The sequence below is a fragment of the Vigna umbellata genome, chromosome 5 (genome assembly GCF_029865625.1).
Source record: "Vigna umbellata cultivar VRB3 chromosome 5, Vumbellata_1.0, whole genome shotgun sequence".
NCBI classification, from domain to species: domain Eukaryota; kingdom Viridiplantae; phylum Streptophyta; class Magnoliopsida; order Fabales; family Fabaceae; genus Vigna; species Vigna umbellata.
The window spans coordinates 67,166,155-67,310,333 of NC_142169.1; the positions used below are offsets into that span (position 1 = coordinate 67,166,155).

Genomic DNA, 144,179 nt, shown 5'->3' on the forward strand with positions numbered 1-144,179 from the left:
AAGTGATCAGAAATTAGAAGAAGAAGCCGATGAACACATGCAACCAGAAATGTGACTTGCATGTGTCAAACTGTTTCAGAGTCCTACAAGAACCCAGAGATTGAGACTTACCCGTTCTAAACGAGACGTTGATTGGTGAAAATTGAAGTTCTTGATACCAGGGGTGATTGAGTGTGGTCAGATGATTGAAAAGATGAAATGAGTTGAAGATTTTCTAGAAAGAAGAAGGAGAAAAGAAGAGGTTTGAGTTTTTTTAGAGAGATGCAAATTCTAAGAAGATGGGATGAGTTGTGCTTTAAGAAAATTCTATAAAATGCTCAAACTCTTTTAGTTGAGACATTTGTCCCTCTCTTCCAGGTGTCATTTTCAAGGTTTTACATAAGAACTAAAACACCACTTTTAATTTAAAATCTTAAAATAAGTTTGTCCAACTTTTTATTTATCATTTATTTATTTATATCTAAAGAGAGATTTTAAGCTTACTTGAATTTCTAAAAAGCTTTCTGAAGTGCAAGAATAAGAAATTATATTAAATAAACTACAAATTATAATTATAAGAATATATGAGAAGTGCATTAGTGTATGAGATCAAACCTATGATCACAAAGGTGTGGTTATATTAACATAGATGTAATAGACACTTATATTAAAAATTGCACTGAAGATTCAACCAAAAAAGTATGACTAAATGTACATAATTGTGGGCAATGTACTTATATCAGACCTTGTTTCCTTTCATGCGTGTGTACAATGTGCAGAGAAAAAGATGTAGAAAAATTATACGTTGCATAGCAAAAGAGAAGAGGAGAAAGAGGTATATCAAATTGAGAAAGAGTAAAAGTATGTATTATAAAGAGAAGGAAACAAAAGATAGGATGGACAAATAGAGGGATAAGCCCAAGTGTCGCCTAACATAAGATAGAAAACTCTGAGGGACCAAGATCAAACACTTGATGACCGCTAAGCGAGGAGAGATGCGCTAAGCTATCCGAAGCTAGACATTAGTGTGTATGAAGATGTTATCAGACCCCGGGACTAGATGTTCTTCATTCCAACTTGGAAATATGTTGCTTTCGAAGGTTTGCAATGGTAGCGGCTTCGTGAAAATGTATGCAACTTGAAGAGAAGAAGAGATAGGAAGGAGTTTGATTAAACCACGTTTTATCTTTTCACGAATGAGGTGACCGTCTATATATTTTGATGTGTTTGGTGCGTTCATGATGGAGTTGGTTTGAAGTAATCTAGATGGCGGATTGATTGTTACAGTACAAGATAGCTGGCAGAGTGAAAGGCATTTGAAAGTCTTGGAGGAGATAATAAGCCATTGGATTTCACATGTTAAAGCTAAAGCACGTTCGGCTTTGGATGAGCTACGCGAAATAGTCTGTCTTTTTTTTTCCATGAAATGAAGGAATTGCCAAGATAAATGGAAAAACTGGTTACATATTTTCTTGTTTCTAGTCATTGTAGGTCTAAAGCTATAACCGGGTATTGTTGTGAAAGAAGAGACCATAACACGATAAGCAGCTTGTCTATGCAAAGTGGTGGGAAGAGTTACAAATTGACTAAGATTGTTGACAAAGAAGGAGATATCAGGACGAGTATTAGTAAGATAGATGAGGTGACCTATCAATCTTATGTAGAGGAAGCTTCTGTGTCATCAAGAGGTTTGCCAACTTGTTGAAGACGAGAGGATTGAACCATAGGTGTAATAGCAGGGGAGCAATCTAACATGCCAATTTCTTGAAGAAGATCCAGAGTATATTTTTGTTGGCTTAGATGAAGACCATTTCGGTTGCGAGCTACTTCGAAACTCAGGAAATAAGTGAGGTCGCCAAGGTTCTTGATGCAAAATTCAAAATGAAGAAGGGCAATGATGTGAGTAATTTCCTGAACATGATTTATCGTGAGGACAATGTCGTCGACATACACAAGAATAACAATGACATAGTGGTTAGTATGTTTCATAAATAGTGAATGGCATAAATAGGTAATGATTTGTAGAAGAACAAGTATAAGGAGCGTAGGCGTGTACCATTGGCACCCAGCTTGTTTGAGGAGCGGTGGAGTTTGCAAACTTGGTTGGGTTTCTGGACATGAAAACCAGGTGGTGGTTTCATGAAAACTTCCTGATGAAGGTCACTGTGAAGGAAGGCATTCCCAATTGTTGGATGCGGCAATGGCAAGAAGGAGACGAAGAGTAGTTAGCTTGGCGACAAGTGCAGAGGTATTTAGAAAAATCTAGACCTTTGAGTTGAGTAAATCCCTTAGTGACGAGTCTGGCTCTAAAGCAATCAATGAATCCATCCAATTTGTGTTTAATTTTGTACACCCAACGAAATCCAATAGTAGTTTTACCAGGGGCAGGTCAGTAATAATCCATGTATGATTGGCTCACAAAGCAGCTAACTCGTCATTCATAGCTTTAACCCATTAAGGATCTTTGGAAGTGTGAGTATAACTTTGTGGCTAATTGACAGAAGTAATATACATGATAAAATATTTAGAGGAAAGATTATTACAGTTGATGTAATTTATAATCGAGTATATAAGAACATTATGAGTACGAAAGTTACTAAGGTAAGATGAAACCATTTTTGTGGCGTACAGATTTGCGAAGCGATTCAGCAGGTGGCTCGTTAGGGGACCCAACAACGGTGGTGTGACTGTTGCTGTTAATAATATTTTCATTGTCGATGATGGAAAAATCATGGAGAATAAGATCATTATTTGTATCGATGACAGCATGATCAGTATCATGAGATGCATCACAGATGTTATAATCATGATTAAAATGTATTAGTGGCAAAATGACATAATATTATTTTTCTGATTAGGAAAGTTATTTTCATAAAAAAACAATGTTGTGGGACATATCAACTTTGTGAGTGTTAAGATTAAGAAACAAATAGCGTTTGGGATGAGGTTTGAAACCCAAAAACACTCTAGAAACTGTTCTACTATCAAACTTTGTGCAATAAGAACGATGAGTATTGGCGTAGCAAAGACAACCAAACGCACAATGAAGAACGATCACACAAAGAACAATACATACGTTCATATGGAGAATCATTGTTCAACAAGGGGCAGGCATGCAATTGATGAGAAAAACAACATGTTGAGCTGTAAAACACCAAAAAATGCTAGCAAGTTGTGCGTGAAAAAGAAGAGCAAGTGTAACATTGAGAATCTGTTGGTGCTTGCCTTGGACAATGCCATTTTGTTCAGGTGTGTAAGTGCATGTGGTTTGGTGTGTGATGCCTTTTCGAGAATATAGATCATGCATAGAAAACTCAGGTCCATTATCAGTGCATATGGTTTTTATGACAATTCCAAATTATATTTCAATTTTAGTAACAAAGTCAGTAATACGCTTTCTAATAGCAGATTTATCACACATAAGGATTATCCAAGTGAAACGAGAGTAATCATCCACAATAGGAAGGAAGTATTTAAAACCATTCATTGAAACATTACATGATCCTCAAATATCCATATGAACAAGATCAAAGGATTTTGAGCTACGAGATGTACTAAGTGTTGGTATCTATAAAAATTATCTCTCTTTATTAAGAAACTTTCAAACTCAAGCTTACATACACAACAATTCACTCTCTTTTCTCACAACACTAAAACTCACATACAACACTCTATTTCTCTCTTCACTCGGCACACTACACAAGCACCATATATTTTTTCTTTCACTTCCTTGATGCTTATTCACACACACGGTGCTTCTATTTATAATAGAACAAACACTTAATAATCCAAGAAGTAGTGGTAGTGGAGTAGAATGGTGGACACTAGGATTCAAGTAAAATCCAAATTGTAGTGGTATGGTGGGCAACGTAGTGGAGCACAATGGAGATAATGGTTGGAGAAAGTGGAAGACCCATGATGGGTGGTTGGTTGTCCACTAAGTTTATTTTACAAAACTCCTCCATAAACTTAATGGACTTTGTATCCTTCTATCATGCCGATCAACTTCCTTAAGTCTTGAAATGACCTTGTTGGTAATGGTTTCGTGAATATATCTGCAATTTGCTTCTTGCTCTCTACATGTTCAAGTTTCACGCTTCCTTCTTTCAACTTTTCACGGATGAAGTGAAAACGAACATCAATATGCTTGCTTCTCTCATGATTTACCGGGTTCTTTGCTAACTCAATTGCCGATCTATTATCTACTCGGATCAATACCTTTTCTTCTTGCATTATCTCCAAACTTTTCAACAGGTTTCTGAGCCATATTGCATGTCGGACACTCCAGGATGCTGCCACATACTCAGCCTCACATGTGGATAGCGTCACGATGGGTTGCTTCTTTGATAGCCAAGTAAATGCTGTATTTCCCATGAAGAAAACATAGCCAGTTGTGCTCTTTCTATCATCTATATCTCCACACCAATCACTATCTGAATATCCACTAAGCCGGTAATGATCTGAGTTGGTGTACAATAATCCAAAAGACATGGTTCCCTTTACATACCTTAGTATCCGCTTTAGTGCTTTCCAATGAGAATACCTTGGCTCCTCCATAAATCGGCTTGTGATTCCTACACTTAGCATCAAGTCTGGTCTTGTATTTGTCAAGTACCTCAGACTTCCAATCAAACTGCGATACCTGGTTGCATCAACTCGATTTCCATCTCCGTGTTTGGACAATTTTGTTCCAGGTTCCATAGGAGTAGAAACCGGATTGCACTTCATCATCTTTGCTTTCTTCAATATCTCCTCGGCATACTTCTTTTGAGACACAAAAATTCCTTTTGTGCTTTGGTCCACCTCCAAACCAAGAAAGTACTTCATAACACCCAGATCAGTCATCTCAAATTCCTTTTTCATCACCTTCTTAAACTCTACGACCAACTCATTTCTGCTTCCCATGAAGATTAAATCATCTACGTATAGAGCAACGAACAACATATCTCCTTTGTTCTTCTTTAGGTATAGAGCATGCTCATATGGACACTGCTCATAACCATTCTTCTTGAAGTAGGTGTCAATTCTCTCATTCCAGGCTCGAGGAGCTTGTTTCAAGCCATACAATGCTTTCTTCAACTTCAACACTTTTTTTTCTTCACCTCTTCTCATGTAACCGAGAGGTTGCTCTACATAGATCTCTTCTTTTAAAAATCCATTTAGAAATGCTGATTTCACATCCATCTGCTGTATCTTCCATCTGTGTTGTGCTGCCAAAGAAAATAGCAGTCGGATTGTCTCCATTCTTGTTACTGGAGCAAACACTTCATCATAGTCAATTCCTTTTTGCTGTTTATAACCCTTCACCACAAGACGAGCTTTGTAACGTTCCACATCTCCATTTGCATTGATTTTCTTCTTGTATACCCATTTTAAGCCAATTGGTTTAGCTCCTATGGGTAGATCTGTCAGCTCCCAAGTTTCATTTTTTTCAATTGAGCTGATTTCTTCGTCCATTGCTTTCTTCCATCTTCCATCGATCACAGCCTCTTCAAATTTTACATCTTCTGCTCCTGCCAACAAACATATTACATGTACCTCATCAGTGGAGTTGTAAATGTCTTGTAAACTTCGAGATCTAGGTTGCACAGGTTCATCTTCTTCATCAGAATAATTGTTGATTCTCTCAGCTATACTCTCCAGGTTTCTTTCAGCAGCTTTCTCAGATATTGTTGAGTTCTCTTCTCCAGACTCCGAGTTCCATGATGACTTCTCCTTCATGTTGTCCCAGCTCCATTCACTTTCCTCATTAACTTGGACATCCCGGCTTACAACTACCGTGTTTGTAAGTGGGTTATAAAGTTTGTATGCTTTTGCTTTTTCATCGTACCCAATAAAAACATATTTCTTACTTTTGTCTTCTAGTTTTGTTCTGTGCTGAGTAGGAACATGACCATAAGCCATGCTGCCGAAAACCCTAAAATGGCTGACATTTGGCTTTCTCCCACTCCATGCTTCTTGTGGAGTTATTCCATCTAGTTTAGTATGTGGACACCTGTTTTGCACGTAAACTGCACATTGTACTGCTTCTGCCCAGAACTTCTTTGGCATATTCTTCCCTTTAAGCATGGTTCGAACCATATCAAGAATGGTCCGATTCTTCCTTTCTGCAACACCATTTTGTTGTGGGGAGTATGGAGCTGTAAGAAATCGTTTTATCCCATGTTGTTCACAGTATTCATTAAACTTTGTTGAAGTGAATTCACCTCCCCTGTCTGATCGGACAGCTTTTATCTGTTTGCTGGTCTCCTTCTCCACCATTAGTCTGAACTTCTTAAATGCATCAAAAGCTTCTGATTTCTCTTTTAAGAAATATACCCAAGTCTTCCGAGAGAAATCATCTATGAACGAAATAAAGTATTTCTTACCACTGAATGAATAAGGAGAGATTGGTCCACACAGGTCGGTGTGTATCAGACCGAGTTGTTCTTCTGCCTTGAACTCAGTTGACTTCGGAAACTTAGTCCTCGGATGTTTTCCGAGTACACACTCTTCACAAAACTTCTTTTCAAATTCTACATCAGGTAGTCCGCGTACTAATTGCTTCTCTGATAGTTCAGTCAGACCTCCAAAGTTCAAGTGGCCAAACCGGAAATGCCATACCATAGCTTCGTCCTTCACGTCAAGCTTCAGACACTTGTTTTTCAAAATATTCAGCTCCAACTTATACATCCGGTTTTTCTTCATTTCTACTCGTGCAATGAGATGATCGCTTTTATCTTTCAAATATAATACTCGATCTTTTATCAGAACTGAGTTGCCTTTTTCCATCATTTGACCCATGCTTAAAATATTACTTTTCAACTCGGGAACATAGTAGACATCCCTTATTTCTCCAATCCGTCCATCCTTCTGCATGTGTCGGATTGTTCCACGCCCTTTTACAGCCACCTTGGAATCATCTCCAAATGAGACATGTCCGATTTCAACTTTGATGAGTTCGTTGAACAAACTCTGATCTCCGCACATGTGGTTACTTGCCCCCGTGTCTAAGTACCAAACCGAATTGTTTGAACAGTTTGGCACAAGCTCAGCTTCTGGATCTTTTGACATCAATAAGATCCCAATTTCTTCATTGGTTTCCTCAGTAAGAAAATTTGTTTCCTTTTTCTTTTCAGCCTGACAATATTTTTCTATGTGGCCTGGCTTCCCACAATTATAGCAATTTCCTGATCTGCACTCGTTTGCGTAGTGGCCAATTTTGCCACACCTGAAGCATTCAATTCCTGACTTAGATCGACCTCCTCGACCTCTTCCTTGACCACGACCACGCCAATTCTGTTGTCTGGTCTGGTTTGTGTCAGCTTCAAATTCACCTCTGCCACGTCCGCCTCTGCCACGTCCACCACGTCCTCGGCCACCTTTTCCTCTTCCTCTAGGATCTTGGCCCTGAGTGTTCCGAGTTCCTCTTAAGTCAAGTTGCACTTGTAGTGCTTGGTCAAGAGGTTCTTTCATTTTTCTTCTCCTTTGTTCATGGGCCTCAAGTGACCCAGTAAGCTCTTCAACTGAGAGTGTTGAGAGGTCCTTCGATTCCTCAATAGCGCAAACTATGCTTTCGAAATCATCTGTTAGTGATCTCAAAATTTTCGCTACCACCCTACTGGCTGGCAATTCCTCTCCATTTTTACAGATTTGATTTGCCACTGCTTCCACCCGAGATATATACTCGGTTACTCTTTCTTTTTCCTCCATTCTCAAACTTTCAAACTCGCCTCTGAGAGTTTGAAGCCTGACTTGCTTGACTCGGTTGTCACCTTTGTATACTTTCTCCAGAATCTGCCATGCTTCTTTTGAAGATTTAGCATTTACTATCTTCTCAAAGCCAGATTCATCCACAGCTCGGTACAATATGTATAGAGCTGATTTATCCTTCACACGCGTTTTCTTCAACGCTGCAAGTTGGGCAACCGTCTGTGCTTCATCATCTGTGGGTTCTTCGTACCCACTCTCCACTACATCCCATACGTCTTGGGATCCCAAAAGAGCTCTCATTTGCACACTCCAATTGTCATAATTAACTTTCTTTGACAACTGGGGTAGAGACATACTGTTTGCAAAGTTTGCCATTTCTCACTCTCTTTTTTTAACTCGAACACTCAGACTGTGAAAGCTCTGATACCAACACTAAGGTGAAAGGGGAGTTTCTTTTGTCTAGCTTTGTGGCAAGCATCACAGCCATGCTTTGGTCAGCATGAATGTAAAGGTGCTTTTTATGCAATAAATTCAATCTATCACTAGAAAGGTGGCCTAAACGAGCATGCCAAAGGTTTTCAGTCTTTGCAATTCAGGAAGAGCAATTCTTAAGAAAGTCATTAGAATAAAGGACATATAAGCCTGCTTGCGTTTTAACTGAACCAATCTTCTTCTCGTTGGTTTTCATATCCTGTATAACACAGCCAGAAGAAGAGAAAATGAGATTATGATGAAGAGAAGTAGCAATTTTAGACACAGGTATAAGGTTGAAAGAAAATTATGGCACATAGAAAACATTGTGAAGCTGAAAATTATCATTAAAGATAATTGTGCCAGCATTAGTGAGTGCTGACAGAACTACCATTTGGAAGACTAATAGTAACAGGTTTTGATGCAAGAAGAAATTTTTTTCAGAGACACATATATGGTCTGTGGCTCTTGAATCGATTATCCTTGTGTGATTAAGAATCTTTAACGCAGAAGTGCAGTGAACATTACCAGTTATTGATTGATGTGAGGATGCAACACCAACTTGATTAACTTGAACATGTGAAGTCATCAGAGGTATTCTTGAATAAGTCAGCTAAAATCTGATATTATTGTGGAGTGAGACGTGTACCTTCCCTTTCATTTTTATCTTTCTCAATGGAGACATCATCTTGTGCAGACACATTGTGAACATGAGTCTACCTGCCGTTGTAAAGTTTACGGCCAAGTGGATAGCCATGTTTTTTGTAGCAAATATGGTGTGGCCAGTCTTGTTACAGTATGTACAGATTTTTCTTGCATTTTGATTCTTAAAATTCTTATTTTGTTGATTAGGGAACCCATGTTTCTGATAGCAGGCAACTTCTGTGTACACAATTTTATTACAAATAGTGCATACGGTAGTGGATGAAGTGGCAAGAACATTATTATTATTATTACTAGAAAAAACAATGTTGTTACCAGAAGAGACTTGATTGTTGCCACAAACACTAGCAGTAATATGTTCGGTAGCAAGCTGGCGTTCCTGTTGAAGTACATAGGAGAGAATCTCTGTGACAGTTGGCATAGGATCCAAAGGAAGCATGTGAGTCTTGATGTTGTTAAATTGATCATTTAGGCCACGTAAAAATTGCACAGCTTAATCTTCGAGCTTTCTCTGAGCCAAGATAGAAGAAATATGGCAAGAACATTTTCGCTTGCAAGTGCACATGGGGTCAGACCGAAAATTCTGTAATTCGTTCCATATAACTCTGAGTTTGCTGAAGTAGTTCAAAACACAAAGATCTCCTTGATGTAAGGTAGCAACTTCCATATGAAGGTCAGAGATACGTGATTTATCTCCTTGGGAAAAGCGGTTCTTCAAATCATTCCAACTTGATCCATCTAAATAATACTTTGTCGGATGGAAAGGGAGACAGAATGTAATAGCCATGAGACAACCATGTTGTTACATCTATACCAAGAAGCGAACTTGGTGTCAATCTTGGCAGGTTGGACGACAATACCAAGGACAAACTCAATTTTGTTTTTGGTGCTGAGGGTTGTGCGCATAGAACGACTCCAAGAGTGGTAATTAGAGGCATCCAGAACAGGAGAGACTAATGCAATGGTTGGATTTTCATTGGGGTGTAGGTACAGAAAACTTTGTACTTGTTGATCTTGTTGATCTTGTTGATTTTCTATTATGGAAAAAGAAAAGAAGGAACAAGAAGAGGAAAGAAAAACTAGAAAGAAAGAAAGGAAGAGAGATCAGAGTGGCACAGCAGAGCCCTTCAATAGAAGAGCTCTGATGCCATATCAAACCTTGTGTCCTTCCATGCGTGTGTACAATGTGCAGAGAAAAAGATGCAGAAAAGTTATGCGTTGCATAGTAAAAGAGAGGACGAGAAAGAGGTATATTGAATGGAGAAAGAGTAAAAGTGTGTATTACACAAAGAAGGAAACAAAAGATAGGATGAATAAATAGAGAAATAGGACCCAACAAGGTCCAAGTGCCGCATAACAGAAGATAGAAAACTCTTAAAAACCAAGATCAAACACTTGATGATCCCTAAGCGAAAGAGAAAGACTCTAAATAATCCAAAACTAGACAACATGTATGAAATATTTTGAAACAAATTATGTTTTATTTATTCGGGTAGTAAGGCAATTTTTATTGTTTAAAATTTTAACTATTAAAAAAATCACATATCAGCATTATCCTTAAAAAAAATTCTTATGTTAATAAATTAATACTTAAAAATATTTGAATGAATTAAATATTTTGAAGAATTAAGACGTTTAATATATACAATATGTAAATGAATTAAATGATTTGAAGAATTAAGGCCTTTAGCATATAAACTGTGAGTATTAAAATATATGAAGGAGTTAAATAAGTTGAATGAAATTATAAAGAGGTAACTAATATTTTAGTTAAATACTTTATTATTACTTAATTATATAAGATATATTGAAAAATATTCTCAATAGTCTTACCGGAGAGTGAAAAAAAAAATTACATTATTTATGGATAGGATAAATATAATTTTTCACTTAGTTTTTGTTGTTTTATTTTAGCTCCTCTTAATTATTATTCTCGTTCATGTCTCTGAAATATATAGGTTATTTGCTAGCTTAAATTATTATGAAGCATTTGAATATGTTTCTGACTTTTATTTTTACATACCAAATGTATAATGATGGGACAAAATCTCCTACCTTAACCGAGGTTCTGAATCTGAATGGACCGGCCAAATTCGATCGATCACGACGGCGACGTTTTCGTAGATGCGTTTCAACATTTTCCCGCCGAGGGCTCGCCGGAGCCTTCCGATTCGGCTTCCAGGCTTCCGGATCCTCCACCCGAACCTAAGTCATACTATCCGGCTGCCACAATCCGGCGCCGGCCAGTTAGTCGCGGTTTTGCGGATACTCAATCTTCAGGATCTAGCTTGGAGAGCGATTTAGTGAATGGCAATTGGAGAAGTTTCCAACACCGCAGGTGGCATCGAAATCTCAAGAAAGACGAGAATACGGAGAAACCCGATTTGGATGACCCGCAACAAGTTAATGCCTCGACGGAGGAGAACAACGAGGGCTCCACCGTAACTTCAGCTGCGAACGATGATGCAGCTGTCGACTCCGTTGACTCGGCGCCGCGACAAGGTGACTCGTCTTCGAGTTTCCTCGACCTCCCCGCGGGGTTGGCGATTAACTTATTAGGGTTTCAGATTAAGTTAATGTTCATGTTCATAACTTACCCGCTGTTGTTCGTGTTTTATTCATGCATGTTTTTCATGGATCCTTTGGGGACAACGAAGAGGGGCAAGGTTTTCCTTGTAGGGATTTTGAACAGAGGGTGGTGTGGTTTGTTTCGGTGCATTAGGCCTTATGTCAGTAGATGGTTCAAGGAGAACGAATCGGTTTGGAGCGTAGCTTTGCGGTGGGGGTGGGGGGTTTTGTGCTCAGTCTATGTTGGTTGCGTTTTGTTTGGTCTTCTGGTTTCGTCGTTTGTGTTTAGTATGTTGTTGATGAAGTATTTGGTGGAGAAGCCGATTCAGATGAGGGAGGTTTTGAACTTTGATTATAGCAAGCATAGTCCTGTCGCATATGTGCCGATAATGTCGTGTGCTGGTGTCATTGGTGGTATAGGTTCCGAGGATAAGGATGATGATCGGAAGTGGGTGGGTGAACGGTTTATACCTTCTAAGCACAAGGTGCAAGTCACTGTTGAGTTAAGAGTGCCAGAGTCAGGATACAACAGAAACCTTGGGATCTTTCAGGTGCTTATCTATTCCCTTCAATATAAACTAAAAAAAAGAAAAAAACACTTGTTCAAAATCTTCATCGAATTTAAATTCAGAGTGCGAACTGATTTATGGTGGTACCACTCACCGCAATCTGAGATTACAGATATCAAACTATGCTCCGCAATTTGAGATTACAGATATCAAACTATGCTCCACAATTTGAGATTACAGATATCAAACTATGCTCCGTTGCTAGCTTGGTGTTACTACTTCTGGACCTAGAGATTAATGTCTTTTACATTTATATTAAGGGTTGGTTTAGATAAAATTATTTGTAAGACCTTACGGGAAAAGAAAATAATAAAGTAAAATAGATTGAATGTTTTTTAATTGGTTAAAATGAACTTATTTATACACTGCAGTATTTGTTTTTGGGGTATTTGAAGTGGTTATTCACCGATTAATTTTGGCAATTTATCCGTGTGGATTTTTGTTTATTAACTGGAAGGAAAGATGTTGGTTGTTTGTTTATTAACTTGAAGGGAATATATTGATTCTGTAATGAAACATTATACACCACAATGATGTAATATAGACCTCTCTGGGAATATATTAATTGGGTCATTGTGGTCATTAGTGTTGACTTTCGAAGCAACCCGGTGGTAAGATTTGTTAGACACCCAAAAATAATTTAATAGGACTTCGTATAACAGTTCAAGCTTTTGGGTTATGTGGTTTCTGGCACGTTATTTCTGTTCAGTTTGTGGTTACTATCAGTGTGGCGTAGGTGTTCTAAAATAATTGTTACATATATTAGACAAAGAATAGAATTTGTTGTACTTGTTCCATGACCGTTGATTATGATTTCGTCAAGTATCTTGGTTGATGATGATGTGTGATTACAGATGTGGTAGTTTATAGTTTCCTGCAGCTAGCTTTTGTGTTTCTTCATTAATTTCTATTGTTCTATAGATCAGGGTAGATTTCCTATTGCCTAATGGTAAAGCTATTGCAAGCTCAAGTCAACCTTGTATGTTAAGATTCAGAAGTCAGCTTATCCGCCTAATCACCACTCTTCTAAAGATTGTTCCTCTTGTTACTGGCTATACATCCGAAACTCAGACTCTGAATGTGAAGATGAGAGGTTTCAAAGAAGGAGATCTACCTACTTCGTGCTTCAAAGTGACCCTTGAGCAACGAGCAGAATATCAACCAGGTGCAGGCATTCCTGAAATATATGATGCATCTCTGATTGTTGAATCGGAACTTCCATTGTTCAAGAGGATTATTTGGCTTTGGAAGATGAGCATTTTTATATGGATCGCGATGATGGCATTCTTCACAGAGTTAATCTTTGCTCTTGTGTGTTGCACGCCTATCATTATTCCGAAAACAAGGCAAAGGCTGGATTCAGCTCGCCGTCCTGCAACCTTAAACCGTCCTCAGGCACTAGATTGAGATTGCTTTTTTCTCCAGTCAGTATTAACCGTGATGGAAGCAAAGTTTTTGTCTAACAAGTTAGCCTAGCATGTATTAATTTGTGTTAGTGTCCTAACATCTAATTGTTATTTTTTTTCTGTTGAATTTCTTTCGCAAATGCTTCAGAGCACGTCATGTACAAAATGTAATTTATGTCAACACATCAGAAGGGGAATATTTTTAGCTAACCTGAAGAAAATATATCTATACTAGGATTTGTGACAAAGGAATTAATAAAACACCTTTGTTCGACTATTTCTGCATCGATTCAATACTAATTAGATCTTAAACTAATTAAGAAAAGCTTACCCAATACTATACTCTAAATTAATGTTTTTACAGACTCATTTAGGTTGAAATTCACAAAGGAATGGAGAAGGGAATTTAGGTTAGTACTTGGATAAAAGGAAGAAAGAGTTAGAAAACAAATATTTGATGGAGAATGAAAGAGTCAATTGTTTTGAGAAAGTGAAAGGAAAATCCATGATTTACTATTTGGACCTCTCATTTTTATTTTTATGACTATTTTATGGGTGTTTCATCCTACGTCTCCAACATCTCATCACACACTTTTAAAAATTTCATTTTTAACCTTTTAACGTCTCATCTTTATCCTTATCTTGTATTTTTAACTTTTTCAAAAATTTAATTTTTGACCTTAATAAATATTTTTTTATTTTTTTTCCTTTTCTTATTAAAAATACTCTCCATCATCTTAATAATAATTAAACTTAAAATTCAAATATTATTTAATATAATTTTATATTTTAATAACTATTAAAATATAATTTATGTTATAATAATAGTTATATTAAAAATATAAAAATAGAATAATTAAAATAAAAATAATAATAAAAATATTATTTAATATATTTAAATATATTAAATTATATTAAATAATTATTAAAATTAAAATAAAAACAAAATTTTAAAAACAGTCGAATATCAAATAAAGTTATATTAAATAAAATATTTAAATACATTTAAATTATATTAAAATATTAAATTAAACTAAATAATTATTAAAATAAAAATAAAAATAAAATTTTAAAAATAATTATTCATCGGATATGGATATCCGTAAGATAATTTATCGGATGTCTATATCCGATTAGCCGATTAACAATTTTTCAAAATTTGGTTTTGTTAAATTTTTATAATTATTAATTTTAATTTAATATTTTAATTTAATTTAATATATTTAAATATATTTAATGTAATTTTAAATATTATTTTTATTTTCATTATTATTATTCTTAATTTAATTATTCTTATTTTAATTTTTTTAATAAAATTATTATAAAAATATATATCATATTTTAATAATTATTAAAATATAAATATAATAATTAATATTATAATTTTTATTTAAAATAAATATTTATTAAATTTTAAATAAAAATCAAAAGTGTTAACATATTTTACGGATTTTAAACAAGTTTTTAAAATTTGGTTTTTATTTAAAATTTAATAATTATTTAATTTATTTTAATATAATTTAATATATTTGAATATATTAAATTAAATTTATTATTATTATTATTTATTTTTTATTATTATTAATATTATTTTTATTATTTTATTTTTATGTTTTTAATATAACTATTATTATACTATAAATCATATTTTAATAATTACTAAAAAAATTATATTAATAAAATATTTAAATTTTAAATTAAATTAAATTATTATTAAGGTAGTGAAGAGTGCTTTTAGTAAAGAGAAGAAAATGGAAAAATATTTATTAAAATTAAAAATGAAAGTTTTGAAAAAAGTTGGAGGTACAAGATGAGATGTTAAAAGGTTAAAAATGTAATTTTTGGAGGTGGAGGATGAGATGTTGTAGGTGTAGGATGAAACACCCCTAGTTTATTTAATTTTTCCTAACGGCCCAAACTAATTACTCTATACGTCATCTCAAAATTTTATAGTCTTCCTTCCACGAAAAGGATAAAACTATTCCTCGTATGAGCTGTCAAAACGGGTAATCCGCCTCGATTTGGCCTAGTCCATCACGGGTTGGTGGGTTAAATGAGTTAGTTAACTTAATTATAAGTTTTTTTAAAATAAAAAAAATTATAATTTTTTAAATTCAAATTTAAATAAATTTCACTCTAAAATGTTGTTAAACTCCAAAGACAATTCAAAATAATAATACAAATATCATCCAATCCGCATAATCCAAAAACAAACCCAATAATATTTGAAACACAAAATAATAAATAATTAAATTAAATTAGGTGAATTGGTAAGTCTGACTCACTATGGGTTCAATCCAGGTGAGTCGAGTTGAGTCAGGTTAAAAACTAACCTACATTAAAAAAATTACATTTTTTTCAAAGCCAACCTAGTTCAAACCTGTAGTAGGTAAGTCAGATTAACTTTCATGTTACAACCCACAACATACCTTTCTTCACTTATTTAAAAAATACCTTTCTTCACTTATTTAAAAAATAAATGAATGATTATAAAATACATATATTTTGAACAGAATTTATATTCATAGAAATAATAAGTTGAGAATTAATCACTACCTGTTAAATACTTGTAATATGTGTGTGCTTTATATTCATCGTTTAAAAGTATTAATTTATTATATTAAAAATTATAAGTTTTAATTTAAGGGTACATTAATTCGGTGCCTTTTCCGTAAACATCCTCGGTTTTTTAAACTGTTAAATATATTACTGTAAAAATGTTAGAATTAATAAATATTAATTTCACTAAACCAGTAAGTATAATAGAGGAAGACAACCATTTGCTTATTACAGTAAAATAATCACCATTTACCAGCTAGTTTAAATTAATTAAAACAGAACGATGAAAATATTATCGATGTTCAAATATGAATATCTTATAAAATAATTAGTTTTAGATGAGTATTATGCTTTTGGATATATGTCTGGTTTTTAGTTTAGCCTGGAGAATAATTCAGTTTTAAAGACAGAATTCATTTCTTTTTCCTTTTCCAGTAACAAAAAAAGAGGCATGTTTATCACGGGTTCTGAAATAAAATAAATCGAAGATTTTATTCATATCTAATCTTATCCATTCTTGCCGATTGTAGATAAACACTTTATCGTTCAATTTCTTCTTTTATCATCAACTCCTGGTCAAAAAATTTTAGTCAATGTTTCCATTAAATACTTCACATTCTTCTTCAAGTTACAACCCTCATATATATATATATAACCCACAGAAAAGAAAACATGCAATACATGACATCTAAGAAATAACTTTAATTCATAATTATTGGTAAAATTAAGACAACATAGTAAAGTTAACAACATGAATCTCCATATAAAAAAGTCTTATCTTGTAATATTAAGTCACTAATCAAACCTCTCTTAATTATAACAAAATTGAAAATAACTTCAACAATCATTCATTCAACTAATTGTAATAGATAATATAATTCGTCGATACAATGTATTAGAATTTTTAAATGTGGATCATATATAAAATTGATTTAACCTAACTTTTACATTTTAGTTTTATAAAAATAAATTAAACTCAAACTTATTTTCTAATATAATATTTGATTAAATTGTATTAATTAATAATGAAATGTAAGTAATGTTTATATCTTTTCTTTGGTCGAGCAATGATCAAAGCCATTTTAGTGGTTTCCCGCCTAATAAACTTCTTTGAATCATCATTCCATGATAAGATTATATTAATGAAATGTGATGCTGCCTTTGAAGAAAGAGTCAACCAAGTAATCATATCTCATTCAACCTTCAGATTCCATATTTCTAAAAAATAATAATAATAATAAAGGTATTACACATATTTAAATTTATTTAATATATTTATAAAAATAAAATGATGATATAAAAAATAAATTTTTACATTTTTAATAAAAAAGAATAAAAAATAATAGTATATATATGTTAAGGATTTTTTTTAAATTGTTAATTTTTGGAGGTGGGATAAAGATGACGAAACAATGAAAATGTGGGAGTCTATATACTATTAAATAGTGCAAGATAGAAAAGATAGTTAGAGTGATACTTTTTTATCTAATTTATTTTTATTCTATTTTATGTTAAATAACATATCATCTAGCACATATGTATTTGTAGTAAAATATTACGCCATTAAGTTCATGATCTATTTTGACATTTATAGATCGTTTTTCATATTTTTATAAATTAAAAATTTCAATATAAATTCATAAGTAAATTCGTTTTTAACTTTTCAAAATTTATTTTATAAACCAATTCTACTTAACTTTGAAATAAACCACAGCAACCAAAATCTTCTCCTATGACGACCAAAACACATATTAGGTGTTCGTGCATATTATATTTTCATTCATGTCAGTTATTAAACTCTTGTAATATATAATTGCTTCAGTAAATTATTCAATACCATGAAAATAAATTGAACTGTGGTTTCAGTTACATAAGGCGCCGCATTCATATATGTGCTTATAATTTCTTTCAGGGCTATGAAAGTGTAAAATATGTTTATTGTAAAAATGTTAATACTTAATTATTTCATTTTTAACATGTTTAATAACTTCACGTTGTTTAGAAAGTCGATATATTATTTAAATATTTTTTTCTTTCACTTATCGAAAAAATTTTAAGAACAAATCCGTAATACATACAAGGTTTAATATATTATTTGGTTTTTTAGGGGTTTAGTTCAAAGTAATTCTACCTTTAAAAAAGTTCAGTAAAACACTCGTTAAAAAATGTTTAATTCGGTTCTTTCCGCTCACGTCGTTAAAAACATAACGATGCAAATGTCACGTCATCATCACCATCTCCAAACAAACCCTAATTCCTCTCCAAGAAGCCCTAGCCGCTGCACCATCCAGCTCTGTCACCACCATCCTCGCCGGCAGTCGTCCTCTTTAACACATCACGCGCCGCCACCAAAGCGTCTTCTCCTTTCTGTTGCACCTTCATCACCTTCGCATCTCACCTTCGTTCTCACGCCACTACCCATCGCGATCCCTTGTTATGCCGCCACTATCCAACGCGATCCCTTGTTATGCCGCGACCACTAATCTCCACCACTAACCATCAGCCAAATCGCCAGCGACTGCAGGTCGTGAATCGCCACTTTTCTCCACCACTAATCGCGTCGCTACTTGCCTCCACCTGCAACCACAATCAGACCTGCAAGCAAACCGTGGAGACATAGGGTTTCTCGCGTTCTCGTCGCATAGCTTTGGTGGTGGCGTGTGATGTGTTGGAGAGGACGGCTGCCGGCGAGGATGGCGGTGGCGGCGCTGGATGGTGCGACGGTTAGGATTTCGTGGAGAGAAATTAGAGTTTGTCTGGAGATGGTGATGACAACGTGGTAGAGAGACTTTTTTTTAAAATTAAAAAATCATTTAAGTTCATCTATTAATGTGTGTCACGTACTTATGAGATGCCATTATGACATTTGCACTGTTATGTTTTTAACGCGCAAAAAGGACCGGATTGAACATTTTTTAATGAAATATGAAGTCTTATTGAACTTTTTTTTAAAACATAAGATTAGTTTGAACCAAATTCCTAAAAATAGGGACCAATGTATTAAACCTACGTAAAATTTCAAAAATCAATATTATTTTAAAGTATGATGATTCATCGTATCAATATTGGAATTAGAATAATTTTTTTTTATTCATTTATTAATTTTTCCCTTATCTCTCGCTAATCTTGTGTGTCACGATTTGTTGTCTTCTAACTATAGATTATCGTAAAACATATGTTGCAAGATTTATCCAAAAATATGACTATTGATGGATGCGTAGACAAGCAGAATCCGTGTTTTTGATATCCTCTAGGTATATTACAGAATTATTTGGCACTAAATCAGTGATTCTTCCTCGCATTTTAACCCTAATCCCGGGGAAAATGCTTGCATTTGGTGCTGAATCAGTGGGCTTGATCACCTTTGAGGAAAGAGGCACTCTGGGTGATTTCACGCACTGGCTTGTTAGTGTATCTGATGAAATTGTAGGCCCATGCACCCGCCACAGCTCCAAGAGTTGTTGACACCAGATATATCCATATTCCTCTGTACTCATTGTGCACAATTGCTGGCCCTAAGCTTCTTGCTGGATTCATCGATGCCCCTGTGATTGGCCTGTTCATAAATCTCACAACTCATTTCCATGTGATTGGCCTGTTAATACTGTGTTAAAATCAATTAGGTTTGAAGATAAGTTAATACAATACCCGGCAAACATCACATTTAGCAGTACCGTCGATCCAACTGCAAGCCCTGCCAACTCACCAATCTGCACCATTTTAGATAAAGTTAATTTCAATCGACAAAAGCTATGAAATGTTGGCTCAAGAATATTCAAATGCTGATTTTGATACGCATTGCATGTGTATTAGAATGTAAACTGTGACTCAACCTATTCCGAATGATTTTGCAGTTAATCAATTTAAGTAACCGTTTATACGAGGAAGGGCCAAAGAATTTGGCAAGATATGCGAATTCCAACCGCTATTTGCTAAATTCAAAATGTTCGGATCAAATAAACGACAACCATCACCAAACAAGTAAAAAGACAAGAATTATTATTTTTTTTAAGAAAAGCAGGATAAATTACCGCTCTGTTATCGGTGGCAACTCCAGAAATGACAAACATGAGATAAAAAGTGATTATGAATTCGATCACAAAAGATTGTAAGTCAGAACCAGCGGGGAGTGTTCCTGTGAAATGGTCATTCTTGCCATTGAATAGAAGTCTCAGAGTTCCGCTGGCAAGTGTGGATCCAACCACCTGAGCTATCACATAAGCCGGTACCTACAACACATAAAACAGAAGAAAATTCAGTAATTAGAGACAAACTGAGACCATTATATGTGTTTTTGTTTGGAAATGAAGTATGCTTAGTTATTAACCAAGCATAAATGCCGATGAAACTGTTCTGGCCAAAGTTGTCTCCATAAGGCAGCGCGTTGAATATTCGTAGTTTGTTTTTTCAGTTTATTGCATATTTATAAGTCTTTCCTCTAATTTTGTTCACTACTTTTAGAAAATAAAATCGCTTCATGAATCTTAACGTGCTATTTCTTTCATATTTCTTAAATTTTGGTGATGGTATCTTTTTTTTTCCTGGGAAATTAATCTGAGTGACAGTTATTTTTAGACCATTTTCATCACCGTTTGACTGCACACACTTAAAAGTAAATAATCGATCAATATTCTAAATCGATACACAGAATCTAATGAAAATAAAACAATTTAGCTGACCAAATGTTGGTAAAATATATTAGCCAAGAGAAAAGAGTGCGTCACCTGCTTCAGTGGGAACCTTCTGGTGGAAGCATGAGCAATGGTTACAGCAGGATTAAAATGAGCACCAGAGATGTGACCAACAGAGTAAACCAAAACCATAACAGTGAGTCCCCAAACAATTGAAATCCCTGGTTGTGTTATCACTCTGTCCTTGTCAAGGTTCACCACCACCGAAGCACACCCTGCAAATATCAAAAAGTACGTTCCCACCACCTCTGCCACCAACTGTACTTATTAAACACATACAACCAAATCATAATCAATGTCCAGCTCAACATATTTATTCCAAATGTTTTGAATCCAGTAAGCTTCAGGGTTTCTAAAACCAGCCAGTTAAAGAAAAATAAAAAAGTGAAACGCCATCCTATAATTACTACAGAAAAAAAACTTTAGTCGGGAAGTAATTTACATGTAAATTTTAAGAAATTTGTCAAAAAAAGAGGCAATTTTCGTCACTACATTCAGTGACTGATACTTTGTAGTGAGAATTAGATAGAGAAATCCATATGGGTTGTTTGTGGTAAATTGAATGGAAAAGAAAGGATTAGGAGGGATAAACACCTTCTGCAAGAGAGGAACACAGTCTTGGTTGGTTGAGGGATCACACTTTTTGGGGGTTTCGCCGTTCACATTTAAAACAACCTGGTGGTTTCCACCGTTTGCGGAATTATCAGCCACCACCGACATGGTCTTTGGATAAAGCTAAGAGAAAGAACGAAAAGGGTGTATTGGTGATAAACTAGCTTTGCCTCATAGGCCAAAAAGTGATGGAGAAGAGAAGCAGCCAACTCCAATTTATGGGCACCAAAAAGCCTGGGATTCAAAGACTAAACTTATACCATTTTTTCCACGAGAGGTTTGACCAAAACAACCACTTTTAATGTATTTCCTCGGTACATACGTCTTTTAAAATTCTGATTTCTCACCGAATATATTGTTCTACCTTATTGTATATCGTAATTTTATTATCTTACGTAGGGCGTGTTAATGAAAAAGTATGACAGTTACGGCTTCTGAGCTGGGGTCTGAGTAAAGCATTGAAAGCTTTTCCAACTACCCACCGGAAATGCAGACTGGGACATCAATGGCTATGGCACTTTCCATTAATTTTGGATCACATTTAACCTTTTTTTTTTTGTTTATTTGGGTCTATATGTTCCTGTTTTGTCGACCGTTTAAACCAGAAAAAGGATTGAGCAAGCAAAAATTTAAACCTAATCAAACTAATCTACCGTTTCAATAATTTTGATTCCTGGATAAGATCACGTGAATCAGAACAGCTCTAATTTTAGTTCAATTACAACTTTAGTTTTGGTACAATCACGACGCCGTATATTGGAATTCTAATTTTACCTTCTTTTTGTTTTTCATGGTTGCCCTACACATGCTATTCTGAAAATTTCTCTTCTAGATTTTTATTTAATTTTCATTTACATTTACACGATGACAAATTAGTTTCTTGTAATAATAAAATAATATATGAAATATTGAAAATGTTTTTTTAATAATTTCTTTACAACATTTTAACAATACACACGTAACAGGTAGTTAGTTCATTTTAAATATTTTTTTAAAAGATAAATTTAAATAAGCTAATAAAATAATTACATGTAGTCATTATAAAGAAAAACTATTATAAAAAAGTTGTTAACATGTTGAAGTCTATATAATATATATCAATCTTTAACTGCTGCGTTCACTCATAAAAGTTACCGTAGTGACAAAACTCTACGTCAACAGAAGTCAGAACTGAGCCAGTACAAAGTAACAAAATTATAGTGTATTTTATTAATAAGAGAAAATGAAATGCATTTAAACAAGAGAATATCAAAGTCTTCGTTAAGTAACCAGGTGACTTACTACATGCCATGTTAACATATCTAATGTAAATAATACATAGTTTTCTCATTTTTAACGTTTATATAATATCTTTTAACATTATTCTTTTAAAGATTAAAAAAAGTAATTTTAATTCCTCGTGACATATAAGGCTCAAAATTTTAATTCTAAAGAATAAAATAAATATAATATGCATGAATTAGAACGTTGAATGAGTCTAGGGTTACTTTGGTCACTCAAAAATGAATTATTGTAGAATTAAAATTGTTAACTTTACAGTGATCAATTTAAAAGCTACTTTTCTAAATAGAATTATTTTCTTAAAATAAATAAAATTTCTCTATTTCTGTCCACGTAAATAAAAGATTGAACAATTGTCTTATGAAAAGCGTGAAAAGATCTATGAAGAATGCGCGTTGTTACAGCTTTAAGCCAAATTGTCTTGTATTCCGTATAAGTGTATGCATGCTCTTGGTTAAGACGTTATTCAGGTAACTTTCCTAATCTTTGGACGTTAAAAATATATATGGTCAAATTCTAAGTAGATTTTATACAATTTAGTTAAATCTAAATTTAATTTCTACAGGTTTTCATAGTCATTAATTGTGATATATAAAGTTGACTTCATTTCTATGTTAAATTCGCTTTCTAGCATTATATTTATAAACAACTTTTTATTTGGCTTTTACTTGAAATTATTGATATTTAAATGAGTCTTTGAACTTTTGTATTCTTTATTTCTCCTATGGAGGAATTGCAATGCTAAAGAAGTATAGGAACGATGAATAGATACGTCCCTACATACGTCCGTAGTTAATGGGTTAGTTAGTGTAGATACCTTCGTATTAATAACCTTCCCCTTTATATCCGTAATTAAATTGGTTGGACTGTATATAATTATTTCGTATTTTTATTTATTTATACTTTTTTATCAAAGTAACAGATTGACTGAAAATGATGGGTCAGAATTATCTTATACTGGTATAGCATGGTAACTAAAGAATTTCTAAATGACATGCTGAATTCATTTAATATCTGCACATGATGTGGGCAAACTCTAGATGTAGTTGTTGTTAAAGGAATACGTCAAATTTGATGGCCGAACTTCATGCAACGCACGTGCCAATGAAAACTCTTCTTACGATAACGGATAAAAGATAGATTTGCAGTGTAAAAGTTATAATGTGAATCATGCAGTGTTGAACAACTTTTAGAAAAAGGAACTTTTCTAAAAGAAATTTTATATCGATAAACTCGTATATCTCTTTTATATTACAAAATACTTTTAAGTATATATAATGTTTGGTCTGAACATATCACTCCACGAAAGGAGCAAATATCACAAACTTTTACAATAATTTTTATATTCTCTTCGTAACATTACTTATCTTTTTCCCTCTTTTTTGTTCTTATTATTCTTCTATTTTTGTATAGAAATTGTGTATAAATAAGATTAATCTTAAACAATCTGGCAAAATTGTAAATATATAAAATAAAAAATTTAAGAACCAAAACAGAACTTTGTTCATTTTATTGTATATTATCTAAGATAATTATTTCAAATTTTAGAACGGTTAATAAAAAAATATGTCTAAAATCAAATTTACTTATTTAATTTAACGAAACAAAATATTTTTTATCTTTAAAATCATCTAAATTATTTTAATTATAAAAAATTCAATTTCAAACTATATATAATTGTATATTACTTTATTCATGTACTCCTTTCCTTTCACATTTTTAATCAAAATTGTATATCCAAGGTTCTTCCTTCTTTCTCTCTTATCTCTTCTCTTCTTCTCTTCTTCTCTTGCTTCTTCATCCTCTCCAACAAATAAATGACTTATTTAAGTCACTATGAATATGTTCAACGTATATTTCAACTCCTTCTTAATCCGTTTTAGCATTAACTTTATCTCATCACTATCCACTTTCACTAGTTTTAAATTTTTATTCAAGCTTTTTCCTTTTGTCTTCTACCAATGTTTAATACCCATCATATTTTGAAATCTCTTATATACCCAATATTTCAAAATATGAACATAGGGATCAATTCCTCTAACCACACTTTAAGCACATGTTTTTCCGCAGTCTAGTAATGTAACTCTCTCATCTTTACAAATTTTTCATACGATTAAAAACTATACAAAAACTTATTTCAAACCATACAATTTAAATCAACAATCAATTAAACAAAGCAAGCTAATCATAACCCTAAACTACATTGCTAATCCCAAATGCAAGGACCAAATAATGCAATAATGTAAAAAATGCAAACAAATACAAACTAAACTAGCTTAAAGAGGCAACACGCACAATTTCCCAAACTTTGTCAATGTAAACCCTTGATTTTGCGTTCTTCAACTTTCTTTCAACGCACGATTACCACTTACCCTTCTTCTTCAATCATCTTTCGATGTTCTTCTTTTTCTTCAATTCAATTTCAATCCCACTGCATATATTTTCGAACATTCAATTTATAACAAAATTGTAGAACAAAAAAATCAATTTCCCAAACTCTGAACTTCTATGCTACTTTTTCAATTTACACGTGTAACTAAAAACAAAACATGTGTCCAAAAATGGAGGGGTGGACATGACACAATATTTGCAATGTTAAAAAAAGATAACATTGTTGGACATTAAGAATTAAATTCATGCATTTTTTAAGTATAAAAAATTAATACGATGAAACTCTGAAATAGAAACTAAAACTAAAATTGTGTTATAATTCAGAACAAAACACATAATTAATCCATAATTTAAAAAAATATTAATATTAAATAAAACTTATACATAAACAAAATTATCTAAAACTCAAATAACAAATTTATGAATCTTTTACGATATATTTGACTTTTTCATTTTTATTCAATAGGAAATTTAAACTCACATTTGAATCACAAGATAAAAATTTTAAATTTTGTATCATATTGTACAACTGTTTAAGAAATTTAACAAAAATATTTTAATTAAGTTAGTGAAATATAATACCAGAAAAAAAGTTATAGCATGGAGTGGAGTGGTAAGTTATCATAAACTCTTTTATATAAGTTTAATTTTTAAGGATAGAAAAAATATTCGTGATTTTATTTTTTTAGCAAATAATATGACTAAAAATATAAAAAATTATATTTATTTATTGTTAATTATTTATTTTATTATAATTAAATTTACATATTAATAAAAATTAAAACATAATCAATTATATTAAAAGAATAAATTATATATATATATATATTATATGAAAGAAATTATTTTACAATTGTTAATGTTTTATTAATATATAAAATATAATGTCGAAGATATTATTAATTACACATTTATATTTGTGTACTTTTTTGTCTTTTCAGTGAAGATTTTAACGTTAGTAATTTTTATTGTTTTTTAAGATTTACGTTTTGGTTTTTGATTTATTTATTATTTATTGCTTTTATACATTTTCATTTTGGGACATGTTTCGGAGATAATTAAGGCGGATGAAAGAGAAATTCAAATTTTGAGTGATTGGGCATGTGCTGTTTTGGCGCCAAATTTGGTTTGTCTTTGTCTGGGGATTATATTTGCTGCAATCCCCATAGTGGAGCAGAATTTTGTTTACTCTCAGGTACAGTTTATTTGGTTTTGGGCTTCATTAAAGTAAAAATACTGGACAAGTCATCTGGTTGAGAATTACACGTGAAATTAACCCAAAACAAAACACATGTTTGCGTCAAAAGCATCAAACGAAGTGATGATAGGGTAGTTGCAAAATTCATTTCTTCAATTCGCCATGTCGTTTAGAGGCCGACAACTCACTGTTGTTGAAGTCGACTTTCGCAGCCGAGAGAAAAAATAAGTTAATGTTTTCTTTTAAATTAATTATATTTTATTTAGAAATTCAAATTGATTTTCTTCTTCCTTTTTTTTTAATTTATTTTAAAAATTTGAGCGACAACCATGTGAAAAAACTGTTGGAAGATTGAATGTCTTGATAATATAAAAAACACAATAGTAGTGCATTTGTAAGATGAATTTTCGCTGATTTTCAACAGAATCAGAAGAAATATAGGGTGAAGTGTTTAAAGCAAGAGATATGAGTTGAATGCGTTTTTCCAACCTCCCACAGTGAGATCCTCCGTTTCAACGCCAGACTCAATTAGATGTCTACAAAGCATTTATTCTTACATTGACTTATTCACCAACTTCATTCTGGACACTTCCTATATAGGTCACTGGACTAGCTTATTTATAACTTAATATATCTTACTGGCTAATACATTTTTAGATTAGTTTATTTAAAAGATGTTTTTTTTTTTTTGTAAGTTACAAAATACTGCATATATATTTACTGACTGAGTTGAAAAAAAGTGATATTTATGCTCTTTAGTTGTTGCTTTCATTGGGCGTAGTTAATTGGTGCAATAAATAGTTGACTGGGTATGAGAGTTTGGAATGAGAAAAAGCATGAATGATGGAGAAAATAAGTAGAAGAAGTGAGGAATTAGGTGTGAGATTTTTAAATTTATTACCTGATTGGGATCTTATCACTCAATCTTTTGCCTCAAATTACATCAAAACAAGTAGAGGATTAAACTCCTTGAATATCTCATCAGTTTCGTAAAACTTACTTCAGTCATCCACATTTCTCCTCAAATTACTTTTGAAAATCTTCATCTATATATGGAATATTTTATATTTCTATTCAGTTAAATATTCTTTTATAATATTCCATTAGTCAGCGTATTTTTTCTAATATTGACAACTTCTCATCTTATTTGAAATATTTGTGTGCTGGAGGTAATAGGAAACAATTTTCAAAATTTAGAAATTAAAATTGGTGAAAGTAGATCTAATCGCAATGTTAGGATGACTTTATATCAGATTTTTTCAGAAAAAAGAAAAGAAAAGAAGAAGAGAGCTTTAAATCATTATTATGTTATTTATCATTCTAACTAATTCGATTTCACAAATAATAAATGTAATAAAAAAGAGGTGAAAAAAATACTTCAAGCCAATTGTAAGATAGTTACTATAAGTATAATAAATGATGATATTTATATAGATAAACAACATTTCACATATGGATTCGTTATGATAGATATTTCTGAAGTGAAAAAAAAAATCGTCTTCCTCCATTTGTTATTTTAGTGCAATACCATCTTCATTATTTTTTCTACCACCTTTCTTTATCTTACTTTCAAGATCTTCTTCGGATAAAAAAATTCTTCGTCACAACAACACTATTATGTTTATCATTTTCATTGCACCATTTTTTTATTTATATAGACAAACTTAAGTTTCAATATTTAGTATTTCTACGTGATTCTTTCATTTATACATTTTTTGTAAAAAAAAATATATATTTTCTTTTCCAATATGAGAAACTGTTAAAATCATTAATAAATATTAGAATTTGATGCTAGTGTAATTGGAATTGGAGTATAATTTGGATTGATTTAAGTTTAACGGTAATGAGGGTGAAGTTAAATTTGTACGGCAACATGCATATGATATTTAGACTTTAAAAATAATATATAAATTGGGTTTGTCAACTTGCACGTTTGTTTTATCGGATTTTAGTAGACAAAAATACCTTCATGTATTATGGATTCTAAGTTTTAAACTTAGGGTATTTGAATAATTTTCTTTCTCAAAACTAAAAAAAATAAGAAAACCCTCAAAGCCTTACTCGTCTCCCTCATTCCTCTCAACCTTTTTTCTTTGATCTTTCTCACTCCAACTTTTTCTCTGTCATCCCTACTGTAGTTCCAACTAAAAAATTCAAAAACATTCGTCTGACCCTAATTCACCTTCCTCACTTATCCATTTTGTTTCTCTCTCATCTCCATACTCTCTCTCACTCATACACAACAACCCGCAACATCGCAATTTGTTGTTCTTGTTATGTTCGTTCATTTGTTTTCCACTTTAATAACAAAATAGCGGGTTGCTTCTAATGAACTTATAACTTTTTTCGAATTCGAATTTAAGAAAAAGATGAAAACAACTAAGATAAAAAAGAAGAATTCCAAAAACGATGAAATATTTCGTTCCAATTTAATTGAATCTAGTACAAAAAGATAGTACAAAAAAAAATACATGGATCTTGAACTATATTTCACTTCAAATTGCTAGTATTTTAGTTTTTTTTAAATATTTTTTTATGATATTGGTTCCCCAACCTATCCATGAATCTAAGAATTTTCTCAATATCTCTCAATTCGAAAATTCAGGATTTGAATTTTATGTCCTTTCATCGAAGTAGAGATGACACAGAAAAAAGGTTGAAGTGGGAGAGATAAAAGAGAAAGGATTGAAAACAATGAGGGAGATGAGTAAGGGTTTGGGTTTTTTTTTTAATTTTGAGAATGAAAATTATTCAAATATCCTTGACCTCAGAATTCATAATATATGAGATATTTTTATCTGTTAAAACTCGATATATATTGCTAAAATATACTGCCTATGCAAGTTAACAAACTCCTAATAAATAATCCTACAATGACAAACATTCAGTTAGAAGATTATATTAAAGATGATGGATCAATAAATGCAGGTTATACTTCATTTAACAATAGGATTAAAAACACCAATGAAAAAGTACAATATACTAAAATAATTTTCTAAATAATAAACAAGCCTGAAAGATATAACTGAAAAATTAAAAAGTATAGTGTAAACTCAAAAACTAAACATGCTGATCTAAATAAATCCAAGTTGGTTGTGTGTATTTGTTTTTCTTGTATGATTGAAGTAATTATTAGTTAGTTACTACCTGGGATTCTTGTTGGGAGTAAAGTGCATGCATTACTTATTAGAAAATGATACTTTGATTTTTCAAATAACGATAGACCTTTAATGTCAAACAATAAGGACTTTTGATGCTTTGAAATTTCAACAAGAAAATAGCCTAATTAGCCCATTCACGCAGTGAGTTAATTGTAATCGCGGATCAAAATTGTAACATGTAGAAGAAAACTTAAATTTAGTTATATATTAGACAATAGTTGTAATTTATAAAATTAAATTTCACAAATTAAATTCTTTTTGCAATAATGTTTTTTTAATAATCCTCTTCCCCGTCAACTTCGTATATATTATTATTGTATTTCTTGTGTAAAAGTTTTTTTTTATTTAAATGAAATTAATTATTTTAAATCACTTATTGCAAGACTTTTTCAAACAAAATTTGAAGCTGATTTTAATACATTATACATATAATTTATGAGGGAAAGGATTTAAATTTTTGAAGTTATTAAAACGAACCCTAATTGTAATTGTTGGATGAAAATTTTATTTTTTACTGTTTAAAGTTTGAATCTCATCCGTGGTAGAAATTACGAGCTATATATCTCCTAATAATCTTTGTTAGGAAGAATAAAAAAGTCCCAAATAAGTGTCGTGTTCATTTTTAATTAATAGCCTTATTTTGTATTCTTGCCTTTGTGACTATTAAAAGTGAATTAATAAGGATCAGGTTAATATTGCAATGTGCCACTTCCTTTCATTCACTTCTCTTACTCTTTCTATTTTAAAATAATTAGTGTTTTAACATTTTTCAAAAATTCAAATTGATTTGTGTCCACACTTTTACTTATAATTTATTCCCAAATTAAGATTCCAGTAAAAAAATATATTAAATAACATATTTATTGTTATTCATCGTAATAGCATAAATGGAAAACTATTAAATAACATAAATTACAAAAAATATTGCCTTCTCAGATTGATACTTCCTCTCCTAATTTAATCCCTTAAAAAAATCCAATGATGTTGTAAAATTTCAAAGGAAGTGTTAATTATTTTCTTTAATTTATCTTAATAATTACCTTAGCAATCTCAATAATACTAATGTATTTATTAAGGGAGTTTAATTATTTTAAAATGAAATATATTCATGATTTTTATTAATAGTGTGTGAACATTGTCTGATTCTCTCCACACTATAAATATGCTGTAAGTCTTTGTTTGGTTGTGTAAAAAGTGAAGATGGAAATAAAATAGCAAGTTTTGTAGGAGTGAAACAGAGGAAAAATCATTCAAAAATCTATTGGTGTAATATAAATTAAGGTATACCAATTACGGACTGATATTTGTACTCTTTTTGTGGTATCTATTAAATTATCTTTTGACATTATCTTTCTGTGGATTCTTTTCACATTATCACTTTGACATTTTGGACTATTTTAGAAAAGTCTAAAATTCATTTATAACTCATCTTACATCATATATATTCAATAAAAAAAATTATATATTACCAATGAACATAATTCATCAACAATAAAAAAAAATATTAATAAATTATGTTTATTTATAGACAAAAATATGCCAATAAATTATATTTATCGATGGATAGAGATTTATTGATAAAGTAATTATTATCAATCAACTTTATTAATTAATGCAGATTTATTAGTAAATGTTTTTTTTTCTTTTCTTCCAACTCTTCCTCTTTCATCTTCTTTTTAACTTCAACAATCATTGTCACTGACATCTTTCACTTATGTGTTCCTATCAATAATGGCGTCATTAACATGTCACAAGTAAATCTCCTTTAATATATAAAATAAAACTTCATCAAATTGAGTAAAATTTTTGTTTCTGAAAGTGCCAATGAATTTATAGAATAAGATTACCAATAATTGGGATGATAAGATACTGAACCAAGTATCATTAATAATAAGAGTTATAATTTAACAACGAACAATTCCAAATATTTGTGTTGTTAGTAACTGTGATAATAAATTATTGATAAAAATATTTGTTAATAATAATAATTTCAATTTATCAACAATATTTTTCAAATAATGTTACATACAAATTTCATATCAACAACGACAAAAATATTTAGTGATAAGTTAAAATGTAAAATCCTTCAAAAAAAAAATATTCTTCAATAAATTTATATTTACCAATGAATTTATTATCATAGTTAATATTCCGTCTATATGTATTAATTTATCATTTTTTTTATTTAAAAATCTAAAAAATTATTGTTGATAATTATATTACTCCTAAAAAAAGTTTTTAAATGATTAGTACTTTATCGAAACATCATTATTTCTCTTTTGAAAAGATTTCAAAATCATTTAGAGTATAAATACCGATAAAAGAGTCATCCCAAGGAAGCCATTCGATAAAAAAAATGTAATTATTGAGATGAAATATTTATACCAAAATGTAAAGAAGTCCTTAAGCTGCCAAGTTTATTAGAGAAACTGCAATTAGAACTTTACAGAAAGTTTCTTACAAAAGCTATTCACACGCTAGTTACACAAGTCAAATCCCAATTTATAAATTAATATATTTTCAAATTTTGTCTAAATTAGTTATATAGCATTTACACTTAAATATTTTTATACTTTTGCTTAGCTAAAATTTCTGCTTTAATGTTGGTTAGAAAAGTTGGAAGTGATTGGACTTGCATGTTGCTCGACATAATGTCTTTTTCCTTTTGCAATTCCGTTCACATTTATATTTAAGCATAGTGATTGCGTGAGTCATTGATGATGTAATGCTTATTAGCATGATGTCTCTCTTATGTATCCACCACCAAGATTTATACAAATATAACATTTCTAAACTTTTTTTTAAAGGAGCACTGTGTGACTAATTTTACCATGAAATTGATAAATATCAATAAACGAGTCAATGATTTTGTTAAATTTTTTAATATTTGTTCACATATTTGCAAGCATAGGCATGTAATCTACTTGTTTTACGCAAATGTGTTTTTCTTTATAAATTTAAATAGACGGGGTTCACTCACATTATCACACTTAAAAAGAAATAGTACATATTAGTAAAGTATAGTATGTTGAAATAAGTTAATGTTTTTGCAATGAAAAAAAGGTTATAAATAAGTTAGTGAAAAAATGTTACTAATTTATTATTATTAATTATTAGGTTGAATTAGTAATTTGGTCTTTAATTAGATCTTTGAAATTATTCTCTATATTTAATTTTTTTATCTTATATTTATTTTTGATAAGTGTGAAAAAGAGTTGTTTTTACACTTATAGATGAGTTCAATCTTGTAATTATTCATGTTGTTCGTCATTGAAAAAGTGTAGAAAGTTGTGTAAACATTGTACAGAAAATGTTGCATTATTTGGACTACTGTCAGTCATAATTCGCTAAGCGCAAGTGAGAATTCACAATGCTAGAAGGAAGTCATTCGCACAACGCACCAGTACTTTCAATTTTTTGTTAATTGAGTTTGATTTTTGTTAATTAAAGTCGATATGACTGTTTCTACTAAATTGATAATAACTTTGTTTTTAAAGTGACTACATGTAAGTTTAATAAAAAAATTAATTAATAATTTAGTTTTTATATTTTTCTTTTAACTCAATTGAGTTTTTAATTTTTTTTTATATGATAATGACGTGATTTTTATTTTGATGGTGTTGTTTTCCATGAATGTTGAAAACTAACCCAAAAATCATAATTGGATTCAAGTTTCAATTTTTAATAATGCAGTAGACAAAAACAAAAAATTTGAATTTGTGCTATTGAATTTAAAAGAGTTGAGTTTGGATCTGAAAGAAGTGATTTCTATGAAATAATTTAACCACCATTACGTCAACATTATATACGAAATAGTTACATGCTTGTGGTTTGTGGTTTTGTAAGACTTGAGGATGTATAATTAATGTATATTATAAAGTAGTTTAACTTTAAATTTTAAAGTGCTTTTTGTGAATGTATGCTATAAAATGTAGCTGTAAGTGAGAATTCTTCTCATTGATAATAATAAATAATAATAACCATATAACTAAAAGTACAAATGTTTTCACTGATGAAATAATTAGGAGACAGGAAAACAGAGTTCAAAATTGTAGACGCCGTTGACTCACAAAGTGTGCTTTTATTGGATATGATAGGTTGGTTGATAGGGTTGTTTTGTTACATAATCATTATGTCCAAAATTTCATATCAAAATTTTGTTTCATTAAGCAGCCTAGATTCAACAATTTTGGTTCCCAGAATAAATATTGTTTATTCAAATAATGCTTACTTCTAGAAAAATAATTTCTTTATTACATAAGCTTAAAGAGTGCATTACACTAAAACTTTTCAACTTAGTGGTTTGTTGATTAGAAATATAATGGCATTAGTTAAGAAATAAAATTTAAATTTAATTCAATCCTACCAAACTAATTTATAAAATGAGATTTATAATTATTTATATATTTTAAATTAGTCTTATTTTATAGAATTTTTAACACACTCTTCATATTGAGATATATATATATATATATATATATATACATAAAGCATAAGATTACACGTTAATGAGTGGTCTGATAACAGTCTAATAATCTATTAAACAATATATCCAAGAAATAACAAAATTCATTAAGATAGATTTTAAATCACAACTCTTATACAGTGTTCAATATAAAAAATAATTATATAAGTGATTAATCTCCTTTCTTTTAAGGGTTAAATATATTTTTAGTCCCTACACTATTGGTCGTTTCTGGTTTTCGTCCCTCTTTCAAAATAAGGTACAATTTGGTCCTCATTCTTTTCGAAACGTTCCTTTTAGTCGTCAGAACTTTGGTTTTAGTCCTCGTTTTGTTGACTAAATGAGGACCAAATTTTTAAAGGTGTTAGTTTTTTAGGATTAAAGTGAACATTTCGAAAAGAATGAGGACCAAATTGTACCTTATTTTGAAAGAGGGACGAAAACCAGAAACGGCCAATAATTTAGGGACAAAAACATATTTAACGCTTCTTTTAAATATATATAAAATAATCTATTTATAATAAAAATATATATATACTAAACTCAAAATACTAATAAAGAAGAATAACAAACTAATTAAAAATAAAAATATCTATATAAAATATCTAATAACATCTTTAATCACTTTCTCATATATATATATATATATATATATATATATATATATATATATATATATATATATATATATATATATATATATATTATTTATATGTTATTAACTTCCCAACTGTGTGACTAGTTTAGGGTTTAATGATTTCCATCTAATGCAACTAGCTTAACTCAATTACAATTTCTCTTCTATAAACTTGTATGTGTTCAAGGGCAATTAGTTTAGCTTTTAATTATTATATGAGCCTAATGGACCAAATTTATTTTTATTTACTAAAGGCTAACTTTCTTTATAGATTTTTATAATGTTTTTGTTTTTAGGTTTTACTTTAGATATAGATTCCAGTATCATATTAGATATTTTACTTTGCCATAATGTCTGTGTGAGAATAGTTTGGTGAACTTTTCAATGTGAGCAATCTATTTTGTCAAATAAATGTTATGATACCTTGACTTCGGATTTAAAATTTTATCTGTTTTCATTAATGTTGGGTTTGTTTCTTAAAAGAAATACATTTAATTTTCATTCGGACATTGTTCCTCTTATAAAACGAGACAAAAACACAAATTATATGGACTTATGCTTTTAAGGATTTATTTATAATGTATTACACAAGTTTCATAAGATATAATAGAAATTTTTTAAATTTTTTGAAAATTTCAAACCTAACAAGAAAATCTTTAAAAATAAAAAACTAAACTCAGAATAATAAAATAAAGAAAAGAGAAAAGAAGATGAAAGAACAAGAGAGAAGAGAAGTGGGTGTTATGTTTTTTTGGAAGAATCAAATTAAATGTATTTATAAATTGAAAGATTACTTCTCCACCTTTATAAATGATAATCAACACAAATATGATCCTAAAACTGTGGTAAACTATAATTCCTTTTAATTCATTTTTTACTCGTGGATGTTTTTAAATGAGCAATTTATTAGTAGCACTGACATCCTATTCCATCTCTTTAAATAATTATGTTTTGGATTTCAGTTTTATGAATGAAAAATATGATTAAGAGGGAAATCCTATTAAAATTAGTCAATTAGATTTTTGCCCAAATATCAATCATCAATAAACTTTATATGTCATTCTCAAATCTATAGCAAGGATGATAAGTCACACTCAATTATCAGACCTAAGAAACAACAATTGTTGTATATATGTTGAAGGCTACAACCTCAAATGCTCAAATGTTAATTTGGTAGGGGACATTTTCAGCTAACTTCTTCACTGATAGAATATTAATTTGTCTTTGATTTTTAATTTGTATAGGTCCCATTTTGTTAAACAAATTCTCAAATAGATACAAAACTTATAGACCACATTGTCACTATGTGGATGTATTTTAGAGTTGTTGTGTCATATTCAAATCCAACTGTAACAAACAATGCAGTTAGTTGTTGGGCCTGGACCCAGTGGTCCAGCCTATGATGGGCTTCACGACATGCCCAAGAATAGTAAGCAAAGTAATTCTACCTCTCTAGGACTAAAATGTCACAAGCATCCTATAGTTCATCAATAAATTATTCTCACATGAAAATTTATTTAAAATAAAATAAATACAAAACATAAAAAATAAACTATAATAAAAATTACATATAATAAAATATTAAATTATTTATATTGTTATCTACTAAAACAGATTGCATTACTTACCCTCAAGCAGTTTAAGCTTAAGTTATACCAAACAAAAATGGTGATTGATAATTTTATATTACTTTTCCCCTTTTTATACTTCCCTTCTTCTTTTTTTAAGTTTTTATATTTAAACTATTCATTCTCTATTACCTCTCATCTATATTATCTATCATTTTTCTTTTTCATTTTCGTGATCTCTTGAATTTTTTTTTTAACAAATAGTTAAAAATTATTTTCAATAATATGTCTAACCTAATAGAAATTATTAATAAATGTCGTATCATCAATATAAAACCTCTAAATCTAAATCAGACTTATCAATACAAAAACATTAAAAAAAGAAATAAATTTGAAGAAGAATTGTAGAAGATGAGTGAAAATAAATTTAACATAAAGAAATACAAAACAATTGGGAAAAAAATATTTAAATAGTCAAATGGTGGATTTAGACAGATTATGCGATCTATAACACATCTACCATTTCGATGTTACATGTGGAACATCCTTTCAAACCAAGGTTTTTGAAACAAACAAAACAATATTTTACTTGGAATGGAGCAAATTAATGAACTCCGATATTTATATAGAAGAGGTATATATTAGAATAATACTCTTATTGATGTATTAACAAGTAAATCAATGAAGAAGCAATGTTAGACACAAACAACAAATTCCATTATTCATTACATAATTACAATTCCAATGTCTTATGACTACTATAAAATAAGATAATACATCTCCACTACCTCAAGCATATTGCAATTTAAAATATCTCATGCGTTTATATATCAAATATAAATTTGGTTTTCCCTTAAATATTATGAATTACGATGATGTTAGGGGGGATTCGGGATTGTTTGCCGTCAGTAAGGTGAATTCAGAATCCTGTTTAAAATCAGACGTCAAGGTTGGTAAGCATTTCTCTTAATATATATATATATATATATATATATATATATATATATATATATATATATATATATATATATATATATATGATATGTGCAAGAAAAGAATATTGAAAGAGGGACAATTTTATGCACATGCTCTTTCTTTTCCTGCTGGGAATCCCATTTTTTGGTTGCCTTCAGACTGATATCTTAGCAAACTGCTATGTTCAAGCTACTGCAAGAATAGATACTGATATATTCTGCGACAGACATCTCCATCATACATGCATAGGCAGTTTACAAGTTCCCTTTACAAGACTTGTTAGCAACCTTTGAGAGAAGAAGAGTTACATGTTATCAGAGGAATCAAAGAAAAGAAAAGTTATACTATAAAACCGTCATCTTCATATATATTTCTATCTTTGACAACCTAAGTAAGCTTAGAGGATGCTATCCATACTCGTTAAACCACACAAAAAAAGGAATTGTACCAACTCAATCTTTAGAAGAGAAAGTTGTCTAGTGCAGATAAACATCAATATTAATTGACAAGAATCATCAACTAACCATATAATAAAAATAAAAATCCAAAAGAAAAAGATCCTCAGTGGACATTAGAGGCCACAAAAGGATAAACTCTTATCTAGCTACAAATGAGTGAATTGACAAAAAATAAATCGATATTCAGCAAATATTGGCACACCAGAACACCAAACTTTACTTTCCAGCATCCAATTTTGGCTTCGGCAGATACAGAAACTGTCTAATTTCAAATTACACTGTTCAACTTAGCAAAATAGAGAAGAAACTGAAAACAACAAATGGCTATCAATTCAATAAAAAAAACTAAACCCAGAAATAAAAAATAGGATTGAATAAAACAAGAATTATTCGATCCTAGTATACCATGAAAAAACTAAGTGGACAATATAGTACCACAAAGCTGAATATTGTATCAGCACATTACAAGGCAGACACCAATAGCTATCTAATTTTTTTATTTATTTTTTTGACACAGTTCATAACAACAAAAGCATAACATTATTCTTACCAAAATAAAATAAGAACCAACTAAAACCACTAGTAAAACCTTAATCCAGATTGAATCTGAGAAACAAGACCCAAGAAAAAAGAAGAATCATTCTGAACGATTGGCGAACCTCTCAACGTTGCTATCGCTCAAATTGATTCCAACCATGGCTTCACCCAAGCCGCAACTGACCTCAGCCAAAACCTCAGGGTCGCTGTAATGAGTGACGGCCTGAACAATGGCTCTAGCACGTTTGGCAGGGTCACCGCTCTTGAAGACGCCGGAGCCGACGAAGACGCCATCGCAGCCAAGCTGCATCATGAGGGCGGCATCGGCGGGAGTGGCGACGCCACCTGCGGCGAAGTGGACGACGGGAAGGCGGCCAAGCTGCTTGGTCTGCATGACAAGGTCGTAGGGCGCGGCAATGTTCTTGGCGAAGGTGAAAACTTCGTCGTCGTCCATGTTGCGGAGAACCCTAATGTCGCTCATCACAGAGCGGACGTGACGCACGGCCTCGATGATGTTGCCGGTGCCTGCCTCGCCCTTGGTGCGGATCATGGCGGCGCCCTCGCGGATGCGGCGGAGGGCTTCCCCGAGGTTGCGGCAGCCGCATACAAAGGGGATGCGGAAGTTGTGTTTGTTGATGTGATTTGCGTCATCGGCCAGTGTGAGAACCTCGCTCTCGTCGACGTAGTCGATGCCGATGGCCTCCAGGATCTGGGCCTCCACGAAGTGTCCGATGCGGGCCTTTGCCATCACGGGGATGGTAACGGCCCGCTTGATTTCCTTGATCAGCTGTGGGTCGCTCATGCGGGCCACACCACCCTGGGCCCGGATGTCGGCGGGTACCCGCTCGAGGGCCATGACCGCGCAGGCCCCGGCCTCTTCGGCGATGCGGGCCTGGTCGGCGTTGACAACATCCATGATGACACCGCCCCTGAGCATCTGGGCGAGGCCGACTTTGACGGAGAAGGGGGACTTCTTGGTTTCCGTGATGGCACCGTTGCCGTAGACGGTAACCACACCGGATCCTTCTCCTTCCATTGAGTGAGATAGAGGTGTGGACTGTGTGAGAAGGAAGAGAAAGAGAAAGAGAAAGAGAAGAGATTGTTGTTGTGCGGTGGGCAAAGAGAGAATGCTAATGAGATGTTTATGTAGTCCTCACATCTCTCTCCTTTCGGGCCTTTCCTGCCTTCAACCCTCCCAATCAAATGCAGCCACGCATTCATCCACTATCTCCTCCACATTTCATAATTATCTTCCCTTCTTCATCACTCTCCCTTTCATTTCCTATATTTATACCTTTTTCATTTCTTTTACTACCGTCTTTTATTATCTCTTTTATTTTTTTTCTTATATATAAATTTAAAAATATACCTTTTTTCAATTTCTAAACTATTATTTTTACATTCTTTTAACAAATATCTTCTAAAATTCCACTCCATATTTGTTTCTATCTACATTTTATTATTCTGTTCATTTTTCGCCATTATTAGTCTATTCGGTATACAATTTATATTAATTATTATTTTTATTTCAAACAGATACATTAACCACTTGTATTTAATTTTATAATTATTATTTTGCTGTCACAAAAATATTTTGTATTTATTATATATTTATAAGAACACTTTTTTTTTCTTTTTTTGAGGTCACCTATTTACGAAGTGAGTCATATCTACAGATTTTTATTGAACTAGTCTTTTAAATTGTGTAAAAAAATATCTATTATATAATTAAAATTTATTATAGATATAAATAATACTGGAATATAATTTTAATGTAGTTAAATTTGTCATTAAATTCTTACCGGGATGAGAATAACTATTATTAAGTGTTTTTTGACATTTGATGTGCAAATAGAAATAAGTTTTTCATTTTTATTATCAGTAATATTTAACATATTAAATGTGAATAAATTAAAATTTACTATATTACATACAACTGAATTAATATTTGGTACTTACTGCATTAAATAGAAATAAATTAAAATATTCTAAAATTGAATATAAGATTATTTAATTAGTCTCTCCTCATTGTACAACTGGAAGAATGTGATTAAGACTTTATTTCTTAAACTTTCTTCCTATTGTTTATTTGAAATTGCATTATTTTTAAGTGAAACTACATATAATGTGAAATTAGTTCACAAAAATTATTCATATCTTATGTTTTTTACGTGTCTATGTGTTAGCACTTGTTTGACTGGTTTAGCTTTGTTCCCCTTTTATCATGTAACATATGTGTTTAGATTCTTGTTATGTTATTATTTGAAGGCAATTTGTGTCATATATGTGTACTGTCTCTACAGAAAAAGTATACTTTCTAAATGCTTCGAGAAACTTGGTCTTTTTAGTACCTTCGAGAAGGACATTCTTCTACATACCTCTAACCACAAAAAGTGCATTTATAAGATCAATATTTAGTTATTTATTTCTTTACGTAAGATCTCATTTTTTTATGTCTCCCGAATCATTCACCGTGTTGGAGTGTTATATCGATGTTCACAGTCAGACTAATTTAAGTTGTATTTTTGTCTAGTTTATCTTATTGTAAAATATATAAATAAATATATGTATATACACACACTAAACAATTTACCAAACAATCAACTAGACAATCTAAATCAAAATGCAAGAATTAATATTAACTTCTATTATTTTAATAAAAAAAACCTTAAATTTCAAACTTGTTTTTTAGAGTTCTATTTTCTCAGAAAATATCCTAATTAAACCAACAAAATTCCAATTTATCTAAAAATACAATCATGATCATAAAACAAGACAAATTCACTTAGAGCATCTTTCAATTATATTTATAATTATACATTTTACATGCAAACAAAAGAATAAAATAACTTAAAAAAAGTAAAAAAAATAACTTATTCTATTATTTACTTTGATGAGATCAATGTGTATAGAACTCTTTATTAGAAACAATCTTATGATCCTCGATAATAAAAAATATGAAAATTAGGAACAAAAATCTAGAAATAGGATAGACCATTTTCTAAATCTATTTATAATTTAAACATTTTATTATTAAAATATCATAATATTCTCTTTTAAAGACTACCACTACTATTAGACCATTTTCTAAATTTTCACATTTTGGGTTTAAATTTGTATGTGTTATATATAAGATAGTATTTGTTAGTTATGAGTGTAGTGGTATGTTTATCTTGTTAATTAGAATCTTTTATAAACATGTTTTTTTCTTACGAGAATAATGATTTTAAAAATTGAAGTTCGATTAATTAAGTTTTATCAGTAAGGAATTTTTTTTTTTACAATACCCTAGTAAATAAGTTAGAATGTGATATAACTTAGTCACAATGTTTTAAATTTGTAAAGAAAAAATATATACAATATGTGATAATGAATTGTTGAAAATAATGAAAATGGTGAATTTATACATTTGTCTGTGTAACTCTAAAAGTTTGCAATACAGTATAATGTGTAAATAAAAAAGTGAAGTTGAATAATAATCTTTATATTATTCAAAATTACATTATAGCATTGCTTAAAATATAACCACGTAGTATTATGATTTGTAATATTATAAAATTGTGATAATATAATAAGAAGATAAAATTAGTTTAAAATGATCTTATTTATAAACTAATACTGTTAAAATAAAATAATTGGAAGATTTGTTTTATCAAATTTGACACAACCCGATTGATAGAAATTTTTGCAAATTGATTTTTCTAAGTTTTTATTAACTATCTATGAATGATTTGTTTATTTAAATTGAAATTATGTTTTGATAAAAAAATCAATATATTAATTATGAAAGTATGTAAAAAAAAATTCAATAACTTAACCAATGATTCCGATTAGACATAGTTTTAATATATATATATATAATCATGTTTTATTACGCTATTTGTTAAAACGTTTAATTATGGATTTGTTTTTTTTTTCAAAAAGGTATGCTATTTTTGTGGAAATATAATTTATTTTTAACAAAAAAGTAATTTAATGTGTTTTAATCATCTTCGAATGATTTATTAATATAATACCGTATTACTCCAACAAATGTCAAAAAGCTTAAAAAGTAATAAAATGATTATTTAATTCCTAGAGGGAATTTTTGTTTTATTATTGTAAGAACATAATAACCTAATTCTCCAAACAAAAGCGGTAGTATGCACGTGAACTTATTTTCCAACATTACCAATAAATAAACTTCATCTTGAATAATAATCTATTCTCGTGAATAATGATTATGAATATTAATAATAAAACCACCAGATTAATAGAGGATAAAAAGTTGTTTCATATGTAAAAAAAAAAAAAATTGTTCACAAGTTATGGAGGATAAATCAAGTATAAGCACTGTGAAAGCCGAGTTCTGTGTAAGTAAAATTGACAAAAAAAATGTTTATAATATATATATATATATATATATATATATATATATATATAACATTTTTAGGACTATTTGTTTTCACTAGAAAAAAAATATGGAACAGTACTTGTAAGTTTTAAAGGTATTTTTTATTAAATAATTTTCTACTCACCGACTTATTTCATAAATGTGAAATACTAAATATAAATATCTGTATCAAAGTTTTTTGTTATAATGTCATTGAATTTAAAAGATTTGCTGAAATAAATATCTGCATTAAGTGTTTATTCATAATGTGTGATTGTGAGAACATTAAATGGGGGTGTCACGTATATCTTGTAGAGTGTATTTTACTTTTATAATCTTTTAGTAATATAACTTTAACAGAAATTATATTGGTACGTCATCTTAATCCTCTAGTTAATACTTTTATTTAATTTTTTTATTTTAATAATATTAATTATTTTTATTTTATGTTAAATGTTATATCGTGTAGCAGTAAAGATATCTTGAATGATTTTGTGTAATTTAAATGTCAGCAATAATTTTGTATGGTTTGATAACTTTTTGACAATATTGAGTTAAGTGAAAAGATAATAGAAATTCAAAATTTTGTATGATTTGAAGAAATATAATTATATAATAATTTATCATAATAAAATTGTGTTTTAAAATAAGTGATAAATTTTTATAAATATATCCACGCAGAAGCGTAAATGATAAAATGTACTATGTCTATATTACATTAATTATTATTTGAAATAGTGTAATAAGTACATGAAATTCATATAATATTCTTCTAATAACATTCTTTTACTCTTGAGAGGAGCCATGTTTGAATCAATTTGTAGCCAGAAGCTGTATAAAATTCTGATAATAGACCCTGTTTAACCCGTGTCATATCGTAGGCCAAAAAAATAAAAATAAAAAATCTAAAGGTGACTGATTTTTCAATTATCATCTTACAAGTGAGACAAGAAGGACAATACATGGATGTTCTAAGAACACGCTTACATATATAGTTGCATTTTTAATAAATAAATAAAAAACTCAACAGCACATTGTTTTTGGAATGAATAAATAATATACCTTTTTTTTTATTTTAATATGCTAAAATAAAATATGAATGTATCAATAATCATTTTTCTTTCTCAAAAAGTACCTCACTCGAATGAATTGTAACAATCATATTATAAATATTCTTTTATCTTTAAATGTTAATCATTGATTGTATTAATAAAAAATTCAAACATACAATTTCTTTTACCTTCCTTTCCAAACCTTTCAAATCAACTCTATATTTTGTAATCTTAAAAAAAAAACTCATAATTTATCTTTTCCGTCTAACTTTTATTATTAGACTACTCTTATTGCTGTAATCATATCATAAATATAATAGTGCTTCTGAAACGATGAAATAAAAAAGTAAATTTAAAAATATAAAGAGGTTTTAGAGGACGAGACAAAGGCATGATGGGAGCCATTGGTTTCCAATCTTGAGCAAAGAGAAGAGGAAATTGGATTTTGAATTCAACGTGTCCACTGCTATATTCATTTGTTCCTGAATTACAACTATTACTACGTCACACAACACAACAACATTAATTAATTGATTGTTTTATTGTTTTGTTCATCATGTGGTCTGGCGTCGCAGTGACTTATAACCAATTAGAGTATATGGTCTCTTTCATTGAATCCTCCTTTGCTTTTTACTTTGACTCTCTTTGGACCGTTTAACTTTTTTTATTAATAAAAAGTATTCCACTGATGTGATTCTCCATCTAAGGCTATTTTCATTTTCTTTCAAGGTTTAGAAAGGAAATAAAATTATTTTTTATTTATTTTATTTATTAATGATTGCACTATGAGATACAGACCCAGAAATATTCATGCGTAACTTGGACCCAGATCATAAAAGCATCCAAGCAAACATTTTACTCATATTCATCATATTTTTTTCCATTATTCTATATCATGTATTAAAAAAATACGAGTTAGTATAAATTTGTCAAACAAAACATGTATTATTAATTAATTAAGACATTCTGAACCTACGTAAATAGTAGACGGTAACATACTAATGGATGCTTACTTATAGAAAAATGTTTACTATGAGAAAAGAAAAAAGAATATTATAATAATAAAACAATAGTAAAGTAACAAAAAAAAAATAAAAAAAACGATAAACGTTACCCGCCACTTAATTTCTTTTCTCTCTCGTGTGCATATTCAAGTCCTCCATCACTCCTTTGTCTTCCACTTTGTACCTTCAATCTTCAATATTTTTAGAAACTGACTACACCATTAAGTAATTTAGGAAAATATAAGTATTTTGAACTGATGGTATTTTTAAATAGTATAATTTTTATATTTTTCATAAAATATTTCATCTCTTTGGTTGAATTTTGATTATCAGTCTTAGAAATAATCTTTGAAAGAAGTGATATTCTCGGTTTAATATATTTCTACCATATTTGAATGTTTTTGCAATAAACTCTAATTAAGAGTATTTCAATCATTGAGATGTAAAGTTTTAGTTTGAAAAAAATATTTTTAAATTATAGAAAGCTAGTAAAAGTTAAGAATATTCTTATTTTAAATTTATGGTAGTGATAATAAGATTGTGATAAACGTTTGTGATATTGAACTTTGTTTTGTAGAATGATTTATTATATTATGTTATTGAATTGAATTATGTAATTTGTATATATTGATATATGAAGTATAAGATTTTCATTTGAATTATCAGTAAGGTTTTACGTTAAACAAATTCTATTTTATAGTTCATAAGTATTAATTGATTATAGTTGTTATGTGAATCATGATCTATAAATGATAATAGAATATAGTTCCAACCGTAGTATAAAAAAACTTGTTTTAAGCTAAAATTTGATGGACCACATTTCAATACCTATGGAGTATGTAATAAAATAATCGCAATCTATAACATCTATTACACTTGTGTCTATTTATTAATATATTTTTATATAATGTTTTATGTGTTGGTTTTCTTCTGTGTAATAATATATATATATATATATATATATATATATATATATATATATATATATATATATAATATGACTTCAAATAATTATATATATTAATGAACTAAATGTCAAAAAATATATTTTGTTTAATTTAAAACATAAAAGAGAAGAAGAAAATGCCACTGTATTAACTAGAAAATTAAATAATAATTTAATTAATAAAACACTTTAATTAAAACTAGTGAAAATACACATGTATAATGATAATAAAGATTTTATTTTTCATCATAATAATTATTCAAATAAAAAAATTTATAAAATAGTCTTTATAATATTATTATAAATATTTTTATTAAATAAATAATTTAATTATGGTATAGTGTTATTAATGTTAAATCAAACGGAAACAATGTCTAATTTTCTTATTATAATCAATCCAACTCAAGAAAAAATTATCTTAATCAATACTGAATAAAAAATTGTAGTTTTTATACTCATTAATAATATTTACGGTATAATTCTATCAGATCAACGTCCCCAGTGTAAACACACTAACATTTTCTACTTTTATGTACATAATAATAAAAATAAGGTTTAATTGGTTGGATTGTCCCTAGTTTGGCTGCAACGTGTCAAAGTAGTTCATCTTTTTAAAAAAATTTCAATTACGTACAAACTTGGTTTAAAAGTGTCAATTTCGTCCAAACGTATGTAAAAATTTGCTTCAATCAAGTCCCTTCCGTTAAATTCACCAAAACGGACGTTAATTTTTTAGTTTTCTCTCCTCTGCTTCTCTACTCTGCTCCTCTGGACATTATAAAATAATATAATGATAATATAAAATATAAAATAATACATTAAGCAATTATTAGAAAATTTGAAAATATTATGCATATATATTAAATGAAAAAAACAGTATACGTGGACTAAGTTATACAGAACTTCTGCACAGAGTAATGATTGTGGATGAAACTCTCATTTCTCATATATTTATACTTGGTTTTAGTTTATCTTACAAAAACATGAAAACTAAATCTAAACAAAAAGTATTCTTTTCACACCCATTTTCTGCTTCATTCGATAATTGCTTTTCGTAGTAAAATATTATATTAAAATAATAACAATAAATATAATTAAAATATTATAATTCGTAGTAAAATATTATCTAAAAATCAAATAATTCATTTTTCTGTTCTTTAACTAAAAAGGTATTTACAAAATTATTTATTTTGGTATAATATTGGTTGAACTGTTTCTACATATTTTCATTTTCTTTAAAAAAGAATTATACGTTTTGTGTTAATTATATATATATATAATTTATCGTCATTAAAAGTATATTAAAAATATATATAAGATAATAGGATAAATCATATATATTTAAAATAATTTATTAATTAATTTATTTACTAAAATAGTTTTAAGATAATAAAATATAAGATAGATATTTATATTTGAGATTAATAAAATTATTTTACTTTAAAATACACACATATTTTAATTAATAGATACTGTATAACTTTAATTTTTTCTTTCAATTAACAGGCACAATTCTCTATTAATAAATCATATGTAGCATATTGGTAAAAAAAAAGTGGAATAATAATTTAGATAAAATCATTTAGTTACATCGTGATCATGATTTAATTTATGTAAATATTAAATATAAGTGAAAAACATTTTACTAAAGGAGCAGCAGAGCATAGCAGCAGAGCAGAGAAGCAGAGGAGAGAGAAAAAAAAATTAACGTCCGTTTATGGGATTTAACGGAAAGGACTTGATTGAAACAAATTTTACATACGTTTGGACAAAATTGACACTTTTAAACCAAGTTTGGACGTAATTGAAACTTTTTTAAAAAGATAGACTAACTTGACACGTTGCAGCCAAACTGTGGACAATGCAAGCAATTAAACCTAAAAATAATCTACCTATAATATATATATATATATATATATATATATATATATATATATATATATATATATATATTTTGTTACAAACATAGCAAATTCTTTATTTTCTAATGAGTTTTTTTTTTTCATAGGAACCAGTGTAGCTCAGTTAGACATGAGCACCTTATCTTGTTATCCTCTGATAGAAACATTTTATTTTTCACTCTTTTACCTTTTATAGGCTCATGGTCTAATTGGACAATTTAATCTTTTCTAATTTTAAATGAATAAAAATATATGCAGTCCCACTAATAATTTCAGTTGTTTTCTAAAACTACATCTTTTTGTGTGTGTATATTACAATTTCATTAACAACAAAACCAATTCTTACACTTTTAGATTTTATTTCCTAGATTTTTATTAATCTAAAATAAAAAAACAAAATTAAGGAAGCTTCGGAAACTGAAGTTAAGATAAACACAGAAAAGAAACAAAGCAACAGTAACAAAAAAAAGGCAAGAATTCGAAACAAGAAGACAATAATAATACAGCTTCGGTTCCGAAGCTGCTCGTTACCGTTGTACCGTACCTAGAGTTTAAAATTGGCCCCGATTCAACACAGACGCAATCACAATCGCATCATTCTCTGCGTTTATCTCTCTTCCTCTGATTTCCAAAAATATTCCAAAAATGGTATCAAAGGTGAAGAGAGGACCAGTGAAGTCCATCAAGGACCTTCGTAACAACAACAACCGTCGTTGGCGCCGGAAAACTCCCATAAAAAATGTAGTGGCGGCATCCTCTGCTGCCCTGGCTTCCATCCGCCGCCGTATCACAAAACTCTTCTCAAAGATCGCGCGCATCAGCACCACCCACAAGAAAAAAGCAACCTCTTACAAGATCCTCAGAAAGATAACAACAACAGAAGAACACGAAGAACAACTCGATGCCATTCGCCGCACCCTGGTTTTCGACGACGCCACCGCCACACCGCTCCTCCCTCCGTCCCTCTCCGTCCGTAAAACCGTGTTCCTTGACCTTGACGAAACGCTTGTCCACTCCCACCCCTCGCCGCCGCCGGAGCACTTTGATTTCGTCGTCCGGCCGGTCATCGACGGCCAGCCCATGGACTTCTATGTCCTCAAACGCCCCGGCGTCGACGAGTTCCTTGAGACCCTCGCCTCTAAGTATGAGGTTGTCGTTTTCACGGCGGCGCTAAGGGAGTACGCGTCCATGGTGCTGGACAGGCTGGACCGGAACCGGTTCATCTCGCACCGGCTCTACCGTGACTCGTGCCGCCACATAGACGGGAAGCTCGTGAAGGACCTTAACGAAACTGGTCGCGATCTGAAACGGGTGGTTATAGTGGATGATAACCCGAATTCCTTTTCGAACCAACCCGAGAATGCTATTCTGATTCGGCCCTTCGTGGATGATATTTTCGACCGGGAGCTTTGGAAATTGAGAAGCTTTTTTGATGGGTCTGATTGCTGTGATGACATGAGAGATGCTGTTAAGCGCTATCAGCAACGTTAGATTTCTTATTATTATTTGCATTTTGTTATTTTATTTATTTCCTTCCCTATGTGAGTTGAACTGAGTGTTTGTTCAATGTCTTGTGAGAAGGGAGGGGAAATGCTGTGTATTACTAATTCTTAAGTTAACTTTAATTGATGCGTTAGTTATTCGTTCTTTCTCTGTCAGTATGTTTTCTAATAATGGCTCTAATAATTCTTAAGTACACTTCCATTAAGACATGATATTGAGTTAAAGGATTTGCAGCAAATGACAATCCTCTAATATAAGAACCCTACAATCATGGTTGCATTTTTTGACTCCAATGAACATTTTACAACAGGGGGACTATTTCCAATTAAAATGCTCAAGTGTTCCAAAATTGTGTTTAAACTGCAATTCCCCTCCCTTTTCGTTTAAATTGCAAAGGTTTGAGATTGATTGTATGCACTCCATCAAGACCTTAAAATCTAACCAAAATGGTTTGCTTGCAATTACCTTTCTTGCTTTGTCCAAGACTGGCATGTTCGATGAAAATGTTATATCCAAGCTGCCACATATTAGCAGGAAAGGTAACCTAGTCTCTTGTACTTACAGGTTAGCAAAACTAGCTTGCCCTACGTGTGAACAGTTTTGGCTCAAGGAAGGACATCTTAAGCCCGAAAAATGGTTTATGGATTCCTACAATATCGATCAACAGTCGAGAATGCAGTGTATGTGTATCTTTGTTCCTGGGATAATGAGAACATGTTATGGTATCTTTTGGATTGGCCAACCTTTTCTAACACTTAATTACCTAGAATATTTTCTTAAATGAAAAAGGATCTTCCAAACTGATTACATAGGATTTCAACACTCATTGTTGCATAATAATATCTTAGGGGGTGAATACAAAATTTTCACTTAGCGACAAAATATCTCTCTAATTAACAAAGCAGATTAAAATTAATTCAATCAATTTTTTCACTGTTGAATTATTCTTCAATTTACCTTTTAAAAAGTTCCTAAAAATATTTTTTTAAATATGTTTTACAAAATTTATTTTTGAAGTTTTTTAAATATCATTTTTCTTACAAAATTTATTTTTCAAAAATTTTTAAAGACATAAATTATGAAAATTGTGAGTTTAAGTTTTAAATTTAGTAAAGATAAAAATGTTAAACAATACAGAAGGAAGAACTCATTTTGTAAATCTTTTCGAAAAATCCATCACCGGTGACCTTCGTTGTTATAGTATGTATGTCTCTAATAGAATACTAAAATAAGAAATAAACTTTAAATTTAATTTAATTTTACAATCAATTATATATATATATATATATATATATATATATATATATATATATATATATGTATATTTATTTAATGGATGTGAGATTTCCAAAGTTCTATTGTAGCTGTACTCGCATGCAGATTTCAGGCACTGCATGTTTTTGTTAACGTAACACTAATTATCTTGAACAAACCTGGTTTTGAAGATCGGATGATTCCTTCTCAACTACACAACGGAATAAAAAAACCTTAAGTTTCCTTCAAAGCTTATTTCTTTTGTACATGTTCGTGTTAATCTTGGCCAATATATCCAATATAGATTTCAGGCACCATATAAATGAACAAACATAAATCTCCTTTTGGTCGTGAAACTGATTTTTGAAGTTACGGTGATTCTCTCTCAATTACACAAGTAAATAATATACCCAATTTGATTTAAAGGTCAGTTCTGCACATATATAGTTTTCTATTAGTATAGAACATAGTCAGTGCTCTCTCTTTTTTGTGCCAGGTCTTCTTCCACAGCCCTATAATATTTTCTTTAACAGGTGATATCCCAACTCTGCCAAATAAGTTCATTTCTAACCCATCATATCTAGTACGTTCATTCATTAAACGCAACATCTTTACCTTTACTGCTTTATTCAATTTCTTGTATTGCTTTTCCCTGTCTAACATTCAATTTTATACATAGTTATGGTAAGAATTTCCTTTTAAGTTTGAGCAGTTGCAGTTATCATAAGCGTGACCCATTCTTAATTTGAATGTTCAAAATATTGGTTATTCAGAACTGAGGACAAATCTCATGTTACTATTAACATGACTATCACTCGAGCGTGCAGCGGGGCAAAGGCTGTTTAGATGCTGGTGACCAGTCAGACGAAGAGCACTTGGTCCTCCCACGATTCTGGTCCTGAGATTGTAGTATTGGAGCCTGCTTGAAGACAAGGGTCTTCTAATGCTAGTGTCTCATGGATCTGTTTTATTCTCAATTTGAGGACTGCTTTTCTTATTCAACCATGTTTTTGTTCATCTTCTTAGTGACTTAAATATCGATATCCAGACCAATTACTTGCAAGTCTGTTTGAACAACATTACTATGTCATGTCCTAATTATAAAGATGAAACTGCTAGATATCTGATCAGCGGTGTTTCTTTATTAGCGAACTAGAAGAATAACCTCAGCACAGTGGTGTGACAGACACGAGGACAAATATGTCATACAGTGATAAAAAGGAGTTAGAGTTTTAAGATCTAATATATGAATTGTGATGATTAAATCATTAAACAAGAATTGTCATGATCTTTCCTTCGAGCATTTTCAACTTCTTGGATTTCTTTTCTCTAGTTGCTGCTTCGGTTGATTACCTTACATGAATTGCTGGGCCCATTTTTTCTAAAATACTACCATTGGTTCCGTAAGACCCAGTTCCTTATTTCAGATGACACCTCACACTGCTCTGATAGTGCTACTGTGTTTAGAATGGTAGCTTGACAGGAAAGGTAAATTATACATCCCTCAGAGATGCTCTAAAACTTTAATATAGGGATGACATCCGTGTTGTTTTTGGGTTGAATACTATACCAATGTCCCTACATTCTGTTTTCAGAAGGACCAAACTTTAGAACCATACCCTGACAGAGTCATAATAGGTAGTAGTATCTCAGTATCTTAAACATCCATACTCAGACCAATTACTTCCAAATCTTTCAAACAGTTATTATTTTGTATCCATATTATAAAGATGAAATTGCTAGACAAGCAACTCTTTGACTGGAGATTTGAAGAATGACCTTGCAATGACGTTGTGACATAGGCACAACGGCAAATATGTCAAACGGTGGCAATAAGAAGTTACAGTTTTCAATACAACATTTGAATTGTGAAACAGTAAATTGTTAAAACAAGATTTGCAAATTGTGATCATAAAATTATTTAGGGATGCACGTGTAATATTAGTTTTATTTTAAAAATAACATATTAAATATGGGCGAGTGTAAGATGACTGATTAGTAAAATCTGTACCTGCAGCTGTTGCCACAAAATTTTTGTTGATAAATATCCAAACCTGGATTTAGATTCATTTAGTGAGAGTAATTCCTCTTCTCCATCATATAGGTATTTTTTAGGGAATCTGCTAGGCCTATGTTTAATTGTCCTCCCTAGAGTTTTCCTTCTTTGCCATTGTTAGACTTACCATACAATCTTTGATCACGTCCAACCATCATTGTTAGTCTTATTGATGTCTAATTGACTCTCTTGGACTGTGTTTTGCCATCTTCGCTCTCTCTTTTTGATTTGACATTTTCAGGCTGTTTCTTGTGATTATAGCTGGATTGTTGATATTTTAACTATTGTATGAATCTTTTTAAAAGATAGTACAGCAATGGGGAGGGCGGTTTGAAGGTGTTCGGCTTCAACAGCCTCTAGAAGTAGTTAGGTGCTGTTGGCCTTTATTTCTAGATACAACTCAATATTGTCCGCTCCATTCCGGCCATTATCATTTGTCACTCTCCGTCTCAAATGCAGTCCAGCTTGGTCCCTAATCCTAGGCACAATGAGTCTTTTCTATCTTTATTGAATGGATGCAAATCTTACTAAATTGGTTTTGTAAGATTAAATTAGATTTAAATTTCATTTCTTACGACAGTGAGTTATTTATCTATAGAAATTTGTTAGACTTAAAAGCCCACTTGTTAAGAACCTCCACCCCCTATTACACTTCCACATCTTTTAATCTTGATTTTTCTTTGTTGTTGTTTGAAGCTTCCATGTTGTTTTAGGGTATCCTAATTTATCTCTTAGGAATAGTTTCCATTTTAATCTCTCATGTCCTTATTCTAATTATTATCAGAAGGATATCATTACAATATACAGAGCTAAGTGCTTTATCTTTTGTATCACATCTTCACCTTAATATCAATGGGATTTCGTTATTACTAGCACATTAAAGGAAAAATTGATGAACATTAATCTCATCGCAATGAAGCTTCTGGAATGTCAGTAGCTCGCCATAAAAAAAAAATCAAGTTAGAAAACAAAATTACTCAGCAAAAGATCAAACAAAGTCCTCTCCTTCTGTTCCTCTATCCTAAACATGGTTCGAATCTGACAAATCATAGACCGAATGAACAAATCCACAAAAGTTACAATTACAACATCACCATCCTCCACCAACTCACGACTTCGTACGAATTGCAGCTCACGTATTGCACTTTAGGGTAGCAGAGATCCCAGAGAAAAAAAAACAAAAGAGAATGGATCTCACCGGATCAAGGTGCAAGAGTAAACCTGTTGTGGCAACCTCCACGCCTCAGATTTGCTGAAACACATATCATCAAGGTCCTCACTGGTGCACCAGCTGCATTTTGAGTTCCTCGAGCACTGAGACTGCGCCACCAATTCTCCACAGTTGTTGGGTTGCTGAGTGTTCCTGGACTCCAACAGGTGCCGACTGGAACCATCCCCGGAAATTCTAGCACCATATCTGGAGAACCCGTGAGAGGATTCGCAGATAGAAGCGTTTAGGAGAAGAAGAAGAAGAAAGGTTGACACCAAAGTGAACTGCTGGTTGAGGGAGAACGCCATGGAGGAATGAAAATCTCAAAGTTTTGAATTTGGTAAAGCTCCCATACAAAGCAAAAATTAGAACTGAGTTTGAAAAGCTATTTTATATTTGACGCATATTTGAATTTTTTTTTAATTTTTCAAAACGAATTTTTCTACCTCTTGGTAGATGTCGTTTTTTTCATTGACGTGACCGGTAAATTTCGTTGAACACAAGAAACCTTGTTTTTGTTTTAATCCAATATATAATAAAACCACAATGCTTTCCATGTAGCGACATTGTATCTGTTTTTTGAGATTATCATCACGAAATAGTTCATGAAATAGTTATTTGTATAAATGGCAAAATATAAAAACTAAACTCAAGCGTTGGGATTTAAAATACGTAGTATATACTTTTATAAAGAAGATTGGTATTCACTTTTTTTTTATCTTTTCAAGTTACAATTTTTAACTGATTTTTTAAATTTAATTATTTTTATAAATTAAATAAATAAAATTCATCTACAAAATAAATAAAATTATATATAATTAAACTGTTAAAATATTTGTATTTGTTTTTATAATTATAATTTTATTTTTAATCATAGAAAAAATACACATGTTTAGTAATTATAAGTTACCTTTTTTATTAATACATTCTATTTTGGTTACCAGGTTAATGTTATTTGTTTACTGTTTAACATATCTCTTAAAAGAAGTTCAAGTTTTTGTTTTATCATCATTTATTCATTTGAGTGACTCGTTCGGTCAAACTTGAATATTACAGTATATTCTAATGCTAAAATCAATAAAGATTTGACCACTAGGATAATTAATCCGTATACACCCAAAGAAAAACAAAGGTAAAGCTGTCAACAATATAATTAATGGAAACCTTACTAGAAAAACAAACCTCTAATTTAAATTTTGACCAGTCAAAGTAAAGAACTATGTGTTTAGGGCTCTTGTTAAAATTTTAGCTTTATTCTATCTTTAATAAAACGAGAATCATCATTTTGTGAATATGGCACATAATAGGAAATTGTGTAGCACCCATGGTGAAAAATATTGCTTAAAGCTCTACACGATAAATGCTCTTTGACTTGGAATTTTTGAATGATGCTCAGTGTTATGAAAACATCGCTCATAGCATGACAATAGAGACACTAAAAATAGTGTTTTAAATTCACCCTTTCCTTTTCTTTACCTATTTCACTAGCATTTTCCCAATTTGTACCAAATTGACCAATCTCACATCTTATAACTCTTCATTCTAATTCTCATATATAAAATATCTAACGAAATAAAGCAAAATAGTACACTCAACAAGACAAATTAATCTAGCTCATGGGTCAAAATATATATCATGCATTACAAAAATTATACCATATCATAAATTTTGGTGTGAAAGCAACCAAAAATAGAAGAAAGTATACATGTACTATATGATAAATGTTAGCTTCTCTCATCTTGTCGTGTTAGATAAATTATATCCCTTTCAAAAGGCTTAAAGATTTCGAGATCTTGTAATGGTTCTATAACATAAAAAAATTTGAATTAGTAACCCAGTTGTTATGTTGGGTTTACATTCAACAAGAAAGACTTTAGATAGTTTTAAAAGTCACATATAGGGTTGGCAAAAATATTCGTGCTTGCGGGTATCAGCGGGTAAAATCCGTTGCGGGTAGTTGATATCCGTGGGTAATAGATACCCGCGGGTAATGGGTAGCGGGTATTTTAATACCCGCTTCTAAATGGGTCGTGTGCGAGTATTAAACTATCCGCTTCACGAGTATTAAACTATCAACCTCGCGGGTACTTACTACCCGCAAAAAATAATAATAAAATATTAAATTTTATTATTTTAAATTAAATTTAATTAAAAATAAATTTAATTTATATTTTATTAGGTTAAATTTAATTTAAATTAAATTTTAATTTATATTTACTTTATTTTATATTATATATATATATTATAAATTTATTTAAAAAATATATAAAATATATTTTTTAAATTTTTTGCAGGTATCCGCGGGTACCCGCAGGTTTTAAAATACCCACAGGTATTTGTTATGCGGGTACCCGTGCAAGTAGCGGACAGTTGTGGATCAGATTTTTTTTTACGGGTCGTGTCGTCGATAGACATTATCCGTGCCCGATCCGACCCGTTGCCATCCTAGTCACATACAAAAGAAGACAAAGGCTTTACGAGTGGAGTGACTCGATGAAAGAAAATAAAGTGTTTATCTTTAACTAGTTTAGGACATATCCAAGACAAGGAGATGAGGTTGAAATTTTTTTTTTAATAAACTAGAGCAAAGAAAAATATTTTGAATGTAAGAGCAAGAAAATTTCAGTTTACTTTTAAAAGAAGAAAAAGAAAAAGTTTTACATTAGGTAATGTTATAATTAAAAAATTGTTAAATTTTAAAAAATGGTTAAATTTAAAGAATTAGTCACTTAAAAAATAAAAATAATAAAATAGTTATTTTAATTATAAAATAAACTTTTATCTAAAAGATAAAATTAAAAAAATAAATATGGACACACAAGAAGAAAATCTCCTTGTAAATGATAATAAAAACATTTTCTAAAATAATCTATTTATTTTTGTCTGGTTTTTGTCCATATTATTTGTTTTCAAAGCAGTGGGTGAGTGCTTTAACATTTTATGAATATTTTAGGATGCCTCAATGTTTTCGCGGTAATATATATGCATATATGTAAAAATATAATTTTTCAATTTCAGATTCAAGAGAAGAGAAGTTTCTCTTCTAAGCACATTCTTAATATAAATATAGTAAGGACGAACTTTAACTAGAGGCTACCTAATTAAATTAAATTACAAACCTAAGAGAGATAATAACCCCATCTAACGAGTTTAATTTGTCATCTCCAAACATTTTCCTTTTATTAAACTTATTTATAATACGAATTTAATTGTTGTATCCATTTGAGACCATGTGTTTGGACAGGTAACTTGTTGGGAAACTGGGTGGAGAATGCCTAAATTCCAGGAGTTTCAGGCTGTTTCCTTTGCAGAAAAAGGAGTTGTTTCTTAACAAACTTCTTGGTCTCCGTTACAACCTTGCACCCTGTTGGTTTCTTTCCGGTCTTCTGTTTAGATTTTTGTTTTTCTGTCAGAATTTAATTTTCATATTTTATTACTTTATTTTTAATATAAACAGTTGATTAAAGAATTTAAGATGTACTGTTTAAAAATTATTATTCATGTATTCATTTGAATAACTTTCTGTTTTCATTTATTATCACTGTAAAATGGTTAGTAAAAAGAAATTTCAAAAATAAATTATTATTATTTCTTTAAAAGGGTTTTATTTTAACACTTTATTGTTAAAATGGAGACCAATAAAACTAAAAAATGTAGGTGACATGGAAAAAATTATGCTTTTCTTTACAGTGCCTTTATTATACTTTTGTCTTTGAAATTTAGTTTTGATTTCTTAAATTTAAAAATAGTTTTAATTTTAAAAATTGAAAATATAAATAAAATGGTTTTTTAATTGAAGAAATGAAACCAGTTTCACTTCAAATTTTAAATTTTAAAAAATGAAAAAGATAATAAGTTTTTAAACTAAAAGGAAAACTAAAACGAAATAAAAATAAAATACGTGGATAAAATAACAGTGGCAAATAAAAAAAATACAACGAGGATAGGAAACTCGAAAATATAATATTCAGGGCTGCACGCAAGGGAGACGTAAAAACCTAGGGGGAGCTCTGTTTTGATCACACGCCATTGAAGCTCTAATTCCAATTCTATCATCAACCCTTTTCGTCTTTCCTCTCAGATTTTCGTTCTTTTCCAATTCAGTGGTGCAAAATTTTCTTTTTCTGATAATAATTGCAGATATTATACGCACATACATGCCCTATTTTGGTTTTTGTTCTAGGTTTGCCAATGGAGGGCAAAATCTTGGATCATCAGAATCAGGTGCAAGCGCAAGCTGTGGAAAATTTATCACAAAGGCTTTCTAGTTTCTCCGTTAGGGACCAGATATCCAATTCCGATTCTCCTCAGGTAAACTTTCTCCTTTTCTTACTAGATTATACGCATATGTTTTTGTTTAGGGAATTGGAAATTCCTGCGCTATTTTGTATTTTTTGTTGTCTCTGTATGTATGGAATCTGACCTTTAATATCTTTTTTTTTTGGAGGGGGGTTGATGTGTTCATGTTTCATTTGAAAGTGAGACCAGAAGAGAGAGAGGAATAAGGGAATTATTCATGGATCATCTGCAAACATTAAATTAATATGTTACTTTATAGTTAAAATTATATTGATTTTTCCTTTGGGTCTGGATATAGTTTGGGGCTCCATGTTTGATTTTGTTTATGGTGCTTAATATTATTGACAGGATGATGAGGTCGGTGGTAGGAGGAGGAGTTGCGATACTACAGAGTATTCTGATTCTTTTTCCTCTGATAGTACTGCACGGTACTCTATAAATTCTTCTAGATTGTATCCTGAATTCCCCGAAAAACAATTGGAAAACCATAACGAAGATATGGAGTCTTCAGCTAATCTTCAGAAGCAGGGAAGGTACTTCTATTACGATACTCCACTGCAGGAAGATACTGGAGTGTGGATACCAGTTTCAGTTCCACCTATGTTAGAAGATGATCATAAAGAGTGGGCCAAAGGTTTTCACTCAAACGGTGGCTATTTTCCTGATGAGGACTTGGGGTGGAATCAATATGTAGGAGATGAAAGGGAATTGACTATGTGGGATGTGCTAGCAGAAATGTTACTTGTGGCTCGGGGAAAAGTGACTTCTTTGGCATCAGGAGATATTAATATGTGTAATTTTTCATGGATATCCAGCCGTGTACTACTTGAACAAGCTTGGAGAGAGATGGCACAAACTCTCACAGAGGCCAATTTTGGTAATGTGAAGGAACTATTAGAAGCCGAGCCCCCAAAGTGGTTAGCTGATAGTGCTGCTTCTTCTTGTATGCTTTGTGGTGTGAGGTTTCATCCCATCATGTGCTCTCGACATCACTGCCGGTTTTGTGGAGGAATATTTTGTGGTGAGTGCTCTAAAGGGAGGAGCTTGTTGCCATCAAAATTCCGAGTTTCTGACCCCCAAAGAGTATGTGATGTATGCTGTGTCCGACTCGAGTCTGTACAGCCTTATTTAATGGATCATGTAAGCAATGCTGCTCAGTTGCCAACCCATGACCTGACAGATCTGAGCACTTTGAGATCTTGGGTTAATTTTCCTTGGTGGCAGTCCATGGAATGTGAAATTTACAAGGCAACTAACACTATCAAGGCATATAATCAGGTATCGATTTCAATTGTTGAAGCAGCAAACATTTATGACTGGTGCTACTAATCATGGGATTTACATGAATAAAGAACTTTCTAATGCTGATCTGAACGAGAGAATCCAGTATTGTGAATGTGGAGACCTACTGCATTATTTTGTGCTAAAACTTACTTTATCCAGAATTTCACTTTTGCAGATTGGTTTTCTAAAGCCCGAGAAGTCAATTCCAGATGTCATTCTAAGAAAAGCAAAAGGCCTTGCAATTATCACTGTGGTTAGAGTGGGAGTGGTGGTTACGTATAACATTGGAACAGGACTTGTGATTGCACGAAGGGAAGATGGTTCATGGTCTGCTCCATCTGCTGTGTCCACCTTTGGTGTAGGGTGGGGAGCTCAGGTGAAGTAACCATTCTGTAACAATATTGGCCAAACACTGCAATTACCAATAGCTTTGCTTTTGAATGACTGTGGATCAATTGCGAAAATCTGTTACTATATGCTGTGCATACTGTTTCCAGTCAACTGTAACACCATAACATTTACTTTGTTTAGGCTCTAGAATTACATAGTAATATCCAATAAGTTTATTGAAATATATATTTCACAATAGCTAAATTTCCGCAAAGATATTATTCCATTGACTCCTCAACTGTACCAAGCACTGGTTCTGACTTCCTACTCGATACAAATGTAGGACATTTCAAGGTTTTACTGATATTTATTTATTTCTATACATTCTGAAGTGTTGTCTTGTTTTGTTTACTGCACAGGCCGGAGGAGAATTGACAGACTTCATTATTGTCTTGAGAACAGATGATGCTGTCAAGACATTTAGTGGCAATATGCATGTTTCACTTGGAGCTGGTTTGAGTGCTGCAGTAGGCATTGTTGGTAGATCAGTTGAAGCTGATGTTCGAGCTGGTGATGGTGGTTATGCTGCTTGCTATACCTACAGCTGCAGTAAAGGTATGCTATTTCTGATCATGTAGTGTTGTACTGAAAGCCTTGGTTCCTTTAACTGTATGCAACTGGATCTTGTCTTTCGTTATTCTATGTAAAATTTTCTTAGTCTGGTAAGTTTGACTTTCAATATAATCTGCAGTCTTTTCCTATAGAAATACGGTTCTTGTTTTCATCAACTTCATATGAATATTTATATTTGAATTGGAATAGCTGTAAACTATAGCAATGCTGTTTGTGAAAACTTTAGTTACTGAAGATGCTATCATTGTCGTAATTTTCTGTGTATTGGTTTGTTGATAAAATTCGTCGGTAGATATGTGTGCTGCTAATGTTCCTCTCTTAAGTGAGCAATTAGGCAGAAGGTTTTCTTAAGGGTAGCCCATTTGGCATTGACGTGCCCAACTTCTTAATTAATTGGTTACTTTGCAACAGAAAACAGGAGAGCGAATCAACAAGGATTCCTCCCTTCTATTTTTCTTTCTTACCTCTTCACATATTCTTTAGGTTTTTGTCACCACATGATGGCTAAAGTTGACTTCAGTATGAAACCCTTGGAAGGCTCATTGGGACCCGATTGTTTCTCACTTAACACTACCCACTGAAACTTGTATTTTAGCGATTACAAGCATGCATGCTGCCAGTGAATCTCCAAAAACCAGATTCGCTCGTAAACTTCTTAGGTTGATGTTATGTAGTTAATATTTATGTAACCTTTATACCTAGAATCGAATGAACTTGATGGTTCTCTGTTTCATTTGGAGGTTTTGCTTAGGTGACTTGACTGGAGTCTATTTTGTTTTAGTTTTATAGTATAGTGTTTGACGACAATATTACTACATGCAGGTGCATTTGTTGGATGTTCACTTGAAGGGAGTATGGTGACTACTCGCACGCAAGAAAATTCCCGTTTCTATGGCAGCCAGTCTATAGCTGCAACAGACATACTTGGCTCGTTGCCTAGGCCACCTGCTGCTGCCATTCTCTACCGTGCACTTGCTGATCTCTATTCCAAGGTTGATGGATGATTCAATGCTTCAACATCATTCCTTTCGCTCACTGGACATTGCCATTAAGTACATATTTTGTACAGCTTCTAAGTCACACTCACTGTAAACCATCGCGTCATTATTTGTCTTGTAAATATATATGCAGATGTGATATTTTACACTTTGTTGATCAAGATGGAGGGATTGGTGACCTGCTTTATGTTTAATTTTATTTTGCTAGAATTGCCTTTGATGATTTTTTAGCCTTGACTTCCTCAACCATATTAATAACAAGGTTTATCAACTATTTATATTTTTTATTTTAATTAACAACTGAAAATATTTGGCTAATAAATTTCATAATGTAACCTATTGAACATTGACTTGATGATATTAATAATTGTTTCAAGGTAATGTTACTTCTATATATAAAAAATGACAGTGATACGCATTCATTTTCTTTCGAAAGGCACTCATCATACATATTTTCTTTCTTTTTGTCACACCATATCTTTTATAAAACCATTTCTTTTTTCTCTTTATATGTACATGGGGTGCATGAACAATTTTTCTGGAAATAAAAAACCGCATGACTAGACGAAGAGAGTTGCATGAAAAGATCCGGAATGGTACTTGTTCGTTTAACAAAACCAGATGACTAATTAAAAATGTTTGGTTTGAATACCTAAAAGCCCTATCATCGATGGCTAATTCTTGTATATCACGATAATTTTTATTTTTTTAATTTTAGACTCAAATATAGCGATAATTATGTAGTCTTTTTAAGAATGACAGTTGATTCTTTTAATTCTTGATTTCCTAAAAATAAAAATCTATTTTCTGGATTATCTTCAATAATATTTCTTGAAAATGATGTTCATGTTTAATTAACAGAAGAATGCAATTCAAATAATTTTAAATAAAGTTGAATTAGTTGATATTTATGTATATTTAAATTCATCAAGTATTAGAATTTTTATTCATATTTGAGTTTAGAGAAAATATAAAATGTGCTTTAATTCATGCACATCTGTGTCCAATGGTGGTTATTTTAAACAATCCATACAAATATACAGTGTATGATTACAACCTTGAAAAAGTAACGTAACATAATAAATGTACACAAGAAAAATAATTTACGGTTGAAGAAAAAAAAATGTGAAGAAAATGAAAAAGGGTTGGGGAGAGGGCACAGTAGTCAAATGTCCCACAGTTTCTTTCTCCTTTTGACCAACTTAAGCAGAAAGCGAGGAATGATCTTCTTAAGGTTCCTAATGACGCTACGAGTACATCCTTTGATGGCCATGAATAGAGGAAACTGCACCAATGCAAATATGCATACAGGGAAGAATGCTGCACAATATGTCAAAGTTGAAGTCCACGTGTTCCCCTCTAACTTGATGTTGATCAAAATTGTGGCGCTGAATGCCAGCATTGTTGTGGCCATGGAGAAGAACAACAAGGCAAAACCTGCCATCAATTTTCGAGGGAGAGACTTTCGAAAATCCCACATCTCGCAGGGTGATGTGAGGATTGAGAGGAACATAATCACAGAAGCCAGAGAACCTACAAGAGCCACAATATCCATGATTGTGAAGACCAAGAATATGGGGTGATGAAGGAATCTAGGGATGCCATCGTCATCTGTGCCTCCAGGGACAGTGTATGCTGCTGCAAAGACAACAGTGGCAACAAGAACAGCTACTGCAGAACATGATTGAGCAGTTTCTTTTATCCATTCACGAGCATCCTTAAGGAGTGATGCATGCTTTTTCACAAAAAGTTCCTTTGCTGTTTGGTTCTTTAAGTTTTTGTGAACGGTATAATGATAAGGGAGTCTCTTTTCTATGCGCTGCATTATTATGATGAGTGCACACAGTAAATAATTAGAGATACAATAATTTCTGATTATGAGAAATTGAAAAGGATACTTACATCGAACCAATGCAACTCCTCTTGCAGCTGCATAGCATAACCAGGTTGGGAACCCCCTTGAAATTGTGCAGTGTAATGAAGGACAGTGTTATTGTCCTTGTCTATTTTTCCAGCAAGACTTCTCACCATTTTCAGTTTCTTTAAGATTCGATAGATTTCCTTCTGGCGGTGTTTGACAGCCATGTATAATATGTTTTGCTCGTCTTCACTGACATGCTCAATTGAATGAGGATGAAAATGAATTATTAATTCAACAATCTCTGTAATTCCATTGCAAGCTGCCATAAGCAAGGGAGTATATGTAGTGGGTTTTCTTGCACCCTCTTGTTTCTTTTCTTCCTCTTGTTCACTTTTTTTCTCTTTCGGCTTTTCTTCATGTTGTGATCTTCCTGTCGAAACTGTTCTATCCCATGCTACAGTAGTATTTCGCCATGAATAGTCTTTTTTTGCTAGCAAGAACACCAGTTCCTTTGCTAAATTATGCATTTCCTTTTTCCTCCAAAGTTTATCAATCTCTTTCCATTCTAAACATCAACAAAGCAAACAAGTAAAACCCCCCGAAAGAAAAAATTAACTCCAAGCATATTATCTATAAATTTATCCATAAACAATTTTACCAATACAAAAATAATCATAAACTAAAAAATATAAAATTTAAATAAATTATGTAAGTTAACTTTTATAAATTAATTTTAAGTTTTAAAAAATGTTTTAATTTTTTTTTATAAAACAGTTTTTCCAAACATGTTCTAAATAGTTTTTTTTTTGGGAAAAATGTGTAATGCACCTTTGGCTAGAAGCTTCCACATGGAATACCATAGCAGGGAAAAAACTGCAGTTGACCAAGCTGCAAAAAATATACATTATAGAAACAACATTAAATGAGTTAATTATAGTGTGCTAAAAAATTTCTTACAAAACTAATCTTATATACATATTTATCCAAAGATGTTATTTATGTTTTAACATAACAATTGGATACCTGAGAGATTCCTTTGAGTTCTAGGTGATTCAGTTTTCCCTTTCTTGTGATTTTCCAGTTTTTGTCCTTCTCTCATGCTCTCCTCATGCTGCGTTTGAGTTGAAGATGCTGCATTTATGTTGTATCTCCCACTTTCCAAATCTTCCCTTTTTGTAGTGTATCCATTACTTTGAGAGTAGTATTTGTAATCTTGAAATGTAGGAAGCACTGTGTCACCACCATATTGCAACTATTAGCACAACTTGCTATATAACTTCAACTAGGACTTTATTCATTATCTCAATTCCAACACACTTAATTTTTTAATCAATAATAATGAATATATGCAAAAAAAAAAAGAAGAAGCAACATAGAATATAACAATATATTTTGGATGCATATGCATGTCTGTAATTGAAAAGGTAAATTGTATATGGATGGAGAAGACATACAAAGGTATGTTAAATTTTTGAAAGGACCCATTTGGGTTTGACTTTTAAACATGGTGGGCATCTTTGCGAGCAATTGGAGAGTTGTGAGATCATTGTCTTCTTTTTGATCAGCGAGGTAGTCATAGCGTTTCAGAAGCCATAAAGCTGTGCCTGCATTGAAAAAGCCATGAACATGTTACCAACTTCATTTTATGGGTGGACATGATTGAAATGACGAGAGAGAGAGAGAGAGAGAGAGAGAGAGAGAGAGAGAGAGAGAGAGATGGACCAAAGAACTGATCAATGACAGCAGTGTGAAGAATGGACATCTTATCGGTTCGGTGAAAATGAATGTTGGGATCAAGTTGACGGTCTTGAAGGAAGAAGCTGAGCAAATCTGTCTTTCCAAGAGCAGCTGCTCTGTAAACTGGGGTTTCTCCCAAATTGTTCCTCATCTCTATCAATTGCAGATACTGCTCCGACCCAGCTTCCTCCTCGTGCTCCAGAATGCTCTTTGTCATCTCCACTTCCCCTGTGAAGGCCACTTCATGGAGTGGCGTGTTCCCCATGTCATCCTGCAACCTCAGCACACGTTTTATGTCACCCTCACCCACCCACTCGATCATTTCCCTGTACATTTCTGGGTTCCCACAGTGTGCTGCGTAGTGAAGAGCTGTGCTGTGGTGCAAATCGATTTGCTTATCCAACAGATCCTTGTGTTTGTTGAAAAATTTCCTGAAACCTTCCCAGTCATATCTCTTCGCCAATATGTATGGCCTTTTCATTTTTTCAATGTGCAAGGCTACTTGCCTTGTCACCTCTAATTTCTTTCTCACTGCCTGTTCCTCGTTCATCACTCCCTCATCGATCCTTCACTGCATCCAACCATTCGTCTCTCTCTCCTTATATCATGGAAAGGATTAATCCTTAACCCAGAAGCCACAATTTTCAGCATATGTGCTTTGCTTAATTAATTCACAAAGTGAATAAGCTTGCAAGAATAACTAAACTCAGAGGTTTCCCTTTCCTTTCCAACATTATGTATTCCCGTAATTCCTGGACTGGCTTTCTTAATACTCACATGCACAGACATATTCATGAAAGTTGAGATTCTTCTTAGCGATGAACTTGTTACAAATTTGAGAGCAACGTATTTGTTTTCAGTCACTTCAAAGAACTATAGATTCACACACTGTCACGCAAGTACAGCTAGATCAACTCTAATTTGTTCTCATATTGAATCATAAAAGATAAGTATATATTCTTACTTTTATAAACAAGTTTGGATCAATATTCTTGATTGAAGTCTATGGTTTGGAAAATGGATCTAGCATACATATTCATTTTCTATGAGTATTGTACTATGTCCAATCAAAATTGCTCTCAACCTATTAAAAAAGTTGATTTACTGAGTATTCAATATATTTATCATTTTCAATTTTATAACGAAACGAGACGATAGTGTTGTTGTCTCCACAGAGAACTTGAGCCCAGAGTTCAGACCCTTCCAACTGAGGCAAAATACTTTGTCCCAACTCACATTGTACATGGTTTGTCCCAACTACACTTTCCTGTTTTTCATTAAACTTTTCAGTGGCATGACATTCCACCTGTAACAAGTCTTGTCTCCACGAAACAATATAGTATATAGTAAGAAAAAGCAAGATAAGAGAAACATGTTATTTGTTTTAGTATAACGTTTAAGACTTTTTAATTGTACCAAATTGTTTCGAGTAATAAATCGGTAAGATCGGATATCGTATCCCAAGAGACTCGTGTGACACTAAACAATAGTATAATTACTTAACTAATTTAGACTAAAGAATGACTCCATTTAATGTGATTTCGGTGCAATAAAAAAATAAACATAGTTCACAAGTTGTAAATTGAACTTTTTGGATTAAAACACTTGGAAATGGAACGATTAAAGATGATATGGAATGAAAATGTTGGAAAATGATTTTACCTACTACACTCTCATGCAAATGCACATACTTCTTCTTCATTTAAATGTTCATGTCAACCTACTAAGTTACTCAAACTCAATCCCTTGGTAAAGAAAGCCTAGGCTTTTTCATTAAACTCCAATCCCTTGGAAACCTAACAAGTTTATTTGCATTAAGAAATGAGGTTTAAGACAACTAAAGGTCCAAACTCTATCCCTAGATACAATTTCCTTTAGGTGTTTAGTCCAGTTCAAGGTTCACATAATATTTTCCAACATTAAGCAAACCAAATAATCATGTTATGGTTGATCAAGTCACAACAAGCTTTAAGTAAACGAAATAAACACTAACAATCAGTGAAAGAAGCTTGTATTCATTCAAGACAAATGCATTTACAAGAAAGTTTCATAGTTACATCATTCCCCAACAAAATGAACTTAGTTCTCCATTGTCATGGAGAGCTTGAGCTTACAATGGAAGAAAATGGAAGAGATGGAGACCCAAGAAAGATGAATAGAAAGCTCCCACTGCCCAAAACTAGCTCCCAAAGGTCCAAAATGGTGTTTTCGTGCTTCAGCCGCTAAGAAGCTCCCATCTTCGTTGAATGGTAGCTTTAAATAGGTATAGGGTGCCACATCAGCAAGTGTCGCTCAACCCCCTTTTCTGGGGTGCCTAGGCGCGAGAGTTGTGCAAAGAGTTGCGTGAAGACTAGTGTTCAGCCCCCTTCCTGGGGCGCCCAGGCGCGAGGGTTGCGAACCAAATGGGGCTCAACCCCCTTTTTTGGGGCGTGCAGGCGTGAGAATTTCCTTTGTGTGTCTTCTAAACAATTGCTTTTGCAGCTTTTCCCTGGGTTCTAGCTTTTGATGGTTTTGATACTCTTCCAATGCACACAATTTGCCTGCACAAATTTGAGGGAATTAGTGATGAAAACCCTTAAGTGTAACCTAAACTAAACTTATTCACAAAATTAGATAAAATAGAGGATTAAACAGGTTTCAAACTTCAAGAGAATTGATTTGATATAAAAATACATCACAAATGGTAAAAATTACCGTTATCATTAACTATGCATGATCATGGTCCTATGATCAAAACTGTGAATATATTTGATGTTTATCATGCTAAAAGTAAATAAATACCACTGAGTAATAGATTTCTTCGACTTGGGGAATAGTTCATGCCTATTTTGATCATAAAATTGAATACCAGAAACTCGAAAACTAAGGTAAATTAGTGAGAGTGTTATAAACTAGACCTGTAAAATCAAATTATAAACTCTTAACATTTTATTTGGCATGAAGAATTATATCAAAATATTATTAAAGAATATAATAATTCAACATTATATTAAACTATTTATAAATATTATGCTATAAATAATTTTTATATACTATTGTTTTTATCGATCGTATTATATGTTATTTTTAAATAGTTTTTATATTTTTATAATAGTAATATATTTTTGTCAACTATTCTTTTGTTGATTATATTTATATTATTTTTTACGTAAACAAAAAGTCATTGGACTTGAAGTGAGGGAGGCTCAACAATTCAAAATAGATCACAGGCCGAAAAAAAGTGTTTCATCCAACACTTCCAACATTTCATTATGGAATTCTAAAAGTTTCATTTTTAACTTTATAACATTTCATCCTTATCTTGCATCTCCAACTTTTTCAAAAATTTCATTTTTAACTTTAAAAAAGACTTTTTTTTTTCTTCTTTTTCTTATTAAAAACACTTTACACCACCTTAATAATAATTAAATTTAAAATTTAAATATTATTTAACATAATTTTATATTTTAATAATTATTAAAATATGATTTATATTATAATATTAGTTATATTAAAAGTATAAAAATAAATAATTAAAATAAAAATAATAACAATAAAAATAAAATTATATTAAATAAAATATTTAATATATTTAAATATATTAAATTATATTAAAATACTAAAATAAATTAAATAATTATTAAAATTTAAATAAAAGATAAAATTTTAAAAACAATTATTTATTTAAAATCAAATAAAATAATATTAAATAAAATATTTAAATATATTTAAATTATATTAAAATATTAAATTAAATTAAATAATTATTAAAATGTAAATAAAAAATAAATTTTTAAAAACAATTATTCATTGGATATCCCGAACATTACTTATCGGATATCTATATTCGATTAACATATCTTTTCAAAATTTTGTTTTTTTAAACTTCAATAATTATTGAATTTAATTTAATATTTTAATAAAATTTAATATATTTAAATACGAAATATTATTTTTATTTTTATTATTATTATTATTATTGTTATTTTAGTTATTATTATTTTAATTCTTTTAATAAAATTATTATAAAAATATATAAATCATATGTTAATAATTATTAAAATAATAAATAGTATTATAATTTTTATTTAAATTCAATATTTGTTAAATTTTAAATAAAAAAGCAAAAGTATTAGCATATTTTATGGATTTTAATATCTGATAAACAAGTTTTTTAAATTTTGATTTTTATTTAAAATTTAATAATTACTTAATTTAATTTAATTTAATATTTTAATATATTAAATCAAATTTATTATTACTATTTATTTTTATTATTTTTACTTTTATTATTTTATTTTTAAGTTTTTAATATAACTATTATTATAATATAAATTATATTTTAATAATTATTAAAATATTAAATTATATTAAATAATATTTAAATTTTAAATTAAATTAAATTATTATTAAAATGGTGAAGAATGTTTTTAATAAAAAAGAAAATAAAATAAAAAAATATTTATTAAAATTAAGATGAAACTTTTAAAAAAGTTAGAAGTGTAAAATGAGATATTAAAAATTTAAAAATATAATTTTTAGAGGTGTATACGAGATTTTGGAAGTCTAGGATGAAACACTCGCCAAAAAAAATACTAAAGCCCAAAGATGACCCAACCCACTAATTTGTAGTGGTGGTGTCTGTGAAACGACGAGAGAAGAGAAAGGAAACACGGCAGAGTAATAAGATCGCTGGCTGTCCAGGAGAACGTAGAAAAGCAAAACGACGACCTGAGAAAGACACCGACCCGGATCTGTTTTCTTGCGATAGGACAACGCTTGCAAGAGAGAAAAACGGAATTGTAACCTTGGTGCGTTCTTCGCTGAATCGACTCTAAACTCGTTCGAATTTGCTCGACCTCACACCTACTTCCGAGTTAACTAGGTTTGAGGGTGTGGGAACTTAAATTCCTCCGAGTTTACGAGTTGACTCGCGATCTTGATATCCTGATAGCAACATGTGCAGATTCTCTAAACTGACGCTTAATTCTCTTGTGGTCACATAATTGAATATCTGAGTTTGTGTTGTTGAAAACTTGAAATTGTTTTGTATCTCTGTATTTCTGTTGTTTATGAATTTTGTAGGGTGAAGTGATGAATATTTTTTTTCTTATGCAGTACAACCTTCCTTGACTGCAAGAACTTCAGTCTTCAAGAATCTGCCAATTAATTGCAAGTCTTTTCATCCCTTCTTGTGTTAAAGTTTCTGGTTTTCCCATCAGATCCCAGTCTAATATGGTTCTTTTTTTTTCGGGTTAAAAATTTTAGGAGCAGATAGCTCTGGCAAGATATGGCTACTAGACGTGTTCGTTACTCCCCTCTTGCCACAGACGACGATGATGTTGCTATTAATAGACCATTTGACCCACGATTTGATTATACACCGAAGGCCTTGGATAAAGTTCCCTGGAAATCCATTGCCCTTGCACTCTTCTTGCTATTCCTTGGTACAGGACTTTTGTTTCTTTCATACTTTATCTTCACTGGTCATATGGGGGGAGAGCGTTCTCAAGCATATGGCCTTTTAGCCCTTGGCTTCCTTAGCTTTCTCCCAGGTATGTTGGATTCCTTGAATGTGATATGCATTATGTATGTTAAGTATCTTGTTTAATGAATGTAAGAACAAGAAAATTATTGGTTGTGACAACTCTTTGAGATTTTTGAGCTAGTATCCTTTTGGACGAATTGGTTCTTAGTTATGCATTACGAGCCGTAGAGATTTTTTTAGCTCAAACTGCATTTGATCTTTACCCAGAGAAACACATAAAGCATGCCAATTTTGTCAATGTTCAATTGAATTTGGTGAAATGGGGGGTGCTGGATGCACTTCTTTGTAAGCAGATAGATAATTCACAAATCATAAACCTTTACAATGAATCAGTTAAAAATGTTTCAAAGAAGCGTGGCATACCAATACTAACCTGATGATAATATCATTGCATATAATACGAAGCATACCAGTATGGTCCATATCAGCTGTCCTCTTTGCCTATGCCATCACATAAAATATGCTACCTTGACATTAACGTGCCATTAATAATGTAACACAATTTCTTTAGCTAACACCTTTACTTGCTTAAAAAAATACTTTGATGTTTAATTCAATGATGAGAGTAGAATAAGAGGGGCATGGAATGGGTAGAGGTGATCTTCATCTCTATGATTATGTTTACAATTATGAATTAAGGATTATTTCCATCATATATACGGAATGATGTTTCTTCCGTAATTTTTAGCCCGTTTCATTTGTTCTAGAGCATGAAATGTCTCACTTCTTTTTTCCATAGATGCTTCTTCAACTATAAATTTTAATTTAGTTTGTATCTACCAGGACAATGCAGATATTAACATATCTGCTACGTGGATCTTTTGCTGGAAACATAATTTTTCTTGATTTCTGTATACAGGATTTTATGAGACTCGAATTGCATATTATGCATGGAGGGGTGCTCAAGGATACCGGTTTTCTGCCATCCCTGATTATTAGAGCATTACTGTAAAAGAGTAACAGAGCTATACCTTGCAAACTTTGTAATGATCAAATTTGGGGTTGCAACTTGTATGTTTGAATGACTGAGAATAAAATGGTAGATGTAATCGTTTTGATAGAGAAGTAGTTAATCCAGTGACAAAATTTAGAAAGAAAAATGCATATCACTTGAAATGATTTCAATCAGAATTGTGACAATTGGGCATTTCAGTGAGGTGAGATCAACTCGTTAATGACGTTTAATTGTGACAATTTCTAATTTCTAATGATATGGAATTATAACGGATCTTCGCAAGACTCACTCAATCTACGGTTATTCTTTCTGCTGGTAGATGCGAGTGAGGAGACGTTTTAATAAACTTTTGCATAAAAAAATAAGAAAAAATAAATAAATTTTTATATATAAAAGTTAAAAACAAAAATATGGAAAGTATTGTAAAATATTAAAATTATATTTTGAAAATTTTAGTTTTAATTTATAAGAGAATCTATTTGTTTCATATAAATTTTCATAGAGAAGTTTATTTAAACGACCTAAAAACTATGGGACAGAGATTGCGCGCCAAACGAAAAATGTGCATACGGGACTAATGCCAAAAAATAAAATAAAATGGCATTTATTTTTCATTCTTTTATTTTTATAGTGTATTTAGCACAAATTGTTTCAATAATGTAATTTATTTAATGCCTGATGAAGGCGAAAAGATTAATAAACCTGGAATAATTGCAAATTGTTGATAGCCCATTAAATAGTTCAATAAATAACTAAAATTCGTTATCATGAGTGAATTTTTAAAAGGAAAATGTTATTTGGACAACAAAAGTTTGACACAATTTTGACAACGGCGACGTGGCAGCTGTGCATTGGCTCAGTGAATTGAAAACAAACCAGAAAAAACCCAAAATACCCCTCACCCCGGTTCACTGAGCCAATGCACAGCTGCCACGTCGCCGTTGTCAAAATTGTGTCAAACTTTTGTTGTCCAAATAACATTTTCCTTTTTAAAACATTCACTATCTTTTCAATCTGCAGCTTCAACCATGGTATTATAACAATCACTTTCAATCATGCATTTCTTTTCTTTTAATAACTTCCCAGGACTTAGATAAATAATGAACGTGCAGTGAACTAATTTTGGATGGCAAAAAAATGTGAGATGAGAGTATTAAGATAATAGTTTCCGTAATCATTGTGATTTAATTTTTTTGTGGGGGCCCACCCAGAGCATAATAATATTGCTTTTTTTTTTGTCCATGATTATTATTCTGTTTAACAATTAAGAGAAGTTAACAAGGCCTTCATTTTGGAAGTTAATAGAAGGAAAAAAAGTCAACTGGTTGCAATTTTACTTGTGGAAATGGTTAATCTTTTTCTATGACAGAGTTATTATTTTTTAAGAACTTCCACGACAGTATTATTAAACATGGAAAACGCAAAAATTGGTCTTGCGTACCGTTTTAATGATCATTACAACCATATCTTTACTTAAAATATAAATATCAATTTTTTTTAATATTTGTATACCTAGCCTCCTAAAGTATAGGATTGGAGTGACCAATTTGGATTCTATGATCTAAACCGGAGATTTTTTCCTAAATTTTGTAAAGAAAAATAAATACAATATGATTTAATATCAATTTTGCTTCTAAAAGTATATATAACTTTTCTTTATCTCTCTCTCTCTATAAACCTTATTTTTATTCTCAACGTTATTAGTAAGGTTTTGTTAACAGAACTCAAGCCCGCGACTTATATAAACTTCAATTATATAACGAAGTAAATGTTTTTATACATAAATTAATGTTATCTTTTATCATTGAATGATTTAGAACCCACTTATTAAACTTTTTATAAATAGAATAATTTTAAGATTGTTACTTAATTTTAAAAACTTTTTTTAAAGAGAAAATCATTCTTTTTTTTTGGGTCATTATATTCAAGAAAATATATTTTATTTTAAATAAATTTTGATGAAAAAAACTACTTTTGTATATCATGATCGGTTTAAAAGATGTTTTCCAACGTTCTCACGAGAGATACTTTCACTACACAAAAACAAAAGTAAAATATGGAAAATAAACTTTCCTGAGAATCATTCATATTCGTAATTCAATGGCTAAGAACGTCTTAAAAAATTTAACTTACAAAAAAGTTTGTGTAGATGACTTAAACAAAATTATTATCTTTTCACTAATTTGCATTAACAAATGTTGTTGAACTTTTTCAAATATCCTGAAATTATACACAATCCAATCTCATTTATTGTAAATGCATTTGTCCACTTATAATTTAATTGATTGAGAAGAACCGAAGGGCTGAAACTATTACTCTAAATTTATAATCGCTATCTCAGCTTCTTTTTTTACTATTATTTACTCTAACAAATAATGTTAACAATATTCAAATAATAGAGCAACATAATTCTTCTTTCAATCATTCATTTTCCAAACCATACAGATGCAAGCACGCGTTTCATTACGACCCAAACAAGCTTTTGCTGTAGAGAAACCTTTCAAACTTTCCGCGTTTTATGCAGAATATGTGAATCCATCCGCGTAATTTTAATTTAATCACTAATTTTGAATTTCAGTTATATATATATATATATAATAATCGTATTAGCTATTTTAAAAGAGATTATATTGCTATTAGTCTTCGTATGTAATATGACTGGTCCAAAATTAGAGTCTGGAATTGATTCGGGTGGATCCAGAGGATCCTTAATTGCCATCTTCGCCCAAAGACAATTCCAATTTGCAGTATCCAGAAACTAAATATAATAATCATGAAAAGCAATATAAGAATATTTGACGAGGGGAGACAGAGACAAGAAGAGCCAGTAATTGGACTATTCATTTTTCATTATTTCTCAACTGATGCAATTCTCTTATTCTTTAAGGATATTTCGCTCAAATATTAATATGATAGTCGCTTAGGTAAAATTAGTAAAGCTATGTATGACTTAAGTGAAATTAGTGAAGTTAATTATAGAATTTTGAAAAATCATGCAGATACGTTAATTAATTTGGTGATATGTCCAACAAAATGTGTATTATTTAAGCAATATGAGAATACTGAAATGGTAAAATTCAAGTGGGGAAATTGGTGTTTAAATTATGAAGAAATAAGTTTAATATTCCATAGAGAGAGTATATCGCTCAATCAATCACGTAAGTGAGTGTAATGTAACTTATAAATAAATAAGTTGATAATGTCTTGGTTTATCTGGCAAACTTATTATTTTCTTTAGTTTTAAAAAGTAAATAAAAGTGTCCAATTGACATAGTATAATATTAAAAATTACATACTAGACATAAAACATGAAGTGAAAATCAATAACAAGAAACTTAAAAAGAGAAGTTAAAATTAAATATTATAATATTTTTTGTATTTTTAAATAAGAAGCCAGTTAGATAAAAATACAGGACACGAATATTTTTAGGATTAGACTTTATCAAAAAGTTAAAAAATAAAGATTTTTCTCTTCTTCATTGACATTTTGTAGAGCAAATTTTACCCTATTTAGTTAACACTATTTAAATTTTTAGTATAATTATTAATAATGATAAGATTGGTTTTGATGTCTTTTTTAATAGTTGGAAGTTTAAAATTATATATATATTAGTATTTAGAAACCTATTTATTTGAAATTACATGGTTATCATTTATCAGATTTTCGGATATTCTTATTATATAGACTTTAAGCTATAAATATTATATACAGAGGAGGACGTTACAATTATTTTATCACATAAATATTATGCGATGATTAATACAATATTATTTATTCACTGGTCATTTCTTGGAAACTGATTTTTTTTATTGAAAGACTTTATTCTGGTGCTATATGATGTCAAATATTTTCTATTCCATTTACAAATATATTATGGATATAGAATTGAATAAAGGAATTGATTTGTTTACACAATAATCTTTAGATTGTCAAATCCATCTATATTGAAAAATAGATTATTTGTTTATTTTGTTTAATCCACATATGTTCAACATATATAATGGATCCTTGCATGCATGTTGATTGTTACAAAACTTTCATTTATATACCCAGCTGATATATCATAAAATTAAAATGAATAAGCATAAACAATGCATGTGCTTTATATAGTAGCAGTCCCTTTGCAATAAATTTGTTCTGTACCATAATAAAGCCATAAAAATACAACAACAATTTATAGGTTGTACTATATATTCATAAATGGATAATGACTGAAGTGCTATAACTAAGTTTTCTATTCATACTTCTTTAATCATTTATCTACTAATTGGGTTGGAATATCCCAAGTCCATGTACCACAGTTTGCCAAATATGAAAAGATCCATAATAAATAACAAACATATTAAAAGAATAATATTCTGAACATTTAAACTATTAATTTTAAAATAAATTCAGAATTTTAAAGAAGTTAATTGTAAAGAATATAATATCATAATCAAAGTAGTTGTAGTTATAGTAAATTTTTAATTGACACAATAATATTTTTTAACATGTTTAATCTGAAAAAATGTATTACTAAAAGCTGTAATAATTTATATTGAAAAATAATTTACGGCGTTTTCTATTTTCTAATAATAAATTCTGATTTTAAAATATTAAGTGTTTGAGATATGATCATATTCTGAAATTATTGTCATTTATTTTTTTATAAAAATAGAAATTAAAAAGAACAATATAATTATGTAAAACTATAAGATGATAATAAGAATTTAGAAAATGATATTTTAAAATTCATCGTGTTAAAAATAGTGAGACTAAAGTATTTTAATTATAAAAGTTTAAATTATAAAATAAATTCATTATCTTAAATTATATCATATTTCTACAAACATTTTTTTTTCTCTTTTATTTTCATATTTCGTTTTTTTATTTGAAAACTAGAAATTGTTATTGTGATTATTGTGATGAACTCTTCATTTATGTTTTATTAACTTCTTTAATAAAGTAAGTTGATTTTCTATCTTTTTATTAATTTGTTTGTTCTTTCTTTCTCCTGTGACACTTTTTAGTTTGCATGAAATATTTGAGTTTTCTTTGATAGTTTATGTTAATCAATAGTCTTAATGACGTGTTTTTATTATGTTTGTATTGTTTATAGAGATAGATAAAGCTTCCTGTGCCTTTAAGATGCTATAAATGTTTGTTTAGTTTGTCTTTTAGACAAAGAAAACTATTTACATTATTTTTAAGTTTTAAATGTTTTAAAATTTGTAAGTTACATGATTAATTGTATAATGAAATTTGATGGGTTAAATTTGATTTGTTTTGGATGTTTGTCATATTTGAATATAGTAATTTTTATAACTATCAAAATTGTAATTTTTAGTTAAAAATTTACTTATTTACAGAGACCTCAAAATGTACTTGTAGACGCTTTTTCTTTAAATGTATTTCATGAAAACATGGTAATAATTTCTATTTAAATATTTTTAATTTAGACATAATTTTCAAGTTAATGGGATTAGTGTGTTAGTTTTTTACTGTTTGGAATTATAGTATAAGTCCTTTTAGAACAATTCAGAGTATAAAAGAAAAAGAAATTAGAATAAAAATACAGACAAAGTATGTTGGTCATACAAGATTATTCCTTCTCCAAGAATTTCCTTATGCTCTTTTCCAGTGTTTGGTCTACCAAAAATGATGCTATTGTTTCTTCCAGAATATTAGACTTACTTCACCCAAGTTCTCATTTACATAAAGTCCCTTTGGATCCATTTGCATTCAAGCCCTCCAAACCAGAAAATTTACAATTCTTAAACATTTTGAAAGCTCCTTAGTCTCATCCTTCAACTTGCTGAAAAAGAGTTAAAAGAACATTAATTTGCTGTTGAGTAACTGTGTCATGTGTCCTGCAGCCTATGATTGGATCAATCTAATCAACCAACCTAACCGCTTATGAAAGTAGTATTTGTCAAAATTATAATATGTCATTATCTTGATACAAAACTCACACTATAATTGAATTCAATTCCATATTTTTTTAAAACTCTTTTTACTAATTATTTTAAAATTTCAAAACTTTATACTATAGATCATTTTAAAAATGAATTCACGTCTACAAGAAAAAATCATAAATCACTATCATTATACTTATAGTAATTTTATAACTATAATTTTATAAATTTTTTTACCAAAATATGTTTTATTTGGCGTCCAGAACTCAAAATTTAGTTGTGGGATCTTAGTTTTTCTTTAAATATCTTTCCTTGAAATATGTTGATAATTTCACCTTATAGGGTATTGTAATCATCCACTATTAAAACTAAAATAAAAAAATTATTAAAACAAACCTCTCTTATATATATATATATATATATATATATATATATATATATATATATATATAGTATAAACTACTTTATTAGTTGAATTTTAAAAATTCCAAAAATGATAAAAATATGTATTTTAAAAGTTGATAATATTACTAATTCAGATATGTAAATATCATATCACATCATTTATAATTATATCAACTAATTTTTTATTCCAACAAAACAAAATTACACAACACTAAAAATCATAATTTTACTATTTTTAAAAAATTGTATTAAATATTTTCTTATGAGACTAATATTTATAATCAAATACACTTGAGTATCAAAACTACAAATTTGGTTGTATAGAAAAAGGAACATCAAATTAGGGTAGTTTTTTTAATTAAACTCATTTAACAAAATGTCTACCTATGTTTTATTTGATATTTTTCATCTAAATGATTCAAGTAGTTAATAAAGTATAGATATCTTATTTAGTTGATAAACCAATGATGCAATCACTACATTATACTTAATCATGTCATATAATCGCTTAAACAACTACCTCTCACATGATTATACAAATATAATTGTTAATTACTAATAATTATGTAATTTTACAACATTGCAATAAGATCATGTCATAATCACACCATTTTAAACATGATCTAAATAAGCATAATTATGTTTTTTAAGTATAGAAATATCATTTGGGTAAGGTGTTTTTGTTTCAAGAATATTTTCCAGTATAATAGATGTTATTCTTCACTTTTTCTTTGAAGAATGTTTGTTTAAGTGAAAATCTCCAAAGCTAATAATCTTACTTTTAACCTCAATATATGACAACATTTATCTAGACATATCAAAACAACTATCCAAATATTTTATGTTTTTCCAAATTAAATTTATTATGAATTCAAACAAGTTATATTTTTTTTGTTTAAATCCATTTAACATATAAAATCACAAATAATCAAACTTAACTATCTATTCTAATCTAATTTCATTATATTAAATTACACGCCTACCACCTTTTCATTCAAATCTTTCAAATTACCTTTTATCCTTTTCGCAAAGATGTAACACTTTTATACAATATCACGTGTTACTCTTAACTTTCTCATTTCAGTTTATAATTTTTATAATTTTTATACAGGTTACAATTAATGTTAGATAATCTATAAAGTACTTTTAATATTGACTCAATTACATATACTTTTTATAATTCAAAACACCTACAATGTCAAATATATCTACCAATATTATATATAACACAGTTTTTTATGTGTACTATTAATCTATTAAAATATAAAGGTAAATTAAACTTAATTACCATTAATACCACACACTATATTAAGGCAAATAATAGGTTCTCTTACCTTTTATATTTACTGATATTAAATGTAATGATGTTAAAATCTTAATTTTTTAATAAAATGAATATGATTTTCAGTTTTAGACTAGTCAGCATAAAAAAAAAAGTGGAGAAAAAGCTAACCATTCATGATTATAATATATGGTACTTATTCATGAACTTCCAATCCATGTACGAGGTCAGGGCAACACAAATCCTGTGATCGATGACCCAAAAACTCTTGAAATTAGCTTTTTAATTATTTATGGTGTAATTTTTAAGTTTTTATTCTTTTTTCTCAAATTAAATTAACCAGAATAAACAAGGTTGAAAGAGAAAACAACCCAAAGAAGAAAATTCAAAATTGTCTACTTCTTAGCCTGGAAGGATCCAAAATTATTTGGAAGCGCGGATTGACCGAAATCTTTTCCTTGCACCTTCTCCACCCAAATGGTAATTCACTTAGTTTTAATGTCTTTCTAATTTCAAAATAGTAATTAAATAATTATTTATATTTACTTGAGGAGCAAACTTTCTCTTTCTCTCTCTCTTATCTCTATGAAATTATAGAAATTCCATTTTGTGTGGGAAATTCAAGTCATTAATATAGTTGAAAAACATGGTCAGAATTTATGCTTTTGGCTACTATGGACAAAGATATGAACTTTCCATTTTTTGATAAGCTCTTTCCATGTTCATCTTTGTTGTTGGGTTTGAGCATTTTAATCTGGACAAAGATTTCACCTTTGGGTTTGTAATTCATCGCCAGCTGTAGCTAGGGGGAGGGAAGGTAAGGTTGTGAGCACTAATTTTCTCGAAGGAGTGTTTCTGAATTGAATTGTCAAAAGGGGTCGTCTCCCTTTATTGGGAATTATCACTTTCAGTAAGGTGGGATTGGTGAAACCTAGCTAGAGAAGAGAGGCGGAGAACACGGATGTATCTTTTTTAGATACATGTGTGTGTTTTGTTTTGTAGTGGACGTATTTGTGAAAGGGTGAAAGGTTTTTTTTTTTCTCAGTATACTGAAGGGTTTTTGTGGGTTCCCTTTGTTTTGAGATTTGTGTTTTGGATGATGGAGGAAGCTCAGGGCAATTCTAGTTCCTTGCCTCCATTCCTCAGTAAGACTTATGACATGGTGGATGATCCTTCCACCAATTCCATTGTTTCCTGGAGCGTCACCAATAAGAGTTTCGTTGTTTGGAACCCACCAGAGTTTTCAAGGGATTTGTTACCCAGATTCTTTAAGCACAGTAACTTCTCCAGTTTTATCAGGCAGCTCAACACTTATGTAAGTAAATTTGATCTTCTACATCTTCATCGATTTGATAGGTTTTTTCGATATTGTTATTATTATTACTATTTTCTAGTTTCTTGGTAAAGGGATTGGTTGTTTTGAACTATTTCATGGTTTTCTGTCTGATCAGGGGTTTAGAAAGATTGATCCTGAACTATGGGAATTTGCCAATGAGGGTTTTGTGAGAGGTCAGCCACATCTTTTGAAGAATATTCATAGGCGTAAACCAGTTCATAGCCATTCTTTGCAGAATATTCAGGGTCAGGGATCTTCTTCACTGACTGAATCAGAAAGACAGAGTTTCAAGGATGAGATAAAGAAGCTTAAAGATGAAAAAGATCAAGTACTTCGGGAGCTAGAGAGGCATGAACAGGAGTGGAAAATGTATGAGGTACAACTACAATATTCAAATGATCGATTGGAACAGTTGGAAAAGAAGCAAGAAAATTTGGTTTCTTCTGTTTCTGAAGTGCTGCAGAAACCTGGGATTGCCTTAAATCTCTTGCCACTGACAGAAAAAGGGGATAGAAAACGTAGGTTGCCAAGAAGTGGTATCTTCAGTGACGATGCTGGCATTGATGATCATATGGAAACTTCCTCTGTATTACCTGGGGTAAATGCAGAGGGTGCCTCTATTTTCGCCCCAAACATGGAGCGATTTGATCTACTTGAGTCGTCCATTATGTTTTGGGAGAATATTGCACATGATGTTCAAATTCACGTGAACATGGATTTTGATGAAACGACAAGTTGTGCAGATAGTCCACCTATATCTTCTGTGCAGCTGGAGGTTGAAGTTCAACCTAAGTCACCTGGAACCAACGTGAATTCTGAGTCCGCTGTAGCTGCTGTTTCTGATCTTGATGCATCAAAAGAACCACCTGTGGGAACAGTTTCTGTGGCTGCTGGTGTTAATGATATATTCTGGGAACGTTTCTTGACAGAGAATCCTGGTTCTGAGAATCAGGAAGTGCATTCTGAAAGGAAAGATTCTGATGGCAGAAGTAATGCCAAATTTTGGTGGAACATTAGGAATGTAAATAACCCTCCAGAACAGATGGGGCATTCTTAGTCAAGCAGAGCCAACTTAGTTGCAATGATTATTCCTTCTAGCTTGAGATGCCCTGCAATTTCATGTAATAAACGTAGGTATGAATGGTTGGCTCTACTATGTATACATATGTCATTTTCTTGGTTAAATGGTTGCATCATCTATAGAATTTTATCAATTATTATAATGTTAGATCAAGCCTCTTTTAGCTCTACCTTATCAAAACCTGTGCTGAAGTGTGATTATGGTTTTTCCCTACTGATCTATTTCTTTTTGTAACTTTTCCATATAATAGAAACCAATTGCATCTACATCTGTTACTGTCTGCTGCAGGGAGGTACCCAATATTAAAACTGCCAAGTATTGATGTTTAAATGAGGTCTATGATGGGATTTCTGTAAATCTTTTAAGTAAATAGCTGCATACCATGTTGATAAAAAACAAAAACACATAGTTGCATATCCTATATCATTAAGTGCCTCTAGTTTTTGTTTGGGTTAAAGTCTGAAGTGTGGTAGGTCTTGTCCCTTGCTTTCGCTATGATCATGACTATTTTTTTAGATTATTTCGGGTTATGTTATCTCATTGTTAGGGTGAAAAAACTGTTGCTTATGAATTTAGGAGATTTAAATGAAACAGGTTTAAGATTATCACATTTATAACAGATTAATGCAAATTGATATTTTTGTATTGGAAACAAAAAATACTGTGAGTACAGTTTTAATATCATCATTCAATAACTTTCAAAAGTCTTCTGATCAATTAATTTAATGACACTCAGACTAATGCAGAAAGTATTTAGTAAGATATTATTGAAAAAATTAGAATTTATCTTACTAGAAAGACAAGATGTACTGATTTATGGTTGTGGTGTATATTTCTAGTTCTGTTTCCTTTATTCAACTATTTTCACAGGGTTTCACTTTTTTTTATCTAATCTCACTACATAGACATAGTGCAAGACTGATCAGTGACCACATATATAATATATTTCCAGGCTACAAGGAAAGAAGTTCTGGATAGATGGTGCAAGGCTGATCAGTGTCCAGACAGAGTTATATCATTTTCTACATTAAGTCTTACAAATGTTGACTGTTAGTTGTAAGTTGAGATCAGATTGGCAAGGGAGACATTAGCATACATTGACAATAAAATATTTCAATGGATAGAATTGATGCTTTGATTAGTTGAAATCTTGGACTGCCTTCTCCATAAAGACTGAAACTAACTTTTTCTTGAATTAAAATTAGCTTGTATATAAACTAATTTGTAGAAGTTATGTTATATAACTTTTAAAAAATTTTATGTTTAGGTTTAAGTTAATTTTTACTTATAAAGAAGTCAAATTTAATTTTGTTCATATTTCTCTCTTATAATAGTCTCTATCAAGGAGTGTTTTGTATGTATAATTAGGAATAGGAAGTATTCTTGCTTCATGTGTATTGAAACACATACAAAATATTGTAGTTTACACATGACAGAGGGGAGATTCTTTAGATGTAAGGCACCTGTGATCTATTTTCGGTCATTTGTTTTGTATTTATATATCAACTTTCTCATTTTCAGGAATTTTATGTGACAATCTATTTATTTTTTGTACTGAATCTGGATAACATGTCAGCTATGCCAGTTTGCTTCTCTATGTACAAGTTGTCCATTTTAATAATTTTTCTCAGAATAATAGGAGTAAAGCAATTCAGATTTACAGACTTGTGAATTTAAGTTGTTGATTAACATGAAGTTGATAATTTTATATTGGTTTATACTTGAAGCGTCTCTCACATGTGATCTGCAAAACTTTGGTTAATTTCATAGAAGCAGATATTGGTGTTATTTGACTCTGAAGTTAAATATGAGCTCAAATGACTTTCTTAAAGTGTACAGCTAATCATTTTTGTATTTGATTATTCTAATGTTGCTGTGTAAGATGGAAACAGTTCCGAGCAATACATCATTCATAAAAAATTAAGTCAAATTGGAGGATTCTGTTAAAATTTCACTAAGTTATCTGTTCAAACAACTCAAGATACCGAAGGATGGTTTAAATTGGCATCTGTTTTTATGCTTATGTTTTTTATTTATTTGAAAAATAGTTTTAGACAAACAATTACCTACAGACAAAATAATTACCTACATAAAAAACGTTAACACATAGGTTGTTATTTTTACTTGTTAAGACAAACATGACTTTTGTGTAAATTTAAAATCTCAAGTTATTTTTTTTAATAATTTTATGTCAGTTTAGTAGTTAATATATATCACCTAATAACTTGGACGATGATTCATCTTAAGAAAAGGCAGAAGTTGCTCACAAGTTGTAATCCAGTTCACTTTCACAACCCACTGAAAAGGAGCCTGAATGGAGTAGCTCTTTGGTCAAAGTCAAACTAAACCTTAGATTTTGACCGAAGTGGAAAATGGCATCATCAATCCACAAAATCATTATGTTTGTAACTGTGATCCATTGCTAAATGCACATTTTGACTCTGCAAGTTAACATTTTGACTCTGCAAGTTAAAAATGTCTTTATTCAGTCCCTTTGCATGATTTTGTTATGATACATAGTTTATGCTTGTATATCAACTGTTCTTAATATTTTATGATGTATTGGTTAAGTTTATGTGTTTTAATTGTGCGCATGGAATGTTAAATATCTTTCTGAAAACTAAGGTAAACAAAGACTGAGAAATAAAAGAGCATGACAAAAATGTTAAAGAAAAGATCGTGGAATTATATAAGTTAATCTTAAGCGATTTTTGGGTTAATGATGATGGCACTTATTACGATAAACTTGCATGGTAAAGTATAAAGTCTTCCCAAACTAATATAATTTAGGAAAATGTGAATCATATATACCTAAATAATGTGTCGTGCCTCATGCTATTAAAACTCAACTATTTATTTAAAAGCAGTCACATATTGAATTCTATACCACTTTGTCATACAAAACCTTCGATACCATGTTAGCGTATATATATTAATAGGAATAACTCAAGTCCAAAAATTAGTCTAAAGAATATATCAAAGTCCTAATTAGTCTAAAGAATCAATTAAAAAAAAGTTAGCCAAAAGAAAAAGGTTAACTAAACTTTATAAAACAGTATTTTGCCTGTATTTCTGATAAATATGGCCATATTAACAATCGTATAGTCGTATTCATTTGTATCAAGTCATTCTTTTTGTTAAAGCTCTAAGAAAATCGCTTCGAATCTTGCAAGGATGTATTAAGTCAAGAGTCAAATAGAGTATCAATTTTTTCTATTATTTATTCTTTTGTACATGTAGTTAGTCAAATTTTAAATCACACCTTGCAACTAAAAGTTTTAACTTTATCGATGAGGATATATAACTTTTAATGATTTCGATCTAGTGCGTTACGTTAAGTCATTTGATAAACGTAAATAGTTTGATGAGATAATTGTGGAAGAAATTATGTAAGAATTCATTTTAATACGATAGATGAAGGAGTTTATAATAATATTTTATTATTTTTTGAGTTGAATATATATTATAATATTAATTTATTCTTTATTTATCTTTATTGTTTTTTTTCATCACCTAACTTGTTTTTAAGGTTGTGAGGTGATGATCTATTACTTTTATTTTTAAAACCACTGTGTAGAAGATAATATAGAATATATCAAATTCACCTTTTCAAATTTTTTATTAGAGTTCCTTTGAACTAAGTTGGACTTCTTTTATAACTCCTAAAGTAATTTTGTTCATATACTTCATAAATAAACATGATACCTACGTTGGATATTTTTTAAAATTTTCATTATTACGGAGTGAACTTAATTGCATAACTTTAGTTACACTTAAGTTATTTTTAAAGCCACCACTTAGAAGATAATATAGAATATATCTAATTTACCTAATCATCAAAATGTTGATTACAGTTCCCTTGGACAAAGTAGGACTTAAAATAACTTTTTTCATAGACTTCATGAATAAACATGATACTTTTTATACATACACACATATATATACATACACACATATATACATATATATATATATATACATATATATATATATATATATATATATATACATATATATATATATATATATATACATATATATATATACATATACATATATATATATATATATATATATATATATATATATATATATATATATATATAATTAGACTTTATCCATCACAGTTTATATCTATCTTTAAACTTTTAAGATGACTCAATTATGGTTATTTATATGACCTTTTATTTACTACAAACATTATAATTTTTAAAAATATAACGCGCTTTTTAGGTGGAAAAAGTGAATCTTTTTAATCAATGGTTAAAATTTTTAAAACATCGTAATTTAGTATGGATGCATAAAGATTCTGTCACAATTTTAACTATTAATTTACTAAACAATTTTCATAACTTTCTTGTTTTATTTTCTAAAATGCATCTTAGGATTTTAGAGTAGCCAAATGTTGATCCCAAACAATTTATCTAATTTCCTTATGAGTAATCTTAGTTGCTTTATGATTTATTTTTATCAAAAGACCACTTTGTATTAACTTTTAAAACTATTTTTTGATTAATTAAGAAAATCATAATTAATATAACAGTAACTTTTTTAGTTTTGATTTGGTAGTGTTAAAAAAAATAAAAATTGATTGCCAAAATGATTGAGATTTAGTTGACTTGAACATAGCAAAAAACAACACGATTACCTAATTTATGATTTTGAATAAAAACGCTCTTTTAATAAGAGTTTCTCTCTAAATCGAGTTAGAAAGGAATGTAACAAAACTTAAATTTATTTATTTTAGATAAAAACCTAGATTTTATTTATTTACCATCTTAATGTGCTTAGCTTAAATTAAATTAAAGATAAATATATTTACTCAGTTTTTGAGACAAACTCTTTACTCCTTGAAATCGTGATTCCAAAAGAGACTTTAGAAGCGTATTATCAGTTTATTCCATTGCATTGTTATTTATTTTTACTTTAATCCCTAGACTTAATGAAATCTAATCCGAAGTGTTGCATGAAAGACATGTTGTAAATTATAATGTCAGTATATTTTCAAGAACTAAAATTATAAAAGTGATTAAATTTAAAAACTGGACTTAAACGAAACTAATGTCAAACTTTTTATTGAATGGAAAGACTAAAGTGACAGTAAGTCACAATTTCAAATAATGAGAGAATTTTGTTGAGTGAGGTTCGGGGACAGAGACACGTGATGGTGGATAAATATGTAGCTACATGTTTGATAATATACGTGCCCATGTTATAATGTTGTAGGATAGCTGGTAAGAGTATGATTTATACAGGGTTCATGAAAACAATGCAAAAGCGAAAGCTTTAATGATTTTGAAACTGGTTGGATTCAATGCCATAAGTTCTGACTCAATATCAAGGCGTTATGTCTGTTTATTTCAGGTATTTATATGTAGATGCCAAAGATTCAGCACCAACTCAAAACATGAAGTTGCTGAGATAAAAACCAGCTGTAGCATGGTTCAAGAGATAGCACTGAAGGTAATTTTTTCTATCGAAATATTTCAGTTGCATTGAAGATAATGAAAGATAACTGCTTCTGATTTTAGCAGTTATCCCAAGTGCCATATTCTGGAAGTGCTGCGGTTTGTGAGTGATTCCGAATAAATGTCTGACTTGAAAGCAATTAGATGACGGGTTTTGTATCCTTAAGAGAGATAGTATTCTCTTTTTCTCTCTGTTTTCTAACGTTTATAGTTTATGGTCATGCACATTGCACAAAAATACCTCTGATTGATAGTAATTGAGAATTTATGGAAACACTGTTACATTTAGAAAATAAACTAGAGCATGGCAAGAACAACATGTGCTTTAGAGTAACTGTACACTTTGGTCAAGCGTGTAAACTTGACACAGGTTTTTATTCATAGTAACCACATTGCATGTTTAGTTTAATACCCAAAATACCTTGGCTCATGTCAAACCATACCTTCCTGAACACTTTGATGATGAGATCATGATATTCATCTGCATTCAAAGTCAGATAACATACCAAAAGATCTTCCATTTCTTCTGGCTGAATAATCCGATTCTCTATGATCATCTCAATCATCGAGTCTCTGAAATCTTGCATTGGATCTATTGAAGACTTAATCACAGCAAAGCTTTCTAATACTGGTACTTCCTCCACAATCTCTTCCTTTTCTTTCTTCATCTTTAGTTTGGCTTTCTTCATGTCTTCCAGGGCCTTTATTTTGCAAATTTCAACCTTAGAAACCATCCTTGGAGAATGTATTTTGACCCTAGAGCTCGGCTTTTGTTTCCTCCTCTGATGTTCTCTGTTGAGATGATGTGATTGTTTATTCCTGTTGGTCTTTACCTTCGTCTCCTCAGTTTGTTTCAAGTTCTGCCTCTCAGAACTCATTTTCTTGTGAGACAGCCTTTCATTTTTCTCAAAATTTTCTATAACATTTCCAAGGATGGGATTCCTTGAAATTGCTGAAGAAGAAAAAGCGTGTGTTCTTGGGGTGCAAATTGTTCTAGGTGATCCAAATTGCAACGCATCTTTTTCCACTGCTTTACTGGATCCAAACTTAAGTTCCTCAACTTCTCTTTCAAGTGTCAAGAGTTGGTCTTGAAAAGCCTTTTTGGCTTTTCTCTCAAATCTCTTCCTTAAGTTTTCATATTCCTTTTCTCTATTGTACACATCCATCTTCTTTGAAACCTTCCCATCATCCACCAACTTTCTTTCTTCTCCTTGACCAATATCCCTCTCCTTTAACTCGAGTGTGCCTTTAGCATCCCTTCTACCACCAAAGCAACTTGAGGAGGGAATCACACTCTCATCAATATCTTTATTCTTCTTATCCTCATAACTCTCTTCATTTAAAGGTTGTCTACAGAAATCACGATCATCCTTTACACAACATCTTCTATCTCCAATCTCACAGAAATATTGAGGTGAACTACTGGGCTTTGTCTTGTGCTTCATTTTTGCAGCACTTGGCTCCGAATTGATTCTCATATTCTTGAACTTGGAGAACCAAGAGAAAGAAGATGCATGAGAAATGAAGGAAGAGACAGAAGAAGAGGAAGTTGAAGAATGATTTCTTCCTCCCCACTTCATCATTTGTTTTAATGAAGATGATGATAACTCTCTTCTTCCTTCTGATTTGGTTAAGGTTTGTAGTATTTTGTAGAAGATAGAATAGAAGAATGAAAACTGATATGGAAGATAATGTTGCTTAGTGGCATAAGATAACTCGTGAAACATAGTGGGACGGTTAGGATGTTAAATAGGAACGTGGGTTTCCTACTGTTTTCTTGTGCAGTTTTTCAAAAGACACAACCACCTAATGCCTGTGACCATTACCAACTTTTGGTGCTTTTTAGTTTGTACTTAGTGCTTACGTACGAGCAATTTATAATTGCTATTCATAACAAAAAGCCCACAGAAGAAATGTTACTCATATCTTATCTTACACTATACTCTCCCATCAATGGAACTTTTTTTCGTTAAAATTTATTGAAATTATAGAATTATGTCTCTCGCATCCTATTTAATTAATTTATTTCATGTTTTTTAACCTTTAATAAGTTTTAACCAATAATAAAAAAATTCATACACGTGTTTTTGTACTAATTTTAACTATATTTAGAATTTTATTTAAATAATTTGTATAATCTTTTCATACAAACTTTTCTTAATAATAATTAAATAATTTTAATTTTTTTTATTAAAAAAGTATCAAGGAAGTTTTATCCTAAAAAACAGTTAAAAATAAAATTGAAATATTAAACTTCAATAGGTTTTTTTTATGGATAACTTCTAGATCATAAAAGATGAATTTCTTAATCTATCTTTATAAAAAAAGTTTTTAAGTTACTTGTTTAAGAAAAATTCTTTTTAATATTTTTAAACGAGAAAGACAAACATTCTTTATAAATTAAAAATAAACCAAGTATGACTTTATTTGTGAATTTTTTTTCTTAATTTATTTAACAAGTAATTTTTAATTTGGGTACAAGTTAAATTTAATCTATAAAAAATAAGTTTAATTTTTTTTAGTTTTCTTTGAAAAATACTTAAAGAAGCATATAAAGTGTTTTTTAACTTATGCCATAACAATATTTGCGGGATTGTAGGTCATTTATATTAAAAGGTGGTTAGTGTTGACTGACCCACAGCTAAAGGTAGCAGAAAAGGTAGCAGAAGTCCTTAATAAGGGGCTACCCTGAAAGAGTACGGTAGCGTTGGTGTTACATAACACAAGTTATATTGGTAGCTCTAACCAAAGATTGGAATCCACACCGAGTTATGCAAATTGATTAGCAGCAGCACACCCTCTCAAAAATGTGGAGTCGAATCAGTACGAAAGTCTCTAACTTCACCCTCTCAAACGTTTGTCTGCATAAATGCCAGCTTGTGCGAATTAAACTGTACGTCGACTCGGGTGGTCCTTTAAATTTCACCGATGACAGATTCATTGAAACGTGAGAAAAAAAAATTCTAAGATCTAATTAATATAATTAATAGAAGATGACTGCAGTTACACGATCATCATACTTCACTGATCCCAACAACACCAAAAGCTAAGTCCTTTAGTTAAGACCGAAGGTTAATCTTTTCTTCATTCACATTTACATTCGTGTGTAAAATGACATACACGAAGAAGGGTGTGCCAATATAAATGGTAAAAGTTCAAATCTCCCTTATTGCTCATTGAAATATTAGCCAAAGCAATTAAACCAAAAGTTAATCTTTCATGATTCACATATAACACACAAGTGTAAAATGGCATACACCAAAAAAGGGTGTTGCTTTCACATCCATCGATCTGGTTTGAAGGTCAAAATTATGATGGTGAGATCGCTGGTCTATTACAGCTAAGGTTCTTGTTCATTTATTTAACTGTTGCCTTCGCATTGAATGGTGAGATAATGGTAATGAGTGGGAACTGCCAAATTTCAATAACTGTTGAAATAGATGGATCATCACTGATCATAGTTATGTCTTTCTTTGAAATTTCGTTCCCTTCATCATCAAACCATTTATTAAAGAACCTTTTAACTAGTAAATGCATAATTCGATTCTTAAAAAGAAACAAACATAGAGGCTGACTAAACTAATTGTGCCGGATCAAAGGAACATTATTTTCCAGCTAAATAAAGAACATGTTCATGAGTGTATAGATCCTGAATATGTATTTAGCAGTTCCAAAAATTTGACAGAAGTGTTTTATGTGTGTTGTAGAATGTAAGGAAAAGTGATAAAGATAAAGGTTGAAAGAGAAAATATTTTTCTTTCCCTTTACATGTACTGTTCTTATTCTTTTGTAATGAAACATTATGTTGTATTAAGTAGAAGGTAGTTTTTCTGAAAAATAGTTGTTATCATTATCGTTCTGCTTTTTGTAATTTATTTCCAACTGCTTATTACAGCATTCGTTTTGGTCTGAAAATCCCAAATGTCAACGTCATCAGAAAAGTTCGTTTATCTTTCATGCAGGTGCTGATTTTACATGCAATTGGTCACTGCACTGCATTTCTGAGAAGTAATTAAGAATTTTTGGACTACCAAGTCAATTAAATGTATAAGAAGTTGGGTTTGCTGCCATTTTCTGTGATGGCTGGTAGAGAAATGCATAAATTTCCACTGTACAGTTTTTGTTTAATTTTCTTTCTTGTAAACTTTGAATATACGAATTTGAAGTGAGAGTATGAATTTAAAATAAAGCAATAGTTATTGAGTAATAAACCTTTTTATTAAGAGAGTAATTTTCAATTATTTTAGAACAGTAAGTGGGAATATATTTGGATTAATCATTAAGAACAACGTAGATTAACTGGCACTTTTAGGTTCTTGTTTGATTTTTTTTTTGGTGGAAATAAAGAGAAAGAAATAAGAAAAATTGTATGTGCGTACACATGAGATCAGGTTATGAAGTTCAGTCAATAGACTAACAACACGGCTGTAACTCACGAACCTTCGCTCTACCTCCTCTCTCATTCTCTCCCTGTTTCTCGGTTCCGATTGGATTTGGATTATGTTCTGTTGGGTGTGTGGTGTGCTTCGCGTGTGATGAAATTGGAAGAAGGTGATGATTGGATACAAACAAAATTTCACTTGATATAAAATAAGATAAGAATGAGTTTATATACGCATAAGATATTTCTATTGTTAAGATACTTTTTGGAGTGGGACTAAAAATAAATTCGTTAAGCTTTTGTCCAAAGCGGATAATAAGGGAGGTTGAAACTGAAGAAGGTATTAGAGGTACTTTATAATTGTTTGTTGGAGTGAGAGTGAAGATGTATGATGAAAGTGGTGATGAACTTGTGTCTGTCTTGTTGAATGGGATAGCATGAATATGGAACTGTTGGTGAAGACGAAGGTAGTGGGGAGAGGAATGACGTTGTCTCCTCTGCAAGTTTTATGACAGTTTGACTATGTGATGAAGGTTGGAAGGGATGAAGCGTAGAGAAGGAAGACGCTGAAGTTGAAAGATGAAACAGTGCAGGTGTGAAATATTAGGCTTTAATAAATATATATAATTACATGGACAAAATGGGAAGCAAAGAAAAATTTGGACGTGCAGTAAGAAAACAATAGGGTGCACAAAGAAGCCCCCAATTAAGTTTCTAAAAGAAAGTTTAATAGCTATCAATTATTTGCTAGGCTTCTTGGGTCTCAGACAAACTTTTCAATATGCGGGAATTCTACAAATTTAGTGTAATTTTTTTTTTGAAATTAAGCGTTTTCAAAAAAATTTTGAAATCATGCATTTTGTAATTTACCATTAATCATATTTATTAATAATAGAAAGCGTTTTAAAGATAAAAATATATTATTAAAATGTTGAGTTAATTAAAATTTATTTGTATTTCAAGTTTGTAACATGCTGCAAAATATAAATATAAATGTCCACGATCATAATAGCTTTTAACACAAGGAGGGTTACTCCCTACACCACCACACATTGCTCACTGCACCACCACACTTTTCTTAAATTCAAAAACTATCCTTTATATTTTAAAATATCCTACACCTCCTCTTTTTTCTTGAACGGATGTCGACATCCGTTGAAGAAAAAATTCTTCAACGAATGTGCCACATTCCCACATTCGTTTAGTTTTTTTTTTTTAAGTTTTTAACTTTTTTAAGTTTTTAAATTAATATATAAATATTATTTAATTTTTAAAAAAATTATTACTTAATTATTTATAAATTAATTTTATTTTATTTAACAAAATAATTATTATTAATTTAATTTATGTATTATTATTTTAAATAATAATTAAAATAAATTTTAAAAATTTATTAAAACACGGATGTTAACATCCGTGAAATTTTTTTCTTTTTTAAATTTTTAGTTTTTATTTTATTATATTTTAAATTAATATATAAATATTATTTAATTTTTTTAAAATTATTATTTAATTAATTATAAATTAATTTTATTTTATTTAATAAAATAATTATTATTAATTTAATTTATGTATTATTATTTAAATTATAAAATAATTTTTAAAAATTTATTAAAATGGATGTGGTAACATTCATGAAGTTTTTTCTTTTTAAATTTTTAGTTTTTAATTTATTATATTTTAAATTAATATATTTTAAATTAATATATAAATATAATTTAATTAATTTAAAATTATTACTTAATTATTTATGAATTAATTTTATTTTATTTAATAAAATAATTATTATTAATTTATTTTGTATATTACTATTTAAATAATCATAAAAAAAGTTTTGAAAATTTTATTAAAACGGATGTGGCAATCCGTTAACGGATGTCGCCACATCCGTTGAAGATTTTTTTTTTCTTTTTAAATAAAAAAATAAATTAAAATATAAAATATATGAACGGATGGATGTCAACATCCGTTGAAGGTGAAACGAATGTTGACATCCGTTTTAGGGAAGGGCAAAATTGGTATGAGGTGGTGTAGGGAGCATTCGGTGGTGGTGGAGAGAGCAACTGCCTAACGTAAGATATCACTTGGATATTTAAATGTATGAAAAAAAAGGTATATGTAATATCTCAAACAAATAGGCTTACAAACAAAAATATAAAGTGAGTGACTGCTGATTGAGTTAAACCGTTTATTCTATTTTTTAAATGATTTTATATTTGAATCACTTTTTCTCATATATTATAATGCATGATAATAATTTTATATTTAATTAAAATGTTCAGATGGTAGTTCTCAATAGCATGAAAATTATGATGCATAAACAATTTGACTTTGCAGGCAATATTTTATAACAACTCTAATAATAATGATAACCATTATTTTTATAAATAAGCCTAGAGCTATAATGTGGAAAGATAGCACATTAAAATGGAGTGCATAAATCTCCTGAGATCTTAATTTATGTGATGCCCATATGTAGTTTAATAAATATTATATTACATTAAATTAATTATCATATAGATAAGCATCCTTCATATCCATCCATTTCAGTTAAATAACCTATAAGATTTTTAATTTTTCATAAAAGTTAATTTAAATGGTGTAAAAAATAGTATACTTTAAAATGCATCTCTTACAACTTTACTATATCTTTGTGCTCACAATCGCATCCCTCTCAGTGAACTTTTGATACAAATTTTTTTCTCAAAGATTATTTTACTGCACTGTGGATCCAATCACATTCTTGTGAATGAAATTTTAAGTAAAATTATCTCTTATTAAATCGATCGAATTGTATTTTAAAAAGAATCTATTGCTTACTTATGTTTAATCTAAAAAATGATTAAATATTAAATATTATTTTCTTACACATTTTTTAAATTCCTTTCTTTCTATTTTTTATTTGTGGAAACTGTAAAAACTTTACACACTACAAAGAAATATACCCAACTTTGATGGCAATACATTTTTACATAATTTTTTAACCTTGCTGAACAAGGTTCATGTTGTGAATAGAATTTAGAACAGGGGGAAATTGACATTACTATGTTAAACATTAAAAATTAGGATTTGTTTACAGCATATAAAAATTGTTTACTATCTTGGAATAAAGTGTAATTTTGATTAAAAAGAAGTGTAAGAAAAGTGGATTTTGATGGAGGTGGTTCTTAGTCTAAGAATATGATGGAGCAAGAAAGGGTTGGGATGAATAAAGCAATTGAAAATGAAATATAGTGTTAATGTCACCATTAACAACCGTACCATAATATTCAACCCCAACTACCACCATGTCTCTGATTATAAGTTTCTGACGGAAACTCCAATACTTTTTCATTTTTGTGTCCTCTGTGCCTCCTCCACTTTCTTTCCCATTCATTTACTCTTCAATATTAAACACTCCTCTCGTGAACCCATGCCCCACCTTACATCATCCTCAAAAATACATTTACCTCTTCATCTTCTAAATTCTTCTTAAGTTACATCAAATCATTACAATACTATTAATTTTTAACTATTAGGTGAAATTAATATATTTTTAAATTAATTTTAATTCTACTTCTTTTTATTAAGACTTGTCATATACCTGACGTTCTTAGTCAAACACTTAGAAATCAAGTGCGGTTCCAATTACCGCCCAAAAAACAATGGTAGAAACAAGCTACAACACAGTGTAATGCATTGAATGTTTAAGAGTTTTCTTCTTGTTTGTTGAAAATATCTATGATGTAAGATACACGTAAAAGGAAGATAAAATATAAGGAATGCCGCTGAGAGTAAATTGGCGTTTCAAACAAATCGTTGAACACCTTATTCTTCAGATGGAAAATTCTACTCGATTCAATACTTTTTCTTCTTCGTTGGTAACCGATCCTTTTACTAATTTAAAAAAAAAACAAATAAATATTATTTGTAGTGCAAATAGTTGAAAGAAATAAAATAAAAATGGTGATTTTTGGCATTGAAAATAAAAGTAAAAAGAATGTGATAAAGTTTTGTACGCAGTGGGTGATGAACGTGATGATTATGGAAAGGAAGAATAAGGATGAGTGTGATGACAATCGTGCACCACTGAAAGGGGTCGATTACTTTAATTTGGAGAATAATATCCATGTTTGAAATAATATCTACCTCCTAACATTGTCTTGAGGATCTTAGATAAAATTAGTCCAAAAGAAATACCCTCGTACCTTTTCACGATACAAATGCACGTCCAATTGTTTCTGAGACCACGTATGGATAAAAAAGCACAGAGAGTCGAGGTACAGAGCATCTCCTCTGTGTGTGATCCACCTTCCTTCTAACTTTATGCCAAGAAAAAGTGTATCAATGACGAAAAGGAAAGAACATTCACCGGTAACATGGTCTAGTCTAGATTCTTCTTGGAACAGATTTAGTGGACTGTGCTATCTTAAGAATTCAGAATCCCGCATGCTGCACGTTTCAGCCATTCCCACATAATATCCAGCTAGACGCAACTCAGTCTGAACACCCCATTCTTTGACTGGGGAACAGATTCAATTTCTGAAAACACACGTTAAACAAAATCTCTCCACCCAGAAAAAACACACAAATATTGTACTTGTTCACACTATGGTCCAACGTAACAGTTTTAATTCAATACTCAAAAATCACTAGGCCGGTCCAACCCCTAGACTTTTTGAGATAAACAAAATAAAGTCGTGTAGTAAGAAGTTGGTACATTGTTTGTGAATGTGTGGTACAATGTAATAACGCAAAGATGTATATGCACCAATCACATCATCGATCAGGAGAATAAGTAGAAAAGAAGTGGGAGGGGTGGCACTGAACAAATATGATATCAGAAATGGTTCCTGTCTCTTTTCTTGAGCATTCTCTGTTCTTACATAATTTAACTCATCACATATGTGTTGAGGCTAACTGCTCCACAACACTTGTGGATCTCCTAGATACAATATATTGCTATAATTTCTTATGACTTTAAATTTCAATGAAAGAATCTGTAAAAACTTACAACAAAAATTGGGAACTTAGTAAACACAGAAGTTTTACCACTATAAAACAGAAATGGACATTGGTACTGAAACATCACCGGCAAAGCTGGCTTCCCTGGCCGTAGTTGAATTGTCAGCAAATGCGTAGCCTACACCTAATCCACCGTAAGGTAAAGATGCATGCTCACATCTTTGAAACACTCTCGCAAGTGAAGCTGCTTTTCTTCTTGCACGTTTTGTCCCTGTAAAAAGAAGGGTTTGAAGTAAGCCAGCCAAAGCTGGCGCCTTCACGACTCTTTCTGTTGCAACTGATCCTCCACTCCGGCATAACTCAAGCAATGCTGCAACCGCGTTCTCTTTACCTCTCGGCGTTCCACAACGCATCATTCCGATCAAACCAGCAACTGCTGCCTCCTCATTTACCACTGCTTTGGCCCCAATAGGCTGCCGGACGATCAACACCAGAGCACCGGCTGCTTCTTCTGCAACTCCTTCATTCCCCAAAGCACCAACAAGTGCTGTCACTGCCCCGGCTTCTATCATTCTACCACAATTCTCAGGGTGTGTGGAAAGATTGAACAAAGCTGTCACAGCATCCTTCTTTCCTCTTGGAGTCCCCTCTCGCAACAGCCCTGCCAGGGCCTCAACTGCTCCCATCTCATCTGCAATTATTTTCTTATAGTCATGGACGGCCGATAGGCTGAACAACGTTGCAGCAGCATTTTCCCTTGCCTCTGTGGTGTGTCCAAATCTCAACACATCAACAATTGATCCTAGACACCCTTCCTCGTCCATGATCCTACTTTTGTTCTTGTCAAAAATGGACAAATTGAGCAGTGCAGTCACGGAATTCTCCTGAGCGACAGCATTGGGCGATGAAAGTAAATTCCTAAGATAGGGAATCGCCCCTGCTTCTGCAATGAATGAGCGGTTTTCCTTTCCCGTTTTTGCAAGCAACCTAATCTCCCGAGCAGCCACAGTCTTCCCAGCCTGAGAACCTCCAGCAAGCTGCTGAATAAGAAGCTTCGCTGTGGCTCTGTTTGCTTCAACGGCAGCTTTGGTAGGACAAGCTGTTGTAAAACCTTCACCCATCGCATCCATGACCTCCGATGGATCGAGAGGAACTCCATGTGCGGTGCACCACTGCACAATCAAATTCCTCAGAGCACGGTTCGGAACAAGGCGAGTGTGTGCAAGCAATTGACCTGTTTTGGGACAAGTAGTGTGCCCTTCTTCCATCCACCTTGAAATGGAACTCCTGTCGTATGTTTGACCAGTGGAAATAATTACAGGATCTCTCATCAAATCCAACGAAATTGGACAGGAGAAGTCCTTAGGAACAGTAAAAAAGGTTTCTGCAATTTCCCGAGTAATCATCCTCTTCTTAGGTTTCTTCCGACTCCCGTTCTCTTGACCAAGTTCATCCTCCTCAAAGCCAAAAAGCAAAAACCTGCAATACCTAGTCATAGCCACCAACCCATTAAGCACAGAAATAGTAGGCTCAATGTCACCCTCGTGATTAACAATCTGCTCCTCCAAGGCCTCAATTTCAGTCCTACAACTATCTGCATCCACAATCTGCAACTTCTCAACATAGAAAGATCTCAATTCAGCAGAATCAGGAATCCTTCCATTATCAAACTCGTCAAGAAAGGAAAAGAAAAGAATCCTGAGAGCATCGTCCTTCATATCTATAAAAAGCTTAGCTCTCCTCGACTGCTTCTGCAAGAGCTGAACCTGTTCCCTAATATCCTTACTCAACAACACATCCTTAACGGGAAAAACATCCAAAAGGGTCGAAATTTCCTGGTTCAAATCGTGGAAGTGACCAGAGATGGAATGGTTCTGAAGCAAGAGCCACAACTTACTAGATTGGGCGCAGTAATCGAGGAGAATCTTGGAGCGGTAGAGCAAGAGGTAAAGCTCCTTGAGACAAAGCACCGCCGTGGGTGGAAGACAAGAAGAACCTGAATCGGAATCACGCAAATACTCCAAAAGCGACTGGAAAGCCTCGACTCGTCGGATCAGAGACCGCGAGTTCTTGCGCTGGAAGAAGAAGCAACGGTTAGAAAAACATGACACAATCTCGCGGGCAACGGAGAGAAGGGTCTGAACCAAAGCGACGTCACTTAAGTCAACGGGGGCCAGAAACGCGTCCAACGTCGGCGACCTCCTCCGCCTGAGCGACGAGAAAATTGCTCCTGAAGCCATTGAAGAAGTTTTAGGGTTTCCACGTTGAAACCCACTCGAGGGATTCAATACGTTGTTGTCTTCGATAAACTGATGGCAATTTTAAGAACCCAGAAAATGTTTGAGGCGAAATATAAGAACTTGCGGAAGTTTCAGATCTGGGGAGGGGCAGAGAATAAATTTTCCAGGAAAAGAAACAGAGAAAGAAAGAAGAAAGAAAGATTATGAATAAGTTGTTGTTTTGGGTGGGGTTTTGAACGTTGAAAGGGTTAAGAAATAAGAAGATGCAATGAGGATGGAGAAATAAAAAATGGAGGAAATCCGCGTATGAGTTAGAGAGGAAAAGAAAGAAGGAGTGAATTTGCTAAGACTTTGTTGTGTGCTCTTTTTTTTCCAATGCTTTTCTTATTTTTCAATCCCGTAGGAGTTTCGATGCAGCCTGCGTGACAAGGACTTTCCTAAGTTTGACGGATTGATCATGCAGATTCTAGTCCATTCGTTTTATTTATTTTTCATATTTTTATTTTGGATTTGCTTTGCTTTGCAGTCAGACAGGGAAAGAGTAAAGGAAAGGGTTAAAGACAGGTAGATAGATAGATGGGTTCGGCTTGTCAACCCAAAAAAGAAGGGTTCGACTTTTGTAGGAAATTACGATTGTGGTTATCTTGTCATGGTCTGAGAAAGACAACGCTGTTCTTTTCAGACAAGGCTTAAACGGTAATTGACGAAGATGTTGTGAGTCTTTGTGTGTTGTTTTGGGTTTGACTTTGTGTGTGGAACAGTGCGTCTGATTCCAGGTACTGCCTTTGATGCCCTTCGTCCGTTTTTGCTTTCTTCGCCCATGATTTCAAATTTGCTTAAAGTCCAAACTGTTTGCAGTTCCTTGATATCTGTGCATCATGTCTCTTTTCTCCCCTCACAATACAAGAAAATAGTATCCATTCATAGATGCATTTGCTACCGTTTTGAGGTCTTTCATTAGTACTTCCTTTGCTTTAATACGAAAATGGATACAGATCATTAATTTTCGTCTATTTTTTTAGTGCCGTGTTTTTTTATCTTGCACATCCATTTCCCGAATCGGTAATGATCCATTCACATTTTTTTTTCTATAACAACATTTACCTGGATGTATAGAAATAGATATGAATTTCATTATCATTGTCAAAATGTCAACAATGGAACAAAAAATCGACACTTCAAACAATAGACAGTAATAATTCTCATTATTAGATTTGTTATTTTCCACTAGTGTAGTGTTCTATTAACGATTTCATCATACTGTTTTTAACAGCGAAAAATATCAGATAGTTAATTCTAAGAAGAAAAAAACGACTTGGCAGACTTTTTTTTAATAAATAAGGAATTTATACAGTTTTAACAACTTTAAGGATTTTATCTTTTAGAAATTAAAAATTATTATGTGTTATTATAAGCAGAAGTCAGACCGAATATTTCAATATGAGGGATACTGAAAATTTTTGATTGAATTAGATATAAAAGAAATTAAATCAATATAAAAATTAAAATAGAGTAATTAGATGTCTCTGTTCAAAATAAAATGACCTATTATACAAAATAAGATACAAAACTATATTCAAATTAAAGTTTTATTAAAAAAATATTTAATAAAAAATAACCAAAAAAAATTGAAAGATATTTATCAAAATCAAAACTAGGTCGGCCGGTTCAATTGATTGAACCAAAAACTGACCCAGGATTTGGTCCAAATCTTTTAAAAGATAGAATTTCAACAAAATTGAATTAAAACTAATCAAATCGATTATGATTGAATATATATATATATATATATATATATATGTATATATATATATATAATAGTCGGCCGAAGAGTTTAGTCGATTGGCTAAAAAATACATTTGTTTATTTATTTCTTAAGAAATTTGTAGTCATTAGTGAATTTGATTTGTCACTACTGAACGTATTAGATTTGTTTCCTTTGAATAAGTTTAATTTTATTATATGTTATGGTTCATTAGGTAAAGTTTAAATTTTATAATTTTATGGGGTTATTATATTTTTTATTAATATATATATCCCCGTTAAACCTGTATAAGTTGGTTTGAGGAGATGGGGAAGGAGAGTTGACTTGAGAAAAGCGATGGGACCAGTGTTGCGACGCGATTATTATGATGATATGTAGCGTGCTTAATGCTTAGCTGTGATTTGGACGCAAACGCGGTGTTAGGCTCTTTTGACTGACCAGAGAAGCACTGTAATGGGGCAGCAGTAGGCACCACTCCAAACGCCAACTTCACTGCTCACACACATTTTCCAACCAAACAAAAGCCTGACGCCACATAACTGCTTCTTCAAACAAATAGTAATTTCTTTCTCAAAAGCACTTTTCATAAATTCATAAAAAATAGTATTTTTTTCTAGAAATAATTAAAGATAGGATGCAGCAATGATAAATTAACAAAAGTAAGCAAACACCTAACATTATCAAATAATAGACATGAATTTGGTTCGCGTAACTTCATTAGCTATACAATTTTAATCTTATAAAAATTTAATAATATTTACTTTTTTTCAAAATTAAAAGTTTTTTCACACATTAAAATTAATTTTTTAAAAATGTTATATTTTTTCTTCGAATAAATAACTAAACTTTTATCAGTGATAAAACGTTAAATTTTTTCGTTAAGATAGGATAACATAGTAATAAAGAACTGATAGTTAGTTTTAAATATTAAAAAACTAATATATAATTAATCTTTTGTGATCAATAAACTTGCACCTTTACAACAGAGATGAATTTAATTTAGATATTTATTAAGAAAAATGGTAAAAATAATTTACAGCATTTACACAACAATGTGTTTTAATTACTATATATGTTATTAATGTTGTAACATTTTCTTTTTATTGGTTACATTAATAATTAAATATTTAATTTCAAGTAAGTAAACAAAATATAAACATTTAATCTCATTATTTTTATACTATCTGTTTTTTATTAAATTATCTTCTTAACTTTTGTATAACATATGATACATGAGTAAAGTTCATACAAACAAGACAAACTAGTTTTAAAAAAATTCTACATTTTTGTATTAAATTGTACATGTATTATAAGTATATCTTATTTGTTTTAAAAGTTTTAACTCGAATAATTTTTATGTCATAATTTTATTGTATTAGATCTCACAAATATTCAACTTTATTTTAAAGTGATTCTTAGACTTAAAGGCTTAAGTGTGATACTATTTTCACTAAATTATTACCGTAACAAAGTTATATCATAGAAACTCACTAATAAGATAAATTTTTATAACCTACAAAACAATTTCTTTTATACTGCAAACAAGGTCATAAGAACAACCTTAAACTCTCATCACTTAATATTTTTTTTCTCAATAATATTAGTAAAGTCATAATTATCACCTTCAAAATCCTAAATTCTAACACACAACTTAAACATCTCAACACAATTTTCATTTCTAAAAATATTATGTCTATAATACACCACATGGTATATCGCAATCATAACATCATATATTTTCATGTATATACAATTTATTTCAATTCAATTATCATCTTTCTTTACCACATTAAACTCATTATATTGATTAAAATATAATCATTTATTGGATGATAAACAAATTTTATTATTTATAAACATTTGGAACATTCTTTTCAAATTTTAGAAAACATTTTCTTAGAACTTGACCCATCTAACAAAAAGGAAAAATTAGTTATTCAATGAACAAAATACATGTTCAATTTACATCACTAGGATTTTGTTCATAAAAATCACTCGACATATTATATATATATATATATATATATATATATATATATATATATATATATATATATATATATAAAACCTTATTTACTAACGCCTAAGCTCGGTATTCTACCAGAAAAGTTAAATTTGTATACAGAATATTCTAATAAATTTGACTATATTTCTATAATTTTGAATTGACAAATATCCATCTCTATTTTCAATTACTACACGAAAAAACTTTTAATATTTGTGGATGGAGAACTTTTAATATGTGTATGCAAAATTTCTCAAAACCAACTCAAAAAAGTTTAAAAAAAAAAATTAACTTTTAGTATTTGTGTATGGAGAACTTTTGATATGTGTATGAAATATTTCACAAAACCAATTCAAAAAGTTATAATTACTCAAAACAAATTTTGAGTTGAGATAAACTGACTAGATTCTCCATGAATTCCTAACGTGGACTTTGGTTTACAAAAGAATAAAAAAAATTTAAAAGATATGGAGAAAGTGAAAAAAAATGTTTTCAATGTAAAAGCTTTTATAGAATAAAATTTGAGTAATTAGCAGTTTATAATAAAAATATAAAAGATATATATTTTATTTTATCAAAATTTTTAATAATTTAAATCTCATCCTTCTAATTCCAAAACAAAATTGTCATCATTACTGACTGTGTGTTTTAATCTTATTATTTATCGTAATTAATGAATATTATATTTTTTATTTTAATGTTGTGATGAGTTATTGATTGTATCTAATTAATAAAGTGTTAAGATTTGAGAAGAATTTGTGGTTAAATTATATGCAAAGGAATGTTACTGAATTAAGTGAAGTTAATCTTAGATGAAGTGAATTTTAAATGTGTTGGTAGTTGTTCAATTTTTTGCATTTAAATAATAATACAATCTTACTATAAAAATTATAATAAAAATTTATCATGATATTTTAATAAATATAAATATATGATGATTATAATACTATTAAATCTTAAAATGACACTTTCAAGAAATACCTGTATACATATTATCAGCTACTACTTAATTTTTAATATTTAATCTTATATTTAAATATAATAAACAATCTGATTAAGTTTATACTTGTTAATCTATTAAAAATAAATATCTAATTAATTAATTTTAGTTAATTGTAACTTTTATTATATTATTCAATTTAAAATCCATAAAAAAAGTCAAAAACTAAAAAGAAGCCACGTGTTGCATGGTCAATCCAAGACTTATTCGAAAGTTGAAGAATCATGTGATGCTTACGTAGGATTCCTTTGACCCTGCCCAAACATGTTTTTGATTTTGATAGAGTGAATCACGCTATCTCTTGCCGCTTATTACACGCTCTCAGTTGTTACCTGTCACTAATTTCAAAAAATATTTCTCATAAATATTATTTTTCAACAAAATCACTTTAAATTGTTTTGCCAAACACCCTTTTAAAAAGCGCTTGAATATGTTCCTCTTCTCCCTCTCCTTCCTTTTCAATGCAGATATATTTCCTATCAAACATTATAATCTTAACATATTTACATGCCTTTTCCTCATCAATATCCAAAAATCACGTGCCTTCCATAAAAAAAATGTGCAAATTCTCTCGCAGGGTACTCTTTTGAGGTTTCTTTCTTTTTCTTTTCAATATCCACATATCACATGCATTCTATTGTATAATTTAAGTCAGTCAACAGCACTTGCTTTCACCATTAAGTAATCTTCTTTCATATTTAAAATATGTTTCTAAAGTTCATAAATAGTTTAAAATTTTAATTTCAATTCCCAGCAAATTTTCTTTAGGTTCCAGACTTTATTTTTTAAATTTTTTAAATGAATAATTTCAATATCTACTATTAAGCATTTTATGCTAAAGTTTTATTTCTCTAATTACCCGCTCCTTAATATTATTAGTTTTTTTTACGATAGACAAATCTGATAAAAATTATAGTAATAAGCAAATTTTAAAAAAATGATGACAATAGAAAATCAGAAAAGCTTACAGCATTTTAAATAAAGAAATTGTACACATGTTTTATTGAATTTTTCCACACATTATAATGAACTCTATATGTTTCATCGAGTTTTCCACATAATTTATGAGTTCTTTATATGTTCTACTGAACTTTTCACATCCTTTATCAAACTCTTTATATCTCTTTTCAGGTTCCATAAGGTTAACTCAATTATAATATGTGTTACAAGTTGTTTTTAGACAATTTTCATAAAATGTAATTAAAAATTGTTAAAAAACTTAACGACTTCCAAATTAAATGTGTGTTGACTCACACAAAAACAAAAATTATATAAAATATGTATAACTTATTTATTTAAAATCGTGTGAAACTTATTGGTTATCTACTCTCAAAATTTATCTATTTATAATAATTACTTAAATTTATTTATGGTTCCAAAATTATCCGAAAATTTAGTTTTATATTTAATATTTTTTTATTTTGTTACCTTTTCTTTAAATTTTAAAGATATGAATGAAGGGCATTTTTATTTAAATATTGACATGTACGAAGATTTCACTTTAAAATATTAGAAATTTTCACTTGGATAAAGCCTTTAATTATAAAAATAAAAATTGTCTCAACAATTTAACTTCCATTTAAAAAAAGTTAAAAATTATAAACTTTATGACCATCTCGTAAAAAATAAAATCATTATTTGAGTGATAATATTTTTTATACTAAAGTCGCACTAAAAGCCAGCTTCTTTTTCTCATTAAAAAATTTAAATGTATACAAATCAGCACAAGCAAATAAAAATTACACCAATATGGTGCAAAAAACCATTACATGCCATACTTAATGACATCCTATTAATTAACTAGGAGAGACACGGCAAAGGTGCTACAATTAAATTTGTTAGCTTAGCATTAACAATTTGTTTTTTTCTTTATGGAACTGAACATTTTGGAAAAGACCAAAATCACAAACATTTTTAGAAACTGAAAAAAAGGTTCAAGAAAATTAACTTAAATGCACACCTACAATAATTAATTGAAAAGACAGGAATTGATAGGATGTCTTTCCATATGTCAAAATTAAAGTGGTGTCTACCAAAAGAAAAAAAAAATAGAAGTGGTGTTTAAAATCTTTCTTGATACTGGTCTAAACCCTTTTTTTCCCTAAACTTCTATACTCAATTTCAAATTTGGTACGTTTATGATATACATACTGAACGCTGAACTCTCAGATGTTCGGTCCATCCAAGGGTCGCCAGTCCATCCGCAATGTTTAAGTTACCATTGTTTAAATTCTTATTGGACGAATAGTCTAATAAATGGTTAAAATAACTAAAAATTAATTAGAGATATTGACAAAGTTGTTTATGAATAATTAATCAAATCTTCAGATAAGTTTATTTTTATTCGGTCTGTGAAACATTTATAAATACAATGACAAGGCCAAAGATCAGGTATGTTCAATACACACCCTACGAGACTCAAATATTCAATTATGATAAACAATTCATTAAACCGCTCAAGCGTTGAACTGCCTTTCGTAGGTACCTCTCCTTGGTCAAGAATACAACCGAGCGGAGCAGGTGACAACTGAGTGGTCCAGACTGAAAGCGAACGGTTCAAATGATCCAAGTGTTCATAAATAAAGAGGACACGTCGAAAAGGTTAGTCTCTCAATCTTAAATTAATCCTACCGAAACAGTACTTATAGATAACCTTATATCACAAATAAAATAATTTTAAACATATGATTAGGTAAATAGAACAAATAAAAAGAATTCATCCTTGACGTTGAAAAATGTTATTGTTTCGGTTGAATTGGTCCGAGGGTCGGTCGTCCTTCCTTGCTCTGCTCTCTTTTGATCTTCAATCCTCTCCGAGAACGCGATCCACTCCAATGGATTGTTGACCTGCAGAAAACAGTCTGACGCTCAAGTCAGATATGTTTCATAAAGAGGTATATATTTTATTGGGATAGTAAAAAGATGATTGTACATTTATAAGACTTGTGACAGCTAAGTCCATTGATTAACCATTAGTGCAATATATTTTTAGGCAATCAAACTCAATAATATCGTATATTTATAAAGCGTAAGGCAATATGACCTATTAATACATGTTAATTGTCCATAAATGACAATTAATTTCGATCGGTATATTTCATATAGTACATAACCCCCACAAGCCCAAGCAAACTCTTTATTAAAAGAGGTGTGTAGGAATTATTATGAGCTTTAAAAGAGGTCGCTCACGTTGTATTTAGGGAGTCTATTTTCGATGCGCTTTAAGTCTTCATTCCTTTCTGTACCAAGCGACATATTGTGCAAGAAATTTTCACTCCAAAAAATATGCGTTAAAAAAAATAAAGTAAACACTTTAATATCTTTTTTTATAATGAGAAGGCATTGGAACCTCATAAAGTTGAACGTAGGTGGTCCGAGCGGGAAAGGATTGGACTTGTTGAGTAGTTAATTGATAAGAGTTCTTTTTTGTACTTTTTTCTTTAGACCGAGCGGTAGGGATTCCCTTTTGAGCTTAGGAGCCCGAGAACCTTTTCCTACATTGAGCGACGAGGGGTAGGGATTCCCTTTTGAGCTTACGAGCTCGAGAACCTTTTCCTACGCTAAGCGACTAGCGGTAGGGATTCCCTTTTGAGATTAGAAGCCCGAGAACCTTTTCCTATGTTGAGCGACGAACGGTAGGAACTCCCTTTTGAGCATAATAGCCCGAGAGCCTTTTCCTACGTTGGACAATGATCGGTGGGGACTCCCTTTTGAGTTTAATAGCCCGAGAGCCTTTTCCCACGTTGAGCAACAAGAGTTAGGGACTCCCTTTTGAGCATAATAGCCTGAGAGCCTTTTCCTACGTTGGACAATGATCGGTGGGGATTGCCTTTTGAGCTTAATAGCCCGAGAGCCTTTTCTCATGTTGAGCGACGAACGGTAGGGATTTCCTTTTGAGCTTAGGAGCCCAAGAACCTTTTCCTAGGTTGAGCGACGAACAGTAAAGACTCCCTTTTGAGCATAATAGCCCGAGAGCCTTTTCCTACATTGGGCAATGATCGGTGGAGACTCCCTTTTGAGCTTAATAGCCCGAGAGCCTTTTCCCACATTGAGCAACGAACGGTAGGGACTCCCTTTTGAGCATAATAGCCCGAGAGCCTTTTCCTACGTTGGGCAATGATCGGTGGGGACTCCCTTTTGAGCATAATAGCCCGAGAGCCTTTTCCTACGTTGGACAATGATCGGTGGGGATTGCCTTTTGAGCTTAATAGCCCGAGAGCCTTTTCTCACGTTGAGCGACAAACGGTAGGGATTTCCTTTTGAGCTTAGGAGCCCAAGAACCTTTTCCTAGGTTGAGCGACGAACGATAAAGACTCCCTTTTGAGCATAATAGCCCGAGAGCCTTTTCCTACATTGGGCAATGATCGGTGGAGACTCCCTTTTGAGCTTAATAGCCCGAGAGCCTTTTCCCACATTGAGCAACGAACGGTAGGGACTCCCTTTTGAGCATAATAGCCCGATAGCCTTTTCCTACGTTGGGCAATGATCGGTGGGGACTCCCTTTTAAGCTTAATAGCCTGAGAGCCTTTTCCCACGTTGAGCGACGAACGGTGGGGATTCCCTTTTGAGCTTAAGAGCCCAAGAACCTTTTCCTACGTTGATAGAAGTTCTTTTTCCAGAACTTTTTCTCTGAGCCGAGCGACGACAAATAGGAGTTCTTTTTCTAGAACTTTTTTCTAGGCCGAGCGGCGAGCGATAGGAGTTCCTTTTAGAACTTTTTCCTGCGCAAGATATTTTTACTCACAAAAATATGCGTTAAATAAAATATTTAATATTTTATTTTTATAATGAGAAATCATTAGAATCTGACAAAGTTGAACGCTGGTATGAACCTTCCTAGGATATTTTTACTCACAAAAATATGCAAATATTCAATAATGAAATGACATTAGAACATGATAAGGTTGAACGTTGGTCTGATCCTTCCTATGCAGGCAATATTCAATAATGAGATGATATTAGAACCTGATAAGGTTGAACAACGGTCTGATCCTTCCTGTGGAGGATATTTTTACTCACAACAATATGAGTTAAACAAATATATTATAATTTATAAATTATAATTAAAAGTGGAACCTGTCAAGGTTGAACGTAGGACTGAACCTTCTTGTGCAGAATATATTTACTCACAAAAATATGAGTTAAACAAATATATTATAATTTATAAATTATGGTCAAAAGTGGAACCTGCCAAGGTTGATCGTAGGACAGAACCTTCATGTGCAGGATATTTTTACTCTGCAGGATATTTTTACTCACAAAAATATGAGTTAAACAAATATATTATAATTTATAAATTATAATGAAAAGTGGAATCTGGAGAACGTAGGACTGAACCTTTCTGTGTAGGATATTTTTACTCACAAAAATATGAGTTAAACAAATATATTATAATTTATAAATTATAATGAAAAGTGGAACGTGTCAAGGTTGAAAGTAGGACTGAACCTTCCTATGCAGAATATTTTTACTCACAAAAATATCAGTTAAACAAATATATTATAATTTATAAATTATAATCAAAAGTGGAACCTGTCAAGGTTGAACGTAGGACTGAACCTTCGTGTGCAAGATATTTTTACTCACAAAAATACTTGTTAAACAAATATATTATAATTTATAAATTATAATGAAAAGCAGAACCTGCCAAGGTTGAAAGTACGTAGGACTGAACCTTACTGAAAGTTCTCAAAACAAAAGACATGCCTTTAGAAGTTATTACAAAATTTTTTACTCTTGTAGCGATGTCGAGACCGAGCGCGCGTCTGGTTTTTCGTGGCTTCATGGGGATGCCGCTCGGTCCTACGGTGGGCGCCAAAATGTTTCGGTTGAATTGGTCTGAGGGGCGGTCGTCCTTCCTTGCTATGCTCTCTTGTGATCTTCAATCCTCTCGGAGAACGCGATCCACTCTAATGGGATGTTGACCTGCAGAAGACACTCCGACGCTCAAGTCAGATATATTTCATAAAGAGTCTATATTTTATTGGGATAGTAAAAAAATGAATGTATCTGGCCATCAATTGTATATTCATAGGACTTGTGACAACTAAGTACATTGATTAACCATTGGTGCAATATATTTTTAGGCAATCAAACCCAATAAACATAAAGCAATTTGACCTATTAATACCTATTAATTGTTCATAAATGACAATTAATTCTGATAGTTATATTTCATAGTATAGTTATAATAAAAGAGAAACTTTATTCTTGATATATTGCAATACCTATCCAACTAGTTTCACTCATTTCAACCACAGGAAGATGAGGCATGTCCATGCATCAGGTTTTGCCAAGTGTCAAACGCTGGAAGGTGCAAGTGTCTCTGCTTAGATTTTTTGTTAATTTTATTTTAAGAAGAATAAAAAAAAACATAAAAAAACATGCATGCCGTGGTACGCTTTGACGAACTCAGTGCCCTTTCAGCAAAGGCACGAAAGATTCATTCTGTTTACTTCTTCAGTGGCCTAAGAAAATCACCGACCATGGAAATTTTCAAAAATTCTTAAGATCACACATTTCTCTTTCCTTATCACCAAGGAAACAAGGAAAAAGTCCTATTTATATTTAATATCAATGGCTCACTCCTTCTAATTAATGTCGATCACGAGAACGAAGAAACTAGAACATTGATGGCTATAATGATCAATATTATTTCTACCTGTTTGTTGTAAAGTTAAATAAATAGGACTGAATTAAATTTATGAAATTAATTTTTAATAAATGTATAAAATGGCAAATAGTTAATCTCATTTGAAACGTGGTAGCTATAAAACATTAAATCTTGCCTTTTCAAGAACTTAAAAGTATGTTTGCCCTTTTGCTCTTTAAATATTTGTTTCAATTAAATAGATTGAGGGAAGGTAGGAATGTGTTCTACAGAGAGAAAAAGAATCAATATGCATATGCTGGCAGAGATGCTCATTGCATAAATATTTCTCACAAATTGGATTGAAATTATTGATTTAAAAAAAATTAAAAGCTAATTTAAATTAGATTCACACTTTGATGATTTGTTTGAAACTGTATTTATTGTGCTTGATAAACTACTTTAAAATATTAAAATAATTCACTTAAGTCAATCTAAAAAATACCAAAAAATTCATAACTAGTTTGAAATTGGATTGAATCAAATTTATACTAAATTAACGAGTTATTGTTACAATAAAATCAAGTTGGTTGAATTTGTACCTTTTTCCCAAGTCCATTGGAATCACTTAGAGTTATGACAAAATGATGATAGATCATTTTGTCAATAACTTCATATAATATTGTATAAATCGAGTAACCAATAACAAATCTTGTACTAATTTGACTGAGGAATACTTCATATATACAGTACAAAATTGAATAAAAATTTCACAATTATACAAAATAAAAGTTTTCAACAAAATTATGAAATCCAACAGTGCAGGACTACTGGGCCAAAAGCCCAAAACCAAAACATGATGGAATTAGCTATGAGTAGAGCTATTTCCGCATATAATAGATTAATATTTGAGTATTTAATATTAATATTTAGAATCTCAAGATATTTTAAAAGAATTATATGCGAAAAATAGATACTTGTGAAAATAAATACTTAGGAAGTGTTAAGTGGGTCAAATTCATACATTAAGAAAATTCCAGTTTTAATCTGACAGTGTCCAATTCACCTCTAAAATTGGCCAGGCTAGTAAATATGAGCTGCCAAAACTCCTTTCTAACTTTTTGTTAATTACTTGGACCTTTATTGTCTTGAATTAAATTTTTTATGTTGAGCTAAACTTAAATGTTAGAAGTAACCAAAAGTGAAAATTGAAGGATAGCCAAGAATTATAAATGTATTAAAGTTTAAACATAAACGAAATATCAGCGCATAGTTTCTTTTTTTAATTCGTTAGTGCATAATTTTGGTAATACTGTAAATTATAATTTAATTATATTAACAATTATCAATTGTTCTGTATGATAAGATTATTAGTTTTGATAATATTTACTTAAAAAATCTTATTTATGATTTTTAATTGGCCGATAGTATAATTTTTTTATTGACAATGCCTACTACTTAAAAACATCCTGAATAATAATAAAAAATTATATTAATGTTAAATGTGATAATTATTATACTAATAAAAAATATTATTATAAAATATTTCAATGAAAGAGAAAAGGTAAATTATGTGAGTCCACTCCGGCCTTAGTTAGAAAGGATTGGATTGAACCAACGTGAGTTGTGCAAGTTAACGGACCTGCTGTGGTGTTTGAAAAAGATGGGCCCAGTAATGTGTGGTACTGTAATTAAGTTAATAAATGGTCGGTCTTAGTAATAATGTTGTTAATTTCGTAAGATATATTATTCAAAATTTTCAACTGTTAATAATTTCATTCATGGGATTGGGGCCACCAGTTACATTTTATTATTGGACAAAACTTACCCGGAGTACCACGTTGTTGTCCGATTAAATTTACAACTTTATTTTATTTACATTTTTTAAAATATATTATAAATTACAGAGGTAAAATATAAATATAATTGGAGAAGAATAGTTGTTGTGTATATTTAAATATTTTCATTATTATTCGAGGAATTATCCTCATCATTTGTAGTAATTGGGATTGTTCTTATAAGAATTGAGATGTCCTTATAACATCTTTCTTTTTTCCTTTTCTTTTTCTTATCCGAGATAACTTATTCGTTTTCAATTGAGGTAGATGTTTACAGATGCATTTCAATATTCAAGTCTTGTCAAATACAATAAATATATTATAAATGAATAAACAGTTTTTAGCTCCTAAAAAATGTATTCGTTTTATGAGTGTTATATAGACTTTTCCTAAATGAGCCTTTATGGCTAGGTCCAATGTAGGATTACTTAAGGTAATGTTTTTAATTAGAGTGTTGAATCTTCTTATTACTTTAATCATGTTCGTAATTAGGATTGAGATAATGTTTATCACAAAAATAATATTATCTCGGTTTTAAAAATTGTTAAATAACATTCAACACTAATGTGATATGTGCCATCAAATTTAATATTTTCAATTCATAATTTAATTACATAAGTGGTAATATTTTTTATTTGATTTTGTACCAAAAGAGTATCCTTTAATTCTTACATGCATATAATAATCTTTGTTTTTTTTTTAATATCCAATCTTGTCTTTTAATCTCTTTGATTTTAAATTGTGAAAATTGACAAAATTAACAATTACTTGAATAAGATACTTTAAGTGTGTGTATATATACAAGTACGATTTCGTTAATCAAAGTTTGAGTAAGAGTATTTTGGATACTTAAAATAAAATTTGTATAACTTACGCACGAACTATAAAACTAACATTAGAGGAATTAAGTATAATAAACTAATTTTAATTTGTAAAAGAAACTCGTTTTATTTCCTAAAGTATTTATAAGAAATTAAAAACAAAAAATTCCAACTGTAAATTACTTCTGCTAACAGAAATTTTTGATTAAAGGTATTTTTATATATATTTTAAAGGTTTTTTTTTTTTTTTTTTGAAAAAGAATAGGGTTAGGGTCACCGAAGCTGATGCAGTAGTAAAAGGAAAAGGAAAAAGAAAAGAAATTGAGCGTGTATACGCATTTAAATCCAATGCTACATGCAAACAATTAAAGCAGAAGACGAATCACTCACAAAACTCAAAACAGCACAACTGAAGCACTCATCCTTTCTCACCCTCTCCACATCACATTATGGCCTCACCCATCAAAGCAATCCCAGTAACAATAGCCACAAATATTCCCTTCGCACCAAACTTCAAACTCATGGAAACGGCAGAAGAAGCTTCAGCGGGCAAGTCCTTGTTGTCACCATTATCACTATCATCACCGCCGGCACCATCACCGGCCTTCGTTTTATCAGTCTTCGGCGTTGCCCCTTTAGCCTTCGACGGTGCCGGGGCAGGAGCCTCACTGGGAAGCACAAGGTCGAGAGGGAGAAGCACCTTGTCGACCTGGTATATGGCAAGCTTGTTGTCCGTGTAAACAGTTCCAGTAACGGAGGCGTTGACGGCGCCGGTGGCCATGCTGACCTGGCTACTGCCGAAGGTGGTGACGTTGAGCTGCAGCCGTTTGGGGTCGTCGCCGGCCTGAGTCTGAACGGGATTGGTGAGGGTGTCGAAGTTTGAGATCGAAATGAAGGAAGAGAGCGTGTGGAATTGCAGGAGTTCTACTTTTTGTCTGTCGCTGAGAGAGTTGAGGAAACCGGCTTTAAGTTTTGAGAAGGCACCGTCTTCTGGGGCGAAGAGAGTTAAACCTCCCGAGCCTGAGGTTAGAAGCTGTGAGTTGAGTTGGTTGATGAGTTGCGTGGTTTTGAGGAGCCTGATGAGGACGGAGAATCGCTTGGCTTTTCTGAGGATTTGGACTATGTCAATGGAGGGTGGTTTTGGGACAGTGGGAGTGGGGGCTCCACTTGGCGTCACGGGGACTAAGGGTACGGTGTTGAATCCAGGGGCTGGAGCAGTGGCCGGCGGAGAGGGTGGTGTGAATGCTGGAGGTGATGGTTGCGGTGGAGATGGGGTTGATGAAAGTGGGGCTTGAACTGGCGAGAGTTGGGCTGAAATGGTGTGGAAGAAGGCAAGTGCTAGAACTAGTAAAATAGAGGGTGAGAAGAGAGATTGTTGTGTCTTCATTTTAGGGTTGAGGAGTGAGAGCTTAGGTGAGGGTGTACTGAAGGTGCTGGTACTTGTGAGTGTAGTGTTGTAAGGAAAGAGGGGGTTTTATTCTGGGTCTGGGAGAGCGATTTGTGTATAGATAGGTGTGTAGGGTTAAAGGAAAGGTGAGTTGCATCTTTCTCAGGGAAGTGGGAAATATGCTTTAGCTATGATGGAAATGGAAAGGTGGTGCATCGGAGAAGAGATTTGGCAGTGATAAAGGAGTTGGAGGCGAAAATGCATTGAACTGTGGACGTATGGAACTATCTGTGTCGATGTCGTAGTTGCAATCAAATTGTCCCTGAAAATGTAGTTGCTGAAAAGGGAGTATTATGGTGTGTGATCTGTTTAGAGGTTGAGTTATAACATCCATGATGATGAATGAGGAAGAAAAGGAAATCAAATTATTAGTCTGCCAGGTTTTTCTACAAGGACTGGGGAGCTAAGAATCACAGTTGAAAGTTGAAACCTACCATACTTTTATGTTCTAGATACACCTTTCTTTTAGTATATCCCATCTCCACCATTTTTACATTTCATAATTATTACTGTTTTATTCGGCCTAATGCATCTGAACATTAGTTTTAGTTCTCTCTAAATAAAATCTCTTCATTTTCTTTCAGGTAGGCTTTCTTTTCGGTGTTATATCACAACAACATTTTAAAAAAGAAAAAGGAAATGGAGGGTGTGGTCTCTATCAATAAAAACTTGTACGACATAAAAACAAAAAAAATGATAAAAATACTGTAAAAGGTTAGGAAAGCTATTATCGTTAAGTATCCGATGAAGTGTGCTGAATGCATTTTTAGAAAAGAAAAATATTCATTGCATTTTTTACTTCCGATTTACTTTTGAAAAGGTACAAACTATACTTACACGCACAAAATAAAATGAAAAGGAAGTTTCATTTTGATTGATGTTGCTTTTAAAAATTACAGAAAAAGGTTATCCCACTTTAATCATATACCAATCAAATTTCGAAAAAAAGAGAGGAAGGCAGGTAGATTCCTCTCTGCCAAGAATGTTTAATTTCTTATATCTTTTTAAAGTTAGAAAACCACTTCTAACAATTTTTAATGAAATTATTTTTTAACCAGAAAAGTGTGGGTTCATAGAGAGGTAACGCCGAGATTAAATCCTCACCATAATACCATATCATGATTGTTTTTCTTCTTCTAAAACTTTCAATTGAGATGAAAACCTAACCATCTCTTGTTTAACTGTGAATGAATATATTGCAAACTTCTCGTTGAATATAAGTATTTTATTTATAAATATTTTACTCGTCCAATATTTTCACAAATAACACTAATTATTAAATATTTTGAGAAAATCAACACCAATTATCCATGATAAAACTTATATAATAAATCATGATATCATATTCAATATAAAACTTAAAAGTAATATGTTTATTTATCTTCATATATATATATATATATATATATATATATATATATATATATATATATATATATATATATATATATATATATATATTTCTTATCTTGTTTATTATATCAAATTTATTGGTTCAACTTGTTGAACAGAAAAACTAGTATTCATTTGAATTAGTATCAAACCAATTATAACACAAGAGGTTAAATTTTTTAACTAATTAATGCAATAACAAGTATTTTTTCGTTGTATTTAGTTTTTTTTTTGTGGAAACCTATATAGTTATTAATAAATTTTATTTATCATTGTGAAGTATGCGATATGAATTTTATATGTAACTTACTATTGTCAGTGTGACTGTAACTTTATAAATAAAGTTTATTATTTTATTTTTTTATTAATCTGCTTCATATGTAGTCGCAGATGTAAAATAAAAAGCAAAACAAAATTGTAATTTCTAAACTCCATATAAATAAGACAAAACAGAGGAAAAGCATAACTAAATGCCTTTACCTATAACAGTATTTCTATTTCAGAGTCTTTTTCCCATTAACGAGACCCAGACGTTTGCAATTCAAAGCTATAATAAAAGGCTCATGCTTTCAATTCTGCTTTCTTACAAAATATATTACGTTTTATTGTATGAACTAATCATAAAAGAAAATAAGGCAAGGTAGCTCTGAAAACAGTACTGTTCCCGGGACAAACAGAGCAAACCAAGACAAAATTATGAAGAAAAATTCCACAAAAAAGAAAAAAACTTGTTTTGAAAAGAAAGGATCAGACTACGAATGGTGTTCCTCATATGGAGATTATTACTGCAGCGACTAAAGCAAGACCTAGGGACTCCAAAATTGTTCCAGGAATGCTAATTAAGTTGATGGCATTGGCACCCGAAGTGGCTCTGTTTGTTTTTCCCTTATCATCATCTTCTGCAGATGAGTTATCTTTATCAGCTTTAGGCGCATTTGCCAAAGTGGGAGCAGGAGCTGTAGGCTTAGGCTTTGAGAAATCCAAAGGAAGAAGCACCTTGTCGACGTGATAAATGGCAAGTGTCTTATCAGTGTAAACAATGCCTGTGAGAGTAGCATTCACCACCCCAGTCGAAATATTCACACTATTCCCATATGCAGTCACATTTATTTGATATCCATTGGGGCTATCACTGGCCAGTGTCATCACTGGGTTGCTAAGGGAATCAAAGTTAGAGCTTGAGACATAAAACGGAAGAACGTGGAACTGTATCAATGCTTTCTGTTGGCGATCATCAAGAGAGTTGAAGTAACCTGCTTTAAGTTGTGAGAATGCACCATCGTCAGGTGCAAGAAAGGTTAAACCTCCTCCTGATTTTGTAGTGACCAACTGTGCATTCACTTGGTTGATGATTTGCGTGGTTTTTAGCAAGCGAATTAGCGTGTTGAACGATTTGGCCTTCCTTAGAATCTTGATAATGTCTTGATTAGAAGAAGAGTCAGAGATGGGTGATTGGGGTAATGAAGGGACCAATGGTTTTGCTGGAGCTGGAGCTGGTGTGGCACGGACAGGTTTAGGGGCTGCAGCAGGTGATTGGGCCAAAGTGGGGGTAGAAAATATGAAAACCAAAAGTACTGGATGGAAATAGAAGATGATTTGCTTCTTCATGTCCTTTTGGCAATTGAAAGTTCTAGATTGATTGGTTGCTTTTGGAAATGTGCAAATTTGCTATTAACAGGTTGTTGTTATTACAATGATTGTTTGCCGAGTGGAATGTAATGGAACATGCTGATTTTATAGACAGTGGCATAAATTATTGGTTGTTAAAATGTGCAGTTATGAAAATAAGGTATAGTGGTCGGAGATTAAGGTGGTATGTCAAGCGTGATAAGGTGACAGAAGGGATTTCGCTGTTGTTGCGGCTGCCTCTTGCTTAGAAGTGCAGAAAGGAAAGGATTGAGAGCTTGATTGTAAGAAGATAAAAGGTATATCAGACTTTATTATTTCATACAGATAAGTAAAACCCCCTTTTTCATCCAAGAATAACCGATGTCAAATCACTTCTTGAACGAAAAAAGCCTATTGAAATTATTTTTGAATAACTAAGTTATATTTGAAAGTCGGGACTATTATAATTGTGAGTCCAAGAGTGTTGGAAGTCTCACGTTGATTAGGGATAATGTCAAATTATAATATATAAGGGGTGCAAACCTCACCATATAAATCAGTTTTGTGGGGTTGAGTTAGATTTAAACTCACTTACTAATATGATAAGAGTCATGATTAGAGCTATCCTAACAAGGTCTACATAAACATTCTGTTCACCCATTGTTGAACCGCTATCGGATCACTCATTTCTAGTATGACACTCAAATACAACGAGTTTACTTTCCATTATTATCGGAAAAATAAATTATGAATGCTGACGACCATTTGGTAGGGATGGTTCCTGGAGACTATCAGATGATAGAGAGTAACCACTAATGTTGGAATTCTTATGATAACGTTCATGTTGAAATGGGACACCTGCTCTACTAGAGTTAATTGCACCGTAAACATCTTCAAGAATGACAGAAAACTTTGCTCCTTCTTCGTCTTGTAATAAAGACGCATAGTTATAGAGTTTTCTCTCCACTTTGGAAACCAAATAAGTTTCCTACTTTTGAAAGTTGTTGTAAAAATCAATAAAAATTTCCAATACTAATGCTAGTAGTAGTGAAAATTTAAAAGGTCTATAAGAAGTGGTGAATGCATCTTCAATTTTGTTTACAGTTGTTTAGAAAATAATTATTTAAAAAGTAATTTTTTGTAAAAGTAAAAGGGAAATTTAAAGGTAATTTCAAATGCATATGGATGTGAAGATATCATTGTCCAAAGCACTCATTATAGTAAAATATTTTATTAAAAAAATTTGTGTAATGAATATTCTTTAGGAACAATATTTATGTTAAAATACTTTTGTGAGATAGTTAAAATCTTCTAACCAGAGAGGGGATCTCCATCTTAGGAGAGAGATATTGTAATAGAGAGATGATTATGTAGACATCACCATATATATATATATATATATATATATATATATATATATATATATATATATATATATATATATATATATATATATATATATATATATATATATATATATATATATATATATATATATATTTTTTTTTTTTTTTTTTCTAATAAAGTTTAAGAGATTATATAATTTTAAAAAAAGTTAAAATTTTGATTTTCCTTACATTTTGATTTAATTAAGTGCTTGCAATAATCTAGTAAAATTACACTCAAAGAAATTTATGATTTTGATTTTAACTTCCTTTCCTTTGTATAAGTACTTTTTTTTAGAAATTGTTACACATTTTTTTCTTCCTATTCTAATTATTTGACTTACTATAAAATAAATTCACATATCTAAGATATTTTGTGTTGTTGAAATGATATATGTAAATTAAATAATTTTTACATTTCATAATTAAATATTTTTATTCTTTTTTAATATATTTTTTTACATAAGAATGTTTAACTATCAATTTAAGAGTTGAGTTGCATAAACCCTTCATTTATTGAGTAATATAAAAATTATTTTATTTATTCTCTTATCTTTAATTTTTGTTTCACTAGAATATTTTTGTTTTGCTAAAAAAATTTTCATTATCTTTCAATAGTTTCACTAGTTTGATTTGTGAAAATATTAATTTTTTTAATGTTGTTTTATTCAATGATGTATCAAATTGTTTCAAAGATACATATTTGATTATTTTTAATTTTTTTAATATTTTATTTGTTGTTATTTTTATCATGTAGAATATTTATTGATATTTTTTTTATATAATTATTTTTATTTTCTAACATAAGTGTAATTCTATTACTACCATTATATAAAGAAATCGATTAGTATAATACAGTAATTTAATATAATTGTCATGAATTTTGTGATAAGATGTGATTTCATTCAATATATGGAATAGTTTCTATGACATTTGATTATTTTTATTTTTTTTAATATTTAATTTGTTGTTATTTTTATCATGTAAAATAATTTTTGATATTTTTATATAATTATTTTTATTTTCTAATATAAGTGTAATTTTATTATTACGATTGAATAAATAAATCGATTAATATAATATTATAATTTAATGTTATTCTAATGAATTTTATATGAAATGAAAAGAAAGAAACAAAGAATATGTATATTGTTTATGATGGGATCATAAATCTTTTATGTACCTTACTCTTTTTCTTTTCTGAATATCAATATTCTTAATTTGGTTCCTAATCAAATTAAAATATTACATATAGTATTTGCATTTCATGGTATATCTATACTCTTGGTCATATATATAATTAATTAAATTATTTTGATACTTTGACTAATAAAATAATAATCTTAACCCATTTTATTATATATATATATATATATATATATATATATATATATATATATATATATATATATATATATTTGAACAAATTGCTAACACTATCATTTTGTTTACATGGTATAAAACTCATGTTGACTTTGGATTCTAGTGCTAAGGTCTCACATAATATTCCTTGAATCTTTCAATTAATTGTTTTTTTTATTGTGTTTTGTTTTTTTATTCTCAGCATGTGATGCATTTAAGTGTAATTAATTCGATAAACAATTTGAAATAGTTTTAATAATAACTAAAAAACAATTTAAATTTACTATACAGTTCAACTATCAGCATGCGCATTGGTCGATGGGATTTTTGAATTATAGAATCAAGATACAGTTTACTTTTAAACTGCTCTGATCTTAGTACTTAAAATATAAAATTGTCTTACTAGAAGTTATAAATAATTAAATATACGAGGAAAAGTCGTTGGATTAAAATACACGCTTATAACAATGATTTAATATATATATATATATATATATATATATATATATATATAAGACTAATTAATCTAATAAAAACATTACATTTGAGTTAAAAAACTAGTAAAAGTACATGCGTTAGGAACATGAACATGAGTTTTTTACTTTTTTTAAAAATTCATTAAATTCTAAAATAAATTTATAAAAATAATTAATTGGTATATTTTTTTATTATTAGACAGTTTTTTACTATAAATAATTATTTGAGTTAAGAAATAGTTATTAAAAAAATAAAATAGTAAAATAGTTATTTTAATTTATAAAATAATTAAATTTAGTTAACCTTAGTTAGTCTATCTGATTTGTTCTATTAGCTTCTGTTTTTTCTTTTTTTAATCCTCCCTTAGCTTCTCTCTGTAACAGACTTTTTTCATCAATATCAGTTTTTTGTTTTCTTTGGTTGATGCTTGTTATCTAATTTGTGATAGATAGTTTATTATAATTCAAATTAGATAAAAATGCGAGATAGTGAAAATATACTTAGTCTTCTTTAGGACGGATATGAATGTTTAGAACATGAAGAATTACGTGAATACAATTCTAGAGAGAGGGAATCCCCATCTTAATTGTAACACAGAGTTTTTTCAAATGTGTCGATAAAGCTTTTAATAATTTGGAAACAATCTAATTCTTTTGAGATAATCATGCAGACATTAACAGACATCCTTTTCTAATAAAGTTTAAGAGATTTTATAATTAAAAAAAGTTTACAATTTTAATCCTTGTAAAATTACACTCAAAGAAATTTATATTTTGATTTTAGTACTTTCTTTTATATCACCACATTTAGTAACATTAAAAGAATTAATAAAACAAAAAAAATGTTACTAAATTGGTAACATTTTATTAAATACTAAGTATATATATAATTATTATCTTTTCAATAATTTTTTCATATATTAATAGACGCATTTTACCAAAAATTTTCAGTGACACTTTTTTTTTTCAATTCCAAAAGTCATATTTAGTGTAATAATTAAATATAATACTCAAGAATGGTATAATAATTATTATAAAATAATCATTAAAATTTATTATAAATAATTTTATTAAAATATTAAAAAAATACTAAAATTTATTACCTTTCAATGAAATATTATTAATAATATTTTTCACATTTAGTTACTTTTTTAATATTACTAAATGTAGTGTATGGCTGGGTGATCATACCACTGTAGATGGACAAATGGTCACGTATGTGAAAAATATTCAACTCGATATGATGAAGACCATCCAGTCGACAGGATTAAAAGTTGGATGGACAATTTCTTGGGAAAATAATTCTTTAAAAAACATTGCAAATCAAGATTAAGGGTAAGTAGTGATTAGTGTATAATACGTCGAGATTAGGATTTTACTAATCTTATAATTTTATCTCAAAAATTATAAATAAAAATTAAAGTTAAGAGATAAGTCATTGCATTTATTGTGAATTTAAGACTTTGTTCTGATCCCGATAGAATTAATTACTGATTTAGGCATCGAAACCAAGGAAGACTTGGACTTAAAACAGTTACCGGGACCCTTACAACTAAGAAGTGAAAGGGTGAATACGTGTTTTGTGTAGTTACTCTGTCCTAGGTCCGGAAAACTAAATATAATACATGGAGATTCTAAATTTCCATAAAGAGCATTATTTATTTATTAGAATGATGAGGAGAAGTGATTTGACACGTTCTTAAAATTTGAAATGTCCACCATCAAAAGGCAAATAATACAATCTCAAGAAAACAAATCACAGCACTAGATGAAATGTAAAAGAGCCTGAAAATAAGAAACGTCTTGCATTTCAAGGGCACAATCTCATATTTAGTTTATTGAAGGACATTCAAGCCTTTTTCTTTGCGAATGTGAGGAAGAGCTGATATATCTTGCAGATTGGCCGTAACATTATTGGCCTATCTGATGGAGCATCCTCCAAATAAGATAGCACTGAACACACAATGCCAATCCATCGGTTATAATCAAGTGTAAGATGCACAACCAATATTATCAAACCAAGTGTACAAATGAAGTAAAGGATCCAATTGGATAATTCAAAGATCAACACTGAACCGCAAGTCAGAGCAGGAAACATGAGTGCAAGAGAGGCGAAAAGTGACACATTCCCAAATACCAGCTTTGTTTGCCGCAACCGGACAGACTCTTCCTCTGCTTTTGACCAACATACAGGAAGAATAACCGAAGCGTAGAAGAACATAGACGAAACACATAAACATGTTCCAAATGCAAGGGACAGAAAGAAAAACGTATACCATATCTTCCTTGAAAAAAAAGGAGTATTTCTATGATTGATATCCGCAATAGGAATGGTCATACCTCCGGTGATCCCTAGGCTGATAATCAGAGTTGCTACCACTAACAATGTATTGGCCATAGCTTGCAGTCCTGATATTGATTCCTTGTGCAAAATTTCGTGTGTCAGATAGAACAATCCTTTAGGAGTCAAACCATCTTTGTTTTTCATTGTTTTCATTGCAGGTGGAACTATTTTCTCCACATCCTGTTTGGATAAAAGTGAAGACTATTAGTATAATGAGGAAGATAAAGAAGATAAGTATCGAAGTAATTATTAAAAAAAAAGTATTATAAATGCATTAAGGAACAAAAGACAATTAAGTAAAGATTATTCATAAAAAAAGGCTAACCGTGCAGACAAGCATACGTACCTGAAACCATTTCTCCTCACTACTCATTAGAACATGGTTTGTTGAAAATCCGGGTTTTTTTTCAGGTTGTCCCATCTTTCCAGCTAAGTGCAGAACAGTGTTATGCTCAGAATCAACCAGTTTTGTCATAATATTCTTTGCACCCCGCTTGCTTAATATTAGTTTGTAGACAGATTTTTGTCGATGTAGAATAGCAATGTGAAGTAAGCTTTGGTTGCTAGAATTCACTTCAAATAGCAAATCAGGATGGTACTTTAACAGAAGTTCTAAAATATTAGTGTTTCCTGATTTTGCTGCATCGAACATTGCTTTCGACAATTGTGCATGGTTGATAGTATCTTTCTGCTTTTCCATGCCTTTAAAAACAGAATCTACAATCTCTCGATAGCCAATAGTTTCCTCGCAAAGGGCTGCCATTGAGTTTAAATTATTAGCCCCATTTAGTTTAGGTGCTATTTTAGTCAAATATTTTGGGATATGATTCTCATTGAAATAATAGCTGTAGGGGTTACATCACTTATTGTGTAATATATGTGAAATTAGTTAAATTATTATCATATCCTAAAATCTGGATTTTTCTTTTCTTTGACTGTTATTAAAATGTATTCAATTCAATAAAAGTATATATTAAACTTTTTTATATTTATGCCTAAATATATCCAAACATAATATATATATATATTAGGTTGACTTACAAGGTCTAACAAAGGTGATAATGAAATGTAGGTCATTGTTTGGTAGAAGGAGGAGATTATGGCCAAAGTACAGTACGATGTAATTAGTCTGCTTCCAAAAGCTATAAGTAAGATAGTTTTGAACTCGGAATCAAGTCAAGTTCAATTAGGACACATCAGGTAATAAGTTAGACTTTGATTATTTGGTTGGTCTAGAGCTAACACAAATCTAATAGATGGCAATGACACAAATTAGGTCAAGATTTACTAAGTTGAGTTAGATTCACACATCAAAATCATGAGTATATTAGATTAAGTTGGATCGATCTTAGGTGAAGTTGAGCTAAGTTATTATAAAAAAAACTCTTTAATAATAATTAATTTTAATGATAAGAATATGTTTAATAATTAAAAATATGTTTAGTGATTAATTTAAAGAACAATTTCTTAATTAAAGACCAATTTTTCTATAATTAAAATCTTATTAATTATTGTTAGTGACCAATTTAAAAACTAATTCATAATATAAACTATTTTACTTACCAATTTAAAAACTAATTATAATTTTTTAAAACTATATTAAATACCAATAATTTTTAGTTTATAAATTGATATTTAAATTGATTAATAACTAATTAGCTTTGTCACTAAAATTCATTATTCAATAATTTTGTTGTAGCGAGTTTATTCTCATCCATGTGAACTAGAATCTATCCAAGCTCATATAAACCCAAATTATAAGAAAAAAAAATATGAATTTGAGAATATTAACAATTTTTAATTTTTAATTTTTTTAAGGTGAAATTTTTTAAATTTAAATAATTCAGTTGCTCTTGTGAAATTTTAAAATTTTAATTATCTCAAACAAACTACAAAATATATTTTAAAAAATTTTAAATCCACCAAACAAATAAATTATTTTATTAAATTTTGTCGTACAAAGATAACATATATACTATTGTAAGAATATATGTAAGGAATATGAAAACTCACAACATTGAGCTAGCATTTGCAAAGCCGTCAACCTCTCTTCGTTTTCAACAGTAACAAGTTTGGGTTCGCTATCCAATAATTCTGATGTGATAGCTGTCATATGCCCAGAGGGAAGTGAAGAAAAGCATGCGTAAGAGAAAAATGGCATCGTAACATATTACTGTTAAGAAAAGAAGAGATTTGCATGAGCTTACTGTAAATGTTGTTGTTGATTGTCAAGAAAAATAGCTTCACAATGTCTGGGAAGGATAGCTTGTGATGTGGGTCCTCTGAAGTCTTTCGAAATAAGAATTTTGTCATCGGAATGTGACCTGCAGAAGATGCTATTTCAATTGGAAGCATATGGTTTTGGTCTCTAATCCACAGCAGCCATGGATTCTTGCAAAACAGAATTTTAGCAATTTCCACATTTCCAGTCATCGCAGCCAAACAAAAGGCCGTGTTCCCTTCTGCCTTGTAATTTTCCAAATCTTCTTTGTCCATACAATGCATCAACTCTTTCACAAAAGTAGTTTGTTCCATGCTCACTGCAACGTGTGTGGCTGTTGTTCCGACACCGTTTAATGGAATTCGCCACCAATAAGGATGAATTTTATAATAGGATGAAGCCTCAATCCAATTTCCAGAAGCTGCTGTTATATATATTTGCCTTTTCTGCGTTTCTGCATATCGTGTCTTTATATAATCAACTTTCTTTCACAACCTTCAATATTAATAATATATATGTTTTACATTGATAATATATGTTGTAACGTTATTTAATAAGTTTTACGCAATCCTTATTTTGATATAACGAGCCTTTCCCCTCTAAAATTTCCCCATTTTTCTAAAATAATAAGATAATGAAAATGTGTTAAATATTAGTTAAAGTCAGATATATATAATTTTGAATGGTGATGATATTTCAATGCTGTACCATATCGGTTGAATAGAATTAATAATATTACTCAAAATTTAGATTATTTCAAAAGATTTATCATTTGACAAAATTTATGCACTGTTTCAGCAAGCAACCTTGTAAAAAGATGGGACATCCCAAATATCTGTCATATTTATTTAATTTTTTTTGTTGCTGATAAAAAACACGTGAAAGAATATATATATATATATATATATATATATATATATATATATATATATATATGTACATTTTGATAGCAAAGTAAATATGAATATTGGTTTTTATCGACAAAATTTGTTAATTAAAGAGTATATTCAGTATATTAAGAGCAAAAGAGTTTTAGTATTAATATTCAAATTACCCAGTAAGTTTGAGAATTAACTATGCAAATTATAAGGAAAATAAAATACACATATAAAGAATTATAAAGTTGTATTAAGTTTAATTCTTTTGATCCTGAAATTTTATTATAACTCCAGAAAAAGAATTATACATACATACATACATGTAAATTATAATTACTTGTAAAAAATTTCAAAATTAGATAAAAAAAATTACAGTAAAAAAAACATTTCATAAATAAAATTTATTTATAATTTCTGCATTTTAAAAACATTTTTTTACCAAACATAACCTAAGAACTTTCATCTACCAACTATAAGTTAGTTTTATAGTTATTGTTGTGAAACATAGTCTATATATATATATATATATATATATATATATATATATATATATATATATATATATATATATATATGCACCATATTTTTATCCATTTGAAAGGTTAATCCTACATATTTGTTAGTAAATCCATTCGAGGTTTCTTACTTAAATAAATTAAAGTATAAAAAGGTAATTATAAGAAACAAATTAAGACATGCAGACAAAAAAAAAAAAAAAACTTAAATAAGTCTGAAATGGAAGAACAACAAATAAACCAATTAAAACTCATACCGTCCGGCTCTGGTAAACTTCTTTCGAGTGGCAGTAATTGTGAATTCTGTGTGTGATGGATAACAATATTCAGTTCTGTACCATCTGTAAATGCATTTATCAAAAGGATATGTAATTATGATGTTTTAGATGAGATATGAAACATCAGTGATGCAGAAATAAACTAAATAAAAAGAACGCAAACAAAATAGCAAAGTGCAATGTTATTTATACAACTAGGAAGTGAAATTTGGAAAGTAAATACTTTGTCTGTAATTAACTTTGTGGTTATAGATAATACTAAAAGTAGAAAAGTTAAACAGTGTAGGAACGCATTAATGTATAAAATTTAGAGTTGAAGATATTAAGAAGGTGATTTATAAGTTAGAACTACTCATACTCTCAGGCTTGGTAATTGCACCCGAGTTTGATATTTGCGGCGAGACTTTCATCATTCTGATTCCGGCTGCTGGAAATAGAGAGAACAGATAATTTTGTATGAGAAGAATGAAAGAAAAGAAGTTGGGGAAGGTTTAACATGGTGGTTTGCCTTGGAATTCCATTATATAGCTCGTTCTTGTATTGACTTCGAATTCTATTGCCGAATTTCCTTTCTTCAAGAGGTATCATATTCAACCAGGCTGTTCTGTTGCAAGTTTTAATATCCATTCAATATTCGCTCCATCTTTAAATTATTTTTTTTCTAACAATCTTTAAATTAATGAAACTCAAGTCACCTAAACAAATGTTAAGATTAATACTACCAATAATTGAAAGTTTGTAACGTATTTTAAAATTTAAATGGCCTTAGTACGCATGTTTGAATCGTATTTTAAATAGTTGATTAACAATCAAACGAAAAATGCTTTCATACATATGTAGCCTGTACTTGTAGATACATATAGCATGTGGTGCGACTGTTTCTTTATTCTTAGCATGCGATGCATGTAAGTGTAATTAAATTGAGAAACAATTTCAAATAGTTTAGTAATAATAAATTAATTAGAATAACTACACTTTTTGTATCAGCTCTACAGTTCAGCTATGAACATGCTCATTGTCTATATGAACGAGAAGATAAAATGTGAGCTATATAAAATCAATATACAGATCCTCTGCAATTTATCATACTGCAGGAATCTCAGTACTAAAATAATAATTTTGTTTTTTTTAAAAGTTATAAATAATTAGATATAAAGAGTTGAATAGTTGGATTAGATTCCATCATTGCAATTTATTTTTTGTTTTTCTTCTCATTTACATTTTTTATCCTTTGCTTTATATACTTATAGAGATAAGATCACAGCAAAAATTTCAGCATCAAATTTCTAGCTCACCTATACTTAGGCATCTCAAATTGAATTCTAAATTGAAACATAATTTAGGGTTTAAGGTTTAAAATAAATAATATATATATATATATATATATATATATATATATTATATTCCTCTATTTCAATAATTAATCTTGGTTTTGTGGGAATGCACTACGTTGTCTCTCGTTGATTGTTAGATGCCTATCAATATCAATAATTTGTCCAAAGTAATTGGATTTGAATACTTAATTGGTAGACATTTTTTCTTTTAGATAATATTCTTTTATATATATAAATTAAGCCTATAAATAATTGTAAAATGTATGAGAACAGAAAATAAACCAATTAAAAAGTGATACGGTCTGGTTCCGGGAAATTGCTTTCTGCGATTGAGAATTCTCTCTCTCTCTCTCTCTCTCTCTCTCTCTCTCTCTATATATATATATATATATATATATATATATATATATATATATATATATATATATATATATATATATATATGAATGTCTATATTAGAATTGAATCATGGGTGATGCGAGCATAAACTAAATAAAAGAATTGCTTAAAATAATAGCAAAGTGCAATTTTGTTTATACAACTACGAAATTTAGAAAGTAAATACTTTGTTTAAGATTGGCTTTATTGTTATGCATAGCATAAGTACAAAACTTTGAACTGTGCTAGCACGCATTAATCCACAGAATTTATTAGTTCGAAATATTAACAAGTCATAGTTTAGCACTAAACATTACTCTTTTGGCTTGGTAATTGCCTATAGTCAGAAATTTGTGGTGTCATTTTCATAATCAGATTCCGACTATTCTGTGGCTAGCTAGTTAACTGACCAATAATTTTGAGAATTAAAATAATATATATAAAATAAGTATAATTTTAATGTTTAATCTTAGTAAAATTTATTATTATCAGTCATAAAATAGTGTAAACCAGTTTTCTTTTACTATAATACACTTTACAAATGAACAAATGATATGAATAATATATTTCATAAAGAAAGCTTAGAAGAGTCGTAACATCTTGTTTACGTATTATAAAATTCATGTTGACTTTGAATTCTCACCTAATATTCCTTGAATTTTTAAATTAATTGTTTTTTTAATATGTTTTGAATTTTTTATTCTCAGTGCATTTACGTGTAATAATTTCGAAAAACAATTTGAAATAGTTTTAATAATAACTAAAAAAAAATTAAATTTATTATTATTTTTATCCGGTCCAATATACATATTAAAAAACACATTTCAATAAAATCTAGAGTGTTACTTCCTCCGCCACCCCATCTTCTCCCTTCACCTCCCCAAATTTTTTTAAATTTCAATCTTACCCTTTTTACTTTTATCTTTACTTATTTTATTTTTTATTTTTTAAAACCCTAATCCTCTTTCACTTTCACTCTTTCTATCAGAGGCAAGCCCCCACCCCCCACTCCCACTTTCAATTTTATAAATAATTTTATTAATATTAAAATATTACTACTAATATTTTTCACATTTAGTTACTTTTTTAATATTACTACATATAATATGATGATTCTAAATTTGTATAAAGAGCGCTATTTATTTATTAGAAGGATTAGGAAATGATTTGACAAGTTCTTAAAATTTCAAATGTGCACCATAAACAGGCAAATAATAGAATCTCAAGAAAACAAATCACAGCACCAGATGAAATGCAAATAAAAACAGTCTCAAAATAAGAAACTCCTTGCAAACTTTTTCTAGGGCACAATCTCATATTTAGTTTATTGAAGGACATTCAAGCCTTTTTCTTTGCGAATGTGAGGAAGATTGGGCGTAACATTATTGGCGTAGACGATGGAGCATCCTCCAAATAAGATAGCACCGAACACGCAATGCCAATCCATCGGTTATAATCAAGTGTAAGATGCACAACGAATACCATTAAACCAAGTCCAGAAATGAAGTAAAGGATCCAACTGGATAAGAATTCAAAGATCAACACCGAAGCGCAAATTAGAGCAGGAAACATCAGTCCAAGAGAGGCGAAAAGTGACACATTCCCAAATACCAACTTTGTTAGCCGCAACCGGACAGACTCTTCCTCTGGTCTTGCCCAACATACAGGAAGAATAACCGAAGCGTAGAAGAACATAGACGAAGCGCATAAACATGTTCCAAGTGCAACGGACAGAAAGAAAAACGTATACCATATCTTCCTTGAGAAAAAAGGAGTATTTCTACTATCGATATTCCCAATAGGAAGGGTCATACCTCCGGTGATCCCTAGGCCGATAACCAGAGTTGCTACCACTAACAATGTATTTGCCGTAGCTTGCAGTCCTGATATTGATTCCTTGTGCAAAATTTCGTGTGTCAGATAGAACAATTCTTTTGGAGTCAAACCATCTTTGTTTTTCATTGTTTTCATTGCAGGTGGAACTATTTTCTCCACATCCTGTTTGGATAAAAGTGAAGACTATTAGTATAATGAGGAAGAAAAAGAAGATAAGCAGTGAAGTAATTATTAAAAAAAAGTATAATAAATGCATTAAGGAACAAAAGACAATAAGTAAAGATTATTCATAAAAAGAGGCTAACCGTGCAGACAAGCATACATACCTGAAACCATTTCTCCTCACTATTCATTAGAACATGGTTTGTTGAAAATCCTGGTTTTATTTCACGTTGTCCCATCTTTCCAGCTATGTGAAGAACAGTGTTATCCCCAGAATCAACCAGTTTTGTCATAATATTCTTTGCAGCCGGCTTGCTTAATATTAGTTTGCAGACAGATTTTTGTCGATGTAGAATTGCAATGTGAAGTAAGCTTTGCTTGCTAGAGTTCACTTCAAATAGCAAATCAGGATGGTACTTTAACAGAAGTTCTAAAATATTAGTGTTTCCTGATTTTGCTGCATCGAACATTGCTTTCGACAATTGTGCATGGTTGATAGTATCTTTCTGCTTTTCCATGCCTTTAAAAACAGAATCTACAATCTCTCGATAGCCAATAGTTTCCTCGCAAAGGGCTGCCATTGAGTTTAAATTATTAGCCCCATTTAGTTTAGGTGCTATTTTAGTCAAATATATTGGGATATGATTCTTATTGAAATAATAGTTGTAGGGGTTACATCAATTATTGTGTAATATATGTGAAATTAGTTAAATTATTATCATATCCTAAAATCTGTTTTTTTTTCTTTGACTGTTATTAAAATGTATTCAATTCAATAAAAGTATATATTAAACTTTTTTATATTTATGCGTAAATATATCCAAACATAATATATATATATATATTAGGTTGACTTACAAGGTCTAACAAAGGTGATAATGAAATGTAGGTCATTGTTTGGTAGAAGGAGAAGATTATGGCCAAAGTACAGTACGATGTAATTAGTCTGCTTCCAAAAGCTATAAGTAAGATAGTTTTGAACTCGGAATCAAGTCAAGTTCAATTAGGACACATCAGGTAATAAGTTAGACTTTGATTATTTGGTTGGTCTAGAGCTAACACAAATCTAATAGATGGCAATGACACAAATTAGGTCAAGATTTACTAAGTTGAGTTAGATTCACACATCAAAATCATGAGTATATTAGATTAAGTTGGATCGATCTTAGGTGAAGTTGAGCTAAGTTATTATAAAAAAACTCTTTAATAATAATTAATTTTAATGATAAGAATATGTTTAATAATTAAAAATATGTTTAGTGATTAATTTAAAGAACAATTTCTTAATTAAAGACCAATTTTTCTATAATTAAAATCTTATTAATTATTGTTAGTGACGAATTTAAAAACTAATTCATAATATAAACTATTTTACTTACCAATTTAAAAACTAATTATAATTTTTTAAAACTATATTAAATACCAATAATTTTTAGTTTATAAATTGATATTTAAATTGATTAATAACTAATTAGCTTTGTCACTAAAATTCATTATTCAATAATTTTGTTGTAGCGAGTTTATTCTCATCCATGTGAACTAGAATCTATCCAAGCTCATATAAACACGCAAATTATAAGAAAAAAAAAATGAATTTGAGAATATTAACAATTTTTAATTTTTAATTTTTTTAAGGTGAAATTTTTTAAATTTAAATAATTCAGTTGCTCTTGTGAAATTTTAAAATTTTAATTTCTTTTTAATTATCTCAAACAAACTACAAAATATATTTTAAAAAATTTTAAATCCACCAAACAAATAAATTATTTTATTAAATTTTGTCGTACAAAGATAACACATATACTACTGTAAGAATATATGTAAGGAATATGAAAACTCACAACATTGAGCTAGCATTTGCAAAGCCGTCAACCTCTCTTCGTTTTCAACAGTAACAAGTTTGGGTTCGCTATCCAATAATTCTGATGTGATGGCTGTCATATGCCCAGAGTGAAGTGAAGAAAAACATGCGTAAGAGAAAAATGGCATCGTAACATATTACTGTTAAGAAAAGAAGAGATTTGCATGAGCTTACTGTAAATGTTGTTGTTGATGGTCAAGAAAAATAGCTTCACAATGTCTGGGAAGGATAGCTTGTGATGTGGGTCCTCTGAAGTCTTTCGAAATAAGAATTTTGTCATCGGAATGTGACCTGCAGAAGATGCTATTTCAATTGGAAGCATATGGTTTTGGTCTCTAATCCACAGCAGCCATGGATTCTTGCAAAACAGAATTTTAGCAATTTCCACATTTCCAGTCATCGCAGCCAAACAAAAGGCCGTGTTCCCTTCTGCCTTGTAATTTTCCAAATCTTCTTTGTCCATACAATGCGTCAACTCTTTCACAAAAGTAGTCTGTTCCATGCTCACTGCAACGTGTATGGCTGTTGTTCCGACACCGTTTAATGGAATTCGCCACCAATAAGGATGAATTTTATAATAGGATGAAGCCTCACTCCAATTTCCAGAAGCTGCTGTTATATATATTTGCCTTTTCTGCGTTTCTGCATATCATGTCTTTATATAATCAACTTTCTTTCACACCCTTCAATATTAATAATATATATGTTTTACATTGATAATAATAACGTTATTTAATAAGTTTTACGTAATCGTTATTACGATTTAAAGAACCTTTGCCCTCTAAAATTTCCCCATTTTTTTAAAATAATAAGATAATGAAAATGTGTTAAATATTAGTTAAAGTCAGATATATATAATATTTTGGATGGTGATGATATTTCAATGCTGTATTATATAGGTTCGAATAGAATTAATAATATTACTTAAAATTTAGATTATTTCAAAAGATTTATCATCTGACAAAATTTATGTATTGTTTCAGAAAGCAACCTTGTAAAAAGATAGGGACATCTAAATATCCTGGCATATTTATTTAATTTTTTCTTGCTGATAAAAAAAACTCGTGAAATAATATATATGTATAATATTTTGATAACAAAGTAAATATGAGTATTGGTTTTTATCGACAAGATTTTTAATTAAAGAGTATATATATGTATAATTAAAATTATAAATAAAATTACTTTGTAAAAAATTTCAAAATAAAATAAGAAAAAATTCAAGTACTAAAAAAATATTTCATAAATAAAATTTATTTAGAAGATCATATCCGCATACCAATTTCAGCATTTCATACAGCAGCTGTTTTGAAAACATTGTTTTACCAAACATAACTTAAGAACTTTCATCTACCAACTATAAGTTAGTTTTATATATATAATATATATATATATATATATATATATATATATATATATATATATATATATATATATATATATATATATATACACACACACCATATTTTCATCGATTTGAAAGGTTAATCCTACATACTTTTTAGTAAATCCATTGGAGGTTTCTGACTTAAATAAAATTAAAGTATAAAAAGGTAATTATAAGAAACAAATTAAGACATGCAGACAAAAAAAGCAAAACTTAAATAACTTTGAAATGGAAGAACAACAAATAAACCAATTAAAAATCATACTGTCGGGCTCTGGTAAACTTCTTTCGAGTGGCAGTGATTGTGAATCCTCCGTGTGATGGATAACAATACTCAGTTCTGTACCATCTGTAAATGCATTTACCAAAGGATAGGTAATTATGATCTTTTAGATGAGAAATGAAACATCAGTGATGCAGAAATAAACTAAATAAAAAGAACGCAAACAAAATAGCAAAGTGCAATGTTATTTATACAACTAGGAAGTGAAATTTGGAAAGTAAATACTTTGTCTATAATTAACTTTGTGGTTATAGATAATACTAAAAGTACAAAAGTTAAACAGTGTAGGAACGCATTGATGTATAAAATTTAGAGTTGAAGATATTAAGAAAGTGATTTATAAGTTAGAACTATTCATACTCTCAGACATGGTACTTGCATCCGAGTTTGATATTTGCGGCGAAACTTTCATCATTCTGATTCCGGCTGCTGGAAATAGAGAGAACAGATAATTTTGTATGAGAAAAATGAAAGAAAAGAAGCTGGGGAAACATGCATGGTGGTTTGCTTTGGAGTTCCATTATATAGCTCTTTGCTGTTGACTTTGAATTCTACTGCTAAATCTCCTTTCTTCAAGGAGGTGTCATATCCCTACCCTAGATACATATTCAGCCGGACTGTTCTGTCGCACGTTTTTGCTCCCACAAAATATTCCCTCAATCTTTAAATTCTTTTTTTTTTTGTACAATCTTTAAATTAATCTAACTCAACTCATCAAGATAACTAAACAAATATGAGCATTAATACTTTAAAAATGATTAAAAGTTTGAAAGGTGTTTTAAAATTTAATGGCCTAGTAAGCGGAGTTTAAATATTTGATTAACAATCAAACAAAATAATGCTTTCACACATATATGCGGATACATAGCAAGTGGTGCCATTTCTTTTTATCCCGATGTTTTCTTTCTTTATTCTTACATACGATGCATGTGTAAGTGTAATTAAATTGAGAAACAATTTAATAATAATAAAAAATTAGAATTACTACAGTTGTGCTATGAACATGCTCATTGTCTACATGAATGAAACCATAAAATGTGGACTAGAAGATCAATACACAGATCATCTGCAGTTTATTAACTGGACGAATCTCGGTTCTAAAAGTATAATTTTTGTTTCAGAAAAGAAAGTTATAAATAATTAGAAACGAGTGCAATAGTTGGATTGAGGTGTCATAGATAGATTAGAGGTAATTATTGTTGATTTATTTACACAAATATGTAACTACATATATTTTATGTTTATTGTTTTTGTGTCGAACGTGTGAATTTAGTGATGTATATATCAAAAATTATAAAACAAAAATTATTAAAAAAATAATAAATAACATCTTGATATTATATATATATATAATTATCTTTCTAAGTTTTATATTATTTTTTAATGAAACTCATAAATATAGTTATTGTACTTTAAAAAGATATTGCATTGAAATATTTTTTTAGATTACAATGGGTCTTTGGATAATTATAATATATATGTGATTCTTAATTTTGATTTAGTTGTTTTTTAATTATGATGATTGATTTATATGCATATTATTATTTTATTGGTTATGTAAATATTATGTTGATGTATTCTCGATTATCTAGTATTTATAAAGACTATTACTTCTTAATCTCGTGGATTACTTTTAAGCCTTGTCTGAAACTTTGAGATAAGTTTGATACTTAACATTACTTGTTGGAAAGATGTACTTGTATATAAGATTGAGACTTATTGACAAGATTGATACGACACGAGGACTTCTCCACCTTATATGTTATTGGTTAGCAAAATAATATTTGTTAATAACATGTACTTCTCAGTATAAGCACTAGTGCAGAAAGGATTTTAGACGTATGTTATTTTAGGTTTTTAACGTCAGATTTCGATCCGACATTTTAACAGGTGACGTTAATGGGACGTCAGACTCTATAGAGTCCGACATCTATAAAACACGTCGGATTACACCAAAACCGACGTCTAAGGGCACTATAGACGTCGGACATGGTATTAACTAACGTCTAAGGGCATTATAGACGTCAGTTAATGCCTTTAATCGACGTCTAAGGACACTATAGACGTCGGACATGGCATTAACCGACATCTACTGCAGCTCGTGTCTTTGGGTAGCGTAGTAACACCTTCTTCCTTTACTAGTTTCGTCATAGAAAATGTTGCGTTTTTTGGACTTCTTGTGGCATTTCAACCGAAAACCCAATGTGGGTCCTTGCCTAGTTCCATTCTAACCGGCAATCAAAATGAATGCGGTGACTTGAGAACTAGGCAAGGACCTAGGTTCGGTTTTGGGTTGAAACACTATAAGACATCCAAAAGACGCAAGTTTTTCTTACGAGAAAACTAGCAAAGGGAGAATGTGCTACTACGCTACCTAAAGACACGAGAAAAACTGCACCAAAACACAACAAAAACTCATTTTAATTGGTTCAAATGGAAGGTAATCAATCAAAGACTAATTTAATCGGAGTAAAAGTAAGTTTAAACGGTTCAAAAGAGATAAAATGCACTTGGAAATGCAATGCCGCGAAGAGAAAAGGAGAGGAGAAAGACAATGAAGTATGCGTAATCGCGGGTTCGCGATTTCTGATTTAACAAGAATCTATGTCGGAACAATCGGTACTGTTATAGAGTCGCACAACGGAATAAAATATTTGGAAAGCGTGTTACGGTCATAAATCAAGTTTTGATGGTCCGTTTTAGAAAAACAATTTTCTTAGAGAAAATTTATCAAACAGTTAATATGCATAAAACAAAAAAGAGCATAGGGAGAGAAAAATTGATACACTGGATTTTTATCCTGGTTTGATTCAAAAGAATCTACGTCCAGTTGTTAATCACTATAAAAAGTGATTAACGTTTTCACTAAAATCAGTTTCACAAATTACAATAAGAGTGAATAAAAAAAACAAAGAGATAAAACCTTCCTTCGACGAACGAACTGGAAGATGACCACCTTGCCAACTCGAAGAGAACCGCTCCGACTATCGACACACGAAACGCGAGCTTCTCCTATTCACGAGACCAGGCAAAGCACTTGAACTAGCTTTTTAGAACTTCCTCAGACACACTGTATTCTCAAAAAGCTCAGAGTTGTCTTCTTAGAGTTTTGGAAGAACCTTATATAGCCAACTATTATGAATTCGTAGAGATGAATTATAACTGCCACAGATAATCGATTATTGTTAGTGATAATCGATTATTTGAGTCCGTTACAGGGTTTTTCAAAAGTGATAATCGATTATCCTGAGGAATAATCGATTATTCCAGAGACTTTGGCAGTTCTCATCAAAACCAGTGATAATCGATTATTTGGAGTAATAATCGATTATTCTAGACCAACAAGGTTTTCAGAAAAGCTCAGGATAATCGATTATAGCTTCTAATAATCGATTAAATGCGTAACAGTTCTGGAAATACAAGTTTTTCTAAGTATTACATGTTTAAAGCCTTTCCTAATACATTTATAATCTACAAAGTGCTTTTAAAACAATTAGAACAATCTATCTTCTTGCAACATCATCAAAATCATTTATCTTCAAATTTACCAATGCTCCTCATTGGTAACAATCTAGACGTCGGATATGGCGGGATCCGACATCTAAACGGCGAAAAAAAATGATTTTTCACATTCCGACATATATAGACGTCAGTTAGGAGGGTGCCCGACATATAGGTTAACTTTTCACCTATCCTGTCAACCATATAGACGTCTGTTATAAGGGGACCGACGTCTATAATCCTATATAGACATCGGACTAGCGGGATCAGACGTCTATATGGTGGAAAAAAATGACTTTTCACCTACCTGTCAGACATATAGACGTCGGGTAGGGGGCCCGGCGTCTATAATACTATAGACGTCGGGGCCCCTCCTAACCGACGTTTATATGTCCAACTTATTTACGAAAATACTACCGTCAATAATTTACGTTGATTATTTTGTGGTCCGACGTCTACGGGATGACTTTAAAAACCAATTCTACATTAGTGAAGAGATACTTCTCATAAGGTTGGTACATCTTATATCTACATGATATCGATAAAACTTGCATATAATTTGTGAATTCATTTAACATTCTAACTCAATTGACATTATCATTGTTTTTATTATTTCTTAGTAATTTTATTATTAATTTTAAATAATTTAGTATTTATTAAAGAATGTTGGAAAGATAAGTATTTGGATAATACAAGTATAATATTTTGTAAATAAGTAAAAATTTTATAAGATTGAAGAATATATTAAGAATTATAATTAAAGTAAATTTTTCAGACGTAATCAGTTGGATCCAACTTGTTCACTGAATAAAACTAGTAAAAGATCATTTTGAAAGCTAAACAAACTCACCATTATTTTCATCTTTGGAAGAATAGGGAACTATCTTAAAGGAGAGAGGACAAAGATGCATTTTTGGAAGTTGAAGAAACTCATCATTATTTTCATCATCTATTCCTTTTCTACTACTGTATATTTAACTTCATAAATTTAATTACTTTCTAACATTTTAGATTTATCTTATTAAAAATTAGTCATTTTCATTATTTCAAAGTTTTTAACCTTAATTAATAAATAATTATAGTTCATAAAACAAACGTGAGTGTCTTGAAAAAAATGATATTTGAATTTTTTTTTATTTTATTACTTATAGGATTTAGTATGAAAAAATGATAATTGAATTTTTTTTCTTTTATTACTTATCCGATTTAATAGACTTGGTAATATATTAGCATTATCTAAACTTTATCATTTTATAATTTAGTAGTACATTGATGCACAATCAGGAATGCGTTACGATTTCCTCTTCCTTGCAGGTAAAGCATAAATTATCAAGATCAAGATCTAGTGCTTGACAGATAATGCTTTTCTGATAATTCTTTCTCGAATATGGCAATCACAGGCTGTTTATTATTTGAGGAAAGATGTGCATATGAAAATTTAAAAGGCATACAATAGATTCACTCTCACACACATCAAAAGAAAAGGAATAGCACACAACATCCTTTGATATAAAACATTCTTAAAAATAGGTGTTGTCGCTAACTTTTTATCTTACAAAACACTCAGAACACTTGGGCACAATCATATGTACTTAGTTATTCCAACTAATTTAAGCTCCTTCTTTTCTGCAATGGATGATAGGATTTATATACCTTGCTGATTGGCCCAAACAATCTTTCGAACTTCACTGGAGCTACCTTGGACAAGGTTAGCACCAGGTGCGATATATATTTACTCCACAGAGCATGATCAAGTGTAAAATGTAAAATGAAGACGAGAACACCAACTCCAAAAGTGAAATAAGGGCTCCAACTTGATAAGAATTCGAAGATCAATGTGGCACTGGCAATAGAAGCAACCAACATGAGTCCAGCAGAGATAAAAAGTGTGACACTACCAAATCTGACCTTGTTTTCTTGTAAGCGAATAGACTCATCTTGTGGGTCCACATTTGAAGGAAGAATAGCTGAAGCATAGAACAACATAGATGCAGCGCAGAAACTTGTTTCCAGCCCTACTGATATAAAAAAGATGATGTACCATGTTTTTTTCCGAAAAATTGGAGTAAGTGTACTATCAATATCATTAAGAGGAATGGTTATGGCAACCGAAATTCCTAAGGTGATGATAAGAGTTGCCACCACTATTAAAGTATTTGCCAGAGACTTCAGTTCAGATGCAGATTCTTTGTGTAACTCTTTGTGTGACTGATGAAATAATTCTATAGGAGTCAAACCATCTTTATTTTTCTTTGTTTTCATTGAAGGCGGAACTATTTTCTGTACCTCCTGTTTCGTTCAAAATGAAACTAAATATTATTAAAATACAAAAAGTGGAAAATTAATTGTAAAAGTAATAATAAAGTGTTCATACAGAAAATCTAGGAAGATAATTGATTTTTCTGAAGAATAAGTGTTTCATAAAAACAATATACTGTACAGATGAGATATTTTAAAATAAATTGAAAATTTTCAACTAAAACTTTAGACAAAATTCCTTACTATATATTGGAGAGTTTTAAATTACATAAAATTTTAAAAAAATTCTATATTCACATTCCTTGCTAATTAACTTTTGGCTATCATTACTTTTCAATTCACATCGATTAGGATTTCTTTTTATTAATATTAAAGAAGTATTTTTTATTTATTTATATTGGTAGATTATTTTTATTGTAGATCATTGTTATTTCTTACTTAATATTAGTCAAAGTTTTTCTACCATTGTCAGAAAAACTATTAACAAACGTGAATTATTAGATTATTTTAGTGACATCTTTCTTGCTGATGTTTACAGTGATTATTTCTTTTATCAACACAGATACTATTATTTGTTAATAGATATAGTTAGAATTTTTTTTTCTAACATTGACTGAAATAACTTTCAATCAATTTTAACTATAATTTTTTTCATGGTTAATCAGGGAAAATTTTCAAGCAACACGGATAAAAAGAAGTCTGCAAAAAAAAATCTCCAATCAAGAAAGTCATAAAAATAACATGTATTAATGTCAGCCTATAATATAATAATATTAACTAAATATAATCTTCAATGGAAAAAAAATATCTAGTAAAAAAAAAGCTTAAGAAACTCTATGGAAGCTGTTTGAAGGTTGATTAAAAATATCATTAATATTAATAGTTTTGAATTATTAATGATTTTTAATATTTAAATAATGTTTATATTTGATAATCTTTAAAATACTTGATCCAATAAGAAAAAAAAATCAAAACTTAACATTTGAATGATTTTATTCAAACAAAATATTTGAATACAATTTTAAAGAAGAAATTCAAATTTAACAAACTAAAATATCTTTGAAATGGTGAATTTTTTTCTCTAAATAAATTTTCACAGTTTTCTTATAATCTATAGAAGGAGTGTTTGTTTTTTTCCAAACAGATTAAGGAACTGGTAGAAAGAAAAATATTAAATAGATAAACATCCTTGTAATGGAAAAATGCTAATGAAGTAGATATATATACCTTAAACCATGTCTCCTCAGTACGCATTTGAACATAGTTTGTTGATAATCCGAATTTTTGTTCTGGTTTATCCAACTTTGCAGCTAAATGAAGAACATTGTTATCGTTAAAATCAACCAATTGTACCATCATATTCTTGAAATCCCCCTGCTTTAATATTAGTTTGTATACAGCTTCTTGTCGATGCAGAATAGCAATGTGGAGTAAGTTTCTTTGCTTGGTGGAATCCACTTCAAATAACAATTCTGGATAATACTTGAAAATAAATTTTAAAATCATAGTGTTTCCATATTTTGCAGCATCAAACATTGCTGTTGACAATTTTGCATAGTTGAGAGATTCTTCCTCTTTTCCCATTCCCTTAAACAACGATCTTACAATATCTTCATCACCAATAGCTTCCTGGGACGAAGCTATCGTTGAGTTGAAATTAGTCATGTAGGCATACATAGTACACACAAAAATCTAGTTAAATAAAGTAATTATAATACATTTGTTGCAGTCCTAAGAGCAGCATTTCTGAACTATAAAAATTAAGTTGGTAAAGATTAATAGAACTCACAAATTTGGGCAAGCATTTGCAAAGCTGTGAATCCCCCTTCGTTTTCCATGGTAGCCAATTTAGGATAGCGATTCAACAATTTTGATGCCACGCCTGTGATGACCAGGCATAAATCATAAGGCAAAAAATGAAAAACTTTTGTTAAATATGCAAAAGAAATATGCTTCAGATACAAATAATAACATATAAATAATTTTGCCATGATCATTTTTTTTTCTCGCATTAAGGAAATATATGGATGAGAAATTACTGTAAATATTGTTGTCGATGCTGAAGAAAAATAAGTCGGCAATGTCTTGGAAGGGCATACTGTTGTGAAGGTCCACTGGAAGAGCTTGAAATAAAAATTCTGCCATTGAAATGTGGCCTGCAGAAGATGCTAATTGAATTGGCAGCATATTGTTTTGGCCTCTAATCCATGGCAACCTTCGATTCTTGCGTAACAGAATTCCAGCAATTTTAACATTCCCAGTCATTGCTGCCAGACAAAAGGCTGTGTTTCCATCTACCATGGGAATTTCCAAATCATGCATTTCCATACAATTCACCAGCTTTTCTGCAAAACTGGTTTTTCTCATGCTTATTGCAACATGAAGGGCTGTCATTCCACGACCATTTAGTGGAATTCGCCACCATTGAGAAGGAATTCTGGAATAGGATAATGCCTCAATCCAATTTCCAGAAGCTGCTGCTATATGTATTTTCCTTCTAGCACTTTCTGCATCTCATGTACTTCATACAATCAATTTTCTTTTCATAACTTTCACTTACCTCTATCTACAGTACACAAATATTATACTAAATATCACAATTTTAAATAAAATATATATAACTGTTTACTGCCATTATAAATATGTTTTACACTAATAATATACAGTCAAGCTATTTAATAAGTTTTATTTAATGGTTAATGTGATATCTCTGAACACAAAAGAATTTAATACATTGGTAATGCTGTTTAGGTTCCAGTATAACTAACATTACTCGAATTTAGGTGATTCCAAAAACATTTTTCATTAGGATATACCTAGTAAAATACAAAATTCATAATCAGTTATGGAAACTATAAGTAAATGTAAATACACTCATAACACATTATATATTCATGAGAAATTATCATTTACGATTCCATTCTTTTAATGGTTTAAATTAGATTCTAATTTCATAAGATTTACATCTGGTCTTGACATTGAATGTGAATAAAAATAGAGAAGGAAATAAATTCATGATATATAATGAATAAATTATATATGTCGTCACTATTTACGGATTTTTTTTTTGTTGATAAAAAAACTATTGATTTACTGTTTAAAATATTTTAATTTTTTCATAGATTTTAAAAATACTTCATTTGAGATTTTATAATTCCCGCATATGCATCCGAAATGAAAATACCCAAATAAATTTTTGCTTAAGACTTTAAGGAAAAAATTGAAAAAAAAATCAAAATAAATTTAGATTAATATTTTTTTCCCTAACACAAAAGTAACTTGTAAACCATTTTAAATAGACAAATTAAAGCCCACAACGTTCTTATATCGTTATGTTCTTTTTCCTCTCTTTTTTATATTATCTTAATAGGATATCTCAGTTAAATTGTCCTAATATTGTCACTAATAATTAAAATAACTTTTCAATCTAAGAACAGAATATAAAGTTTTGAAAAAATTGCTAAAAAAGCAGCTTTCAATCCAGTGTGGTCGAAGATGCTGTCATTTATTAAAGATGACTTAAGTTCGGATATGGAGATAAAGTAAAATTAAGTATGAGATATTTTATTATGTTTTTATTTAAAATTTATTTTTTAATTTTTTATTGACGAAATAAAATAGTTAATACTAAAAAAATTAAAAATTATTTTGAGACATTTTTTTCTTAAAAACCTAAAAGAATTAGTATTAAAAAAAATTAAATTTTTTTTACCTGAAACAGAAATTTTATGTTCTTGAACCTGGAGTCGGCCTCGTTCTTCACTTACGACACCCACTTGAGTAAAATCTGTAGATGCATTTACCAAAAGTAATGTTTTTATCATAATTGAAAAAGTAAATGCGTTGTTCATTATTGAATTCAAGCACAATACTAACGAATGTACAAAATTTAAACTTTGCAGGCATCCATGGATTTCACAAAACTAAAAGTAGAAAAAATTTCATTAGTAATTTAGAGCAAAACATACTCTCGGCCTTGGGAATGTCATCTGCAGCTGGCATGATACTTGCGTCTGAGTCTGCCATAATTCCGTTTAAGCTTTCCGTTAAGTCGTGTAGGGAGGACTCTGGTGGTGTATTTCAGTTACTTTTCACAATTGACATTCCGGCCACCGCAAATAGGGAGGGTGGGGACGGTGGCCGGTGATCTTCATCGTTTAGTATAAAGTGCGACAACTTTCTTCTCAAAGGATCTTTGATAATAATCCAAACCTCTTACACTGTTCTCTCACCCGATTTTTTCTTCTTGAATCTTTAAATCAATTTAACTTGAGCCACCAAACACAACTAAACAAAAGTTATTAATATTTTAATACGAGTTGAAAGTGTGAAAGGTGCTTTTAAATTTAAATGGCCTTACTATAATTGCTTTTTGTTACAAAAACACAGTAAGTCCTCGAAAATTGATTTTAATAATGAGTAAAGAAAATGAATTTCAAAGTATGTTGTTCATAATGGATGTGATGTGACCTTTTTACTATTCCTATGTTTTGTTTTGTTATATTTAGCATGTGCGGACGGAATCCAGAGACAATTTTAAATGGATTTTATTAATAATAAAAAGGAGCAAGTCCAAGATGTAAAGTGTGATTCGAATTAGAGTGCCAAGATCCAGATGCTCTCTAGTTTAATTTTCCAAGTAGCATTAAACCTAATCCTTAAAATATTAAACGCGTTCTTATTAAAAATTAAATTTAGCTATCATTTAGTCCTTATAGTTATACAAAATTTGGCTTTCAACTCTCATATTTAAATATAGTTCAATTGAGTTTATTTTTTAACAGTTGCCAATCCATATTGCGAGGTATTGCCGAGCATGCTTATAATTGAGTCTTATTTTTTCATTATTTTACCATATTTAATAATTTTACATCAACATGACTCTATCCATGTTTTGGTTCCAGATCTGAAGGGAAAATAGCTGAAGCATGTGGTTTTGGTCTCTAATCCATAGCAACCTATAATTTCAGCAATTTTCACATTTCCAGTTATCGCAGCCAAACAAAAGGCTGTGTTCCCTTCTGCCTTGCAAGTTTCCAAATCTTGCATCTTCTTACAATTCACAAGCTTTTCTACAAAAACTAGTTTTTCTTATACTTACTGCGACGTGTAGGACTGTAATTCCACCATCATTTAATGGAATTCGCCACCAATGAGGATGCATTTTAAAATAGGATGCATTTAGAATATCATCTGCGCCATAGAAGGAAATTGCATCTGAGTCTTTGGGGACTGGGGTTTTAAAACAACTTCCTAGGACTTAGTTTTAAAGAGTTAGAAGCAGCTCATAGGTTGGAATTGAAACGATAAGTCTAATGACAAGTTTCTAATAAAAAATTGAAGTTGTTACATGTTCCAAATGAGGTGAGATTCATGGAGGGTACACAACGAAATGAAAATGATGCCATAAAGAAATATG

At 30.5% G+C, this 144,179-nt stretch overlaps 14 protein-coding genes and 2 pseudogenes across 18 annotated transcripts; 5 read left to right on the forward strand and 11 right to left on the reverse strand.

Moving 5' to 3' along the window:
• The first annotated feature begins 10,785 nt into the window (after positions 1-10,785).
• On the forward strand, positions 10,786-13,625 carry LOC124825914 (seipin-2). The gene is made up of 2 exons (XM_047298653.2): positions 10,786-11,924; positions 12,864-13,625. Exons 1-2 carry the CDS (start codon positions 10,884-10,886, stop codon positions 13,347-13,349), a joined length of 1,527 nt encoding a protein of 508 aa, XP_047154609.1. The 5' UTR covers positions 10,786-10,883; the 3' UTR covers positions 13,350-13,625.
• A 5,460-nt stretch (positions 13,626-19,085) lies between these two features.
• LOC124825913 (nodulin-26-like) lies at positions 19,086-21,497 on the reverse strand. Its single transcript, XM_047298652.2, has 5 exons — positions 21,193-21,497; positions 20,632-20,856; positions 19,939-20,136; positions 19,556-19,617; positions 19,086-19,463 (listed from the first exon to the last, which is right to left on the reverse strand). The coding sequence occupies exons 1-5, from the start codon at positions 21,316-21,318 to the stop codon at positions 19,253-19,255; spliced, it is 822 nt and encodes a 273-aa protein (XP_047154608.1). The 5' UTR covers positions 21,319-21,497; the 3' UTR covers positions 19,086-19,252.
• Positions 21,498-37,652: 16,155 nt separating this feature from the next.
• On the reverse strand, positions 37,653-39,124 carry LOC124825912 (pyridoxal 5'-phosphate synthase subunit PDX1). The gene has a single exon (XM_047298651.2). It carries the CDS (start codon positions 38,915-38,917, stop codon positions 37,982-37,984), a length of 936 nt encoding a protein of 311 aa, XP_047154607.1. The 5' UTR covers positions 38,918-39,124; the 3' UTR covers positions 37,653-37,981.
• An 8,575-nt stretch (positions 39,125-47,699) lies between these two features.
• LOC124825911 (uncharacterized) lies at positions 47,700-49,366 on the forward strand. 2 transcript variants are annotated; one of them, XM_047298650.2, is made up of 2 exons: positions 47,700-48,642; positions 49,224-49,366. In XM_047298650.2, the coding sequence occupies exons 1-2, from the start codon at positions 47,802-47,804 to the stop codon at positions 49,226-49,228; spliced, it is 846 nt and encodes a 281-aa protein (XP_047154606.2). In that variant the 5' UTR covers positions 47,700-47,801; the 3' UTR covers positions 49,229-49,366. The 2 variants fall into 2 exon arrangements, with proteins under 2 accessions (XP_047154606.2, XP_087947933.1); XM_088091807.1 differs by lacking the exon at positions 49,224-49,366 and having other exon boundaries at positions 47,702-48,802.
• A 3,547-nt stretch (positions 49,367-52,913) lies between these two features.
• LOC124825871 (uncharacterized) lies at positions 52,914-53,573 on the reverse strand. The gene has a single exon (XM_047298599.2). It carries the CDS (start codon positions 53,485-53,487, stop codon positions 53,164-53,166), a length of 324 nt encoding a protein of 107 aa, XP_047154555.1. The 5' UTR covers positions 53,488-53,573; the 3' UTR covers positions 52,914-53,163.
• A 3,543-nt stretch (positions 53,574-57,116) lies between these two features.
• LOC124825910 (RING/FYVE/PHD-type zinc finger family protein) lies at positions 57,117-60,946 on the forward strand. Its single transcript, XM_047298648.2, has 5 exons — positions 57,117-57,490; positions 57,827-58,756; positions 58,938-59,138; positions 59,512-59,707; positions 60,548-60,946. Exons 1-5 carry the CDS (start codon positions 57,371-57,373, stop codon positions 60,727-60,729), a joined length of 1,629 nt encoding a protein of 542 aa, XP_047154604.1. The 5' UTR covers positions 57,117-57,370; the 3' UTR covers positions 60,730-60,946.
• Positions 60,947-61,753: 807 nt separating this feature from the next.
• On the reverse strand, positions 61,754-64,878 carry LOC124825870 (uncharacterized). Its single transcript, XM_047298598.2, has 6 exons — positions 64,307-64,878; positions 64,039-64,188; positions 63,608-63,814; positions 63,413-63,472; positions 62,626-63,149; positions 61,754-62,542 (listed from the first exon to the last, which is right to left on the reverse strand). The coding sequence occupies exons 1-6, from the start codon at positions 64,869-64,871 to the stop codon at positions 61,889-61,891; spliced, it is 2,160 nt and encodes a 719-aa protein (XP_047154554.1). The 5' UTR covers positions 64,872-64,878; the 3' UTR covers positions 61,754-61,888.
• Positions 64,879-68,911: 4,033 nt separating this feature from the next.
• On the forward strand, positions 68,912-70,913 carry LOC124825909 (transmembrane protein (DUF872)). Of its 2 annotated transcripts, none has more exons than XM_047298646.2 (4): positions 68,912-69,111; positions 69,419-69,472; positions 69,569-69,855; positions 70,708-70,913. In XM_047298646.2, the coding sequence occupies exons 3-4, from the start codon at positions 69,591-69,593 to the stop codon at positions 70,785-70,787; spliced, it is 345 nt and encodes a 114-aa protein (XP_047154602.1). In that variant the 5' UTR covers positions 68,912-69,111; positions 69,419-69,472; positions 69,569-69,590; the 3' UTR covers positions 70,788-70,913. The 2 variants fall into 2 exon arrangements, with proteins under 2 accessions (XP_047154602.1, XP_047154603.1); XM_047298647.2 differs by lacking the exon at positions 68,912-69,111 and adding an exon at positions 69,130-69,260.
• Positions 70,914-78,814: 7,901 nt separating this feature from the next.
• Positions 78,815-82,464, forward strand: LOC124825905 (heat stress transcription factor A-4a-like). 3 transcript variants are annotated; one of them, XR_007027798.2, is made up of 3 exons: positions 78,815-79,700; positions 79,837-80,855; positions 81,755-82,464. XR_007027798.2 is itself a non-coding variant. In XM_047298641.2 (2 exons), exons 1-2 carry the CDS (start codon positions 79,482-79,484, stop codon positions 80,776-80,778), a joined length of 1,161 nt encoding a protein of 386 aa, XP_047154597.1. In that variant the 5' UTR covers positions 78,815-79,481; the 3' UTR covers positions 80,779-80,949. The 3 variants fall into 3 exon arrangements, 1 of the variants encoding a protein (XP_047154597.1); XR_007027799.2 differs by having other exon boundaries at positions 79,837-80,851; XM_047298641.2 differs by lacking the exon at positions 81,755-82,464 and having other exon boundaries at positions 79,837-80,949.
• Positions 82,465-86,497: 4,033 nt separating this feature from the next.
• On the reverse strand, positions 86,498-87,952 carry LOC124825869 (uncharacterized). Its single transcript, XM_047298597.2, has one exon. It carries the CDS (start codon positions 87,851-87,853, stop codon positions 86,645-86,647), a length of 1,209 nt encoding a protein of 402 aa, XP_047154553.1. The 5' UTR covers positions 87,854-87,952; the 3' UTR covers positions 86,498-86,644.
• Positions 87,953-95,465: 7,513 nt separating this feature from the next.
• Positions 95,466-98,385, reverse strand: PUB17 (plant U-box 17). Its single transcript, XM_047298640.2, has one exon. The coding sequence runs from the start codon at positions 97,833-97,835 to the stop codon at positions 95,685-95,687; it is 2,151 nt and encodes a 716-aa protein (XP_047154596.1). The 5' UTR covers positions 97,836-98,385; the 3' UTR covers positions 95,466-95,684.
• Positions 98,386-112,165: 13,780 nt separating this feature from the next.
• LOC124825868 (fasciclin-like arabinogalactan protein 11 pseudogene) lies at positions 112,166-113,510 on the reverse strand (annotated as a pseudogene).
• A 1,730-nt stretch (positions 113,511-115,240) lies between these two features.
• Positions 115,241-116,336, reverse strand: LOC124825867 (fasciclin-like arabinogalactan protein 11 pseudogene; annotated as a pseudogene).
• A 5,036-nt stretch (positions 116,337-121,372) lies between these two features.
• On the reverse strand, positions 121,373-126,172 carry LOC124825865 (uncharacterized). The gene is made up of 6 exons (XM_088115930.1): positions 126,118-126,172; positions 125,739-125,822; positions 124,075-124,542; positions 123,884-123,973; positions 122,214-122,623; positions 121,373-122,047 (listed from the first exon to the last, which is right to left on the reverse strand). The coding sequence occupies exons 1-6, from the start codon at positions 126,170-126,172 to the stop codon at positions 121,373-121,375; spliced, it is 1,782 nt and encodes a 593-aa protein (XP_087972056.1).
• Positions 126,173-128,711: 2,539 nt separating this feature from the next.
• LOC124825967 (uncharacterized) lies at positions 128,712-133,473 on the reverse strand. Its single transcript, XM_088091969.1, has 6 exons — positions 133,361-133,473; positions 132,983-133,066; positions 131,505-131,972; positions 131,314-131,403; positions 129,634-130,043; positions 128,712-129,469 (listed from the first exon to the last, which is right to left on the reverse strand). Exons 1-6 carry the CDS (start codon positions 133,413-133,415, stop codon positions 128,810-128,812), a joined length of 1,767 nt encoding a protein of 588 aa, XP_087948095.1. The 5' UTR covers positions 133,416-133,473; the 3' UTR covers positions 128,712-128,809.
• A 4,466-nt stretch (positions 133,474-137,939) lies between these two features.
• Positions 137,940-142,957, reverse strand: LOC124825966 (uncharacterized). Its single transcript, XM_088091970.1, has 6 exons — positions 142,729-142,957; positions 142,473-142,547; positions 140,800-141,267; positions 140,550-140,642; positions 139,988-140,400; positions 137,940-138,790 (listed from the first exon to the last, which is right to left on the reverse strand). Exons 1-6 carry the CDS (start codon positions 142,784-142,786, stop codon positions 138,107-138,109), a joined length of 1,791 nt encoding a protein of 596 aa, XP_087948096.1. The 5' UTR covers positions 142,787-142,957; the 3' UTR covers positions 137,940-138,106.
• Between the last annotated feature and the right edge of the window lie 1,222 nt (positions 142,958-144,179).

Bases quoted from the DNA above. Each gene is read 5' to 3' on its own strand.
- LOC124825914 (XM_047298653.2), top strand. From the start codon at position 10,884: ATGGACCGGCCAAATTCGATCGATCACGACGGCGACGTTTTCGTAGAT. The intron at 11,925-12,863 runs GTGCTTATCTAT...ATTGTTCTATAG, and splicing joins GAAACCTTGGGATCTTTCAG to ATCAGGGTAGATTTCCTATT.
- LOC124825913 (XM_047298652.2), bottom strand. From the start codon at position 21,318: ATGTCGGTGGTGGCTGATAATTCCGCAAACGGTGGAAACCACCAGGTT. The intron at 20,857-21,192 runs GTGTTTATCCCT...TAATAAGTACAG, and splicing joins GTGTTCCTCTCTTGCAGAAG to TTGGTGGCAGAGGTGGTGGG. The intron at 19,464-19,555 runs GTATTGTATTAA...ATTTATGAACAG, and splicing joins CTAAATGTGATGTTTGCCGG to GCCAATCACAGGGGCATCGA.
- LOC124825912 (XM_047298651.2), bottom strand. From the start codon at position 38,917: ATGGAAGGAGAAGGATCCGGTGTGGTTACCGTCTACGGCAACGGTGCC.
- LOC124825911 (XM_047298650.2), top strand. From the start codon at position 47,802: ATGGTATCAAAGGTGAAGAGAGGACCAGTGAAGTCCATCAAGGACCTT.
- LOC124825871 (XM_047298599.2), bottom strand. From the start codon at position 53,487: ATGGCGTTCTCCCTCAACCAGCAGTTCACTTTGGTGTCAACCTTTCTT.
- LOC124825910 (XM_047298648.2), top strand. From the start codon at position 57,371: ATGGAGGGCAAAATCTTGGATCATCAGAATCAGGTGCAAGCGCAAGCT. The intron at 59,139-59,511 runs GTGAAGTAACCA...TTTACTGCACAG, and splicing joins GTGTAGGGTGGGGAGCTCAG to GCCGGAGGAGAATTGACAGA. The intron at 59,708-60,547 runs GTATGCTATTTC...TACTACATGCAG, and splicing joins TACCTACAGCTGCAGTAAAG to GTGCATTTGTTGGATGTTCA.
- LOC124825870 (XM_047298598.2), bottom strand. From the start codon at position 64,871: ATGAACGAGGAACAGGCAGTGAGAAAGAAATTAGAGGTGACAAGGCAA. The intron at 64,189-64,306 runs GTCCATCTCTCT...TTTTCAATGCAG, and splicing joins TGTCATTGATCAGTTCTTTG to GCACAGCTTTATGGCTTCTG. The intron at 63,473-63,607 runs GTATCCAATTGT...TATTTTTTGCAG, and splicing joins AACTCAAAGGAATCTCTCAG to CTTGGTCAACTGCAGTTTTT.
- LOC124825909 (XM_047298646.2), top strand. From the start codon at position 69,591: ATGGCTACTAGACGTGTTCGTTACTCCCCTCTTGCCACAGACGACGAT. The intron at 69,856-70,707 runs GTATGTTGGATT...TTCTGTATACAG, and splicing joins CTTCCTTAGCTTTCTCCCAG to GATTTTATGAGACTCGAATT.
- LOC124825905 (XM_047298641.2), top strand. From the start codon at position 79,482: ATGATGGAGGAAGCTCAGGGCAATTCTAGTTCCTTGCCTCCATTCCTC. The intron at 79,701-79,836 runs GTAAGTAAATTT...CTGTCTGATCAG, and splicing joins TCAGGCAGCTCAACACTTAT to GGGTTTAGAAAGATTGATCC.
- LOC124825869 (XM_047298597.2), bottom strand. From the start codon at position 87,853: ATGATGAAGTGGGGAGGAAGAAATCATTCTTCAACTTCCTCTTCTTCT.
- PUB17 (XM_047298640.2), bottom strand. From the start codon at position 97,835: ATGGCTTCAGGAGCAATTTTCTCGTCGCTCAGGCGGAGGAGGTCGCCG.
- LOC124825865 (XM_088115930.1), bottom strand. From the start codon at position 126,172: ATGATGAAAGTCTCGCCGCAAATATCAAACTCGGGTGCAATTACCAAG. The intron at 125,823-126,117 runs GTATGAGTAGTT...ATGCATTTACAG, and splicing joins TGCAATTACCAAGCCTGAGA to ATGGTACAGAACTGAATATT. The intron at 124,543-125,738 runs GTATGAGTTTTA...CACGATATGCAG, and splicing joins AAGTTTACCAGAGCCGGACG to AAACGCAGAAAAGGCAAATA.
- LOC124825967 (XM_088091969.1), bottom strand. From the start codon at position 133,415: ATGATGAAAGTTTCGCCGCAAATATCAAACTCGGATGCAAGTACCATG. The intron at 131,404-131,504 runs GTAAGCTCATGC...GGCATATGACAG, and splicing joins CATCAACAACAACATTTACA to CCATCACATCAGAATTATTG. The intron at 130,044-131,313 runs GTTGTGAGTTTT...ACTCAATGGCAG, and splicing joins TTTGCAAATGCTAGCTCAAT to CCCTTTGCGAGGAAACTATT.
- LOC124825966 (XM_088091970.1), bottom strand. From the start codon at position 142,786: ATGGCAGACTCAGACGCAAGTATCATGCCAGCTGCAGATGACATTCCC. The intron at 142,548-142,728 runs GTATGTTTTGCT...ATGCATCTACAG, and splicing joins TGACATTCCCAAGGCCGAGA to ATTTTACTCAAGTGGGTGTC. The intron at 140,643-140,799 runs GTAATTTCTCAT...TGGTCATCACAG, and splicing joins CATCGACAACAATATTTACA to GCGTGGCATCAAAATTGTTG.